Source organism: Meriones unguiculatus, chromosome 7, assembly GCF_030254825.1.
Source record: "Meriones unguiculatus strain TT.TT164.6M chromosome 7, Bangor_MerUng_6.1, whole genome shotgun sequence".
Taxonomy (NCBI): Eukaryota; Metazoa; Chordata; class Mammalia; order Rodentia; family Muridae; genus Meriones; species Meriones unguiculatus.
In genome coordinates, this window is record NC_083355.1 from 21445705 (window position 1) to 21587345 (window position 141641).

The window sequence follows — 141641 nt, forward strand, 5'->3', positions numbered from 1 at the left end:
AGTTCCATCTATTTGCCTGCAAATTTCGCAATGCCTTTTTTTTTTTTTAATAGATGAGTAGTATTCTACTGTGTAAATGTACCGCAATTTCTTCATCCATTCTTCGGTCTAGGGACATTCCAGTTTCTGGTTATTACAAATGAAGCTGCTATGAACACAGCTGAGCAAATGTCCTTGTGGTATGGTGGAGCATCTTTTGGGTATGTGCCCAAGAGTGGTCTTGAAGTAGAGCTAGTCTCAGGCCTCTGAGAAAGCGCCAGGTTGATTTCCAAAGTGGCTGGACAAGTTGGTACTCCCAGGGATGAAGGAGTGTTCTCTTTGACTCACATCCTTGTCAGCGTGAGATGTTACTTGAGTGTTTGATCTTAGCCTTTCTGGCAGGTGTAAGATGGAATCTCAGAGTCATTTTGATTTGCATGTCCCTGATGACTAAAGATGTTGGACATTTCTTTAAGTGCTTCTCGGCCATTAGAGATTCCTCTGTTAGAATTCTCTGTTTAGATCTGTATTCCATTTTTAAATTGGGTTATTTGGTTTGATGGGATTTAATTCCCTGAGTTCTTTATATGTTTTGGATATTAACCCTGTGTCGGCTGTAGAGCTGGTGAAGACCTTCTCCCATTCTGCAGGCTGATGTTTTGTCCTAATGTTTGTACATCCCTTTGCAGGTTTTTTGCTCTTTTTCACTAGATTTATTCTTAGATATTCTCTTTTAATTATTGTGCTGCATTTTAATTTAAAACTTTCACTTTTGTTTTTTTTAACAGCTAGAGCATAATTAATTTGTATTAGCATGTGTTAGTTTTACAAAGTAGTGCATTTGATCACGACATTTTCATGCATGCACATAGCAGAATTTATCACATTCACTCATCACTGCCCTTTCTTATCCCCCTTATGGACTCCTCCTGGTTCACTTTCTCTTCTCAAATAGTCCTACTTCTTCTTTTGTGTACCCACACTTCTTTACAAGAGAGAAACATGTTTGTCTTTTTGAGTCCTACTTACTTCCCTTGATAAGATGATCTACAAGTTTCACAAGCTCATTTGTTAATCCTCAACTTCTGTCTTGCTTGAGACAGCGTCTCGTGGCTGCTTCATATACCAAGCTAGTTGATGTTTCTCTGCTTCATGTCACAAGCTAGTTGACACTCCTGTCTCCATTTTCTTTCTTCCTGTGTTTCTAAGAGTACAGATGAGTGTGCCATTGTGTTTGGCTTAACATCAGCTCTCTCAGGATCTGAACTCAAATCCTCACACTGACACAGCAAGGGCTTTTCCATCTCCTCAGCTGAATGATGCTCTTTTTTTTTTTTTTTTTAAAATCATTAGTAGGTCACTGAAGAAATCAGAGAGGAAATGTGAAACTGTACACATGACATAACAGAACCGGAATTAAAACTCATCAAGGAAGCTTGTGACTATGGTTGCTTACACTAACAGAATGATTAAAAAAAATAACCTTACTATGAATGGCACAGTATTAGATAAACAATAATACTCCAAACTGAACACTGGTTAAAAAATAAATTTTTTAAAAGAGAGAGAGAAAATTGTTGAGATAAAAATAAAAGAGCACTATGGTAAAGGAGAAAAAACAAAAATCTTTTTATCTAAAATCAGGAACAAGACAAGAATGTTGACTTTCACTATTCTCATTAAAAATGGTGCTTGGCCTTACACCCATCAGAATGGCCAAGATGAAAAACTCAAGCGATAACACATGCTGGAGAGGTTGTGGAGAAAGGGGAACCCTCCTCCACTGCTGGTGGGAATGTAAACTGGTACAACCACTCTGGAAAGCTATCTGGCACTTTCTAAGACAAATAGGAATAGTGCTTCCTCCAGACCCAGCTATACCACTGCTAGGTATATACCCAAAGTTTGTTCAAGTACACAAAAAGGACACTTGCTCAACCATGTTTATAGCAGCTCTATTTGTAATAGCCAGAACCTGGAAACAACCCAGATGTCCATCAACGGTGGAATGGGTACAGAAATTGTGGTATTTTTATACAATGGAATACTACTCAGCAATCAAAAAGGAAGAAATCATGAAATTTGCAGGCAAATGGTGGGATCTAGAAAAGATCATTCTGAGTGAAATATCCCAGAAGGAGAAAGACAAACATGGGATATACTCACTTATATAGACCTATAAGATATGATAAACATAATGAAATCTATACACCTTAAAAAGATAATCAATTGAGCGGACATGGGGTAAGATGATCAATCCTCATTTAGAAAGACAGATGGGATGTGCATTGAAGGTATGACAGGAGTCTACTGAGCGCATCTGAAAGACTCTAACTAGCAGTGTTTTCAAAGCAAAGACTCATGACCAAAGCTTTGGCAGAGTACAGGGAATCATAAGAAAGAAGGGGAGTTAATCTGATGGGGAAAGGATAGGAGCTCCACAAGGACCAAATATATCTGGGCACAGGGTCTTTTCTGAGACTGACATTCAACCAAGGACCATGTATGGATATAACCTAGAACCTCCACTCAGATGTAGCCTGTGGTAGCTCAGTAACCAATTGGTTTCCCAAAGTGAGTTGAACAGGGACTATTTCTAACAGGAACTCAATGACTGGCTCTTTGGTCTCCCCACCCCCGAAGGGAGGAGCAGGCCTGCTAGGCCACAGAGGAGGGCTTTGCAGCCAGTCCTGAAGATACCTGATAAAACAGGATCAGATGAATGGGGAGGAGGTCCCCCCTATCAGTGGACTTGGAAAGGGGCACAGTGGAGATGAGGGAGGGAGGGAGGGACTGGGAGGGAATGAGGGATCGGGACACGGCTGGGATACAGAGTTAATAAAATGTAACTGATAAATAAAAAAAAAAAATAAAAAAAATTTCAAAAAAAAAAAAAGAGAAAAAAAATGGTGCTTGGAATCACAGACAAAACAATAATGCAAACATAATAAATAGAAGCATGCATTAAAAAAGAATATTCCAACTTCCACCTGATTTGATCCTATACTTAGACCCTAAAGATTTCATTAAAAACAAAACAAAACCAAAAACAGAAAAACCTCTTAAAACTGACCATGCGTGAGAACACACACACACACACACACACACACACACACACACACACACACACACGGACACATATGTTTATATAAATAACAAACAAATTAACTTTTTAAATCTATCTATCTATCTATCTATCTATCTATCTATCTATCTATCTATCTATCTAATCACTTTACAGCCTGATCTCAGCTCCCTCCCTCTTCTCCTCCCAGTCCCAAAACAAGCAGAGTTATTTTCCTTGAACTTTTTATAAAGAGAGTCAGGACCTGTCCAGGAGGTAGCACTTCCTCTTCTTTAATTCTCATGTGAACTGCTAGGTCAGACAGGAATTTTGCTAGGCTAGTGTGTTACAATGAGATGATAATGAGTCTGGGGGTGAATAACAGGTCAGCAGTGTCCTTTAGGCCTGAAACCTGTTTTCCTTGGTTACATTCTGCACTGGGGTTCCCCGGGAACAGCCAGGTCCTGAAAATCTGTGTGCCTGGCCCCTCAGAATTGAATATCCCCTCCTGGAGTGACATTTCCTATTCTGGAAATAAACAAATCTTGCTAGAACCATGTAGGTTCTCAAAGTTACAAGAGGATCAAGGTCTCTCTTGGAGTTTGTAGAAGCAATGGAGATTCTGGAAAGAGATGACCCTCGAAGCTGCCTAGGTGCCCTGTGTGTCCTTTGTGTTCAGGGATGCGGCTTTCATGAATGTCACCTCTGCTGGGATGGACTTCTTGGTGACATAGCTTCTTCTGAGTGGCCCACGATCCTGCAAGGAACACTGTGTACTAAGGTGAACACAAATGGTAGTCTGTTGTTTGTGACCTGTGTGTGTGATGAACAGATTTTTTTCTTCATGCCACACACACACACACACACACACACACACACACACACACACACAAGGCCATACAACAATGGCAGTGTAGGTCTGGTCTGAATCAAATAAAATGAGTGGAGAGTGTGTTTACCTTGTGTCAAAATTCAACTCTCATGAAAAGTAGAACCAATGGGGCTGTGTGCTCAGGTCCCCCAAATAAAGAAATTAAGGTGTTCCACCTCCCCTTGAAAGATGCCCCTCATGCTATGACTCTCTTCAGACAGAAAAGGGATCTTGGAATTACAGCCGCCATTGTTACTGCCATCTCATTGGCGGCTGTTGGAGCTACCACCGCGGCATTAGCCAGGAGTCATACTGTGCAGACTGCTCAGACCCTGAATAACCTTTTAGCCAATGTAGCTCATGCCTTAGATGTACAAAAAGGAATTAATGCTCAACTAAAAGGAGGCTTGATGGTGTTCAGAAGATTGACCTCGTGCAGAAGCAAATTGATACCCTATGGCAAATCGCTCAACTTGGCTGTCAATGAAAGTATGCTGGACTTTGAGTCACTAGCATACAACATGAGAATTTTCCTTGTGCTGCAAATCTGTCTAAACAATTGTCTAGCTATATTTTAGGCAATTGGACTGGAGAATTCGATACTACGATGGAGCAACTGAGAGTGGCCATTGTCACGGTAAATTCTACCAGAGTGGACGCAGGACTAGCCACAGGATTATCATCATGGATTGCTGCAGCCATGAATCATCTGAAGGAATGGGCGGGCATGGGTGTTGGTCTCCTTGGTTTGCCTGTGGTATATATGCAAGATTAGAGTCTCACAACAGCATAATGCAGCCATGACCATTCAGGCCCTTACAGCCATTGAAGCAGGACAGTCTCCCCAAGCATGGTTGGCTACCATAAAAAGCTAAAATGTTACGCTCAGAATGCGAGGCTAAGCACTGCACTCAGGGTCAGCTGCTTTCGACCCAGAGAAGAGCATGTCTGATTGCATGCGGGTTGATGCCCCAGGTCCCGCCTCTGAGAAAAAGGTATCGGATGGGTCTGATGCTCTTTGGGTGGATGACACCTAAATGAACATCGGTACAAAGTCCCAATTTATTTCTAATATCAGAGATCAGACCTCTACTCTTGCCTGATGCGTCTAAAACAAAAAGGGGGAACTGTAGAGAGCTGCGGAATGCCGCGCCTTAAAGATGGAGCTGGTTTCCGCCTTCCACCTTCCCGATGGTGAGTGCTCTCTGTCACAAACAACTCCACATTTGACTAAGGCCGAGGATCTGGCTTGCTTCCATGTATGTGGACCTATCTGCATTGCCCACGTGGCATGCTGAGGTTGGCTACCCAGAGGCTATTTAAGCTGTGGGCTGGCTCTCCCCAGGGTCAGATGATTGTTCAAGGTTCCTGAATAAACTGCATTGAAAAAAAAAAAAAAAAGAAAGTACAACTTAATAGTAACCCAAGTGGGAAAAGAGCTTAGTGGTTAGTGCAAAGGCAACTTCCAGAGAGGAATGGTGTCAAGACTCTTGGAGTGGACTCTAGCCTGTCTGAGGCTCTTGTTAAAATGAAAGTGGATCTGGGGCGAGGGGGGGCACTGGGAGGAGTGGAGGGAGGTGAAACAGCAGTCTTGATGTATTATATGAGAGAATAAATTAAAAAAAATGAATGTGTATTTCTCAAAAGACAGTTGGGTGTGGAAACACAGAAGCTTGCAGTTGAGTGAGCCACTTCTGTAACTGTTGCCAGTGAGGAGCTGAGCTCCATACAGGAGAGGGACATCTTTTCTTGGTTTATCATGTTATAATAGGACATACTTTGGTCTCATCGCACGGGATTCCAATAAACTTTACAACACCACTTGGGCTTTAAGTATTTGAAGTAGTGTGCCTGTTTATTATCAGAAAAAGCAAAGGACAAAGGTGTTGGGGAGATGGGGAGATGCCGGGAGTGGAATGTGAAATGGTGTAGAAGAGAAAACCGATGAACGTTCCTCAAAAAATTAAAACCGGAAAATGCTGGCACACTTCAGGACATCTGCCTGAAACAATTGAAATCAGGATTTTGAAAGGATTTGTCCTGGCCATATTCATGAAGGATAGGCAAAATGTGGGAACAACCTAAGTGTCTATCAATGGACAGATGGATGGAGGAAACATGACAGAAGGAGCAATGCTATGAGTCCACTCAAATGATATTTATAGACATCAGAGTCAGAATAGGAGAATAGAAGGTGCTTTCTAGAGGCTGGGGTAGGAAGTACCAAGGAGTTGGTGATTGCTGGCTATTAACTCTCAATTAATCCAGGTGACAAACTTTCAGAGATGTGCTGGGCAACATCTTGCCTAGAGCGTGTGATACAGCAGCACATCTTACCGTTAAAAATCTACCAACATGTAAATAACATATCAAGGGACTTAGCAGAGTACAGTAATGAGAGATAATATGGACTGAATAATTTCACAACTTACTGACGCTTTATTAAGGCTTCTGGGGAGACAGATACTAGGTGAACAGGTGTTTAAATATCTAGAGATGTCAAAGCCAGTTTTGACACGGACGAAAAGCAGAGTCAGGATGACACAGGATCAATGGAGGGCCAGTCAGACTGGTGGCTGTCATCTTTTTCTCCTGAGGGACCAGCTGAGGATGGGCGTATTTCTCTTTCCTGGGGCCACTCAATAACTGGTGTCTCTTCCTTGCATTCTATATCTAAATTCAAAACACTTTTAAATCCAGAGACTGCAAGGGAACAGGGAGGTGGGGAGGAAGGCAACAAGGTTTTGCCTCTGCAGCTCATAATAGGCTCCTCTGTTTTGAAGAAAACTTAAACTGACCACCTCTTTTCTTACAGCCAGGGCTGCAAAAACCCACTAGGGAACTCTTTGATCTTGCTTGCAAGGACAGGCCTTCTGTGGAGAGGCCCACTTATCTTTGAAGGCTTATGGTAAAACCCTGAGTTTACTAACTTATCTGTGAATCAAGGAGAGAAAAGAAAGAAGAGAGGAAATAAGCAAAGACTGCTCATGATCACGCACGCTCAAGAGGGAAAAAAATGAAGTTAAAAACTTCAACCTTGTTTATTTTCTAGTCACAATTTTTATGCTTCTGAGACAAAGCCCTCTGCATCAGAAAAAGAATCACCTCATAGTTGAAAAACGTTTATCACAGATACAGATAGAACCGTTACAGTGGGAGAGATTTTAGTGATTACATGTTTCTGTACTAAACTAAACATTTCTTATCTGCTCTTACACTTCAAGATAGAAAGTAAATGTAGAACAACAGTATTTTACGACGTAAGGGATTACAATGAAACTGTTTGTATTTATTGGCATCAAGGTTTGCACTTAATTTAGACATTTCTTGGTAGCCTCATTATTTTTTGGGTTCATACAAAGTTGAAGCCAACTTGCCTATATTTACAGTGTATGCCAGGCTTTGTGGTGCCATCTCTATGGCAAAAGCTCATCTGAAGCCACAAATCTGTCTCTCTGGGCCTTTGTATTTGTACTAATGGCAGCTGGCACAGACCATGCCCCTCTCTGTGCCCCACGAGGCAATTATCAGCTGTGGACAAACTAAGAAAATCCCATATTCCACACTTTGGATTAAAGAAAAAAAAAACCTGCATGTATAACATAACTAAAGAAACCAAAACTTTCACCACAAGCCTCTGGTTCCTGGTCATCCAAGCAGTGTGTCAGGAATGGGCCTCAAGGTGGACAAATTTGGGCACTCTCACAAGTCCTGTGCCACCAGTATCCCAGTACATCCTACAGGCAGGGCTGACTGTAGGTCAAAGCTTTTGTGGCTGCATTGGTGTCCCCGTTTCACTTCTGGAAGCCTTGCCTGGTTATGGAAGATGGCGGTTCATAGTTCATATCCCCCATTAACTAGGAGTCTTTGCGTCTATACCAGGGAGTTCCCACTGCTCTAGCTTTTCACATCACCCCACGAATGCTCCCCAGTTCCAGCTGTCTTTCCTGATACTCTCTCCCTCCATCTCCCCCCACACCTGATCCCTCCTGTTTCTATCCCACCTGTCCCAGACTACTAGAAAATCGATTCCGTTCTCCCTTCCAAGGGAGATCCTCCTGAGCCCTCCTTGTTATGTAGTCTCTCTGGGTCTTTGGGTTGTAGCCTGATTATCATTTACTAAACTGCCAATGGCCACTTATTTATGAGTACATACCATGTTTGTCTTCAACACGTGTGGCTCACACGTGCATGCATACGCGCGCACACACAGACACATTAAAAACAAAAATAAATCGTTGAAGAAATGCCCTAGTCAAATTTGTGTGACCAGAGGTCTTGCATAGTTTCCATTGTATTTATTTCTGTGTTTTATCTTTTGTACCAGTATCTGTAATTTTAATTCCTGGCTACCTGAAATGTGGGAGAACAATTCATGCATATATATTGTTTTGCATCCAAATTCCTTTACTATTTTAATGGTTTGCCAGCAAGGGTTTTGGAAGGGTTTTTAAATAATCTGTCTTGACCACACTAGATATAATGGCTATGTTTGCATACTTTTGGTGCAGCAGAGACAACTTAATATTTATAATTATATTACTTAGTGTCTGTGTTTTTTTTTTTTGTATTTGTCTCATCAGAATAGCTAGTTCCCTGCCTAATTGTTTTAGTTATTATAGCTTTAAAATGTTGAAATTTATCGCATTCTTTTTCTTCATGTTGTGTGGATGATATTTGACTTTAGGATTCATGACTTGTTCAGACAGCACAATAATTTCAGTTTTATACTTATAATTGTGATTAATACATATACATATTTGGCTTATGGAGATTTTTACATGCTTCAAAAGGAGGCCTTATCTTCTTCCATTTAAGCAAGATCAGGTTTCTGAATTTGCAAGAATCATTTTCAAACCCTGGTAGATTTGTGGAAATGATACAGTTCAACTTAGAGGCTTCTGGAAAGTACTTTCCTTTTTATTCTTGGGTAATTAGTTAACAGTTTAAGGCTACTCGATATGTGCCTTCAAAAATGACATGGTCCTTTGTATGCTTGTAGTCTTCTTGATCGAATTTCAATCAACCAATTAGTGAATTGGTTGGTCAGAGGTGCTTGGGGATTTGGTAGAGATTCAGTTCTAGTACTCTGTTAGAATTCATCCCCAGAAACTGAAAACCCACAGTAGACTCTCTTGAAATCTGTTAGGAGTTTTCTCAGCTAATGCTGAGATATTTCTAGTTACACGACTTACAGAGAGGCCCATTTCCACATGTATATATTTCTCTTTTTTTATTATTTTTTTACACTTTACTCACTTCGTATCCCCCCCATAAGCCCCTCCCTCCTCCCCTCCTGGTCCCACCCTCCCTCCTCCTTCTTCATGCATGCCCCTCCCCAAGTCACATGTATATATTTCATCTCCGTTAAGATTGCTTCAGGGAGCATCTATACTCCCGTGCACCTGACATACCATTTTCTTATTGAGATCACCTGTGATACAGACGCTGAATGGCATTGCTGAGGAGTTCTTTCTCCCATTTGATACCTCCTCTACTCACTCATACCTCCCACTGAGCAACCTTTCATCCTTGTCTTTCAGAACTGTTTCCCCATCTCTCTCTCTCTCTCTCTCTCTCTCTCTCTCTCTCTCTCTCTCTGTGTGTGTGTGTGTATAGGGGGCCAGCTGTGCATGTAGAGGTCAGAGGTCAGTATTTTGTCTCTTCCTCACAGCTTTTCTACCCTAGTTATTGAGATAGGGCTTCTCACTGGATCTGGAGCTCACCAACTACTAGACTGACTGGCCAGTGATCCCAGGGATCCTCCTTTCTCCTCGCCAGCACTGGGATTGCAGGTACAAACTCATATACCCCGCTTTGCACGTAGCTTCTGACGACCTGAGCTCAGGTCCTCATGCTTACATAGCAAGCTCCTTATAAACTGAGCACCTCCTAGCCCTATGTCTCAGACTTTAGAGTTGTATCCTGCGTGAACAGGAGTTCAAAAGAGTCCTAAAGCCTTTTGTGCTCTTCTCTGTTTATTTTTTTCTTAATAACCTACCCATATTCTCTCCTTTGAGTGTATTCCTTATATCCAGTTATGGCTTCTAATGCCACACAGCTCCTGTCTTATTTTATTTTAAATTTTTATTTAGAAGTCCTGCAGGTGTGATTGTGTGGTAATTATATTCATCTGTGCTCCGTTCCCTTCATTTTCCCTTTTGTCTTCCCTTTTACTATTAGTCCTCCTTATTCCTCTAGAAATTTTCACTTACATTTTCTTTTAAAATATTTTTGAGAATTTCATACATAAGCATGGTATTCCCACCATTTCTACTTGTCCTTCTTCTCAGATTCCTCCATGTCCTCTCATTCTCTCTCTCAAATTCATTACTTTTTCTATACTTATCACACTTGCATGTGCACACACACACACACACACAGAGCTCATCTACCGTTTCCTGGTTTTTGTATGTACATGTGTTTAGGCCCAATTACTCGGTATTGGATAACCCAGCAGGGAACTCATTCCTGGAGGGAACGGATTCTTCCTCTCTCAGCAGCCATTTGCCCATAGCTCTTCATCTAGGGGCTGGGCCTTGTGAGGCTTTCCGCATGCGTATAGGCGTGCCAACTAGAGTTGTCACTATACTATTCTTGTTTAGGGAACCGTGTTGTTGAGATTCACTGGTGCAGTGTGCCTGTCACACCCAGAAGGCATTAAAACAGCGGGCATCCTCTTCTATGACGGTCTCTGGACCCGTCAAGAAGGGTGTAGGGGTTGCATTGTAGAGACACCAACTGGGGCCGAGTAAAACTCCAGGCCTCCCTATGGCCAGTTATTCTCTGAATTTTGACCAATCATGAAGCCCTGTAAAACTATGTCTCTACGAAAAGAAGCTTCTTGGTAAGTGGTGAGAGCTGTACTTCTCTGTGGATATAAAGATAAATATTTAGAAAACACTTAGACAGTCTAGTGGTTTAAGTAAATGACAGTGATTCACCTCTGCTTTCATATAATATATACATTAACGATTCCATGTGATCATATAAAACCTAGGAGCTGCAAATAAAAAAAAAAAAAACATAAGATACTTGTCTCTCTGGCCCTGGCTTAAGCCACTTAACACAATTGTCTCCAGTTGTATCCACTTTCCCCAGAACAACATGACTTCATTTTTCTTCATGGCTGAAGTCACCCAGCGTGTCGGTAAGCCACATTGTCCTTACCCAGGCCTCACTGTTGAACATCTAACTTAGCTCCTGTGGAGAGCAACGTTCTTCACCTTTTCTGTGCTTTGAAATGTGCTCTGTGCACTCCTGCGTGAAGAGTTCCCCTGCAGGAGAGGCCAGGGACAGGCACATCTTCCCAGGGCTCAAGTTATTTCTACTTGGAGGAAGATGCAAGCGGAAGTTCTGTGAGATAAGACAAGACCCAAGCTTTGTCCCAGATGCCACAGAACAGGGAACCTTTGTTAGTTCTAAGCGTGTGTTAGGAGGCTACTGTGAATCTGTATATTTCGGATGGAAGTGAAAGGCATTCAGAAGGTAAGCTTCTGTGAAGGAAATGCTATTGGAGTACATAGAAATCCCAGGGAAAGATGAAACATCATCCAGGCATTTTTCAGAAAACAAATGCAGGTTTATTTAGAACACATAGGATGGAGAAGGTTATTTAAAGCAAGCACAAGAGCCAAGAGAATAAAAGTACACTAGGAAATGAAATTATCACCCTGAGCAGGGTTGAGGAAAGAAGAATGAAGGTTTGATTTGCTTAAGTTGCTTGAAGAGAAAGAAGAAAAATTCTTTTCTGAACCTGAGAACATAACTCAAAACCAAGTTAAGATTAAACGAAACAGGAGGTTAAGTACTGAGTAATGAGAAGAGCAGGCTCTCTCATCAAGCAGATACCCATGATCATTTGCAAGAAGACACCCCGGAGATAGTTAATGATGGCAAAGCACGCACGGTGATTTTGTTCCAGGAGTTTGGTTAGATAATGGCAAGCTAGCATGTGACAGAAGACAGAGTCAGCAGCAGCAAGGCTCAGAGCAGATGGAGCCACAGCCTTGGGACAGGCAGCCAGGCACACGGACACAGGTGGGCTGGTAGCAAGTCCTGGTGCAGGTCACAGGGCCAGAGCAGGCTGGCTGGCAGCACAGGTTGAGGCAGAAGGGCTGGCAGCAGGGCTTGCAGCAGCTGGACTCACAGCATCTGGGCTGGCAGCAGGGCTGGCAGCAGCTGGACTCACAGCATCTGGGCTGGCAGCAGCTGGACTCACAGCACCTGGGCTGGCAGCAGCTGGACTCACAGCACCTGGGCTGGCAGCAGCTGGGCTGGCAGCAGGGCTGGCAGCAGCTGGACACACAGCAGCAGGGCTGGCAGCAGGGTGTGCGGCAGCAGCTGGTCACACAGCTTGGTTGGAAGCAGGTCCTGCAGCAGGTGGTTTGACAGCAGGGCTGGCAGAAGCTGGAGCCACAGCAGCTGGGCTGGCAGCAGGGCTGGCAGCAGCTGGTCACACAGCTTGGTCTCCAGCAGGTGGTCCTGCAGCAGGTGGTCCTGCAGCAGGTAGGCTGGCAGCAAGGGGAGCAGCAGGAGCTGGTCATGGTGTTGGATGTGGAGGGGGTGGTTCTGTTGACAGGTGTTTCTGAGATTCTGACAGCTGTCTCAGTCCTGGGGCTTTTATACCCTGGACATGCCATGAAGGGACCAATAAGCAGGACTTTTCCTTGTTGTTTGTTTTCTGTTTTTCAAGAGGAAATTCTCACAGCAGGAAGTGCTCCTTGAGTTTTAAAAAATCTTTTGAAATTATGATGTAAGCAGCTAATTGTGGATAATTCAAAGAAGGAAAATTTTAGAAGTCTTCATCAGCATCTTTTTTTTGCTGATCATCATTTGCTCAGGTGATAGTCGATGTGACCACAGGAGGGGCTGGGACACATCTTTCTTCAATTTGCTCTCCTGTTTTCTTGGCTGTGTGTAGACTGGGGTGTGTTTGTAAGAAGACTCACTGAATTCACAGTGGTTAAATGAAGCTATGACTGAGTCCAAACCATTTCCCAAACGCGTTTGCTCATTATAGACCATGGCAGGCCTGCCTACCTGCAGCCAATGTTTCCCAGGCTGGACCAGCATACAGAGGAAGGCGTGGGGGTTCCGAAGGCATTGGCCAACTCAGGCACTGAGCAGGAAAGTGAGAAAATTAAATGCAGAAAGACGACACCTTCATTTTAAAATAAACTGTATCATAGTATACTTTGAAAAATGAGCTTTTGTATATGGCATATGATATGATATGGGAAAGAGTGGATCCTTCTTTCATATCAGGTGACATTTCGTGTATGTCTAGTGACTGTCCTTGATTTTATAACTGGTATCTTTAACCCGCTGGCTGAAGCAACTAGTGTGTTCAATTCTTGAGTTTTATTAAAAATGAAATCATATAACTCATGTGGCTTATTTTCCTTTGCTCAAAATTATATTTGTGGGATTTAATGACTGTTGGATTTAGAGGTCATTTTTTTTAATTTTGCTCAATCATTTCATATAAGTGTACGATAAGCCTACCGTTTGTTAATGTTAATTACATGACAAGACCTTGATATCTTAACTCATTGTGTCCTCGATGGACATTTTCTTATCATTATGACTTTGAGAACCATACTCTTATGATGAAATTTGTCAATTTCTTGGACTACAAGTTTGTAGTTGTCTGCAGATGTAGTCTTTGAGGGAAAATTCTGGATTCCAAATTGTGGATATAATAAACATTGTTGTACGGTTTATAAAAATTGTTATCTTTTTAAAAACAAAATAAAACAAAAAACAAAACAAAAAAATGGCTACATGAATTGGGCAGATAGATCAGTTGGTAAAGTACTTACCATGAAAGCAAGATTGAAAACCTGAATTTGATCCCAGAACCCATATTAAAAAAAAATGCTGAGCAAAGTGGCATATGGTTGTCATCCAAGGACCATAAAGGAGGGTATGGGCAGCTCCCCGAGGCTTTCTGGCCAGCCTACCTAATGAACAAGTTCAAGGTCATGTTGAGACCAGTTCAAAACAAGAAGAATGGCTCCCTGAGGTATACCCAAGGTTGCCCTTTGACCTCTACATACATGTGTGCACACATGCAAATACAGCTGCCTACATGTGTGCATCCGTATACATACAAATACACATGTGCAATGATATACAATATAAAATTGATAAAATTGATTGTTCACATTGCATTAAGTGTCATCTCCACTTGATATTTTCAGTCTGGTCTATTAGGCCATTTTTATTGTGTAGCTGTCATGGTTTGGTTCCTAAATATCCACTCAGAGCCCATATGTCAAAGGCTTGGCCCCCAGCTGATGGAATTGTTAGGAAGCGATGAAAAGTTTAGGGGTATGATCTATTTGGAGGAAAGAAGTCGTTGCGAGCATGTGCTTAGAATATATAGAGAGACTTGGCTCTCTTGTCTCTGGTTCTTGGGGACCGGGAAGCAATCAACTTTCATTTCTCCCATTTTTCTGCCATGATCTAGCGCTTCCATCATAAACCTAAAAGCAACAAGACAAAGTGATTGTGAACTTAAACTTCAAAAACCACGAGCCAAAACAGACTCTTCCTTTTAAGTTGTTTATCTCATTCTGTCTCCGTGATGATGTCTCCCCTGACTAACAGGGTAGCTATTTAGTATTTTCTTATTACGGGCCTAATTTGATTTTCCTTGAAGACTAATGAGTTGACTTCCCATGCATTCATTGGACATTTACAGGTCTCTTTTATGTGTTGCTAATCATGTCATAAGTTTTTTTTTTTTCCAAATTGTCTGCTTTTTTTTTTCTTATTATTCCATTGAAGCCTGTGTTGATTCCATGCCTTACCGGTGCTCTGTTCTTTAGCCTGCCTTGTCTCTCTCTTAGTGTTTTCTCAGTTTTATTGCCATGCATTTATTGTTCATAATTCTGGGCTTCATACAGACAATTTCTGGCAAGTCTGTCATGTTGTTTTACCATATTTTCTAGTTAGGAATCTCAACAGGATGAGGCTGCTCTTTTGTCCAGCATAAAAAGTGTTCCTTTAAAGACAGAGGAAGGTGGAAAACAGGAACATGACCCAAGGGATATGAGCAGTTCTACAAGCTGAAAAATGCTAGGAAATGGATTGCCTCAGTTGCTTCGGGAAGGAATACAACTGTACCAACTCCTGATTTGGACTCAAGGAGACTGCATTTGGCTTCAGATCTTACAACTACAAGATAACACTGCTGTGCTGTTTCAGCCATGAAGCTGGTGGCCATTCAGCACAAGAGTAATAGGAAGCAAATGTATATTTCTACTCCCACTGTGCCTGAACTTGACTTTAATTCTCTCCTATATGACTTTTTTAATGGCTCCCATTTAATTCTTGAAGTTAAGCTTTATTTTTTCAGATTTTTGTTTTTATTTTTTAATTATTACAATTTATTCACTTTGCATCCCAGCTGTAGCCCCCTCCCTGATTTCCTCCCAATTGTACCCTCCCTCCCTTGCCCCTTCCCCAGTCCACTGATAGGGGAGGTCCTCCTCCCCTTCCATCTGACCCTAGCCTATCAGGTCTCATCAGGACTGGTTGCATTGTCTTCCTCTGTAGCCTGGTAAGACTTCTCTGCCCTCAGGGGGAGGTGATCAAAGAGCCAGCCACTGAGTTCATGTCAGAGACAGTCCCTGCTCGCCATTAAGGCATATAATTTAGGATAAACATACTAAAATCTGTATACCTAAAGAAGCTAAGCAAGAAGGAGGACCTCCCTGGGTAAGATGATCAATCCTCATTCAGAAAGGCAAATGGGATAGACATCACAACAAGAAGAAAGCAGGGAACAGGACAGGAGCCTACCACAGAGAGACTCTGAAAGACTACCCAACAGTATATCAAAGCAAATGCTGAGACTCATGGCCAAACTTTGGGCAGAGTACAGGGAATCTTATGAAAGAAGAGATAGATAGAAAGAGCTGGAGGGGACAGGAGCTCCACAAGGAGAGCCAAAGAGTCAAAATATATGGGCCCAGGGGTCTTTTCTGAGACTGATATTTCAACTAAAGACCATGCATGGAGATAATCCTGAACAGATGTAACCCATGGAAGCTCAGTCTCCAAGTGGGTTCCCAAGTTAAGCTATCTTATTTCATTCAGAGTTGGCACTTACAATCCAAAAGACTTTCTTTTTGAAGGGATATGCTTAAAAACTAAGAATGCAATCTCTACATGTGGCAAAAGGAGAATTTCAAAGAGCGTTTGATGCTTACGTAATTTTCTATAAACTGACTGAAGATGTTGTTAAGAGAACACACACAACCAAGGGGGTTAAGTTTGTGTTAACAGAGCTCAGTCAAAACCTGCATGCAACAACCCTGTGGGCTTCGAGTTCCCCATTTCTATGATAAGTGGTATCGCCAAGCCTATATATATAAGAAACAAAACTCAGTCCAGTGAGCTCCCTTTTCTTTGTCCTTACACAAAAATGGAAATCGAATAAACTAAGATGTGTCTCTCTGAAGGTTGTTGCCTGCAGACTGTTGGGACTCTCCAGGTATGTATCTGAGGTCACACGTCCCCCATGCTGAGAACCCATTAGGTGATGTGTAGGTGTGTTGTATTGTTCTCTGGCCGTTTATTTTTTCATATCTTTTAATTATTTGCCCTTTCCAGTAGCAGCATCAGACACTACATTGCCAAGTTCTCTTTTGTTCCTGGAGGTCTGGGGTCTCCTCCATGTTCTTATATATCATGGCTTCTAATATGTCATTTCCCTCTCCCCAAGCCCTTCTTTCTTAAGAATCTTGATACCAGAACTCAGGCTTTCGTTTCCCTCTGCTAATTTGTTTTCCCTCAGAAAGTTATTTGGTTCCTTAGGTGGCCCAGATGTCATAGAGACTCAAAGCCTGGTAGCATGAGCACTTGTTACCTTGAGTCCTGGGATTTCTCACACCTTTATTCCCTTAATACTGTTTTGACCCTAGACACAAATTACCTTTCTATGTCTGAGAAGAGGGACTTTAGCCTGTTTTACAGGCATAACTTATTCACAAATGGCTATTTGCTGTTGGTGACAAGGAGTGTGAAAACAGTGACACTTCCATGGTACAAGCAAACTATTTCTAGTGCCAATGCTCACTTTAAAGACCCAGGACGGTAGCAGGCACAAATTAAAAGAAGTTAACCAATTGCTGGCCAGAAGCTGAGACGATAGAGTTCACATCATTTTAGTAGAATCCTTAAAACTATTGCTGATCTTATGTGGCTGGAGGTGACCAAGGTACAAACAATGAATTGAGAAGAACTTGGTTAGTAAAGATGACCAGAAAATGAAAGGAATTGATAGTTCTCTTGCCAGAGAAGAACCGAACCGGAAGCACACATATTTACAATGTTCGAGCTCCAGTACTAGAGCTACTTAAACTGGGTGATGCCTGTGATTACCTTAGCTCTAGAATCATAAACCTGGACCCTGGACCTGATTCTATCCATCCCCAGCCACCTGGTATACTATGGGTCACTCAAACTTTGCAGGTAGCTATGGGTGCTGTGAGTTTGTAAAAGCAATGGCTGTGACATGCACAGAAGATAAGTGTTTCACAGCACTCTTCCACACCCTTCAGCTCTTAAGATCTTTCTGTCCCTTCTGCCATGATGCTCCTTGATCCTTTGGAGTGGAGTAGGAGAGGTCTATAGATGTCCCATTTAGCGACAAACACCCCTCACTCATTCTCAGCACTTTGACCACTGTCTATGTTCTTACACACAGTTTCCATCCAAACATGAGGCCAAGGAATCCCCGTGAAGTCATGAGCCAGAAGACATCTCTTATACATTAAGTTGTTCTTTCGCTTATTTTCTTCACTGTGAGGGAATTTTGATTAATGCACTGAATTTAATGCAATGAATGACATGACTCAGATCGGAAAACACAAATCAAAAAGAGAAAAAAATCAAACATAATAAATGATGTAGAATAAAGAAATCTTTATTAGAAAGGCAATGGGTAGTGTCTCTTTAGTTGGGGAGACAATGTAAATTTGTCATGATGAGTCACAAGGTGAGTCATAAAAATGTGAAAACATTGTAATATAATGATGGGCATTTATCACTGCAAAGATGTAATACAATAGTTGTGAACTGTATATACTTTTAACTTCTTAACTTACTAAGACAATGGACTCTGTCAATACTGATCCTATGAATCCATTTCTTAACAGTTAAAGTTGACAGGTAGAGAAATGAAGACAACATCAACATGAGCAAGATGGTAGTTAGGAAGCTGTTAACAGGAGGACTGGTAATTTGATGATTGTGTGTGTATTATGGGCAGAGAAAAAGCAGAGAGTTTGGCATGAAGTAAAACTCCTGCAGTTCTGAGAATAGATTTTTCTATTCCAGTAGTGGCTTCATCAACAGCCACAGGGCTCACAGCAGCCTTGGGACAGGCAGCCAGGCACACGGACACAGGTGGGCTGGTAGCAAGTCCTGGTGCAGGTGACAGGGCCAGAGCAGGCTGGCTGGCAGCACAGGTTGAGGCAGAAGGGCTGGCAGCAGGGCTTGCAGCAGCTGGACTCACAGCATCTGGGCTGGCAGCAGGGCTGGCAGCAGCTGGAGATACAGCACCTGGGCTGGCAGCAGCTGGACTCACAGCACCTGGGCTGGCAGCAGCTGGACTCACAGCACCTGGGCTGGCAGCAGCTGGACTCACAACAGCTGGGCTGGCAGCAGGGCTGGCAGCAGCTGGACACACAGCAGCAGGGCTGGCAGCAGGGTGTGCGGCAGCAGCTGGTCACACAGCTTGGTTGGAAGCAGGTCCTGCAGCAGGTGGTTTGACAGCAGGGCTGGCAGCAGCTGGAGCCACAGCAGCTGGGCTGGCAGCAGCTGGTCACACAGCTTGGTCTCCAGCAGGTGGTCCTGCAGCAGGTGGTTCTGCAGCAGGTAGGCTGGCAGCAAGGGGAGCAGCAGGAGCTGGTCATGGTGTTGGATGTGGAGGGGGTGGTTCTGTTGACAGGTGTTTCTGAGATTCTGACAGCCGTCTCAGTCCTGGGGCTTTTATACCCTGGACATACCATGAAGGGACCAATAAGCACGACTTATCCTTGTTTGTTTTCTGTTTTTCAAGAGGAAATTCTCACAGCAGGAAGTTGCTCCTAAATATTACAAATCTTTTGAAAATTATGCAGCAAGCAATTAATTGTGGATAGTTTTGTTGGTGATATTTTTGGAATCGTTACCACCATTCCTGCTCTGGTTATTTTCTGGTCATGTGATGGTTCTGTGGGCACAGAGGGAGTTGAAAGTTCTCCTTCCTCGGTTTGTATGTCTTCCTGGTACAGTCAGGGAAGTGCTCAAGGGAAGGACTGTGATGTTGATGTGCTCACAATGACAACCCAGTCCTGTTCATCAGAACTGCCTGCTTATTCCAGGCTATGATAGACATGTTTATTTGCAACAAGCATGGTCATTATCACGTTAGCTTTATCAAAGAAAGCATGGGTCTTTTGAGCACGTGAATCTGAGCCAAAGCCTGAGAATAGTGGCAGATAAACATGTAGGTTCACAAAGCCTCAACAATTTAGATCCTGACCCCAGTTGGCGGAAGAACCCGCACCCTAAGGTAGGACATCCCAACATGGGTACAGTCTTCACAAAGTGAGAAAATTCTATGACCCCCCCCCGGGTGACTTTTAAAAGAGGAAATCAAATCACAGCATGTTTCCAGAGAAGTGTGTGCTTTTTAATGTGTAGCTCAACAAATATGACAAAATTATCATTCATGTCAGGAAATAGTGTCCATTTTCATGCGCCTTTTCCCCCTCATCATTATCTTTTCCTCCCCGATAAGACAAATAGTCTGATACCTTATAATAGCATAGTTTTGCCAATTAGGAAATTTTATCCAAATTGAAATGTCATAGCATATATTTTGCTTGTTTTCTAACCCAAAATGATGCTTGTTAGAATTAGTTACGTTGTTGAATATGGCAGTTGTTCATTTCTCTTTCATGCAATTGATTATGATGTGATACAGTATTGAAATTTTATTTATTTGTATGGTGTGTTAGTATTTTCCTTCATCTATGTATGTACAGCCAGTGTGCAGCGCCAGCAGAAACCACAAGAGGACACCAGGTCCTGGGGCTGAAGCTACAGACAGTTGTAAGCCTCCGTGAGCTTGGTGGGAATTAAACCCAGGTCCTCTGGAAGAGCAGCTAGAGCTCTTGGCTACTGAGCCATCTCTCCAGCCCCTAACATGTGATATTTTAATTTATTCATTCTTATGTTATTGATGGACAACTTTTATAATTAGGGGTTTTGTGACTCATGCTGTCATGAATAATCTTGTCTAGAGCTTGGTCTGTCTGAGTGTGCATTCCTGTAAATATGTCCTCATGTATTATAGTGAAGTTTCTGGTTTACAAATTTTGCATAGGTCAAAATATGTTAGCAGAGACTTACATAAAATTTGTTGTTCTTACTGATTTTGGCTGAAAATTATTTATTTATTTACTTATTCACTCACCTATTTATTTATTTACCTATTCACCCACCCATTTATTTATTTATTTATTTATTTATCCACTTATTTATTTATTTATCTATTTGCTTGCTTATTTATTTATTTATCTATTTATCTATCTATCTATCTATTTATTTATTTATTTATTTATTTATTTATTTATTTATTTGTGTGTGTTTCCATGCACACGAGTGTGTCATGCACATGCGTGAGAGTCACAGAACTCTTTGCCGGAGTCTGTTTTCCCCTTCCACTGTGTGGGTTTCCGTGCTTGAGCTCAGGTTGTCAGTCCTTCACTCATCTCCCTGGAGCACCCGGTGATCTACGCTTTCATAGCCGCTGTTTTCCCTGTGGGGTTTGCAGAGTTTCTGTTGTCTATATGGTTAGCAGGTCTCGTTATACTTTTCACTTGAATTTCTGGATATTTATGAGTTGAAGTTACGTATGTTGTTCATCTCTTTGCGTTTCTCGTTTGCAAGGCACTATCGTGAGTCTTAAGTTTATTTCTGCTGAAATGTCTTTTAAGATTCTCCAGTGAAGTTCTTTAAATATCCTGGATATCAGCCTTTGCTCATTTCATCAACGCTCTTTCTTATGCTGCTGCTTGTCTCTCCCTCTCTCAGTTTTGGTGCTATATGGTCAATCAACCTTTTCTGAGGCATTTATAGATCTTTCTATTTTTTTTAATTAAGGAAACTGACCATCCTAAGACTATGTAGATATTATTTTTTTTTAAATTTTATTTATTTATTATTTCTACAGCATTCTGCCTGCATGTGTGCTTGAGAACCAGAAGAGGGCACCAGCTCTCATTGTAGATGGCTGTGAGCCACCATGTGGTTGCTGGGAATTGAACTCAGAACCTTTGGAAAAACAGCCAGTGTTCTTAACCTCTGAGCCACCTCTCCAGCCCTGTAGATATTATTTTATATTCTATCCAAAGGTGCCATTCTTTTACCATTTACTCAAAATGTTTTATTTACCCAAATACTTTAAAGTAGTTAAAATTACCATATTTTCATATGTGCATGAACTACCTTGATCATGATCTCTTCCCCTTAACACTCTCCTATTTGTTCTCTCTCATCTCAGTTGTCCCCAGACCTTTAGCACAATGTAGTTCTGCACAGGAGTGAAGGCATTTGATATTTGACTTTCTTGCTTATTTCACTTAATATTAGAATCTCCACATCTATCCATTTTCCTGCAGAGGAAATAATGTGATTCTCTTTTAAGGTTGAAACACTCATTGTCTATTTATCACATTTTCTCTCTCCATTTTCTGTTGACAGGCTCCTAGGCTGATCTTCTGCTTTTGCTATTATGGCTGGTCCCACAGTAAACCTGTTATGAATGTTGAAATAATCCTATCTGGCAAACCTCATCTCTCAGAGATAACTAATTACTTCACCAAAGGTGAACTTTCCCCATTTCAAGATCTAGAAGATACATATCCCAAATTTCTTCCGTGTTTTAATAAAAATATTTGAAGGCTTTATTTTTTTTATTTTGTGTGTATGGGTGTTTTTCCTGCATGCATGTCTGTGAACCATTTGTGTGTAGTGTCTGTGGAGGCCATAAGGCAGCGTCGGGGCTAGAGTAGGTGTTTTTGGTTCTCTGGAACAGCACCCAATGCTTTTAACCCATCAGCATTCTCTGCAGTCTCGAATATAATTTTTATGTTGATTTTGTCTTTAATTGTATTTTGTCCTATTATATTGTTGTAAATGAGGCATGATAGGGACCCGCCTTCATAATTTGAGCTTCACTTATCGAACAATCTCTGAAAAGCTGTGAATTCAAAGGCCACTTTTCACTCACTCACAAGTTACCCAGCCACGTTCTTTCCCACATCAGTATTACCTGAGTCATATTTCCTTTAAACCATTTTGATGTGCACAGACTTAGGATTTTGTTGATTTCCTTTATTTTAAGTTTAGCACCTTGTTCCTGAATTTTAACTAATATTCAGCTCCATCTAATTGTTTTTGTTAATCTGGTTTCATTCTCCAACTACTAAACCAGGATACTACATTCCTTATTTTTAAAGATTTTTTTTTTGTGGAATAAATAATTAAAGACTGTAGGTTTTCCTCAAAATGCCATTTTTAAGATAACCTCTAGGTTCTGACGCCTAATGAAATCATCATTATCATTAAATTTCTCAAATGTTTTCATTTTCATTATAAAACTTTCCAATTTGGCATGCATTCCAATTCAGTAGGATTTTTTTTTGTTTTGTTTTGTTTTTCTTTATTGTGTCTGGTCTCCAACTTTATTATTCATAACAAATACTTCATTTGGTTTTGTTTAATGACCTTTTTTTCCCCAAGAAGGTAAGAATTAAACAACATTGTAATTTTACAGCATAGAAATGGGTCTGTGAATGAAATTAATAATGTAATCATGATCACTACACCCAATGACATTATGGAATTGGAAGGAACGGTGTGGTTTCTCAAATTTCAACACCCAGTTCTAGATGTGCTCAGGTTTCTGTGGTGCCTGTATGAGGTGTGAGGGGTTTTGCAGGTTCTGACTTTGAGATCCATACTGGTTCCCTGGGGGGTTAGCATGTGTGTAAGAGTTGCCAGTCAACTTTGAGAACACTCCAACAACTAGTTCTGAGTCATGAAAGGCTGCTGAAGAGGTAAACAAGGACACTGAACCTCTGTACGTAGCCTTGGAAAGCTTGACTTTCTCACTTCTGGAACTTCAAAATGTCTTCATTTGTCTGGGAATATTTTGACATATATCCTTTTTGTAGAAATAAGCACATTATACCATTTCATCCTAGTCTCTCCCCACTGTAAGTTACTTCTGTGAGAAGAATAATGGTCCCTAAGAGATGGACAGGTCCTAAATCTATGAACATGTCAACATCCACGGTGAAGGGGTTTTGCAGATGTGATTAAGAATCTCAAGAGGGAGTAGTTGTTCCGGACTTTCCACCCAATGTAAACCCAGGCTCCTGATAAAGAAAGAGGGAGACGAAAAACACGGGTAAAAGTAGTACAGGGTCATGGTGTAAGGAGTGTGGGCAGCCCTGGAAGCTGAAAAATGCCAACCTTTGCTTACAGAAGGAACATAACCATGCCAACACTTGGATTCAAGCTAGGTAATACTGAATTTTGACTTCTGACTTCTAGAGCTAGAAGATAATACATTTGTATTGTTTAAGCCTCTAAGTCGGTGGTGATCCACTGCAAAGGTCACAGGAAATGAATACAAATCTCCAATCCTAATATGCCTGAACAGTAATGACTTCCTATAATGACCTTTCTAATCCTCCCTTATAGTTTGTGAATTAAACTGTCTCTGCTATCCTAAAGTTTGCTATTTTTTTATTGATAAATGCAGGCAAAAGCTAGGAGTTCAATTTATACTTTGTGCGATAACGGGAGAGTTCCAGGAAGTTATTATAGTCAATGGTTGCATAGTTTGCTATGAATTGATTGAAGAGGAGTGGACAACAAAGTAAAGTTTGAGTCTTGGATGAAGGAGAGTATCCAAAGAATGTTGATATTCATCCAAAAAAATGTCTGGCCCAATTCATTATTCTTAGAGCCATATTTGTTGTTCCTGCTGGTAAGATCTACTGCAAAATGTCCTTATCAAAGGCCACTCAATGCTCAGCACTTGACATCCCTCTCCTTTTTACATAAACAGAAATAAAACAAAAATAATCTTCTGAGCTAAGACTTCTCTCTCTTTCCCTCCCACCCTCTCTCCTTCTGTCTTCCTCTCTCTCTCTCTGTCTCTCTCTATTTCTCTCTCTCACACACACATTTTCAGGAAGTGTCTACAGGGAATCTCTGGCACGTGCCTGAGAAGATCATGTGTCTGTGCCATCTCTTCCCTCTATGGTATTTATGTAGTTTTTCATTATTCCTATTTTCCTGTGGCAGCGTCAGCTCTTGGATTACCAAGTTCTCCACTGTCCGTTCTTTCTCTCAGGATGCCTGTTGCTTTGTCTTTCAGCTTCATGCTCATAACTACCGCTTTTCCTAAAGGCTCCTCCTCCTGTTGTCTTCTCCCCTCACAACCTCACTGACCTTAGAACCAAAGTTTTCATTTTTCTCCGTTGATTGCTCTTGCCCTGCCATAGTTCTGGTATATTTTTAAACCCTTAAGTGGTCCAAAGATCATGAAGGATCAAAGGCTAGTAGCATCACTAATTTGTTGCCTTAAATCTTGGCATTTGTCACCCTTTTATTTCCTTAATGCAGTATGACCGGGAAGTAATTATCTCTCCAAGTATGAGTGAGTGAAATTCTATTTCTCAGTGAAACACATAGTCATATAGGAATAAGGACCAGAAAAACAAGGACGTGTATGACATTAACAAACTTTTACTAGCACAACCAATCACATCAAAGTCTCAGAGCAGTGGTGGGAACACTTGGATCATCAAATGTAGTAAAAGGCGTTCACCATTTGCCTGACTGATGTTCACATCATTTAGTGGGGCTCTTAAAAACACTGCAGGTCTTAAGGTGTGGGTATGAGTAATGAACAGAGAAGAGCTTTGTTAATGAAGGTGAACCGAAAAATGAAAGGAAATAATGATGTTGCCAGAGAAGAGGGCAAAGTATACATCTTCCCGGTGGTCAGCTTACCGTACTATGACCCTTAAACTAAGATTGCACCCGTGACTACCTTACCTAGAGAATTTGACAACCTGGGTCCTCGATTTGATCCTCTCTGTCCCTCACTGCCCGCCATAACACAGGTCACTTAACTTGTGTTGGGCTTGCTCAAGTATTATTGCTTGGATATAAAACGCCCTCCATGGGTTCATGCCCTGAATGCTGGGTCTTCTCAGATGATGGCACTGTTTTATTCATTCGGTAAACGCTAGCAGGTGGAACCTGGTTGGAGGAAGCAGGTCACTGGGCCTCTGCCTGTGAAGGTTATATGAGGTCCCTCATACTTTCTTACTCTGGCTTACTTGTCTATGTGAGATAAACACATTCTCATCTCCTCTGGCCACCTTGTTGTTTTGTCCAAGCACAGGAAATCAAACAAGCCTGTGCTGAACCCATGAGCAAAAACAGGTCTATCATTCAATAAGTTGCTCTTCCATGGATTGTGGCCACAGTGATGAAATTCTATTAGCACACCAACTTTGGAAATGTTTGCAACCTTGTTGATGCAACATAATTTGAAGAAAAAAATGATAAAAAATCAAAATGCAGTATAATAGTCAAGAATTTATTAGAAAAAACAGTGGACAAGGTTGTTTTGGTTTTTTGTTTTTTTTTAAGCTAAGAAGACAAGATGAATCATAAAACCATATAAACACATTGGTATAAAATCACAGATATTTCCCATTGTGAGGTTCTAATTAGACAATTATGAGTGACTTTTCTTATTTTTAACTTCTCAAGTAAAAAAGGCAGTTATCTCTTTGTCAAGGCGGAGATCACTAACCCAGGCCAAGATCAGATGATGCTTAGAAGCAGTCAGAAGAATAAAAAGGATATCAAAGTGGATTTGATGGCAATCAGGGATCAAGTTACAAATCTGTTAACAAGAAAATGCCTGGGAATTTTCTGAGATGCATATTACTTTTAAGTGCATATTACTAGTAAGGAGTGACGGTGAATTAGATGTCTTATGGTTATCTTGCAGGTCTGTTGTCAGTGAGTCTGTGCATAGTTGATCAACAGCCACAGGGCTCACAGCAGCTGGAGCCACAGCCTTGGGACAGGCAGCCAGGCACACGGACACAGGTGGGCTGGTAGCAAGTCCTGGTGCAGGTCACAGGGCCAGAGCAGGCTGGCTGGCAGCACAGGTTGAGGCAGAAGGGCTGGCAGCAGGGCTTGCAGCAGCTGGACTCACAGCATCTGGGCTGGCAACAGGGCTGGCAGCAGCTGGAGATACAGCACCTGGGCTGGCAGCAGCTGGACTCACAGCACCTGGGCTGGCAGCAGCTGGACTCACAGCACCTGGGCTGGCAGCAGCTGGACTCACAGCACCTGGGCTGGCAGCAGCTGGACTCACAACAGCTGGGCTGGCAGCAGGGCTGGCAGCAGCTGGACACACAGCAGCAGGGCTGGCAGCAGGGTGTGCGGCAGCAGCTGGTCACACAGCTTGGTTGGAAGCAGGTCCTGCAGCAGGTGGTTTGACAGCAGGGCTGGCAGCAGCTGGAGCCACAGCAGCTGGGCTGGCAGCAGGGCTGGCAGCAGCTGGTCACACAGCTTGGTCTCCAGCAGGTGGTCCTGCAGCAGGTGGTCCTGCAGCAGGTAGGCTGGCAGCAAGGGGAGCAGCAGGAGCTGGTCATGGTGTTGGATGTGGAGGGGGTGGTTCTGTTGACAGGTGTTTCTGAGATTCTGACAGCTGTCTTGGTTGTGAGGCTTTTATACTCTGGGCAAAGCAGGACATAGCTTTTCCTTGTTGTTTGTTTCCAATGGCTTATGGGGAAATACTCTGTGGAGGAAGTTGTTCAATAGGCAATTTTCTTTAAATAACTAATTGTGGAGAGTATTTGTAGAAACTCATCAACATTCCTGCTCGGGTCATGGTGATGTGATGATTGTTGTGGTCACAGGAAGGGGCCATTTTCCCCCCTTCATGATGTAGCTTTGGATTAATGCAAATTAGGGGAAAGGCTATCATACTGACATGTTTGTGGTGTCAAAGTGAATTTGTGTCTGGGTCCAAGCCTGTTCCTCTGTAAAGCCTGCTTGTTCCAAACTACAACAAGCAACAAACATTTTCTGTGTTTATCAACAGATAAACTTTTTCAGCTTTATCAAAGGATATGTGGATAGAGGCTGGCTGTTCCAGACATTTTATATGCAAGTAAATGAAATGTGTGCCAATAGAGCCAGTAAGATGACACAAGGATCTAGAAAACATTAGTCAGTTTAGATCTTCATTCTATTTAGCAGCAGGACAAATAAGCCCAGGTCAGACACCTCAATTAACACGTCTGTAAGATGAAACCATATACCGTTATTTAAAAGAAACTGAATGATATTACAGTTTTAGAAAAATACATGTACTTCTATATGTATGATAAAGGTAGAGTGTGTCCATCATTTGTGTCAGGAAATAGCGGCGTACCTGCTAGCTGTCATCGTGGTATTATCTCTGCCCCTTTCCCTAAGGCAACTGGTATGTGAATCAGAGTTTGTTGACTTTTGATCTTTATTAGAAGTAAAATCATGTAGCATGTATTTTTTTGTTTTCTTTTGCTCAAATTTGTTTGTGAGATTTATGGACTGCTTTGCTGACAGCGATTATTTGTTCATTCTTGTTGATACCACTGCAGGATAGAATCAAGCTTTGTTAATGTGTCTCGTTGATGATGGACATATTTCCATCACCTGTGAATCATGCTCTCATGGATGTATTTGTACACATCTTCTAGTGAATATTTTTTCATATATTCTTGGAGTGAAGTTTCTGGACTATAAATTGCGTGTTCGGGGATCATTAGTAGGTCATTTCAAATGTTCTTTTAAAGGTGACAAGATTGATCTCCAGAGTTTATTTGTAAAACACCTCCCCATCACCCAGGCTTAAGGAACACAGCAGGAGGTGGGAAGGAGCAGAAGGATGGGGAGGAGGGCTGTGAAATGGAAACTTCTGAACTTGAAGTGGCTGTAAACACTCATGAACTCATGCCACCCGTGCCTACCTGCACATGGCCTGCAACACTACCTAAACACTAAAATTCCTGCACAGGTTGGGAGGGCATTTCTGGATCCCATGTGGCAGTTGACAGCTGCTGGTTGAGTGGGGCGGGATCATTCCATTTTGAATGTATGGCCACTGGTAGCTTTCCCACGACCCAACAGATGAATGGCTCTAAACCCATGCACACATGGTAAGCTCAAACTGGACTTAGTGGGTTAGCAAAATACAAACAAACAAGTAAATAAATGATTCTGAGCTTGGAAGGGGTCCAAGTTGGGAGAAGTTGGGGAAAGTTGGAGTAGGTAAATATACGAGATAAATATGATCATATGTTACATTGTATTCATGTATGAAATTTCCAAGAATAAAGAAAAATAGATTTAAAATACTTTCAAAAGATGAACTAGTGTACACAAGTCATAATTCCAATTGCCTCATCTACACCTGGTATTTTCACTCTACTCATTTCCATTTTGGTCATCTAGCTATTTAGTACTACCTCTGTTGGGAAGAAGCAACAAAAACTTTTTCTAAGAACCGCCATTTTGTTTTCAGACTCCATTTAATCATAGGAAAAAACTAAGTTCAAGGTCCCAAGCCCTAGGAGACCTGGGGACTTCTCAATAGCTGAACAGCTTCTGTTGTAAGGAAACAGTTGTCTGAGAGCAGTCATCTTGGGGACAACTTGTAAGGAGACAGTTGTCTGAGACCAGCCATCTCACGGACAACTTCTCCATCTTGCTGTCAGGATCCTACTAAGTTCATGTTCCCAGACCCAGAAACCAACTCCTATCCTGATTGGTGGAAAAATGTAACAATAACTTGGCACAGATGTTTGTGATTTTTCAAGCTTAAATATTCAGTGATATTCTGCCTCAGGGTTGCAGTTCGGCTTCTGAGTCTGTTCTGTAGCCCTGATCTACCAGTAGTGATTTGATTATAATAATTTTTGTCATCTGCATTGACCTGGTGTTTGAGTTATGTTGAATTATAGATTTAATTTAAATTAAATCTATAAATTCAAATAAATTAAACCTCATTATAGATTTAATTTGAGTTTGTCTGAGAAACAATGAGTTGATTTTTCATATGTGCACAAGACATTTGAATTTTCCTTTCACAAAGCACAGAACATATCTGAATCGTTTCTGCTGAATTTTCTCTCTTTTTATTTACTCATTGAAGTTATTTATACATTCTAGGCATTAGTCTTTGTTTTATGCTTTGGCAGTGTCATTTCCCAAACTATGACTTGCCTTGTCCCTCTCTTAATGATGTACACCTAGTCATGTTCCCCAGGATGTAGCATTTATAGTGTTTTCTGTTTCTTGTGTATACTGATGATTGTTCTAAAACCATGCTGATACTATCTTACAATACACTTAATGTAGAATGTGCAATTACATATACATTACATATAGTTCAATGCCACAGCATTGTCATTTAATTTAAAAATTAATTAACCTCTAGTAATTGTACAAAATAATGAACTTTGTTACGCCATTTTAATATGTGTATGTCCCAAAATACTCTAGGAGGCAGAGGCAGGCAGATCTCTGTGCATTTGAGGCCAGCCTGGTCTACAAAGTGAGTGCAGGATAGCCAAGGCTACACAGAGAAACCATGTCTAAAAACAAACAAACAAACCTTTTTTGATGGTCCCCTTCACTTTCCAAATAGCCCCTTTCCACTTTCATGTCTTTTTTTTTTAATCTATATCACACATCTAGATTGTATGAGAATAGATACAGTATTAGTCTTTCTGAGAATAGCTCATTTCACAAACAAAATGCATCATTCTTCCTTATAGCTAAATTACACGCAATGGTGCACACATGCTTCCTCCATTCATTTCCTGTTGGACACTGAGGGTGATTCTACGACTCTGCTATTGTGACATGGTAAGCATGGAATCAGTGTTTATCGATGGGGAATTGGTTTAAGTGCAATGATAAACATGAGAATCCTGGCACTGGTTACTGCGGTGAGTGGGAGGGATGAAGGAAGAACAGACACATACAGGGAAGATGGGATCCAGTGGCCTGTGCTGGCTCTGATGGAGGGTACCAACCACATAACAACTCAAGCCATACTGTATTTATTAGGTACAGCACAGAGGAAACCTGAACCCCGGGTGGAATGGCAGGCATCCCTGGTCTGGGCTGCTGCCAGGGGCCATGCTAATGTCTGAGGGCTGTGCGGAACTTGCTCTACCCATCACCTGGGCATCATGAGGAAGCTGCCCTAGGGTGTGAGAGCAAAAGAGCTGACCTCACATCTGGACAGTTGCAGGACTTAGGAGAGCACCCCACTTACTGCCCAATGGGCACAGCAGAACTGGCCCTGGTTGTGGATGAGCCAGCCCTGAGGGTGTGCGTGCAGGAGAGACAGATCTGCCTCTTGTCTGCTCTGTGGCATAGGCAAGAAATAGATGCTCCCTCCCTCATCCCTCACCACCTGCAGCAGGCAGGAGAGCTGTCCTTGCCCCTCACCTGGACAGCACAATAGAGCTGACCCTGGTGGTGGAGGTGTGGGTGAGCCAGCCCCGAGGGTGGGAGCATAGGAGAGCTGGCCCCACAACTTGTCTGCTGTGCACTGGTGGGGACAAGGAAAAGATGTTCTCTTGCCCTTCTTGGTCCCTCACCTGTCAGGCTGGAAAACTGGCCTGGAGGCGGGCAGAACTGGCTGTCTTTCACCTGGTATGACACTTAGGAGGACAGGCCCTACACTTTTCCTGGGAAGCAAAGCAGAACTGGCCCTGGTTGTGGAGAGTTGCAAGAGAGCCAGCCCTGAGCGCATAAGAACAGGAGAACTGTGCCAGTCTCTTGCCTGGTGGGGAGCTCAGGAGAGCAGGCCCTGCACCTCTCCTGGACAGCACTGTAGAGCTGGCCCTGATGGTGTGGGTGCAAATGAGCCAGCCCTGAGGGTGTGCAAGTGATAGAGCTAGCTCTGCCCCTTGTAGGCTGTGCCATTACATGAGTTAGCCAGGGCAGGGCTGGAGGGCTCTCCTCAGTGGCGTGGGTGCAGGAGAACTGGCAAACTAAACAACATTTATACCTCTCAGGACCAGATCAAAGGCTGAACTGCTCCATGAACCGCTGGAGCTGGGAGGGGCCTGTCCTACAGATCCCAAACTCCAGGATCTCCGTGACACAGGGCAACAACAGGGTATCCAAGAGGAGTCCTGTAGGTGCTGTTTCTTAAACTCTATTTTATTTGGGGTTCCTTAAGCTTCTACCTCCCTTCAAACTCCCCAACTCTAGGTAGAAAAGAAAGAAGTTTAGGGAAAGGGGACATAGACATCTTTAGACTTACTCCCAAATGATTAGGGTTATCAGGTTCTTTGGGAAAATGCCAGTCTTTGGATATATAGCAGTCCAGCAAGAGCAAATGGCAAACGCAGCAGGATGAACAAGCAGCCTTCTTTCTTCTCTGTCTGTTTGCTCGAAACCCCCCATCTCTCACTTTGGGCTGTCATACTTATAATCTCTCAGAGTCCTCATAATTCTACTATCTGCAGCTGCCAAGGACTGTGCCCCTCTCCAGTGTGCATGAGGCTGTTATCAACTGGCAAAGACCACACACTGCATGAGGCAGTTATCAGAAAGGCAGTCCCATATACCACACTAGGAATTAAAACAACAACATATTTACATAATATAACCAAGTTTTTAAAGAAACCAAAACTTCAACTACAGAGTCCCAGTGAGGTTCCAGTACTGATAGTATAGCAGAAGCCAGAGACCTTGAACAAGACCAATGACTCACTTCAATGAACATTTGCAAGCCAAGAAGTGTGGACAAAAGGGTGTTCTGTGGGACACAGTGCGACACACTACAGCTTCCACAACAAGATGTTTTTTTTCTTTTGTGGGGGAGGTTGCAAGGGTGGAGGATGAATACAAGGGAACAGGGAAATGAGTGGGATGAGGTGCATGATGTGAAATTCACAAATAACCAATAAAAGGTTTTTGTTATTTTTGTTATTTTATTTTTCTTTATTAATTATACTTTATTCATTTTGTATCCCCCCTGTGGTTCCTTCCCTCCTCCCATCCCAATCCCTCCCTTCCTCTACCCTCTGCATGCATGCTCCTCCCCAAGTCCACTGATAGGGAGGACTTCTTTTCCTTCCTTCTGATCCTAGTCAATTAGGTCTCACCAGGAGTGGCTGCCTTGTCCTCTTCTGTGGCCTGGTAATGCTGCTTCCCCCTCAGGGGGAGGTAATTAAAGAGCAGGCCAATCAGTTCATTGTCAGAGACAGTCCCTGTTCCTATTACAGTGGAACCCACTTGGATACTGAACTGCCATGGGCTACATCTGTGCAGGGGTCTTAGGTTTTTAAAAAGAAAAGGTAATTGGTAAATGGCAGAGGGAATCATGAGACGCACAACTTCCCCCTGCTCAATCCCAGTGTTTTATTTTATTAAGCCACTCCCATTATCACACCAGATCTGCAGTCATCAAGTCCAGCCCTCTCAAGGGTGCTTTCTAGCTTCCGCTACGTGGTCTGACACAGCTCAAATCCCGTGTTGTCTCTGCCCAAATCTGACACTATGATGTGGCTTAGATAAGACAACATAGTATGAAAAGCAAAACACAGAAACAAAACACAACACAATTCAGGAGTCAACTGAGTAAAGACTTTATTAGTAAACCCTAGAGAATGGCCTTTCAGCAAGGAAGACAATGCAAAGTTTTTATGAATGAGTTACAAGATGAGTCATAGTAATTATAAACACATGGGAATGAAATGATGACTAACACTGGAACAAACCTGAGCGCTTTCTTTTTTTCTTCTGATTTTACAAACTTTCTGTCAGTTAAAAATGAAATAAGCAAGTCTTCCAAGTCTGAGTCTGCAAATCCAGGTCATGAGGTCTCTGGTGGTTAGAAAGTGTAAGGCTTATTTTCAAAGAAATAGCCCTGAGTTGGGTTTAGTTTGGCTATCAGGCAGATTTGATACTGGTCAGTTGATCAACAGCCACAGGGCTCACAGCAGCTGGAGCCACAGCCTTGGGACAGGCAGCCAGGCACACGGACACAGGTGGGCTGGTAGCAAGTCCTGGTGCAGGTGACAGGGCCAGAGCAGGCTGGCTGGCAGCACAGGTTGAGGCAGAAGGGCTGGCAGCAGGGCTTGCAGCAGCTGGACTCACAGCATCTGGGCTGGCAACAGGGCTGGCAGCAGCTGGAGATACAGCACCTGGGCTGGCAGCAGCTGGACTCACAGCACCTGGGCTGGCAGCAGCTGGACTCACAGCACCTGGGCTGGCAGCAGCTGGACTCACAGCACCTGGGCTGGCAGCAGCTGGACTCACAGCACCTGGGCTGGCAGCAGCTGGACTCACAACAGCTGGGCTGGCAGCAGGGCTGGCAGCAGCTGGACACACAGCAGCAGGGCTGGCAGCAGGGTGTGCGGCAGCAGCTGGTCACACAGCTTGGTTGGAAGCAGGTCCTGCAGCAGGTGGTTTGACAGCAGGGCTGGCAGCAGCTGGAGCCACAGCAGCTGGGCTGGCAGCAGGGCTGGCAGCAGCTGGTCACACAGCTTGGTCTCCAGCAGGTGGTCCTGCAGCAGGTGGTCCTGCAGCAGGTAGGCTGGCAGCAAGGGGAGCAGCAGGAGCTGGTCATGGTGATGGATGTGGAGAGGGGAGTTCTAGTCACAGGTAAGTTTCAAAAAATTCTGGTTTATTTCTTTGCTCTTGTGCCTTTTATATATGATGTCCCAAAGTTTGGGCCAATGAGAAGAATTTGTGTGTGTCATTGTTTATGCTAATTTCCCAGCTCTAGGAAGTACTTCAAGGAAAAAGTTGTTCCTTAAGCGTTTTGCATTTTCCTTTAGTAATTGATATGTTTTCTTTACCAATTGGTAAATAAACAAATTAAAAATCTTTTCCTAAAATGAGAGATCAACTGCCATTTACTACATCAGCTTTAACACTAATCTTTTTGTTTAACAGTGTGGACAAAAATATCAATGTTAATTATTTACTGTGATGTTTTTAAACTTTTTCCAGCAGAAGGAAGTAGCTGCATACATTTAAGTGTTTTCTTTATAAAACACAATGAAGATGGACTGGTCTTTGTAGTTCCAAGTAATAATCTTGTCTCATTTTTGCACACCAGAAATGATATTCTTGTGCAGAATTGCATTAAGACCCAATAGTTCCTAAACAATGCCAGCAAACGATCATATAAAGCGTCAATGCAGCAAATGGGCTTCCTGGTGCATTTCTGCTTCTCTGGCAGAGATCCTCTCCCTGAACACTTTCCATGTTAAAGTAGATTGTTAGAATTTCACCAGCAATTTTATGATGTGGCTTTTTAGAAAGAAAAAAATGATTTGATTTTTTTTTATAGTTCACAGTTCTCAGGATAGACCCCTTTTAGAACTCTGTAAGAGAGCGATGTTTTGAATAACCAAATACCCTTCAGAAGGCACTACCTGTCAACACAGCTGTGATAAATAAACATCTATGTCCTTTGGTCTGTTACCAGTGTATACTGGAACTGATGTCAGATGATTTACCTCTTCCTGTAATTCACTTAATCAACGTTTGAAAGCTTTGATATTTCTGTTTCTTACAGTTTCTGACTTAGGGCAGGTGGGGTGGTGCATGCCTGCAATTCCAGCACTCAGGGAGCCAGGGCTACCTAGAAAGAAAAAAAAAAACTGTTTCGAAAAATCCAAAAACAAAACAAAACAAAACAAAACAAAAGAATAACAAAACCCCAAACCAAGTTCTGACTTAGGTGAGTGTTCTGACCACCACCATTTTTGTGACTGCTTGAAGCCGGTTTAATGCAACCATCACAAATTCTTCTGATCTGCTTTCCAAAAATGATTTTACTAGAAGTGCAAGTTTCCACAGTGGGAAGTGAGATGTTTTGGTTTTCTTCCTGTTAACCCTTGAGCGCGGGAAGGCAATCTTCTGTGATCTACCCATGCAAGGCACTGACTGATCATCCTCAATGGCTCAGGGTTTCTCTTGCTCCCGGCCTTGCTCAGCCACACTCACAGCCATGCAAAGGCTGCAGTGCAAGGCCTGCTGGGATAGCGACCCAATCTACAGTTTAAAATTCTTTCATAACTTCATACATATATAAAGTACTTTGGTGACATTAATTTTCTCTCTCTCTTTTTTGCTACCATAACAATTTTTAATTAATTAAATTAATCAATTTACTTTACATCCCAATTGCAGCAGCTTCTCCTCCTTCCTCTCCTTCCAGTTCCTCCCTCACACCTCCTCTCTCCCATTTCCCCTTCCTATTCTGCAAAGTTCTCTGAGCCTCAGTGGAGCCTCAGTGGAGCCTCAGTGGGATGACCATTGTTGAATTAATTAGCTGGACCATCGTCTATAAGCCATTTTAATAAATCCTCATATACATATGCGTACACAAACACACACACATATATGAGGGAGACTTCAATCTATAGGTATCTCATTTAAAGCTGAAATCTCAATAGTCACATATTTACACTCATGTTCCATTGTAAGTCTTTATTTACTACAACCCACTGCGGAAAAAGAGCTTCTTGGACCATGAGTGACCTAGTTAAATACATAATGCATGTGTGATTTTAAGTGGGATAGTTATATCATGTTAGGTGTAATTATGAGCTGGTTATTGTTTTCACATGGAAATTAAGCATGCTATAAAGAGATATGACTGTATGTCAAATGGACAAAGGATGGACCTCTGAGAGCGATCCTTTGTTGTCAACTTGGCTCCATCTGAAATTAACTAAAACCCAAAAAACTGGGTAAACCTGGGTGGGATATTTTTTCTTAAGTCATTTGAAGCGGATCTTTGAGACAGAAAGATAAGCCTATAACCCAACTCTTTTGAGACAGGAATATCCACCTTTAATCCAGACCACACTTTCTGCTGGCAGCCTAAAGGACAGAAGAAGGATGCTTGCTCTCTGCCTGCTTGCTCTTGCTTTTGCCAGAAAGTCTATTTCTTTCATTGGCATTAAAGCTTACTTATTCTGGATTCTGGCATATACTGAAGACCAGCTGAGATATCCAGCGTCACGGATTGAACAAATACTGGATTCTTGGACCTTGTGTTTATAGGCAGCCATTGCTGGATTAGCTGGACCACATAAGCCATTTTAATACTCCTCCCACACACACCCATATTCCCTGGCATTTGAATGCTTGGTCCCCAACTCGTGGCTCTGTTCGGATAAATTTAACAGGTGTGGCCTTGCTGGAGGAAGTGAGTTACTCAGGGCAAGCTTTGAGGTCATTTCTCTCAGCTTCCCGTTTGAGACGTGAGCTCTGAGTTCCTGCTGCCATGCTTTCCTCGTTCCTCTGGAGGCATAAAATCCACACAAGCCTTCTATAAATCACTTTGGTCATGATGTTTTTTTTTTTTTTTTTTTTCACAGTAATAGAAAAGTAGCTACTGCAGACTTCTTCTATTTCCCCTGGGCTCTAGTTGCTTTGGGAAGCACCTTTGTATAGAGGGTAGTGTCCAGTCAGAATAAAGAGTTAAAACCAAGAGTAGGAAGGCTTCAGTTACCTTCTGCAACACGGGAGCAAGCACAAGATTCCTCCTCCTGTAAAAAAAAAAAAAAAAAAAAAAAAAAAAAAAAAAAAAAAAAGGAATCATTAGGTTAAGTCTATAAAATACCTGCTTACACGTTCTGGATAATAAAGAACTTTAGATTGTCACCCTTTTAAAATTATTTTAATATTTTTAAACTTTTTATAATTTATTCACTTTATATCCCAATTGTAGCCCCCTCCCTCATTTCTTCCCAGTCCCACACTCCCTCCCGCATCCCTCCCATTCCTCTCTCCTTGGCCACAGAAAGGAGGAGTCCTCCTCTCCTATACCATCTGACCCTAGCCTATCAAATCTTGTCAAGATTGCCAAGATCCTCTTTCTTTGTGGCCTGGCAATCCTTAAAGGAAAAAAAAATATGGGGTTCATACAATGTATCCCAAATTTCCTTCCTTGTCTTACATATTTCCCCAAATAGCAATGCAAAGAATATAGCTGAGGTTGAGGTGGAGACTACTGGGATGATGCACAGGTTAATTACAATGCATTCTCTTAGTGTGAAATGTAGTGTTTTTAAATCATTTTTTTTTAAATGTAAAAAGTTTAATAGTTTGGTTGAAATGATCAATCATTACAAATACTATTTTTAATCTGGTTAGACTGCACTTATCTACCTCAAGACCAAAAAATTATTTACACATGTTAATCAGGTTTTGTTTCTGGTCTTCTGTTAGTCTGTTGAAGACAAGACTCTGATTAGAGGCTGGTCAGATTAAGTTGTTTGGAGGGAAAGAAGTGGACTTTCCTATGTGCTTGGACAAAGGCAAAGACTAGCAACAAAACACTTTAAAGAATTGCTTTGTCTTGCTCATACTAATATGTTTTAATAGAGGGGCTGAAATGCTAAGTTTTCTCTCATGTTTAACTGGAGTTACAGAAAGGGATGGTTGCCTCGGTCCTGTGTACATTGTCTTCTTTATGGAGGAAATTCTGGGAATGTGCAGGCTTCTGCATGGTGATGTCACAGATCACTAATGAAATCCAAGAGCCAGTGCCAGTTTTGAAAGATAGACTTCCAAGACTGAATTTTATATTTCTTTTGAAAGAATAAGAAAGCGGATGAAACGTTGAGTCACTAAAAATGAAATTAGAAGATTATACCCTGAAACTTGAGAAATGGCTAAGAAATGAAAAAGAAATAATAATTAAAATTTAACTATAGAGGCGACTGAAAACACATATCTATTTACTTATTTTCTTGTTAGTAAATTTTATTCTGTCACAATTTCACATATATGCACCATGTATTCTGGCCACTCTCCCCTCCCCTCTTCTATTTCCCTCCCACTCCTCCCTCACCACCTACAAATCTCTTTCCCCTTTTACTAGTTTTGGCTTTGTTCATTGGCATAGCTGTGGCAAGAAAGAACAGCCGTTGTATGTACTAGCAAGGGGAAGGGACTCATGAGCACTATCACTTACTGCTGACTACGCCAAGGGGTTCTGAGAGAGGGAGAGTCATACTACCCTTTTGTTTATCTGCTGATGAGTCCAGCAGGTTAGTTCCACTCAGGGTCATTTAGACAATCTGGTTATACTCTGTGGGGTACCAAACAAAACACATCTGTTCTCTGCCCCCTTCACCAATGTTATATATCTATTTTCAGAAAACAAGTTTTTTTAATTAAATTTTTATTTTTTTATATATTAATTACAGTTTATTCATTTTGTATCCCAGTTGTAGCCCCCTCCCTCATTCCCTACCCATCCCACCCTCCCTCTCTCATCTCCTCCCATACCCATTTCCAAGTCCACTGATAGGGGAAGTCCTCCTCCCCTTCCATCTGACTCTAGCTTATCAGGTCTGATATAAAACACTTTTTAAAAGTGCTTTGACTTGGACTAAAAGGATTGAGGCACTGGATCTGCTCTGCCAGTCACTGGATGCATATCAAATTGTTCTTCCATCACTGGAGTGAGAATGTTAGGTTCCCCTCAGTTTAACTTGTAGTGACATTCCAAGAATGCAATGAATGGATAAACTTAAAATTGTGGCCCAGCTAAACCACACCTGATAAACTTACCTGCAAGACACCAAGTCTATGTACCACAGAGACACTTGGACATGCGTGTTCATGCAGGACTGTTCCCAATAGCTGAGTTACGGAGCTAACCATAGGTGTCCATCAACACAGAGCTGGATAAAGAAAATGTGGAGTATGTATACAATGGGATGTAAATAAAGCTATGTCTTTTACCAGAAAAGTAGATTTAGTTTGTTTGTTTGTTTTTTTGAGACAGGGTTTCTCTGTGTAGCCCTGGCTGTCCTGGACTTGCTTTGTAGACCAGGCTGTGAAGTGGAAGTTTCTGGTTTCTTTGGAAACTCAGTTGTGTCACATGACTATATGCTATTTGTTTGGGTCCCAAGTGTGGGATGTGGGAATGTTCCCCCCCCCCCCGCCCTTGGAAAACAGCCCTAGTGAAAAGACTGATGATGTTGGTCGGTTGAAGTCTACCTCGTTTGAGGGACGTGTTTTTTGTGAGCTGCCAAGCATCCTTGTGTGGACTCTGAGAAGGGATACATATAGAAGCCCACAGGCAGCAAGGCAATGCTCTCTGCATCTCTGTGTTTTTGCATTACTATGCTTTGCAACAGTCTTCGAAGACAGAAGCTCTCCAGAGAACCGCTCCTGCTGCTTCGGTGGAGTTTTTCCGCTTTGGGGGACTTGTGTCATTTGGCCAGAGTCTAGCTGCTTCTGTGCTGCAGCTGTTAACCGCTACCGCTTTGCTGTTTGACTAGACTACTGCTATTCTGATGACTGAGTTTGGTAAGCCCCTGCGAACCTGTGGACTCTAATAAACAGGAAGTAGATAAGAGTTCCACAGCCCTTTTCCTTACTAATCTCCTACCTAAGGTTGGGGTTGGGGAGTGTTGGAAAGGAGGGAAAATAAAGTCGGTATTTAAAAAAAAAATCTAAGCCTGCAAGGCTGGCCTTGGATTTACAGTGATCTCTCAGACCAAGCAATTTAGGGCAGTTTCAGAAAGAAAACTATTACATCTTTTCTCTGCCTTGTGGCTCCTATAGTCATAAAACATGACCTGAAATGTGTAGGGGAACAAAGGGGCGGGGCTTAATTGGAAAGAAGAGGAAAGAGAGGAGAAAGGAGAAAAAGGTAGAGGAATGGTGGGGCTGGGGAGATAATGTGCATATACACACATGTTTATAAACTTAAAAATAATAAATTAAAAAAACTAACGTAAGTCTTTATTAATGAAGTGCTCTGAATAGATAGTAAGGCAAAAAAGTTTACTACATAGTACAAAAACAATATGAATTTTAATAGGAAACACCGGGTGAGGAAACAATTACAATGGTTTGGAAAGAGTACAGAAACTTGGCAGAGCTTAATGCCTGTAAAGCGTTCGCTAGAAAGACTTGGAAGCTGATTCCTCTAGAGAGTAAATTGCAACCCATTATTCAAGTCCCACAGACAGAAAAGCTGATGCCCACGTTCTCATGGAGCTGACCAGCGTGTGTTTGGCTGATCAAAAAGGGCAATGAAGAATAGAGCCAGGGCGAAGCTGAGCGTGTCTCTCCGTGCTCTCTTTGGGACGCTGTAGAAAGAAGGTGAACGCACATTTCAATGCCGTCACGAGGTTCTCTGCCCTGTGGGAACGGGAGTGGCTAGCAGCCGTTAAAGACATCGGTCAGCAGGAAGGCTGGCAGTGGCTGCGCGGGCAGCAGCAGCTGCAGGAGCACCATTTGAGGGAGCACAGGCCACCATGGGGTGGCCCTGAAGGAGGGGGTTGTGCTGTAATTGCGCTGGCCCTAAGGGGAGCGGCAAGGGGCGGGTCCTGGTGACTGGAGTGGAGGCGGGGCTTCTGAGGACAGACACGTTTCCCCTCACCAGCTATCTTCCCTATTAAATCTTTCATATACTGTTTTCCATCGTAGAATGAAGGAGAACTTAAGGCGTATTGGCTTTAAAAGTTGCACTAACTATGGTTTGTAACAGAACTGACGAATCAAAAATTGGTGTGGGTAAGAAGTAAAATGAATTCTTGTATTTTGGATGTTAACTTTGAAACCATGTGCCCTCCATCAGTCTTATCTCTTAATTTCTTCATAATTGGCAACTGGACTGCATCGATCATTGTATCAATCATTCTGCTATTACATAATGAAGGCCTGACCTCTGTGTCTGATGTATCCATATTTACATCTATTTTAAATATCATCCAAACTGAAGAGATTGTCTCCCTGCCTCACTCAGGAACAGAGAGTTAAATGGATGGAGAAGGAAGAACTCATCCCGTGCTCAGAACAGCAATGAGACGCACCCCAAAAAGCACAAGAGGCATTGGATGAAATGACACTGCAATTTGGAAGGGCCTCACACTCCTTGAGATGAAGAGGTAATTCAATGAACATCATGGGAACATCCCTTTAAAAGGCTAATGTAATTGTATAGACAGTGTCAAGACCAGAATGTCTGGAAAGGTCATAGTCAGAAAACAATTACTAGCACAACAATGCTAACTTAGCAGCGGGATGCAGACCTCCATATTGGACAATCTGTGTTGTTGGAGAGCCACACAGAGCCTCTACCCAGGATACCATGGTCACCTCTTAGAGCTTTACTTACATTGACCAGGACTATATGTGCCTACAGCCTCTGCTGGGATTCCACCCCTGATGTTGGCTTATACTGCTTACCGTTACCCAATTTCTTGTTTCTGCTCATCCGTCCTGGGTAACTACAATGTTGCCAGTGTACCAGCCTTCCTTCTGTTTTCTCCATCACACCTGTGCTCGTACTGAGCCATCATTGTATTTATCACTCAATATGTATCACTCAAGAAGCTGTTTTGTTTTATTCTGTTTTGGTTCTTTGAGACAAGGTCTTGTGTATCTTAGGCTCCCTTAAGCTATCTATTTAGCTGAGGCTGGCCTTGAACTCCTGATCTTCTTGCCTCTACTTCATAAGTGCTAGTATAAGAATGTGCTACCATACCTGATTTAAGAATTCATTTTTACAGGTAACTATTTAAACTATAAAACACATACGCACTAGATTCCCCGTCTATTACTATGGCATTCTGATAGATGACCAGAAGTTTCATGTGACTTTATTGACCAAGTTCATAATATTACTATCCCAGACATGCCTTAGGCTTTTTAAGGAATCAAGTGTGACAGAGTGACTGTGTCCCAATAAATACCTACTCTGTTAATGTCATAAATATTTGTGGTCATTAAGCATATCGGACCATAAATTTATTTGGAGAAAAGCTTGGGTCGCTGTCACATGGACAAAGAAAATAACCTGCATGTCCCATTCATATCATAGTAGGGTAGATTGAAATGGTAAATGCTTAATTCTTTCATGTATTTACACTCAAGTCTGTAGAAGCCAAGAAAAATGGAAAGATGATTAGATGACAGATGAATATTTATATTTTAATGGAAGAATTTACTACCCAAAAGGTGGACGAAATATTTTCCTATATTATTTTTTTTCTTCCTTTCCACAGAGATGGTTGGTCACCTCCTAAATAAATAAATAAATAAATAATGATGGCGTTTGGTTCAATTAGATAAAGTCAACATGCTATACTTTATCAATTAGATGAGGTCAACAGGCTATATTCATGTACTTGCTTTGACCTCAATAATGATTTCTTTGCAATATGTTTTTCACAAAATGTATTTCCCCCCCCCTTTTTTTTTTTTAAAGCATCTGGCTTATGTTCAGAATAACTACCATAAACACATGGGAAAATGATAAAATGGCAACCTAGACTCAGGCTCTCATAAAGTGTTTTTTTTTTTTTTTAACAAATCACTATTTCAAGATGAAGAATAAAGACATAGAAAATTTGAATAGCATAGGTATCAACTTAGATGCAATGTCTATTTTCCATCTGTCTCATACAAATTGTACTTCCATAGTTTTCATATGGTCTTAGACTATTGACAAATGATATCAGACTACAATGAAGATCTCAACAGTAGGAACAATATGAAGTTTTTCTTCTACCCCCACACAATGAAATTAGACAGCACTACCAGGAAATGCTATAAGAACTAAATGGAGAAACTAGGGACTCAAGACAGCCAAGAACTTGAGTGCAATTTGCGCAAAAAGGCTCATTTCTATTATTACAGCTGCTTTGTAGTAATACAAAGTTACAATATGATAATACAAACATTACAATATAGCAATACAATCTGACTACCACCCCAGAAGCAATACAAACTATCCAATGCAATAACACAGAGTTATGAGTTTACAGTTCAGCAGAGAAGCCTGCTTCACGGCCCAGCATGTTCAAGATTATCTAAAACCCAGCAGTGTTATTTGTCTTCAGAAGAACTGAGGTCTGTGAACATAATTCACCCTAACTATTTTCTAGAAATTGAGGAAAGTAGCAGGCGTTCCAGTGTTCCTTCCCACATTTGTTGACATTCCAAATTCCCTTCTTGAGAAATATCAAATGGGATGGTCACATGCCCATGTCACACATTCATTATCCTCACATAAGCTTGATCCAAACTTCAAACAATTCAAACTTCCTTCCAGTGCTTTCGCAGTTTACTTTTGAAAAGTCTTTAGATATAAGAGACACAGACCCACTACAGGACTGGCATGAAGCTTCATGATGATACATGGAATGTTGGATTTAGTTTGCTATGTCATCGCATGACTGTTAATCAGCGGAGTCAGAACAGGAATCTTTGAAATTTGATGATACACACAAGGAAACAGAAGAGGTGACTCAAAGAAAAGACTGGATTTGATAAACCCTGACCCTGAGACAGAAAAGAGTACATTCCATCTAACTTTTACATAGAGTCTTCTATAATTAACTAGTTTAGTAACTGTTTATTTATTAAGAGAAACAATAACAAAGAAATGGCATGGTAACCGCATCAGGGTATAAAAGAGGACAAGGACTAAGGAGACTCACATATTTGAGAAACTCACTCTCTTGGAAACCTACCCAGAACCTCCACCTCTGACACCATGGTCAATTCTTGTAGTGGCTCTGTCTGCTCTGAGCAGGGCTGTGATCAAAGTCCCTGCCAGGAGAGCTGCTGCCAGCCCAGCTGCTGCCAGCCCACCTGCTGCAGGACCACCTGCTGCCGCCCCAGCTGCTGTGTGACCACCTGCCGTCCCAGCTGTGGGGTGTCCAGCTGCTGCCGCCCCAGCTGCTGTATGACCACCTGCCGCCCCAGCTGTGGAGTGTCCAGCTGTTGCCGTCCAGTCTGCTGCCAGACCACCTGCCGTCCCAGCTGTGGGGTGTCCAGCTGCTGCCGTCCAATCTGTTGCCAGACCACCTGCCGTCCCAGCTGTGGGGTGTCCAGCTGCTGCCGCCCAATCTGTTGTCAGACCACCTGCCGTCCCAGCTGTGGGGTGTCCAGCTGCTGCCGTCCAGTCTGCTGCCAGACCACCTGTCGTCCCAGCTGTGGGGTGTCCAGCTGCTGCCGCCCAATCTGCTGCCAGACCACCTGCCGCCCCAGCTGTGGAGGGTCCAGCTGCTGCCGCCCAGTCTGCTGTCAGACCACTTGTTGCCGCACAACTTGCTGTGGCCCCTCTTGTTGAATTTTCCATCTGACTACCGCCCCAGAAGCAACCATAATCACGATGGTCTGACCTTCTCATCTATGTCAATTTTTCTATGCATTAAAGAATTTCTACCTTTGTTGTCCTGACACCAGCAAGAAACTGGCAGAAGAGCGTCCCACATTAAGTAACACTCATACTTCCCAAGGATCTCCCCTCTACATGCATGTCTCAGCGGCCTGGTGCAGCTAAACACATCCCTCAAGTCTCCAGCTGTCAGCCTGCCCTTGACCTTCCCCATTCTATGCTAACTATGCTTCAATAAACATTGTCTTCTCTCAGAAACATATATCTTTTCATTTATTTTAAGAGAGTTTGTTTTCTAGTATTGTTTCTTCCAAGATGAAAAAATGTTTGGGTCATTGTGAGCATGAAGAAAAATGGTTTTGCTATTATGTTAGAGGTATGCGTAGTCCCAGGTTTATTGCAGCATTATTCACATTGGCTGGGAAGCAGAGTAAACCTGTGTCTATCACCTGATGAGTAGTAAATAAAATGCCTTATACATAATGAAGTGCTGTTTACCCATAAAACAAGTGGAGTCTTGCAATGCGTGACAACATAGAAATGAAATAGGATTGGAAGATGGTATGAAGTGAAATCAGCCAATACAGAAAGAAAATACACATGATGTCACTTAAAGGTGGAATTTAAAAAAAAATCTCATAGACGCTGAGAGTAGAAAAGTGGCTCTGGCTGCCTTTCCAGAGGACCCAGGTTCAATTCCCCGGCACCCACATGTCAGCTCACAGCAGGAGATCCAGAACATTTTTGGGGCCTCCAAAGGCACCAGGCATACATATGGTTCACATGCAAAACACCACAAAAAACATGGTTCACATACAAGCAAAACACCACAAAAAAAAAAACCAGACAAACAAACAAATAGGACTTCAAAAATGAAATAGTTCTAGTGCTCAATTGCGGAAAGTTGTTACAAATGATTAATATTTTACATTTCAAAAACACCTAGAACAAAGCATATTCAGTGTTTTCACCAGCAAGAAATAATATATAATTGAGGATGTAAATATATTAACTCAGATTTAAACATTGTTTCATGCATGCACGTATAAAAAACATCACATAGTACCCCGTAAATATATACAATTTTATACGTCAATGCAAAACAGAAAAGAAAACTGATTTTGGCACATAGAATCTACCATTTTAAAAAGGGCTATATTTCAAACTAACAACCTACTTCATTCCATTAACAGTAACTTTCCTTTTGAATTCGTAAGATGATTGGCAGGTTCACAGGGACACTGAACTCTGAGCATAATAAGACATGTGAAGACCAGTAGCTTCCTATAAGGAGTTCACAGTGTAGTCATTGAAACAAGGGCTTGGGAATAAAAGGAAGAATCCAAGTAGATGGAAAGTACTGGGGACAACTTCTGTTCTAGAGAAGGGTGATGTTGGAGGATTTTTTAAAAAAATTATAAAGTAACTTAAAAGCTATTAAATGCTAGGGAAGTATACAAGTCACAAACTCACAGGATAAAAAGAGAAAGAAAAAGCAGGAGTGAGAGGAGGAGATGGAGAAGGAGGAGAGAAAGGAAGAGGAAGTAGAGAGAAGGAGGTAGAGGAGAAGAAGGAACAGGAGAAGGAGGAGAAGAAGGAGGCGGAGGAGAAGGAATAGGAGGAGGAAGAGAAGGAGGTAGAGAGGAGGCCAGGGATTGTTTTTATTATTGTAATAAAAGGAGTAAAATGAGCCAAAAGATCAACATCCCTGGGGAAGATATGGCAGAAAATGGACCGTGATGCCCACTCCTCAATCACTCCACATTAATGACGTTGTGCCAAAATTAATCAGGAGCAGACAAGGAGGCTCTCAGTCAGAGGTGGAGTGCACGAAGACCAGTGATAACCCCAGGAGGGGTTTGAAGGAAGAGTTTAAATACCAGGCAGGGAAAAAGTTTCGTGTAGGGGACCAGCAAGATGGCTCTAAGGGTAAAGGTGCTTGCTGTCAAAGCTGGGACCCACTTGGTGAAAGGGAGGAAGAAGGGAACTGACCTCCTTGTCCTCTGACCTCCACGCTCATGCAGTGGCACTTGTGTGCACTCTCTATACAAACTCTTACACACACAAATAAGTCAAATGTAATAAAGACAATTTAAAAGTTGCAAGAAGGAAAAACTTAGGTTGCGTGATTTTTTTTTTTTTTTTGGAACAAGGTTTCTCTGTGTAGTTCTGGCCGTTCTGGAACTCGTTCTATAGACCAGGCTGGCCTTGAACTCAGAGATCTGCCTGCTTCTGCTTCCCAAGTGCTGGGATTAAAGGCGTGCATCACCCCTACCTGGCCACAACATATTCTTACTGCTAGAATCGAATAGGCAGGGAATCAGAAGAGAAAGCCATTGCCTTTCCTAAGCATCTCCCCAGAAGAACTCGGGCATTAAAAAAAAAAAAAAAAAGAAGTACTGGTTGCTGTGTTTTACTACTGAATGTTCTAAATCAGTTGGTTGTTTCAGAAAGAAGAGTGTTGATTCATAGGGTGATCCCATCCATCCAACAAGCTTGTTAGCTTGAAAGGAAACAGGCCGACATACAAAGGTGGAATTCCATCCCCTGACTCCCTAACCCCCAGCCTGCACCTAGAGCCATGCTCTTCCCTCTTTCTTGCTCAGGAGTCATTCATAGCAGTGGCTGGTCCGTTTTGAAAACCTGTGTTCCTCCATTCTACAGCAGGAATTATTTCCCTTCCGTCAGTTTCTGCCATTGCCTTCCCATCTGCCATACGTCCTGTGGAATGGCTGTGCAGTATGTGCCTGGATGGGCGAGGGAAGACTAGAGTGACACCCGGTCATAAATTGTTGGTTCCATGCTGACTGCAAGAGAAAGCTAACGATTTAAAAGTAGATGAGGCACACAAGGAAGGGATAGGGGTCGATCTGGAAACATCAAATTTGAATGTGAATTTCAATAATTACCTAATTTCATAACTTCTTATCTGATAACATAACCCATAATAATAAAGATGCCTCTTGATGGGAGGGGTAAAGGTATAAAAGAGACCCCCAAATTAAAAAAAAAACCAAACACCTCAATCTCTCGAACACCCAGGCCAAACCTCCATCTCCTGCCATCACGGTCAGCTCCTGGTTGCGGCTCTGTTTGCTCTGAGTAGGGCTGTGGCCAAGGCTGCTGCCCATCTACCTGCTGCAAATCCAGCTGCAGCCATACCACCTGCTGCCAGAGCAGCTGCTACAGGACCACTTGCGGCCAGCTTAGCTGCTGTGTATGAGCGAGTGCTCATAAGTGGATATTAGACATAGAATATAGGATAAACATACTAAAATCTGTACACCTAAGAAGCTAATCAGGAAGGAGGATGCCTGCTAAAATGCTCAATCCCCATTCAGAAAGGCAGAGAGGATGGACATCTGAAGAAGGGGAAAACAGTTTTTTTTTCCATTCTGTCTCCTATGCTGCATTTTGTGTTTCTTTTTGTCCTCTGTTGTCTTCTTTTGGGATTTTAATAGGTATCCATTCATCTCTATTTCTATGCTGTACTCTGTATAGGTATTTGTTGTGTTGTTGTAAGCCATCTCATACTTATAACAGTGTTTCTTAGCTGATACCAATTTCCTTTGAGTATGCGAACACTCTGCTTTTAGCTCCTCCTCCTCCATTGCATGCCTTTTGTCCTAGTTTGCCTTCTATCCCTGTGATAAAACACATTGACAAAAAGCGACCTGGGGAAAAGGGGTTTCTTTCTTTGTACTGCTTGCAGTCCATCGCTGAGGGAAGTCAGGGCAGGAATTCAAAGCAGGAACCTGGAGGCAGGAGCTGATGCAGAGGCCATGGAGGGGTGCTGCATACTGACTTGTTCTTTTTCTTATGGCTTACTCAGCCTGCTTTCTTTTACCACTCAGAACCACCAGCCTGGAGGTGACACTACCCACAGTGAGCTGGGCCAGCCCACATCAATCATCAGTCAAAAAGAATGCCCCAAAGACTTGGTGATATGATGCGGGCATTTTCTGTATTGAGATTCCTCTTCCCAGATAACTCAGTTGTGTCAAGTTGACAAAAACAAACAAACAAACAAACAAAACAAAACAAAACCAGCCATGACACCTTTCATGTACCAATTCACATATTAGCTATTTGAAACACCCAGGTCTTGTCACTTTCATAATTGTCTGCATATTTATCTTGCTATTTTGTTCAGAACATATTTCCTCTCTTCTCATTTCAATCAGGTTTTTCTATTGGTTTCTGCATATAAGGTGAAGTGTCTCCACCTCTCCTACCCATGTTCCAGTCTTTCCAGACTGAACTCCTTGAGACAGATACTCTGAGTGCCTTTCAACCTTTGCTCTTGTTCAAATCACTGTCTCATTTTAGTGGTTCCTCAGGAAATTCAAGTATGACAAGTACATTACTGTCCCAAGATGATAGGTAGAGCCTTGTCACTCAAGAAGCTGGAAAGTTGGCTTACTCCCTGTGTGGTCTGCTTCCCTAATTTCCCAGAGACAAGCTGAGAGCTGACTTTTATCCTTAACTCACTCAGCACAACTCTGGGTAGAGGATCCACGGTACCTTCACTCTCTTTTAGTCCTGACCCCGCAAGGGGACACTTAGTCTTTTACACAACAGTGAATACAATCCCATCAGAAGGCAGATTAGTTGCAGGGTGGGATTTATTACTGGGAAAAACCTAGGCAAGGGGTTGTGGGAAATGTTTATCCATCTGCTGTTTAGACTCTCAAAGTTGTGGTAATTATCAGCTCCAGCTGCTCCAAGGCTAAAAGAGTAAATAAAATCCTGACATCTGGAGAACAACTGGGGAATTTGGGACTTCGTACCTAATATGAAGCCAAGACCATTCCACAGCACAATGAGAGCTGGGTATTTCTGTCTGCTAGGTGTGTGTGGAACTAGAGAAATAAACACTGCTCCTGAGCCTCCTTGAAATTGCCACTTTGATGCCTATGGTTCCCAAAGACTCTTGTATTTAGGAGCTAGTCCTTTGATGGGAGATATAAAAGTCAGACTGCTTGATGTGTGGTCTAACTCCTTTCAAGGAGAGACTGTAAACTTGGTTTTGTGGGGGTAGGGACCAGGCCCGTACTGCTAATTACATGCATTGCTGACTCTCAGATGGAAGCTAGTTAAAGGCTTCACTCAGGGCCATCAGCTCTGAGAGTATACAGTTACCCCCTCCATGGGGAAGCTGAATTGAGGGTGGGGTGTTGTGAATTGCAGCAGCAGAAAGTCCTTTCCCTGGCCCTTCCCAGAGCTAGACGACTTAGGAGCCCATCCCCCTGTGAGAGCTATGACTATTGAGGAATTCAACCAGTTAGAATAATTCCATTGGAAGAGAGAGGTTGGCTGCACGATTTTGTAGCTCATGTGAGGCAGGAAAAGGATTCTGGGGGAGAAGTGTCCTTGTAGGCATTTGAGTTTCCTGAAATTGAACCTCTGCACTCATGATCTCTCAGCAGCTGTGGCCACCTGCACCAAACCTATGTGAGGTCAAGCCAATGAATATTCCAGAATGGTGTTTGGAGGGGCTCATGGAACCCTCAGTCCCATGTGAAGAGTTAGGGTAGTTGAGGGAGAGTCTGTTTTCTTGATGTGTGTGGCTTCAAGAAGGTCAACCATATTCCAGCGGGATGGCCTCACATCCACGAGTAAACGGGAAGTACAAATGAACTCAGTGGGTTGAGGAAAAGAAGACATGAAGTGAGGAGGGGAAGGGAGAAGTGGGAGATGACTGTGATCGTATACACTAACTTGTGCTTCCATCTTTAAGTCTTACAGTTGCTACACTTCCAAACTCCACTTTGACATCTTTCACTGTGGTGTAGAAACTCAAGCTGTGGACTGGGATGTCACAGGAAAAAAAAAAGTTAAGAATACAGGCACAATTTCTAGAGTCTTTCCCAGACTTTCTGAGTAAGCCTTCCTGATCAAGACTTTATAGTGTACTCTTCCAGTTTGTAGCAAGCCCCTTCCCTCTGCTAAGGCGCTGCTTTCCACTCTGCCAGCAGGTTCAAGATGGATATGTGACTTAGTGGAATGTTCTCTCATGAAATGCACCAAAGTGGAAGTTTATGCTTTCTTTGGAAACTCAGTTGCTTCATGTGACGATGTTTTTTGTTTGTTTGTTTGTTTGTTTGGATCCCAAGTGTGGGATGTGGGAATGTTTTGCCCCTTGGAAAACAGACCCTGTTAAAAGGCATGTCAGCTGAAACTAGCTTGCTCGAGGGGAGTGGTTTTTGTGAGCTGGAAAACTTCCTGGGTGGATTCTGAGAAGGCATGAATAGAAGCTCACAGACAGTGAGAGGATGCTTCTGCATTGCTACTCTTTGCAGCGGTCTGCATCCTTCACTGGTCTTCACAGAGAAAAAAATTCTCCAGAAAACTCGTGCTGCTTTGGTGGAGTTTTGCCACCTCAGCAGATTTATGCCATTTGGGCAGATTCTAGCCACTTCTATGGAATCGTTCTGCTGCTGCTGACTCATGTTGCTGCTGTTGCTTTGCTAGACTAGACTGATGGTATCCTGATGCCTGAGCTTGGTAATCCCCAAAGAACCCATCAACCCTTCTCAGCAGGAAGTAGATAAAAGAGATCTACGACCCCTTCCCCTACTAATCTACTATCTAGGATCAGGCAGTTGGAAGGGAGGTAAAGGTGTTTAAGAACCTTAAATACAGTAGATGTCTGACAAATCTAAGCCTACAACACACCAGTGGAGATCAGAAATTTTACGGCAAGAGCAAGATTCAAAATATATACAAAACAGTAATTTAAGGTCACCAATTAATCTGAGCAGACATCAGACTTAACTATGGAACTTGCTCAGCCTTGAAGCCCCTGTGTTTTCTTAACTGTTTCTTGCTGGGTCACAGGTATGTGGTACTAAAGATGACCCCTAGAGAACTTGAGTCAACAGCTGCTTATCCAATAAACTTCTAAACTTCTTCAGCATTCCAATTGGTACTGCTGGCTGACAATCAGACTGGCCTGGGATTCCCAAATCCCCAGCCCTTACAAGTTCATGGCAAACATCATAATACAGGATTACATTTCATTTAAAGCAAAGAGTCGTCTTGTAAAAATTGAGAAGAAAAGTAATCAGATGGACCTTAAGCTTCTTTAATAGGATAAAATGAAAAAAATATAAGAAACTATTATTAATTCATAACTAGTAACATCTATATCAGTCTCTCCCTATATATGTTCAAATTAATAATGTTATATTACATATTCTATTTTATATAAGTATAATTAATACAATATGGATATAAATAGTCTTAGTAATACAAACCTTGTTACCAACTCCAGTGTCCACTCTAGAAAAATATTGACTTAAAAAATTGTTTGAAATTTTTATATGTATATACAATGGATCATTATATACCCCTACTCCCTCCACCTAACTCTTCTTCACCCCCAGCAAATCTCCTTTTATTTCTTCATAATCTCCTGAGTCCAGCTGGTGCTGCTTGTACACTCCTGGGTGTGTATACACTGGGGCATGGGTAACCTAGTAATGGTCACCTGCCCCCTCAAAAGTGATTCTAGCTCTTTAGGTATGGCAGGGGAGCATCAGGAGCCCTTTGGTGAGTGTTCAGCCATAACTGAACCATCTATGCTTCTCCTACCCTGCTCCAAGGCTCAAGGAACATCATAAGGGTGGACAGACAGACAGAATGTTTTATCTCTGGGATGGAGAGAAATGCTGTGAACAGCCAGCCAGCCTCTGGACATGACATGGCTGTTGCACACATGAACTGGAAGAAACAGCTCTGGACACTTACGTAAGACCTATATGGTCCTGTGCAAGTCCTCCACCAATTCCAGCCTGTTAAATACACCGATTTTCCAAAAGCAGAAAAACTGTGAGCCTTCTCAATTCCAGAAAATGGGGTGGAGATAGTTTGATTGCCGTGGGGTTTCCTTTATTGTTGCTCACTGACTATTTTTGGTTACAACTGACCGCACTGCATATATTGTCTTTCGATGATTGTGAGCTTTCAGGATATCTCATCAGACTGATTAGGTTTCTTTTCCTTAAACAAACAAACAAACAAACAGCTAAAAATATTGTAGGCATTGTGTGAGCTGCAGTCAGGGAAGAGTAGTACCTGGACTGAGTGTCATCCTTCACAGGACTGTCCTGTACAGAAGAAGCTGAAAGATTTTAGATGTGCATAATGAGCACAAGGAAGGGAAGATAAAATGATTCAGGAGGAAAGAACAGATGGAGTGAGCATCAGTGCACTTAATTTGGAATAGTCAGTACCTGAACTATGAGGACTGTGCTAAGTGAGTATCAGGAAGTCCATGCGATAAGCCTTAATCCATCGGGAAAACAAGACAGTGTTTGCCATCAAAAGTAGAAAACATAATTGCCCAGTTGGATGTTTACCTTCTTAGTAGGATTAACAACAAAGAGGAAGAGTGACCCCAGCAGGGTATAAAAGGGGACCCAGGTCATGGACATGCCCAGATTCAAGTCATACATTCATTTGGAAATCTATCTCCAATCTCCACCCCAGACACCATGGTCAACTCCTATTGTGGCTCTGTCTGCTCTGAGGAGGGCTGTGGCCAAGGCTGCTGCCAGCCCAGCTGCTGTGTGTCCAGCTGCTGCAGACCCCAATGCTGCCAGTCTGTGTGTTGCCAGCCCACTTGCTGCCTCCCCAGCTGCTGCAGGCCCAGCTGTTGCCGCCCCACCTGTTGCATTTCTAGCTGCTGTAGGCCTTCCTGCTGCCGCCCCAGCTGCTGTGTGTCCAGCTGCTGCAGGCCCAGCTGCTGCCAGTCTGTGTGCTGCAGGCCCACCTGCTGTGTGTCCAGCTGTTGCAGACCTACCTGCTGCAGGCCCAGCTGCTGTGTGTCCAGCTGTTGCAGGCCCAGCTGCTGCAGGCCCACCTGCTGCTACCCCAGCTGCTGTGGTGGTTCTTGTTGCTGAGTGTCCTGACCTGGATCAGTTTTCTTTTTCTCTCTGTATCTATTCAACAGGACATGCAACATATCAATGCTACGCACATATAAACTCATGGAATGATTTGGAAAAGCCCAGTGTCTGCTACTATTTATTCTCTTTAAAAAATAATTTTTCATACTAATATATCAGAATTATAGTCAAATTATTCTTCAAATTGTTTTAGAATTTCTTACTCTGTTTCAAAGTACAAGTGGTTAAATGTTTTATTTCTAGACTTTTCTTTTTAATGTTTTTTTCCCTATGGAATTTATTTTTATGTGACTTGCTTGACATTTCCCAATAAAAGTTTTAACCCTCAAGGGTAAAAAAATGTGCTCACCTCCCATTCTTCTTATTTACTTTTTATTGGTTCATATTCATTAAGCATAGTGCTAGGTTTCAAAAAGACAATCTCTTTCAAGTATAACATGTATTTTCACTATATTCATTCCCACCTCCATTTCCACCTCTCTCCCCCACACTCTCATCTTCCACTTTCATGTCAAATATACATAACACACTTATTTACCTATATATAATCTAGGACCACAGATAAAAGAAAATATGCGATATTTTTTTTCTTTCCGAACTAGACATATTTTACTTAATGTGCCTATTTCCCAGCCAATGGCATAATTCTTTTGCAAGGTATATAATCTCTGCTGTGTTTATATACCGAATTTTCTTTATTCGTGCACCTGCTGATAGATTCCTGGTCTGATTAACAACCTGATCATTGTAAACGGCACTGCTAAGAGTACAGGTGTGTGAGTCTCCACGGTGCACTGCTTCAGCAGCCTCTGCGTACACACCAAAACTGGATAGCTGGTCTGCTTTTAGTCCTTGAGGCATCTCCATGCTGATTTCCATAGGGGCTGGACCAATCTACATTGTCCACCCGCAGTGTCTAAGGCTTGCCTTTCTCCATATTTTCACCAGCACTTATTGTTAGTGTACTTTTTTTCCTTTTGTCCATCTTCCAGTCTTTCTTCCTCCCTTTCTTCCTTTCCTTCCTTCTTCTTCCCTTCCCTCCTTTCTTTCTTCTTCTTCTTTTTTGTGTGTATGTGCAAAGGATCATACCCTAGGCCTTGTGCATACTAGGCTGGCATTCTACCACTGAGATGTACCTTCCTTCAACATTTTTTTTTGTTTTCTCTCTGCCAGTCATTATGGCTAGAGTGTAGAATCTCCATGTAACTTTTTTTTTCATATGTTTATTGACTATTTATACATCAGCTTTTTGTCTGTCCACATTTCTGTCTCTTTCTTACACAGAAGGACACATCACCAGTTGGGGGATGGGCTTAGACTTGAAAACTTAAATTGGCTTTTGGAAATACAATTTTTATTCAAACTAGAATTTAGTCTCACAGAAAAGGAGAGTCTTTCATTTGAGAAAGGACTGACATCCAGATTACATAATCAGCTAAAAAAGTATACCATTGAAAGAATAAATGGTCTAATCAGAAATGGACAAATGAACTGAACAGACACATCTTAAAAGAAGTACAATGGCTGACCAACATGTACCATTTAAAATACAAAATATATTTATCCATCAGGGAAATGCAAATCAAAACTAGGATGAAATTCCTCACCCCGGTCAGAACGGCTACCATGAGGAAAAGAAGCAACAAATGCTGCTGAGGATAAGGGAAGGGAGGGCCTTTCACCACAGCTGAGTAGGTAAATGAGTGGAGCCATTATGGAAATGAGTGTAGAAGATTTACCAAAAACCAAATACAGCAAGCCATGCAATCCTGTTTTATTACTCCAGGACTTATCTGAAAACAAACAAACAAACAAACAAACAAAACCCAACTGAATCAGTATGCAAATGATTTATCTGCATATGCATAATTATTGTGGAACTATTCTCATTGGCCAATATAATAGAATCAACCTAGATGCCTTTCGACAGATGAATGAATAAGGAAGTTATGGTACATATACATTGAATATTATTCAACCAAAAATAAATTATGTCATATACAGAAAAATATCTACAAATATAAAACATTGTGGAGTTTCATTCTTTCTTTTAAAAATGTTATCCATTCACATTTATTATATGTCAGCCACATTAACCCTGCATTACCATTTCACATCTCACCCACGTCTGCAGTGACCACTTTCCTCTACACAGATAGCCCTCCTTATGCATTCATGGTGTGTGTGTGTGTGTGTGTGTGTAAACACATATGTAAATATAAGATCCATAAATCTATTCTAAATTCTGTATATGCCAAGCAAGTACTCTACCACTGAGCTATATACAATCCAAACACTAGACTTTATATATGATAGAAAACACTTGGTATCTATCTTTCTGAATCTGGCATTTGGCTGGAAAAACAGAAATGCTATACAGAGAAAAGTGATAAAACTGTACCCAGCTCCTGGAAAGAGTGGAGCCAAAGCCTCAGCGGCATGGTAAGCCAGTGTGAGGGTTAACCTTGGCTGTCAACTTGACAACTCTCTCTCTCTGTGGGAGAGAGAACCACAGCGGATGAATTGCCTCCAGTGGATTGGGCTTTGGGCATGTCTGTGTGGCATGTTCTTAATTGATGATTGATGTGGGAGGCCACTGTGGGCTGGGCCACTGCTATGGCATTGGTCTTTGGAGATATAAGAAAGGTAGCTAAATCTGAGCCTGGAAGGAAGCCGGTGAGTAATTTCTCCTGTGGTTTCTTCTTGAGCATTCCCTTTGATGATGGGCTGCAACCTGTAAGCTAAAACAAGCTCTTGTCTCTCAAAGATGCTTTTGGTTGTGGAGTTTATTAGAGCAACAGAGAATAAAGTCAATCAGCCCCTTACCTCCTAAGGAGAGTGCCTGGCCATCCTAGCCCTGGGATAAGCCCTTCATTCTAACAAGCTTAAATCCAAATGTGGGGATTTGGTCACAGTGATTCCTCCTGCATGGTGGGCCAGAGCTGGAGAGAGCATCTAGTCATCAGCCATTGTCCTGGGTGGGGCTTACTATTTGAGATGAAGCTACTTTGCAGGCCTATAAAGAAGGAGCAATCACAAGTCAGGGAGACTGAGGATGCCCCAGTAAGTGTCTAGGTGGGAAACAGACACAAGAGGTAGTCATGAAGAGGGAAAGGTCTGATCTGGACATGATGAGAAGTTTAGGGAGCAGAGGAGTAGGTGGTTGGCAACGTGAGTGAACATTTCAGGTAGAAAGCTGAGATTTGGGCAGGGGCAAACGGAAATGTTACAGATAGTTCTGATCTCCAGTGAGCCATGTGTAGCTCTGAGTCATCAGGTTCTGTAATGGGATCACCAGGGTCTTTGCCCCATTAACTGGGAATTCTTTGGCTCTCTCCTATGACAGGAAAAAGTACAAGTCGTTCCTAAGAGCCGTGTCCACTTTCTTTAGAGCAAGTACAGGCTACAGGCTGAGGACACCACACAAGCCTCCTAAAGAGGTCCAATCACCAGCCCACGTCACTGGGCTATATTACCCTGGCTACATAAATCTAGCAATAAGGACCAAGACTGGGACGTAAATAGGCTAAGCACAAAGGAGCCTTATAAAAGCATCATGATTCCATCGGGCTTAAGTGCTGGAGGGCAGAAAGGGACTCTTGAAGTCAGTGCATCTTTTACCTGGTTCTTGAATCTTCCTCAACAACATCAACTCATACTTAAAGACCCTCCACTGACTTCACAGGGCAACCCATTCCACGAGCCGACCTCACAGGGTGAGTCACGTGTTTTTCTCTGAGATGCTCACCTACCCTCCCTGTATCGACACCCCACGGTCCTTTGGGGCAAGTCCCTCATTCAGAGCGCTTCATGCTACATTGCCATTGATTTACTCTAGCTTCTCGGGGCTCCGTTTCCAAAGTTTTCCCACCAGTTTCTCGTTATCACATTAACTTCAGTCTACATATACCACACTTGTTTCCATTGTTCTGGTCTCTGGAATTAAGCTCGTGTTGCAGTTGGGTTCTGACTGCTTAGAGAAGAGGGGAATTATTTATTTCGCAGAGTCAACCCCACACTTCCATGAATGCACGAGTGTTTGCACCCAGGAGCTTTAGTGTCTCAGGGTTTAATGTCTGCAAATGGTTGGCAGTGTGAGCTAACACTGAGCTCACTATAGTGTTGAAATACCCAGGAATTTGCTATTGTAAACCACACCAATCTCTTTGAAGTGCACATTGATACCTCTACAGCAATAGGTCTCAAAAGTTTTTCTTCCTTTTTTTTTTCTATGTCGTTCATGTTAGCCACACATTGATGATGATATAGCCTAGGTTAGCCTCAAACTCATAGATATCTTTTAGCCTCCTAAGAGCTTTTCAGTAGCCTAATTGCTAAGTGAGAGTACAAGTATGCACTCCTATGCCCAGTTTCAACCCATTGCTTCTCCTACAGCCAAGAGTAACTTGCTAATTTGATCTAAATTTTATGCCTAGCTAAATGTAGATGAGGTTGGGCACAAACTCAGGGACTGTAGGTATTTTTTTTTAAGCCATCTTCTAAGAAGTTTAGATGCATTCAGTCCTCACAGTATTGTTCACCTTCATGGTAGCAACATAGTTAGTTGGTTAGTTAGTTAGTTAGTCATTTAGTTAGTTAGTTAGTTGGTTTTGTTCTAGTTAGTCTGTTTGGGGATTTGACACTGCCTCTGAAAAAATCTGCAACCCCTACTAGTGTTTTCTCTCATGCATGACCAAAGCATTTGGAGAAATGATTCTGCCATTCAGCACAGTTACCCTTTCTTAGCATTCATAATCCCCAGACATTCAGAAAAATAGAGTTTACGGGAACGAGCCCAACACGGGCATTGTCCAGGTGCTGTACAGTGAAAGGCAGCAGGAACCTGAAAGTTCATGGCATAAAACCAGGATCTCCTTCCTCAGGGCCCCTTGACTCCAGAGATGGAACAGCGTAAGAGGCGGTTGGAGTTGTTTTGTTTTGTTTTCTTCCAAAGAGTCAGCAGCTACGAGTTGAGTTAGGCATAGTTTTCAGTCTTTAAGAATGTACTGTGTTTTCACAGTGAAAACACCAAGGCAGATGTCCTCTGAGTTGGAAATCAGTACCTATCATCTCCTGTTCATGGAAGATACAACTAGAGAGTAAATGCTGACTGACAACCCAGACGACAAAGCAAAAGGGCATTGGGGCCTTTCACAGGACCAGCCCAACATGGCAGGGTCCACATTAGCGAAACAGAGAAGCACACACCGTGAGCGATGGTGGGCGGGCAGGCAAGCGCATCTTTTAAAAAAAAATGGGAAATGTGTCAGTGTGGCCCACTGAAGCCAGAAAGACAATACCTAGTAGAGAAAACCAGCTCCACAGCAGCGAGCCGAGGGGCCTGGATCTCATGGTGAAGCCAACTTCCCCTGAGATGCCCTAAGGATAAGTTTGGGGTATTTGTGCTGGGAAAAAAAAGGAAATATCAAAATATCATGTCTTAACTATTGTATCTGAAAATACTGCTGCGTTTCCCATGAGAAAGTCTAAACACTGGGCCGTGAATCACAGCTGGCAGGAGATAAATCAGTGCCGTGTTTTTCACATTCAAACTTTTTTTTTTCCTGACAATCTGCCCTGAAGCAATCAGACTGCACCATGAGCTTACTCCCCTGGGTGCTCAGAGACAAGTAAATGCAAGAAGAATTGTTGTCCCACCAGGATAGACAGACTAGGCCATGTGAATGGAGACTGATGTGTAGTATATTCTAGAGGCAAAATGTCACGTGACAGTGCCCTCTGACGATGTTAAGTTGGAAAGGTAATTCAGGAAGTCTGACGTGAATTCTAACACAGCAGGAAGAGAGATTGTGTTTCCTACACAATCTGAGAACGTAACCAGGAAAACAATCTTGCCTAATTCTATAATCATGTAATATTTATCAACACAAACAATAACAAGGAAAGAATGCTGTACATGAGGACATCAGCCCCTCGGCAGGGTATAAAAGGGGATGTGGGAAGGGAGACTCCCACTGTCAAACTTTCCAACCCACCTTCTTGAAAACCCACCCAGAACCTCCACCTCTGACACCATGGTCAGCTCCTATTGTGGCTCTGTCTGCTCTGAGGAGGGCTGTGGCCAAGGCTGCTGCCAGCCCAGCTGCTGCGTGTCCAGCTGTTGCAGGCCCACCTGCTGTGTGTCCAGCTGCTGCAGGCCCAGCTGCTGTGTATCCAGCTGTTGCAGGCCCAGCTGCTGTGTGTCCAGCTGCTGCAGGCCCAGCTGCTGTGTATCCAGCTGTTGCAGGCCCAGCTGCTGTGTGTCCAGCTGCTGCAGGCCCAGCTGCTGTGTGTCCAGCTGCTGCAGGCCCAGCTGTTGTCAGTCTGTGTGCTGCCAGCCCAGCTGCTGCCGCCCCAGCTGCTGCATTTCTAGCTGCTGCCGTCCTACCTGCTGCCAGCCCAGCTGCTGTATGTCCAGCTGCTGCAGGCCCAGTTGCTGTGTGCCCAGCTGCTGCAGGCCCCAGTGCTGCCAGTCTGTGTGCTGCCAGCCCACCTGCTGCCGCCCCAGCTGCTGTGTGTCCAGCTGCTGCCGCCCCTGTTCTGGTGGTTCCAGTTGTTGTGGGTCCAGCTGCTGCAGGCCCACCTGTTGCCAGACCACCTGCTGTCGCCCAGCATGCTCTAGTTGTTCTTGTTGCTGAGGGCTCTCACCCACATTCTCCTGTTCTTCACCAACCAACAACCCCTGTGTAGACCACCTGCGGGCTGAATCCTAAGATGCCAGATGTAAACCCTCAATTCCAGTTAGATTGCTGGTTTTGCCTACAGTATATCCTATCTGTTACTCTTGTTACTCTTTCTCTCCTATATGAACACAACTCTCAATTACCTTTAGATTCCTTGAAACTATTATGTGACCCCCATGAAAATACTTGTTATCTGCCCCATTTCCAAAACGGAGTTTTTCCTACACCTTAAATAAATATAGATCTTTGTGGCCAAATAAATACAAAGGCATTTTGTCTTCTTTTCCCTTTCTGTTGTCACCTATTAGCTTTTCTGTAGTCCATCTCTAAAAACAAAACAAACAAACAAAAAAGACCACATGCATGCCAGCTTTTTGCCTGCAGAAATCTTCATTTGGAAACATAAATATGGATGTTTAGAGCCAGAACCTGGGATCCTTCCTGCAGACAGTCTTCTACAAAGAGCAGGCTTTAGGCAGGAGAGTTCCGACCTCTGCGCTCCTGCATGCACTAAAGGAGATATCAGCACGTACTGTGCTGAAGCAGGCTGAGTTCAAGGGGCTGCAAGAAGTGTGTGCTTTGCTGTGTTTAGCAAAAGCGGAACCTTAAACGGGAACTTTGGCAGGAAGCATTAACAAGAAAAGGCTCTCCAGAGGAGCCTGGGAGAAACGTCCAGGAAGACAACATTATAGGAGTGGAAACGAAGTGTGCCTTCCGTAAGTGCCGACCCAGTTGACATCGTTTGGCAACTTGGGAGCTTCTAGAATGCAAGCAGGACTGCAGCCCTTCCTTTTTTAGAGGCAAAGTGTCTGGACCTTTCTTCGCACTGCTATTCAGTTATCACCACCTGTGACCACTCGACATAGGAGGAGAGGGGCAGGTAGGGCAGACATGTGGAGAGAAAGTAGCATATGTTTACAAACAATTACCACCGTCCCCCCAGAACACAGCACAGAGCAAAGGAGCCACCTGCATTGTGTGCTCAGACTCCCTTAAGGCTGCATCAGCTCCTGCCTCCAGGTTCCCGTCCTGCCCTGAGTCCTGCTTGAGTCCTGCCCTGACTTCTCTCAGGGACAGACTGATATGGAAGTGTAAGCTCAAACAAACCCTTTCTCTCCCAGAGTGCTTTTGGTTACGGTGTTCATCAAAGCAACAGAAATACTAAGACACATCCCAATGGAGGGCCTGCCTCCATGAGCTATAAACGTCTCCTGCTGTTCCTCCTCTTGAGGGTAGGGTTCACAACACCTCCTAATGTTGATGTTCTGTGTTACAACACCCAGTGGTTAACACATAGCATTTGGTGGATACTCTGAATAGTCAAAGCACAGCAACCACATATACCACAAAGTGAGCATAACTGGAACACTAAGCAAAAGAACTGAAATTCAAAATGCCTAGAGTGGGATTCTGCCCCGTAGAGCATTAAGAAACAGCAAAACTAAACTTCATAAGATGCAAACCTAGGTAACTGAACTTTTAATTAAAGAAATTTAAAAAAGACTACTTCAAAAAATTTGACTAGTGAATCTGTGGTGGAGGGAGAGAAGGAGATACAGTCAAGAAGGACAAATGGGAACTCGACTTTAGGATGCAAAGAGTCTCCACCGGGCTTTGGGTGGGTAGATACTGGCTTAGTAATTATTTTCTATATTGCACATGAATATTTCATATATCTTCCTGTGTTTTTTTTTTTAATAATGCTAAAAGAGTGGGGCTCTCTAACCACTGTGGACAGCAGAGTAACAATCTGTGGGAGGCAAGAAAGCAGTTTGGTTCAACATGACTAAATAGCCGGTATTGATTCAAACTTCGGGAGTCTGACTCTGAGTAGTTTATTTTAGGTGCATTTAAGTACAGCACAAATTGGTGAACGCTTACCTGGTGACAGTTAACCTGATTCCTTACGTACAACAAAGCACACACAAATCTCCTCGAGGAACAAAGCAAGCTAAGTAAAGATTGGATGTGACTGCCCCGAAACTCTCCCTAAAGTCCATGTGACGTTGTCCATAGAGATGGGTTCTATAGATTGAGTGCATGTGACAGCTTCTGTAAAGACAGGTTCTATAGATCGACTGAGGAAAACAAGCTCACGATAAGGGGAGGATCGATGCGGTCTTGGCCACACAGGTAGTGCAAAGGTCAGCAGGCTATTAATCACACCTGCTCTCATCCTTCTGGATGGATAGCAGGCCATGCACCACTTCCTTTGAAAGAATGACTCTATGTGTTTAACATTCCAGCTTCCCCTTATCTGTGAGCACAGAGACTTCCTACAACCAAATACTTACAACCATCAGGGTGTAAGTAAATGACATGTAATGACTTTCTTTTCTTTTACTTTTATTAATTACACTTTATTCATTTTGTATCCTCCCATAAACCCCTCCCTCCTCCCCTCCTAATCCCACCTCCTCTCCCCCTTCTTCACGCATGCCCCTCCCCAAGTCCACTGATAGGGGAGGTCCCCCTCTCCTTCCTTCCGATCTTAGCCTATCAGATCTCATCAGGAGTGGCTGCTTGTCATCTTCTGTGGCCTGGTAAGGCTGCTCCCCCCCTTAGGGGGAGGTGATCAAAGAGCAGGCCAATCAGATTATGTCAGAGGATGTAATGACTTTTAAAGAGCAAGGTGAAATTAAATCAGCAGTAGGCAGACACTGTTATTACCTCACAAATAGTTCTTAGCATGCATCATTTCCACCATAGGCCCAACAATATTATTTAAATATATGTTCTGAAATATGTAAGTGAAGCTTGGATATTTTTTTTTTTTACTATAAAGTAACATAGATGAATCCAAAATAAGGTTTATTTTTCTCTCTGTCAAAAATAGCTATTTGTGTCTCTATTTAGGTAAAGATACAAATGGAGAAAAAAAAAAAGCCAGAATGAATCCCACCTACGGGCAGTATATTTTAGCTACATAGAGAATACATAGGAGGTATTTACTAAAGAGATGGACTGCGAATTTACATAGCATCCGTGATGCCTAACGGGGAAGTCTGGTTTGTTTACCGTGCCTTTAAAGTAATAATGATCACCAGGCATTGGTTTATTTACATCTTCAGTGGAAATTGACCCAGTTCTTAGAATGGACAGCATATGTAAATATCAGCCACGCCCCTTCCCACTCCTGCCGTGTTTATCAGGGTCCTTCCGTTATGGTGTCGTAAAATGACAGAAAGATAAACAGCCCAAGAGGAAGAAAATTCTGTAACGGGGAAAAAAAAATTATTCACCACCTTTTACTCGGTGTGAAAAAAAAAAGAGGTATCTGTCAGTGTGCTCCAGAGGTTAAGTATCAATTCTACTTAAATAGGTTGTGGGCAGAATTTATCCAGCGTGTGGAATGGTGATGGTCCCACCTCTGAGTTTCCTCTGTAAGGTCACTCAGTGGAAGGGTCTCTCTATAGTAATCTTTCACTGTGCTTCAAGCTAGAGCAGTTTCTCTTATCCATGTGAGTCTGTCGGTGTTGGTAATAGAGTAGCTTATAACAGAAAAGAGTGTTAAAGTGCCTAAAGTGCATTGTTTGTAATTCAGAACGGTTTCTCTGTTAGTCACATGCCATTAATTAAAATTTCATTATTCTGCAACCTGTTTTCTTAGTTGAAGTGGACACAAATGGATGTGATATGGACGGTTAAAGGAGTTGGGTCTCAGACATCAATGCCCATTGAAAGAATCTGAGAAGATGGAAAATCTTTTGAGCTCCAGACTTTACTCCAGACCAATTCCCTAAGGACGGTTCTGGGCAGAAGCCAAGACTGGCCAGTTTGCAATACTCTTCATGGTGGTGCCACCATATAGCCAGCTGCGGGAACCACTGGCTCAGGGACTGGTATTATCTTTGGGGCTGGAGAGAATGGCTCAGCCATTGCTGTGCTTATAAGAGTCCAGTTGGAGGATCAGTTGTGTCAGAGGACTCGGAACTTGGCTTTAACTCCAGCTCTGTGTGATGTCATTGACTGGCTTCTACAAACACCTGCATACACATGCATATCCATACATCCCCACACCTCCTACAAATAAGAATACAAAAACTGAATATTGAGTCACTCCCCCCCCAGCAAAAGCCATAAAAAAATAGATCTTAAAAAGTAACATATTCTGCTTTTTGAGGTATAAGGGAATGTCTTTCTTTTTTAAAAAACTATAATTTATTTATTACAATTTATTCACCTTGTATCCCGGCTGTAGCACCCTCCTTCCTCCCAGTCCCACCCACTGTCCCCACCCACCCTCCCTCTTCTCCTCCTATGCCCTTTCCTTAGTTTCCTGAAGGGGAGGACCTCCTCCCCTTCTATCTGACCCTAGCCTATTAGGCTTCATCAAGGCTGGCTACATCATTTTCCTCTGTGGCCTGGCAAGGCTGTACCGCCCCCCAGGGGTAGATGAACAAAGAGTCAGCCGCTGAGTTCATGTCAGAGACAGCCCTGATCCCCTTATTAGGAAACCCACTTGGAAACTGAGAATCCTATGGGCTTCCTCTGAGGAGGGGTTCTAGGTCCTCTCCATGCATGGTCCTTGGTTGGAGTTTTGGTCTCTGTAGGCCCCGCTGGGCCCAGGTTTTTTGTTTTTTGGCTCTGTTGGTCTCCTTGTGAAGTTCCTGTCCTTTCCAGGTCTTTCTATTTCCCTCTTCTTCCATAAAGATTCTGGCACTCTTCCCAAAGTTTGGCTATGAGTCTCAGTATCTCCTTTGATACCCTGGTGGGTAGAGTCTTTCAGAGGTCCCCTGTGGAAGGCTCCTGTCCTGTCCTTGTCTTCTCCTATTTCTGATGCCTATCCTGTTGCCCTTCTGAGTGAGGTTTTAGCCTCTTCTCTAGGGCCCTCCTTGTTGGTTTGCTTCTTTAGGTCTATAGATAGAGTTTAGTATGTTTATCCTATATTATATGGCTAACATCCATTTATAAGTGAGTATATACCATGTGTGTCTTTCTGCTTTGGGGTTACCTAACTCAGGATTATCTTTTCTAGTTCTCATCATTTGCCTGCAAATTTCATGATTTCTTTGTTTTTAATTGCTGAGTAATATTCCATCATATAAATGTACCACACTTTCTGTATCCATTCCTCAGTTGAGGGACATCTAAGTTGTTTCCAGATTCTGCCTATTACAAATAAAGCTGCTATGAACATAGTTAAGCAAATGTCCTTACTGAATAGAGGGGCATCTTTTGGGTATATGCTCAGGCATGGTATGGCTGGATCTTGAGGCAGCACTATTCCTAATTGTCTGAGAAAGTGCCAGATTGATTTCCAAAGTGGCTGTACAAGGTTACATCCCCACCAGCAATGGAGGAGGGTTCCCCTTCCTCCACAACCTCTCCAGCATACATCATCCCTTGAGTTTTTTATCTTGGCCAGGAAATGTCTTTCTTAATGCCTTAAATTTATATAGAAGTCTCAATAACTAACAAAACACCTTTCGTTGGTGCTTTTATTTGTCTCTGCATATCTTTTATTAAAATATTAGGCACATATATGTGTTTAAGTCTATGTATGAGTTTGTGTACATTCAGCAGAAGTCTCAATTTCTTAGACTGTAAGAGATACATTCATGGAATGGCATCAGCACATTTCTGGCCTACAGGTGCAGCGGGCCATACAAGATGAGAACAAAGTGAAGAGAACCAAGATGCACAGGATGTCACATGTCAGGTGACGGTGCCCCTGGAAGAAACTGAAACAGGAAAGACATTTAACTGGTGGCTCAGTAACAGCAGACAATGAGCATACCAGGAAAAGGAACTTTTTTTCTTTTTTTTTAATCCACCGTGAAAATTTAACCAGGAAAAGAAACTTGCCTAATTTGATAATTACCTATATTAATATAAACAATAACAAGGAAAGAATGCTGCATGTGAGAATAACAGCCCCTCAGCAGGGTATAAAAGGGGGTGTGGGCGGGGAGACTCCCACTTCCAAACCTTCCAACAACCTTCTTAAACTCATCTCCACCTCTGACACTATGGTCAACTCCTGCTGTGACTCTGTCTGCTCTGAGGAGGGCTGTGGCCAAGGCTGCTGCCAGCCCACCTGTTGTAGGACCACCTGTTGTCGCCCCAGCTGCTGTGTGTCCAGCTGCTGCTGCCCTAGCTGCTGTATGTCCAGCTGCTGCAGACCCCAACGCTGCCAGTCTATCTGCTGCCAGCCCAGCTGCTGTCGTCCCAGCTGCTACAGGCCCTCTTGCTGCATCTCCAGCTGCTGCCGCCCCTGCTGTAGCAGTTCCAGCTGCTGCCAGCCCAGCTGTTGCATTTCTAGCTGCTGCCGCCCCAGCTGTTGTGTGTCCAGCTGCTGTAGACCCAGCTGCTGCCGCCCCAGCTGCTGTGTGTCCAGCTGCTGCAGACCCAGCTGCTGCCGCCCCAGCTGCTGTGTGTCCAGCTGCTGCAGGCCCCAGTGCTGTCAGTCTGTGTGTTGCCAGCCCACCTGCTGTCGCCCCAGCTGCTGCATTTCTAGCTGCTGCAGGCCCAGCTGCTGTGTGTCCATCTGCTGCAGGCCCCAGTGCTGCATCTCCAGCTGCTGCCGCCCCAGCTGTTGCCAGACCACCTGCTGCCGCCCAGCATGTTCTAGTGGCTCTTGTTGCTAAGCACGGTCACCCACAGTCTCCTGTTCTTCTTCACACATGAGTCCTGGTGTAGACCGCCTGTGTGCTGAGTCCCAGGAGTCTCATTATAAAACCTCTGATACAACTGAGACTGTTTGGGACAATTCCCACCTGCTTAGAATCTGTCTAACGTGAACACACATTTGAGCATTCTTTGAACTCTATGAACTCTTGCAGTAATTTGTTCTGTGCTATATTAAAAAAAAAACAAAAACAAAACAAAACAACAAGATTTTTGCATCTTAAATAAATTGAAAGTTTAAAGGTACACAAATAAAATGTCATTGTGTCTTCTTATTTTTCTTGCTGAAATCGTCCTCAATTGCCCCTTAATCCCTCAGTAAACTCAGAGTTTATTGGCTCACACAGGTGACAGGCATTCCACTGGGTTTTCAAACCTCATGACTAGGAATATTCTAGCATATCTGCTTCAATGCATTATTCCCCTTTATGGGTCATGAAAGGCCAAACAAATCTAGAGTAATAATCAACAATTATGCTACACTCCCTAAACATGTAACAGCTAAAACAACACATTTGTTAGGTGTGTCTGTGGAATCAGGTACAACAGGCTACGATGTCTGTGTCCTTGGATGTCACACAGCTTCGGAAAAGGTGTCACTTGGCACCGGGCCTCACATTAGAACCAACCTGGAAGGGTGGTACGCTCTCATATTCAATTCTGTGGTTGCCGAGAACATTTGTTTTCTTTACAGTATTGGAGTGAGAGCTTCGAAACTCCCTCACAGCACATGGAATCATCAAAGCCAGTGACAAAGGGAGAATATTAGTTGGTCACCAAGAGGAAAGTCACACTTTTGGTCACTTCCTCCTTGGTTGTTGTTACGTGCTGCTGTTCAGAAGTAAATGGCTCACAGAAAGGGAATAATACATATCCTGTGAAACAGCAGGTAGGGAGAACTGGAGTCCACATTAGGGGAACTCTGTTCCCAGGTAGACTATAACATCAAGCAAAAGCAGGGAAAGTATGAATAGTGATAGTCTATGCAATGTTTACAAAATTTCTATAAAACTAAGCTACACTGTTTACAGATACCTATTAGAGGTCTAGAGACCTACAGCCAACATTAGCTAGAGTTCAGGGAACCCTGCAGAAGAGGGGGAGGAAAGATTGTAGGAGCCAAGGGGTCAGGAACTCCAGGAGAAAATGGCCCAGAGAATCAACTAAGCAGACCTCTTAGGGGCTCACAGAGACTGTAACAGCAATCACGGAGTCTGCACAGGTCTGCACTAGGTCCTCTGCATATATGTTTTGTGTGTGTGTGTGTGTGTATGTGTGTGTGCATGTGTGTGTGTGTGTGTGTGTGTTTTATCTTGGGATTTTTTGTGAAACTCCTAACAGTGAGAGTAGAGGTGTCTCTGACTCCTTTGCCAGCTTCTGGGATCCTTTTCCTCCTACTCGGTTGCCTTGTCCAGTCTTTATATGAGAGTTTGTGCCTAGTCTTGTTGTATCTTGTTATGTCCTATTCGGTTGATATCCCTGGGAGGCCTGCTTTTTTTCTGAAGGGAAACTGAGGAAGAGCAGATCTGAGGGAGAGTGGAAGTAGGGGAGGGACTGGAAGGAGTAGAGGGAGAGGAGACTGTAATTGAGATGTATTGACTAAGAGAAGAAATTTTTTAAATTCCGATACCAAATTCCCACAAAAGAAAGAAAGGAAAAAAAAAAGAAGGAAGGATGAAGGAAAGAAGGAAGGAAGGAAGAAAGGAAGGAAGGAAAAAAGAAAGGAAGGAAGGAAAAGCAAAGTAAAACAAAGACCAGTTGGAGCGGTTGGATGCAGTGATGCAGTGATTCTTTGGGGTTGTGTGTGTATATGGTCAAGACATATATAACCATTCTTGGAGAGGAAATGTCCCCTTTGACTTGGCCTTAGGCTACACTTCCTTAAGGGCTATTGTGATGCAAGCAAACATTTATACATTTCTAGTATATGCATGCCTTTTTAACAATAAAGATTACTTTTAATCAGGTGAACTGAAATGCTTAGCTAGATTTAAACAGCAAGATTAGACTAAGCAATGAAAATATTTTAAGAGCAAGGAGGAGTAAATCAATGGAATAATGTCCATTATTTTTATTACACATATCACATATTATCGGGACTTATAATACTATTTAATATCTATTCAATTACATATTTAATATATTTATTCATTCATTCATTCATCATAAATGTATTCACTCAACATATATTCATTAGTATGGTGCTTTATTTTCAATTATAAGGAGGTTAGTTTTATTGGAAATACATGACTTTCCACTAGACATACCTATTTGCATTCTCTGTATAGATCATGAGGTTATAAACAAGACACTGTTACTCACCTCATCATTCTTTTTAGCTACAGACAAGAATTATACCAAAAATTTGTGGGGAAAAAAAAATGACTGTATGTGCTAACATGATGCTTGACAACATATACCCTCAGCCCGCACCAGGTTTCTGAAAGATACCACTCAACTCCTTCATGCCAAATATCGACGTCTCCGCCTCATTCTAACCGCACTGGTACAACTTAACTGACTTATCGCGATATTCTGAAAGGATGAGAAGAGCAATGAGCACAACACAAGTACAGCTATGCTTTGTGGAAGATTTAAGGGGAGGGGGTTTCGAGGTTTGCTGGGCCCTGGGATAAACTGAACAATTTTATAAGCTTTGGGCACACGTGTTCTACTACAGACTTATTAAGTGAACAATTATTTTGGAAGAGGGTGGGCAAAGGCAATATTCGACACTTCCCAAACGACTCAATCACGCTCCCTAGCCGTGTTGTAGCTGTGATTGTTCGTAGATTGCAAAGGGGAATGTACTCACCGTTTCAGCTGCGGGCGAGAGGGCCTGACTTTTTTCTCACATGTGTTTTCAGCATTGGGCTGGACCACAGGCCTTTGCGCATGCTAGACAGGTGTTCTACAACAGAGTAGTCCCAGCCCCAAGGAGATTCCTCGCTTTCTTTCCCTAAATCCACAGAGAGATCTCTCTAATGGTCCATTGGTTTTTGTTTTTTTTTTTTTTTTACTCCCTCGCTGTGATTTAGCACATCTAGCAAGCATTTTACTACCGTGGACACATAAATGTCTCGATCTTTCTCTTTCCTCAGCACTACAGAGAGAAGCCTAAAGTCAAAGCATGAAAATTAAGTTTGCTTCGCAAGCCAGTGAGATGAAAGTCTTGCAGTGGGATTTGTCTTTAAGTGAGCCTAATGATGATGTCATCACCAGCTACTCTGTTTCTGCAGCTGAACGGAGGGAGCGAAGGCAGCATAGCTTCTTACCAGAAACTCTAATAACCTAGCCAGTGGGATGGAGACTTTGCACCTCTGAAGTCTCTCCTCTGAGCACAGAGATGAACAGACACAAGTTAAATCCTTTCTCAATACCAGCTTTCAATCATTTTCCTGTTATTGCATTCTTAGAGAGAGACCTGACAGAGGCAGTCCAGTCAACCATTTGAATTGTGGAGCAGGAGAGTGTTTTGTGTCTAAAAGGCCCAGGGGCTCAACAGACACAGGAAGGTTGGGGACAAGCTAGACCACTGGTTTTCCCAAGTTTTGAATGCTGCGACCCTTTAATAGAGTCCCTCATGTGATTATCCTGACGTGTAAAATCGTCTTCATTACTCTTTCATAACTAATTTTGCTACTGTTAAGAACAGTAATGCAAATACCTGTGTTTTCTGAGAGTCTTAGGTGACCTTCGTGAAAGGGGCCACGACACACGGGTTGACAACCGCTGAATGAGAGGCAATTCCATGATGTCTTGAAACAGAGATGACATGGTTGGCAGGGTCAGTTGAAGACGGAAGACGGATGACAAGGAAATAAGGCCAGAGGGGACAACTTAGGAACGTGCGTTTTTATGGTATAACTCAGCTCTGCAGCCAAAACTCTCCTAAGTGACATTAAAATTAGTTTCAGAGTCCTGGTTTTGGCAGAAAAAAAAAATGAATGAGAGCCAACATTTTACCATCCAGCTTACTGCCTGCAGATTGTCCCATTTCCAGTTTTGAAAAAAAAACCTAGAAACTGGACCAACGTCTACATAGGAGGTACCGGGGTCTAACCTCGCCCCACCTGAGTCAAAGATGAGCCATCAAACTAAGGTAGCTGTATCCTCCTCAGTCACAAGAAAAGATATGTAAGAGTCATAATTACTTAAGAGTGGGAAGTTGTGCGGTGAAGCATGAGACTGAAGGACAGAGTGACGAGACACACAGTGTCTTGTGAAAACTCTTCTAGAAGGAACTAAAGCCCATAAGACACTTAGCAGATGGCTCATCAAGAGCTGACAATGAGCCCTAACACACCAGGAAAAGGAAACTTTTCCATTAACTCTGATCATTTAACCAGGAAAAGAAACTTGTCTAATTTGATAATTACCTATTTACTAACATAAACAATAACAAGGAAAGAATGCTGTACCTGAGGACAATGACCCCTCGGCACGGTATAAAAGGGGGTGTGGGCGGGGAGATTCCCACTTCCAAACCTTCCAACCCGCTTTCTTGTAAACCCACTCGGAACCTCCACCTCTGACATCATGGTCAACTCCTGCTGTGGCTCTGTCTGCTCTGAGGAGGGCTGTGGCCAAGGCTGCTGCCAGCCCAGCTGCTGCAGGCCCACCTGTTGCCAGCCCAGCTGCTGTGTGTCCAGCTGCTGCCGCCCCAGCTGCTGCATTTCTAGCTGCTGCCGCCCCAGCTGCTGCCGCCCCAGCTGCTGTGTGTCCAGTTGCTGCCGGCCCAGCTGCTGTCAGTCTGTATGTTGCCAGCCTACCTGCTGCAGGCCCACCTGCTGCCGTCCCAGCTGCTGCAGACCCAGCTGCTGCAGACCCACCTGTTGCATTTCTAGCTGCTGCAGGCCTTCCTGCTGCCGCCCCAGCTGCTGTGTGTCCAGCTGCTGCAGGCCCAGCTGCTGTCAGTCTGTGTGCTGCCAGCCCACCTGCTGCCGCCCCACCTGTTGCATCTCCAGCTGCTGCCGCCCCAGCTGCTGTGTGTCCAGCTGCTGCAGGCCCCAGTGCTGCATCTCCAGCTGCTGCCGCCCCACCTGTTGCCACACCACCTGCTGCCGCCCAGCATGTTCTAGTGGTTCTTGCTGCTGAACACTGTCACCCACCATTCCTGATGTAGACCATGCGTGAGCTGAGCCCCAAGAGCCCCACCATAAAGCTTCTCTCTTAACATTGTTGTCCAGTGTTCCTGTGTCTTTGTCAAACAAGATTGCTTTTTCTATGAAATCTGTAAAGTTACCCTTACGCTTTGTTTTCTTCTCCACTTTAAAAAATAGATTCCCCGCCCCTGCATCTTAAATAAATCATAGTTTTGCAAGCATGCAAGTGTATGTATATCTCATCTCTCCTTCTTGAATTGTCATCCTCACTTGTCAACATTTCAGCTTATCTCTAACAATGTCAAGACCACGGCAGATGATTTCAGGAGTGTCTGCTCTCTTCCCTCTGTATTCATCTTCCTAGAGAGGAGGAAGATCTCATAGGCCAAGAAACCTCACCTCCCAGACTACCTCTAGTTGAAGAGTGGCCTATAGGAAAGATAGTAAGAGCACTGAGCACAGAGCTCAAGCAGTGAAATAGAGTTGGGAGCACATGCTCTCACTTCCTTCCAAGTGGAAGAGTCTCACTGTGGCATTCCCGAGGCCCTGGGTGTCATGGGAGCTAGTTGTTTCCTATGGTGCTCTGTTCATTATGTTCTCAGTTGGCTTCTTCTTTGCCTGGTATGATCTTTCAAGTTTAAATGCTTCCTGAGATCATGCTCAAGTAACTACTTCATGTTCACTACTGCTCGCCATCATATCTGAGACAGCCTTAGATACAAATCAAGAATCTCATCTCCCTATTCATACATCACCCGGCACCAATACACAGACAACACCAATGAACGTACAGTGTCAAGGCCTAATCGCAGGATTGCTGCTTCCTGCATTGATCTATCTTACGGACTTGTAGCTCTAGCTTTAGTCCAATATTTGTAAAATTGTGTTATGCTAGCCATCTTCAGTCCTTTTGCTGATTAAAATAAAAACCTGCCAGGATATTTTCACTTAGTATTTAATAATCTAACAATACTGTGGGTCTCATTATGACACTCTCATACTTATAAAAAGTAATCCTATGTCAGGTCTGTTGGCTAGCCCTCCCTGACGCTCATCTCCTCTCTGCCCTCCTGCTGACCCTAATTCTTTTTCGTCTCAGTTCTCCTCCCTTTTCAGTCCTTTCTGGGTAGATTTCATATACACGAGACAACATTTGATGCTTCTCTTCCTGAGGCTCATTTGTTTTACTTAACATAGTGTGCTATGCTTGTGCCTGCAGATGACAGGATTTCATTCTCCCTAATGGGTGAACAATTCTCCGCTGTGTGCATCTGCCACGTGTTCATCACCCATTCGTCTGCAGATACACGCTGAGATTATTGTAGGACTTGGCTATCATAAGCAGCAACCCCATAAACATGAGTGTGCTGGCATCTTTATGGCATGTCGTCTTCAGTGCCTTTCCATGCACATCCAGGAGGAGCACAGATAGGCCATTTGGGACTTCCACTAGTTTGTGAGGGAACTGAACTCATTTCCCGTTGTGTCAGTTCCCACTGGCAGTTTAAGGGTCCCACTCTTTTGCATTCACCCTATCATTTCTTTTTGTTTTCTTGATGATAAGATATTCTGACTAGGATGAGGTGGAATTTCAATAGAGTAATTATTTACATCCCCCAATGGTTTAAAATGTTCAACCACTGCCCATGTATTTAGTTTTCACTTTGAAAGCATCTGTTTGTATCACTTACCTATTTGTTGACTGGATCTTTTAGTGTTGAGTTGTTAGGTCTTGGGTCTGGAGAGATGACTCAGTGGTTAAGAGCACTCTCTGCTCTTCCAGAGGACCTGGATTTGACTCGCACACCCACAGGGCAGCCCACAACTGTCAATAACTCTTGGGGATCAAGTACCCTAATACAGACAAACATGAAAAACTATTTTTCTGTGGTCTTTTGTCCTGCAAGACCATCCTGTTTAAACTGATGGTCTAGAGATTAGAGAAATGTATCAGAAGTAGAATAGAGAAGAAGAAGGGTCATATTCTCCCAATCGAACAATGCATTCCAACATATTCCCTTATTCATTTATCATTAAATTCTTTTAAAAGATAAAATTTCATCTAGGTTTAGTTACATATGCATACTGAAACCCAGAGCCTATATTTATGGCCAGGCCAGTTTTGGCTGCCTATTTTGAATTATGAGTAACTCCAAAATTTCTTAATGGTCCCTGCACAACCCATATGTGACAATTACTTGTTTCACCTGGACTGTCTGTGATTTTGTCCTACTAAGGTGGGCCTACTCCTGGAAGCTTCCAGCCTCCATACAATCTAACCTAGGCCTAGGATGTTTTCAGCCACTGAGACTTACTGCTTAATAAGCTCACCCTTTCTTGCTCTTACTGAGCTCTTGGCTAGCTGATTCAACTTGGCTGTTTTGGCTCCAACTGTTTTCCCAACTAACTTCTTCAATCTGGCTTTTCTCTCAGCCTCTGAATTGCTCTGTATGGACTCAAACTAACTCAAATAAGCTGCTCTAATCTTCTGGCTCCTTCTTTGGCTCATTCAGTCTTCATCTGCAACCCGTCTCTCTCCTACTGTCCTGTGGCCTCTTCTCCTCTCTGCATTACCTCTAAAGTATCTTCCCTTTCCTCTCTCTTCTCAGGACAGTTGAGCACACCCTATTCTGTCAGATCTTTCTCTGATTTGTCGCTGTGTCTGCCACTCAAATAGACATCACTTTCAAACATGAATGCTTCTTTCTACAAACTATGTTTACCTTCATTGTTTGAGATTAAAGACATGCACCACCACACCTGGATCGAAGGTTTTTTTGTCTTTTTTTTTTTTTTATACCAGCCTAGGCTTGAACTCAGAGATCTACTTGCCTGTGTCACCTGGATTAAAAGCATGTTTGTATTCCAGTCAGACCACACAGACCTAGAAGGTCTTTGGATGTGATCTCTTGTCAGAAGAGCCATGTTCTGAATTGAAATTACTCTTCAAAGGTGTCAGTTGGCACTGGGGTCACGTTGAGGAGTAAACCAGGAAGAATCGGATTCCATGGTTACCTATGCAGCTGGTGAGAATATTTGATCCCTGGAAGCAGCTGGAGTGAGAGACTCAGTGCTGGCCAGGTGTTGAACTCAGGCTGACATCAATGTGTTTTTCCATGGAAATCTTTTCCAATTACTATGAGTTCATCAAAAAGCCAACAATGGAGGAAAAACCTGGACGACAGAGATGACTACCCACAAGAAAGCCACACTCTCCTGTCACTTCATCAATGAATGTTGCCATATTCTCTTGAAGGAAGTGGCTTGAGGACAAGGAATTACATACTCCTTAAATATGAGAAAACTGATAAGAATTGGTGGCCAATTTCAAGGTTGCCTGCTCCAGCTAGTATAGGATATTTAGATTAATGAAAATATGTGTGTTTAGTAAAATTATCTTTACATAGTATCCACAAACTTACTATGTAATTAAGCTGCATTTGTTGGAGACAGGCACTGAAGAGCATCCTGGCTAAGAGAAGCAATATAAAAGTAATTGGGGATTAATAATAGTGACTTTCCCCCCTGTGGTTAAAGGATACACATGGTCAAAGAAAGAGACATGGGAGTCAGTGTTCTACACATAGTAACTTCAAACCAAGCTTGATTGTCTTGTTCCACTCTCCTTGATGTGGTTCAGGTCCTGTGAGTGACCTAAAACAGTGCAGAGTACTTACTGGCCTTTCAGTCTACAGGGTATAAAGATCAGTGGTTTTAAATCACAGACATGTTTTATTATGGAAAGAACCACTATTGAAACATATGTTTGTATTCTATTTACCATAAAAATGAGCATATATATATATATGTATATATATATATATATTACAGGGGAATTTAGTGACATGTGCCTCAGAGTTCACTGCCATTGGAATAATCTGAGAATCTCCATAAAACACCCAGTCCAAGTCCATAGCAATTAAGCAGAAGCCTTCTACAGAGGACCCAGACACTGTGACTTATGCCTCCCCCTACCCAAGGGGCTTCAGTCTTGTAGACACTAAAGACTTGTGCTGGTTGAAGGTTTGTGACTCTGTGTACACTGATCTGCAGCAAGAATTTACTGTCGTTTTAGGAATGGTGAAAAAGCTTTCCTAATCTTCTTGAACAGAAATAAAAAGCTTCTAATCAATTAGCACAGTCTTTATACAACACCTTTATTTCACCTGTGGTCCCTTTGATAACAGTGACTCAATCAAACAAACAAAAAACAACAACAAATTTCCTATGTGTATGATTGCTTAACCTATAGATGTTATCTAATTTACAACTACAAGCAAAGGGACACACAAGTAAATCAAATGTTTGCTAAGCAAGTAAGTGTGATTGAGAAAAACCTTGCAGTGTGCTTGGTCATTAAATGGTCCTATTAAGACATTTAATGATGTCATCACATCACTTCAGGAAGTCTCTGCCAGTTTCTTTACCAATAGGCCATGAATAATTGACTTGTAGCATTCTGCATTTTTAGAAACCCTAATTACCTGGTCACTTGGGTGGGATTTCTGCATCCCTTACGTCCTTAGTGTGTCCTCACTATAAATAAATATGCTGATATACTTTCATCTAGCTAACTGCTTTTTGAAAAAAAAATTACTCATTCTTTTTGCATTTGTTCAAAGGAAGACCTGAAAGATGAAGTCTAGTCCTCTTCTCTGAGTAGAGGCACAGGTGAGGCTATGACAGTGAGGACCTCCAGAGACACAGAAGGTCTGACCCCAAATAGAAAAAGAGGCAATCAGTTGTTCATCTAACTGAAGCTACATCTTAGAAAATAAAGAGCTTGGATCAGGAGCTGCTATTAAAGTGAAAGGGACAGGGTAGCAGAGACACAGGACAAGAAACCCACATGAAGAAGTAAGGAACTTGGACTTTGAGGTTGCCTGTTTCCCTTAAGAGGTACTTAAGCCAAGTGTTAGCTAGAGCTTTTGTTTTTAAAACAAACAAACAAAAAAATCAACATTTTATCATTTTCTACTCAAAAATTTTCTGTGTTTCTCATTGAACCATAACCTAGAAGTAAACCATTGTCTTCATGGGGTAGAAGATATGGCCACATCCTATTTTTATGACATTGGGTTTCTTGTGGTCAAACCATCTGTGCCAACCTGACCCATTATGGATGAGCCATCACCATAATGAAGTTTTATCCTCCTGCGTCACCAGAAACCTTATGGGTCTGTAATGCCAATGTTTCTCTACGGGTGGACGGTAGAACCATCACTATGAGGCTGACCCATACAGTGACTAGACATGTGGTGTCATGTGACAGTCGTTTGGAAGACACAAAAGCAAGAAAGACACTTAGGAGATGGTTCAGCAGGAACTGATGATGAATTTTAACAGCAGGAAAAGAAACTGTGTTTTCCACCTATCTTAATAATTTAGCCAGGAAAAGGAACTTGTTTAATTTGATAATCATCTGTTTGTTAACATAAACATAACAAGAAAAGAATGTTGCATATGAGAATAACAGCCCCTCAGCAGGGTATAAAAGGGGGTGTGGGCGGGGAGACTCCCACTTTCAAACCTTCCAACCCGCCTTCTTGTAAACTCACTAGGAACCTCCACCTCTGACATCATGGCCAACTCCTGCTGTGGCTCTGTCTGCTCTGAAGAGGGCTGTGGCCAAGGCTGCTGCCAGCCCAGCTGCTGCAGGCCCACCTGTTGTCGCCCCAGCTGCTGTGTGTCCAGCTGCTACAGACCCCAGTGCTGCCAGTCTTTGTGCTGCCAGCCCAGCTGCTGTCGTCCCAGCTGCTGCAGACCCTCTTGCTGCATCTCCAGCTGCTGCCGCCCCTGCTGTAGCAGTTCCAGCTGCTGCCAGCCCAGCTGTTGCATTTCTAGCTGCTGCCGCCCCAGCTGCTGCGTGTCCAGCTGCTGCAGGCCCCAGTGCTGCATCTCCAGCTGCTGCCGTCCCAGCTGCTGCAGGCCCCAGTGCTGCGTGTCCAGCTGCTGCCGCCCCAGCTGCTGCGTGTCCAGCTGCTGCAGGCCCCAGTGCTGCATCTCCAGCTGCTGCCGCCCCACCTGTTGCCACACCACCTGCTGCCGCCCAGCATGCTCTAGTGGTTCTTGCTGCTGAGCACGGTCACCCACAGTCGCTAGTCCTTCTTCCCCCACCATTCCTGATGGAGACCGCCTCTAAGCTGAACCTCAAGAGCCCCATTGTAAGCCTCTATCGCAACTGAGGTCGACTTCAACCTCCAAATACATTCATTGTTCCTACTCCTGCCTGTTTGTTATCTTTCTCAAAAATGACCACAAGTTTAAATTTGCTCAAAAGATCTGCAAACTTTAATCTTATTCCCAAAGGAAAAGTATTCATTTTTATCTCATTCTTTTAAAAAAACGGGGATTCTCTTATATATTAAATAAAACTAAATATTACAGGCATACAAATATGTATCAAGTCTCCTTATTTCTCCTCGGATCGTTTTCCTCATCTGTCAGTTCCAGAAGCTGATTTCTAAGTACATGAACTTGGGGTGCCAGCTCTGTCCCCACAGCACTCCCCCTCCTATACAGGAAGACGTTCTCATGGAGCAAATGTACAGGCCTCTGTGCTCAGAACTTTCTCTGGCTGAAGCAGCAGCAGTAGACAGGAGCGTCGAAGGACCTAGACCCAGGGCTCAAGCAGTGAGAGGGCCTGGGCAGGCACAACCCTTGCTCACTCAGTCAAATGCTCTTGCATCACATGGCTTCCTCTGGGTTTTCAGTGGCCTGAAGTCAGGCAGCTTCTGGGGTGTTCTGCTCACATCATCCCTGCTGTCTTATGTCATTCCCTAATTTCACCTCAGTGCTCTGAGGTCACTTTCCTCCCTGTGTAGAGGTCCCAGAGGACAAGCAGTCTAACACCCATTTTCCCAACTCCAGGGCCCCTTCTGGCCAACTGTAATATGGAGAGTTTCATGGTGTCAGGATCTAGCTTTGGATTTTTGCTTCACTGACCTGTGAATCTTCTGAGCATGTTGCCTATTTCTTGATTATATTATTTTTCATTCCTTTTTAATATTTTTGAGATTTTAAATAAATTCTGGATATTGATCTTCTGGGCAATGAATAACTGGTAAAGAATTTTCCTCTTCCAGCCATCTCTTCATATATTATTTTATGAGACCCAATTCACCTATTCTTACTATCATCTTGAGCTTTCTTTTTATATTTTTCCTGTTGTGGTTTCAGCTTTTCAAATTTGGAGTTAAAGCATCTTGTCCATTTTGAGTGAGCATTTGTCTAGGGGAAAGGGCAAGGATTAGTTTTAGGCTTCTCTGTGTGGACATCCTGTTTTCCTAACACAAGTTGTTAAAAGGACCCCCCCCAATATGTTCATAGCAACTTTATTAAAACTCAGAATGTATGGCTGTATTTCTGGATCTCCTGTTTCTTTCCATAGATCTACATACTTATCTATTCTTATGTTATGCTGTTCCATTATTGTCACCACAGGGCATCTAGAGACCATTTCTGATGCCTCCTCCAACTAATTTAATGAGAAAGAAACCAATAAATCAATTCCATTCACAGAACCCCAAATCTTCCCCTCCAAAGAAAATACCAAATCCCATCCAAAATTCTGTGGATTTCCTTAAAATTCCATGAAAAATTCCTTGGAAGTTTGTAGAAACAACTGTAAAATATGTCAAAGAGAGAGAAAGATAGAGGTAGAAAGAGAAACAGAGACCAAGAGAGATAGAGAAAGAGACAGAGACAGAGACAGAGAGATAAAGACAGAGAGGTAGAGGGAGAGAGAAAGAGAGAGAGAGAGAGAGAGAGAGAGAGAGAGAGAGAGAAGCATAAGGAACAGACCAAGCATCTTGAGTAGAAAAACAATTTGTTTTGTTTTGTCTCACTATTCTGCTATTAGCATTTTCTAATCTATGTCCAGCTGTTGGAAGAAAATGACTACAAATACAGTGTTTAAGGATTTTGCTGAGTAGTATTCCATTGTGTAAATGTACCACAATTTCTCTATCCATTCCTCAACTGAGGGGCATCTGGGTTGTTGTTTTTTTTTTTTTAATTTTTTTTTTTAATTTTTTTTTTATCAGTTACATTTTATTAACTCTGTATCCCAGCCGTGTCCTGATCCCTCATTCCCTCCCAGTCCCTCCCTCCCTCCCTCCCTCATCTCCACCGTGCCCCTTTCCAAGTCCACTGATGGGGGGGACCTCCTCCCCATTCATCTGATCCTGTTTTATCAGGTATCTTCAGGACTGGCTGCAAAGCCCTCCTCTGTGGCCTAACAGGACTGCTCCTCCCTTCGGGGGTGGGGAGACCAAAGAGCCAGTCATCGAGTTCCTGTTAGAAATAGTCCCTGTTCCCCTCACTTTGGGAAACCAATTGGTTACTGAGCTACCACAGGCTACATCTGAGTGGAGGTTCCAGGTTATATCCATACATGGTCCTTGGTTGAATGTCAGTCTCAGAAAAGACCCTGTGCCCAGATATATTTGGTCCTTGTGGAGCTCCTATCCTTTCCCCATCAGACTAACTCCCCTTCTGCATCTGGGTTGTTTACAGCTTCTGGCTATTACAAATAAAGCTGCTATGAACATGGTTGAGCAAATGTCCTTGTTGTATACTTGAGCCTCTTTTGGATATATGCCTAGTAGTGGTATAGCTGGATCTTGAGGTTGCACTATTCCTATTTGTTTGAGAAAGCACCAGGTTGATTTCCAAATTGGTTGTACAAGTTTACATTCCCACTAGCAGTGGAGGAGGGTTCCTCTTTCTCCAAATCCTCTCCAGCATGTGTTGTCACTTAAGTTATTCTTCTTAACGATTCTGAAGGGTGTAAGGTGAAATCTCAGGGTCATTTTGATTTGCATTTGCCTGATGACTAAGGATGTTGAGCATTTCTTTAAGTGTTTCTCTGCCATTCGATGTTCCTGTATTGAGAACTCTCTGTTTAGCTCTATACCCCATTTTTAAAAATTGGGTTACTTGATGTTGTTAACTTCTTGAGTTCTTTATATATTCTGCATATTAGCCCTCTGTCAGATATAGGGTTGGTGAAGATCCTTTGCCAATCTGTGGCCGTCATTTTGTTCTGAGGAAAGTGTCCTGTGCTTTACCGAAGCTTTTTAGTTTCATGAATTCCCATTTATTGACTGTTGATCTTAGAGTGGCTGCCTACTTCGAATTATGAGTAAGATCCAAATCTCTTAATGGTCCCTGCACAACCCATATGTGACAATTGCATGTTTCACCTGGGCTGTCTGTGATCTTGTCCTTTCATTCCTGGAGAGCTACAGTGTACTGCAATATTTACTATCAAAGCTCGAGCTTTAATGACTTGGCGCTACTGAATTTCTCTATGATGCTGTTCACCCGGCTTCTTGTTCACCCCATTATCACCTTAGTTAACAGAGTCTCCATGCCACCAAGGAAACAGCCTGTTGGGTCTTCCGAGCATATGAATACACTTATTCCAACATAGCCGTTTCTCTGTAGAGTTTGATCCCTTCCTTCCGTTTCTATGAGTTTTATGGGACCAGATAAATATAGGTTAACAATCTGCATCTGTGTTATATTTACTAAAAATGTAGTGACAAAACCACCACACATTCATTATCTCAGTTTCTGTGCATCAGGAACAGAAACAGCCAGGCCTCCTAGTGTGTTGCAAAGTTTCAGTGAAGGTGTGTAAAAAGAACTTTTATTAGCCTGGTTCAATTGTTGTCTAGCGGCCTTCCTGCCTCCATCTGCTAACCTAGGCCTAGTCCTGGAAGCTTTTAGCTTCAGCACATTCTAACCTAGACCTAGAATATTTTTAGCCTCTGAGAGTTACTGCTTAATAAGCTCACCCTTTTGTGTTCTTACCAAACTCTTGGCTAGCTGTTTCAGCTCAGTTGTTTGTCTCCAACTTTTTCCCCAACTAACTTCTTCAATCTGGCTTTTCTCTTGGTCCCTGAATGGCTTTGTGTGGCCTCAAACTAACTCAAGCAATCTGCTCTAATCTCCTGGCTTCTTCTTCTCTGGCTCATTCGGTCTTCACCTGAGTTCTCTCTCTGCAACCTGTTTCTCTATTACTGTCCTGGTAAAAACTGCCTCTTCTCTCTGCATTTCCTCTAAAGTATGTGCCCTTTCCTCTCTCTTCTCAGGACAGTTGAGCGCACCCTATTCTGTCATACCTTTCTCTGATTTGTCACTGTGTCTGCCACTCAATTACACATCACTTTCAAACATGAATGCTTCTTCTACAAACTATGTTTACCTTCATTGTTTGAGATTAAAGACATGCACCACCACTCCTGGATTTTTATACCAGCCTGGGCTTGAACTCAGAGATCTACTTGCCTGTGTCTCTTGGGATTAAAGGCATGTTTGTACTCCAGTCAGACCACACAGACCTAGAAGGTCTTTGGATGTGATCTCTTGTCAGAAGAGCCATGTTCTGAATTAAATTCCTCTTCAAGGGTGTCAGTTGGCACTGGGGGCACATTGAGGAGTAAACCAGGAAGAATGGATTCCATGGTTACCTATGCAGCTGGTGAGAGTATTTGATCCCTGGAAGCAGCTGGAGTGAGAGACTCAGTGCTGGCCAGGTGTTGAACTCAGGCTGACACCAAAATGTGTTTTTCCATGGAAATCTTTCCCATTACTATGAGTTCATCAAAAAGCCAACAATGGAGGAGAAACCTGGATGACAGAGATGACTACCCACAAGAAAGCCACACTCTCCTGTCACTTCATCAATGAATGTTGCCATATTCTCTTGAAGGAAGTGGCTTGAGAACAAGGAATTACATACTCCTTAAATATGAGAAAACTGATAAGAATTGGTGGCAAATTTCACAGTTGCCTGCTCCAGCTAGTATAGGATATTTAGATTAATGAAAATTTGTGTGTTTAGTAAAATTATCTTTACATAGTATTCACAAACTTACTATGTAATTAAGCTGCATTTGTTGGAGACAGGCACTGAAGAGCATCCTGGCTAAGAGAAGCAATATAAAATAATTGGGAATTAATAATAGTGACTTTCCCTCCTGTGGTCAAAGGATACACATGGTCAAAGAAAGAGACATGGGAGTCAGTGTTCTACACATAGTAATTTCAAACCAAGCTTGATTGTCTTGTTCCACTCTCCTTGATGTGGTTCAGGTCCTGTGAGTGACCTAAAACAGTGCAGAGTACTTACTGGCCTTTCAGTCTACAGGGTTTAAAGATCAGTGGTTTTAAATCACAGACATGTTTTATTATGAAAAGAACCACTATTGAAACATATGTTTGTATTCTATTTACCATCAAAATGAGCACACACACACACACATATATATATATATATATATATATATTACATGGGAATTTAGTGACATGTACCTCAGAGTTCACCGCCATTGGAATAATCTGGGAATCTCCATAAAACACCCAGTCCAAGTCCATAGCAATTAAGCAGAAGCCTTCTGCAGAGGACCCAGACTATGACTTATGCCTCCCCCTACCCTAGGGGCTTCAGTCTTGTAGACACTAAAGACTTGTGCTGGCTGAAGGTTTGTGACTCTGTGTACATTGATCTGCAGCGAGAATTTACTGTCGTTTTAGGAATGGTGAAAAAGCTTTCCTAATCTTCTCAAACAGAAATAAAAAGGTTCTAATCAATTAACACAGTCTTTATACAACACCTTTATTTTACCTGTGGTCCCTTTGATAACAGTGACTCAATCAAACAAACAAACAACAACAACAACAAATTTCCTATGTGAATCATTGTTTAAACTATACTTGCTATCTAATTTACAACTACAAGTCAAGAGAAACACAAGTAAATCAAATGTTTGCTAAGCCAGTAAGTGTGATTGAGAAAAACCTTGCAGTGTGCTTGGTCATTAAATGGTCCTATTAAGACATTTAATGATGTCATCACATCACTTCAGGAAGTCTCTGCCAGTTTCTTTACCAACAGGCCATGAATAATTGACTTGTAGCATTCTGCATTTTTAGAAACCCTAATTACCTGGCCACCTGGGTGGGATTTTTGGATCCTCGTGTCATTAGTGTGTCCCCACTATAAAGAAATACAGTGATATACTTTCATGTAGCTAACTGTTTTTTGAAAAAAAATTACTCATTCTTTTTGCATTTGTTCAAAGGAAGACCTGAAAGATGAAGTCTAGTCCTCTTCTCTGAGTAGAGGCACAGGTGAGGCTATGACAGTGAGGACCTCCAGAGACACAGAAGGTCTGACCCCAAATAGAAAAAGAGGCAATCAGTTGTTCATCTAACTGAAGCTACATCTTAGAAAATAAAGAGCTTGGATCAGGAGCTGCTATTAAAGTGAAAGGGACAGGGTAGCAGAGACACAGGACAAGAAACCCACATGCAGAAGTAAGGAACCTGGACTTTGAGGTTGCCCGTTTCCCTTAAGAGGTAATAAAACTGAGTGTTAGCTAGAGCTTTTGTTTTTGAAACAAACAAACAAAAAAAATCAACATTTCATCACTTAGTTTTCTACCCAAAATTGTTCTGTGCTTCTCATTGAACAAAAACCTAGAAGTGAACCATTGTCTTCATGGGGTAGAAGATATGGCCACGTCCTATTTTTATGCCATTGGGTTTCTTGTGGTCAAACCATCTGTGCCAACCTGACCCATTATGGATGAGCCATCACCATAATGAAGTTTTATCCTCCTGCGTCACCAGAAACCTTATGGGTCTGTAATGCCAATGTTTCTCTATGGGTGGACAGTAGAACCATCACTATGAGGCTGACCCATACAGTGACTAGACATGTGGTATCATGTGACAGTCGTTTGGAAGACACAAAAGCAAGAAAGACACTTAGGAGATGGTTCAGCAAGAGCTGATGATGAATCTTAACAGCAGGAAAAGAAACTGTGTTTTCCATCTATCTTAATAATTTAGCCAGGAAAAGGAACTTGTCTAATTTGATAATCATCTGTTTGTTAACATAAACAATAACAATAAAAGAATGTTGCATGTGAGAATAACAGCCCCTCAGCAGGGTATAAAAGAGGGTGTGGGCAGGGAGACTCCCACTTCCAAACCTCCCAACCCACCTTCTTGCAAACTCACTTGGAACCTCCACCTCTGACACTATGGTCAACTCCTGCTGTGGCTCTGTCTGCTCTGAGGAGGGCTGTGGCCAAGGCTGCTGCCAGCCCAGCTGCTGCAGGCCCACCTGTTGTCGCCCCAGCTGTTGTGTGTCCAGCTGCTGCAGACCCCAGTGCTGCCAGTCTTTGTGCTGCCAGCCCAGCTGCTGTCGTCCCAGCTGCTGCAGACCCTCTTGCTGCATCTCCAGCTGCTGCCGCCCCTGCTGTAGCAGTTCCAGCTGCTGCCAGCCCAGCTGTTGCATCTCCAGCTGCTGCCGCCCCAGCTGCTGCAGGCCCCAGTGCTGCATCTCCAGCTGCTGCCGCCCCAGCTGCTGCAGACCCTCTTGCTGCATCTCCAGCTGCTGCCGCCCCTGCTGTAGCAGTTCCAGCTGCTGCCGTCCCAGCTGCTGCCGTCCCAGCTGCTGCAGGCCCCAGTGCTGCATTTCCAGCTGCTGCCGCCCCAGCTGCTGCGTGTCCAGCTGCTGCAGGCCCCAGTGCTGCATCTCCAGCTGCTGCCGCCCCACCTGTTGCCATACCACCTGCTGCCGCCCAGCATGTTCTAGTGGTTCTTGCTGCTGAGCACGGTCACCCACAGTCGCTAGTCTTCCTTCCCCCACCATTCCTGATGGAGACCACCTCTAAGCTGAACCTCAAGAGCCCCATTGTAAGCCTCTATCGCAACTGAGGTCGACTTCAACCTCCAAATACATTCATTGTTCTTACTCCTGCCACAAGGTTAAATTTGCTCTAAAAATCTGCAAAGTTTAATTTATTCCCAAAGTAAAAATATTCCTCTTTATCATATTCTTTTTTAAAAAAATGGGGATTCTCTTATATATTAAATAAAACTAAATATTACAGGCATACAAATATGTATCAAGTCTCCTTATTTCTCCTCGGATCGTTTTCCTCATCTGTCAGTTCCGGAAGCTGATTTCTAAGTACATGAACTTGGGGTGCCACCTCTGTCCCCACAGCACTCCCCCTCCTATACAGGAAGACGTTCTCATGGAGCAAATGTACAGGCCTCTGTGCTCAGAACTTTCTCTGGCTGAAGCAGCAGCAGTAGACAGGAGCGTCGAAGGACCTAGACCCAGGGCTCAAGCAGTGAGAGGGCCTGGGCAGGCACAAGCCCTTGCTCACTCAGTCAAATGCTCCTGCATCATATGGCTTCCTCTGGTTTTTCAGTGGTCTGAAGTCAGGCTGCTTCTAGGGGTATTCTGCTCACATCACCCTTGCTGCCTTATGTCATTACCTAAGTTCACCTCAGTGCTCTCTGAGGTCACTTCCCTCCCTGTGTAGAGGTCCCAGAGGACAAGCAGTCTAGTACCCATGTTCCCAACTCCAGGGCCACTTCTGGCCAACTGTAATATGGAGTTTCATGGTGTCAGGTTCTAGCCTTGGATTTTTGCTTCACTGACCTGTGAATCTTCTGAGCACGTTGCTTATTTCTTGATTATATTATTTTTCATTCCTTTTTAATATTTTTGAGATTTTAAATAAATTCTGGATATTGATCTTCTGGGCAATGAATAACTGGTAAAGAATTTTCCTCTTCCAGCCATCTCTTCATATATTATTTTATGAGACCCAATTCATGTATTCGTACCATCATCTTGAACTTTCTTCTTATATTTTTCCTTTTGTGGTTTCAGCTTTTCAAATTTGGAGTTAAAGCATCTTGTCCATTTTGAGTGAGCATTTGTCTAGGGGAAAGGGCAAGGATTAGTTTTAGGCTTCTCTGTGTGGATATCCTGTTTTCCTAAAACAAGTTGGGAAAGGGACCCCTCCAAATATGTTCACAGCAAGTTTATTACAACTCAGAAAGTGTGGCTGTATTTCTGGATCTGCTGTTTCATTCCATAGAGGTACATACTTATCTATTCTTTTTTTTTTTTTTTTTTTTTTTTTTTTTTTTTTACTTATCTATTCTTATGTTATGCTGTTTCATTACTATCACCATAGGGCAGTTTGAGGCCATGGGTGATGTCTCCTCCAACTAAGTCAATGAAATAAGAAACCAATAAAACCAATAAATAAATTCCATTCACCCCCCCCTCAAATAAAATACCAAATCCCATCCAAAATTCTATGGATTTCCTTAAAATTCAATGAAAAATTCCTTGGATGTTTGTACAAACAACTTCATAATTTGTCAGAGAGAGAGAGATAGAAAGAGACAGAGAGTGCAAATCATAAGGAAAAGACAAGGCACCCCCCGAGGGGGGAGGGCAGCTTTACCAGGCTACAGAGGAAGACAGTGCAGCCAGTCCTAATGAGACCTGATAGGCTAGGGTCAGATGGAAGGGGAGGAGGACCTCCTCTATCAGTGGACTAGTGGAGGGGCATGGCAGAAGAAGAGGGAGGGAGGGCAGAATTGGGAGGGGATGAGAGAGGGGGCTACAGCTGGGCTACAAAGTGAATACATTGTAACAAATTTAAAAATAAATTTTATAAAGTCTCAAAATAAAATAAAATAGATATTTGGGGGAAAAAGGGAAGTTTGCATCTAAGCTATCAAGGGAGGACACTGAAAATAAGCAAACCAATGGCTCAGGCTGCAGGCTACTGTGTGCCTTTACAACTTTAATGGACAAGCTGTAAGAAAATCAGATCAAAGGGTAGCACTCAATTTTTTAAAGGGGGTTATGTTAAGAGTCACTGCAAGCAGACCCGAGGCAGGAATTTTTTTTAATGTAAAAAAGTTTTTTTTTATACGATATATTCTGCTTATGTTTCCCCTCCCCCAATTCCTTCCAGATCCTCCCCAATTCCCCACCCACCCAAATCTACACCCTATCTTTTTCCTTCTCTCTCATTAGAATGCAATCAGGAATCTAAAAAAAAATAATATAAATGAAATATGATAAAATAAAAACTGTGGAATAGGTCGATGCAAATGAACAGGGGAAAAACAGCCACAGAAAAAGCTCAAGAAATATATAGCTAGATAGAAAAACACACATTTTCACACACACACAAAATTTCATGAAAACAGAAACCATAATTTATATGCAAAATACCTATAGGGTAGAAAATAGGAAGAGAAACATAAATGGAAATACTACCCAAACAAAGCATTAACGAGATAAGGAACCTCCAAAAATGCTATTGACTCTGTTTTGTGTTAGCCCTCTACTGCTGGGAATAGGGCCTGTCCTTAGGCCTGGTTGGTACACCCAGTGAACCTCATATCAGTTATGTGACCCCTGTATGTCACAACTCAGAGTCTAGGAAACAGGGCTGTGTGTAAGAGAAGAGAGCTAGCCCGGGCAGCTGTCCCATAACTTGTGACAGCTGTAAACCTAGCCCTGGAGTAATTTATTCATTTTGTTTTATAGCAGGCAAGTTTTAGCAGAAGGCGGATAGTACTTTTATAGCAGGTAAATTTCAGCAAGAAGTATATAGCATTGTCTGTTCTGCTTTTGTTTTTCTTTTTCAAACGAACCCGGTCCAGTCCATGTTGGTCTGTTCTCGCCATCGTGGGTCTGCCATGACCGATATGAGACTGGCCTGAGATAATGAAGAGACTCAGCATTATTTCATCCTGCTCAAAGCTTAACGGAATTTACTACTACAAGAGACGCAAGTGCAGGTGATGCAGGCCGTTCAGCGAGGTACTTTCAAGCCTAAGGGTTCACTGAGGTCACCTGTGGACTTCTAAAACTTGCTGGTACTCAGACCTGCTGAAAGAAAATTGCCCTGGGCATGAGCCAGGAGGTTGACGATTTGTAATACTCTTGGGCGTATCCCATGCAGCAAACCCTGAGAACCACTAGTGCAGAGACTGTGGTTGTCTGTATACTGTTGCACAGTGAGAAAGTGCTCTGCCAATTTAATTGCAGAAAGTGGGATCTTTGTGTGTGTGTGTGTCTCTCTCTGTGTGTGTGGTGTAGCTCTGAGTCCAGTATCTTGTGTGGTGCTAGGTAAATCTTGTACCAATGAACTATATGTCCACTCCAAAAGGCCTTTCTTTTTAATAAATTGCCTTTTTTTTTTTTTTTTTTTACTTTTTGAAATTATAACACAGTTACATCATTTTCTCATTGTCTGTGTGTGTAGTGGAAAGTTTTGGTGTCTTTAAAACTTTCAGTTCTGTTATTGTAAACATGTTTTCATTTTAATCCCAGGTGCTGGATTTAAGACTAATTCAGATTGTCCACAGCAGCAAACTATTTGCCTTGTGTGGGCTCTAAACTGGGTTCTTTGCTAGCTGCAGATAGTTTAAATCTGAGGACTCTGGAGAGAGAATAAATGCCAGAGCCCAGAAACAGAGAAAGGGGAACTCTCGAATGCAGAATGCTGATGTTCCTCTCGGCTTCTTGTGGTTGCTGTTGGTGCAGTGTGACAAGAAGTTGAAGATATCCTGAAACAAAGATTGGGCTTGCGAATGACTCTACTCATCAGGAAGTAGCCAAAGAGAACTATACCCCACCCCCGTCTCCACTAACTTTCTTTCTCTCCTACCTGCTGTTGGGGTTTTGGAAGGAATTGGGGTGGAGAAAGGAGAAAGAGATATAAGAAACCAAACTAAAATAGCTTAAAAAATAGCACCAACATGTGTGTGTGAGTCTGTGTCTGTGTGTGGGGTAGTGTATATGTAAATTCCTAAATGCATGCGCACAATCTTCTCAGTCTGTGTAATGTTACTTGTATGTATGTTTTCCAGAGACGACAACTTGGTATTGGGTTGCTAGTTGACCTGTTCTTCCTGGGAGAGACTATTTCTCCCACTTGGGGCATTTCTTATTTGCCTGGCCTTCATTGTGCAGCGCTGGGGCATCATGAGCTTTCTGGAGTCCATGTTAGCTGCCTATTGCTGTTGTCCTTGTAATCAAGAAACCTTCCTACACGAGGTCACATGGAAGCAGAGGGGTCCTTGTCACTGCAGCAGTCCAGGGAAAATCAGATTACTCTCATTCAAGACACATGTTTTTTTGAGTCCTTCATCTTTTCAAGCTTTACAGACATGAGCCTATGGGGGGGGAACCCCTGTAGACTGAGTGTTTTCTGAGCAAATTAACGTCATAAGAATATTGCAAATGCCCTGGCCAATTAAGAAATTTAATGTCCAAATTTAAGTCCAAATTAAGAAATTTAATGATATTATCACACAGTTATCCTTTTGTCCTTCTGTTTCTTGGCCAACAGAGGATAGCAGAGGAACTGAAGTATTCAGTTCCAACCTGGCTAATTGGATGTTTGTGCCCTTTAAGCATTTATTGTGGCCCACCATAGAAACATGTCAACTTCCTTTTATTTATATATGTGATATATACACACATATCACATTTATATTTGTGATATATTTGTGTTGAACATATCAACATAAGTGATTTACATTTACATATGTGATATATATTACATATGTATGTGTAATATATAATTACAAAACCCATGCATGTGGATACAAAGGTATATATACATGCGTAAAATGAATATTAAGACATTCATTGAACATTCATTGAAACATGAAACAGGAGAGTCTCCGGCTAAGAAACCCAGCGGAAAGCAGGACATTTAGGTTTAAACTAGAATAAGAGGCAATGTCATTCGGTGATCAAATGTTGTTGCAAAGTAAATCTTGGAAACGTCAAGGTATGATTACATGTGCTCTATTAAGCCAGAAAGATAGTTTGACAAAAACAGAGAGAAATAATCCCACAGGCTGGAGCCGAGAAACATGAACTTTGTAAGCCAGTTGAGGTCTGTAATCCATTGCAAAGAGAGGCCCTATAAATGACTGTTAGAGATTTTCTGGCAAAAAGGAGGGTAATTACATAAGAACATTTCCTCATTTTTCCACTTTGAAATTGGTCCAGAAAATGTAGAAGTCACACTAGAAAGACCATTCTTTGTTCATGCCAATGGTCTTGATATTAAAATCCTTAGGACCCACCCGATGCATTGTGGATGAGCCATCAAAATGATAAGCCTTTGTCCTCCTGCGTTACCAGAAACAATTATGGGTCTTTAGTACTTATGAAGAGCCATCTGCCATGAGACTGAATCATACAGTGACTAGACACGTGTTATCATGTGACAGTTGTTTGGAAGAAATTAAGGAAAGAAAGACACTTAGGAGATGGTTCAGTGAGGGCTGGTGATGAGTCATAACAGCAGGAAAAGAAACTGTTTTCCATCTACTTTGATAATTTAGCCAGGAAAAGAAACTTGCCTAATTTGATAATCATCTATTTATTAACATAAACAATAACAAGGAAAGAATGCTGCGTGTGAGGACAATGACCCCTCAGCAAAGTATATAAGGGGGTGTGAGCATGAGCAGGGGGACTCCCACTTCCAAACCTTCTAACCTTCTTGTAAATCCACTCAGAACCTCCACCTCTGACACCATGGTTAACTCCTGCTGTGGCTCTGTCTGCTCTGAGGAGGGCTGTGGCCAAGGCTGCTGCAGACCTACCTGTTGCCAGCCCAGCTGCTGTGTGTCCAGCTGTTGCAGACCCAGCTGTTGTCAGTCTGTGTGCTGCCAGCCCAGCTGCTGTCGCCCCAGCTGCTGCACCTCTAGTTGCTGTCGCCCCTCCTGCTGCATTTCTAGCTGCTGCAGGCCTTGTTGCCGCCCCAGCTGTTGCAGGCCCAGCTGCTGCATCTCCAGCTGTTGCCGCCCCAGCTGTTGCAGGCCCAGCTGCTGTGTGTCCAGCTGCTGCAGGCCCCAGTGCTGCATCTCCAGCTGTTGCCGCCCCAGCTGCTGCCGCCCCAGCTGTTGCAGGCCCAGCTGTTGTGTGTCCAGCTGCTGCCGCCCCAGCTGCTGCGTCTCCAGCTGCTGCCGCCCCAGCTGTTGCAGGCCCAGCTGTTGTGTGTCCAGCTGCTGCCGCCCCAGCTGCTGCGTCTCCAGCTGCTGCCGCCCCAGCTGTTGCAGGCCCAGCTGTTATGTGTCCAGCTGCTGCCGCCCCAGCTGCTGCGTCTCCAGCTGCTGCCGCCCCAGCTGCTGCGTCTCCAGCTGCTGCCGCCCCAGCTGCTGTGTGTCCAGCTGCTGCAGACCTCAGTGCTGCACCTCCAGCTGCTGCCGCCCCAGCTGTTGCCAGACCACCTGCTGCCGCCCAGCATGCTCTAGTGGTTCTTGCTGCTGAGCACTGTCACCCACAGTCTCCTATCCTTCACCACCCACCACTCCTGTTGTAGACCATGTGTGAGCCAAACCTTAAGAGGCCAATCAAAGCCTCTGTTGATAATGAGTTTGGCCTCCAAATATACTTTTACTGCTACTGCCTGCTTAGTAACTCTTTACAACACAAAACAAGTTTGTGTCTTCTCTGTAATCTGTGAACTCACCTTATTCCAATAGGAAATTCTGTTTACTGACACATTTTTAAAAAAAATTGATACTTTCTTACCTGTTACTATATATAAACATAAATAAACATAAAGTTTGCACTTGCAAATGTAAAGACCCTAAGTGTCCTTGTTTCTCCTCCTCCAATGGTTGTCCCCACCTTTGAACTTCTACTTAGCTCATTTATTAAAAAAAAATATAGCAGGTAACTTCTACTATGACTGCTCTGCTCCCTCTGAATTCTCTCCCCAACACAGAAAACCAGTTTCATAGACCATGCACATATCAACCCGTTCTGATGACTTTCTCTGACAAAAGAGGAGGCTTATACAGCAGTCAAAACCTTTAGGCAGAGCACTTGAGCGGTGAGAGGGTGGGTGGGTACGTGTTCTTTTTCCCTTCCCTTGAATGCATGTGTGTCCTCCCAATGTCCCAGAGATCTTGAGCAGCTTGGCTGTTGATTTCTCCTGGGCTGTCAAAATGGTGTAGCTCTCTCTCTCTTCTGGCTTCCCTCTTTCCCGTCCTCTGTGACTTTTAATTCCCTATCACACATTCTGGGATTGGATCTCACATGAATGACTTTTTAACTGTCAGCATTGAGTCTACTGCTGAGAAAAATACCTTCCTAGACCCTCTTGCTAACCTCAACTTTGCTGCCACTCGACACATTTTCCACATAATCTGAAGATGTCATGTGTTTCAGTTTGGTTTCTGTTGCTGTGATCAACACCATATCCCATCTCAACTCAGGGAGGAACGAGTTTGTTTCAGCTTCCATCATAGGGGAGGCGCCGAGGCAGGAACTCAAGGCAGGAACCTAGAAACAAGCACCGAAGCAGAGAGCTCAGAATGATTCTACTCACGGACTTGCTTTGCTTTCTTATGCACTATTGAACCACCCTCCCAGGTGTCGCACTATCCAGAGAGGGCTAAGCATTTCCTCACAACTCATTAATCAAGAAAATGCCTCACAGACATGTCTGCGAGCCAATCTGATTAGTGATGGGGAAGACATATCAATGGCTATTGGTTTAGGGAATATCTGTACCTAAAACCAGTGACAGACATCTCTTTAGAGGGTGCCATATATTTTTATTTAAATTATGTGTACATGCATATGCATGTGCGTAGGATTGGGAACATGTGAAGGTAGGTCCCTGATGATTCAATGAGAAGGGTCAGATACCCTAGAACCAGAAGTACGAATACATTTGAGACACCATCATTGGTTTTGTGAACAAACCAAGGGTCCTGTGAGGATCACTGTACTCTCTAAAAAGCAAGCCAAGTCTAAAGCCCCAGTTCAGCTATGGATTCAGAAGACGGTGATATCATATTATCCGACCATCTGTTCCTGTATGCATAGTATCCTATGGCCCTGTTTTCAGTGATTCAAATCTTCTGCTATAAACCAGATTTGTTTACACCAGTTGTAAACGTTTAGGATTCCATAGTGATGGCCCAAAGACACTGAAAGCCACCACAAAAAAGATACAAACTGAGAACTATAACCTGAGAAGTCATATTTATAGCTAGACCGAATGTCAACTCATAAACAATTAGCTAGTTAATGTCCTGAAGAGATGGTACCTTACTAGGAGTTCCCTATTAGTCTCTATATTCCAGTGAATATCTTACACAAAGAATGCCATGGCTTTTCTACACTGTACAATTCAAAGTAATATCCATGGAACAACCCATAATAATCACTGTAAGGTCAACCAGCCATCTTCTGGAGTAATTCTGTCCAGAACTAAATCATCAGTATAACATCAAATAAAGTACGTTGTAGGTATTTAGAGGTTAAAATTCCATCTAAATACATTGTGAAGGAAGGGAAATGGAACACAGTACCAGTCAAGACAGTGAGTTTATACTTTTAAAGGCTCAGAACACTCTAGATACTCCTCTGCTTCTCCATCTTAAAGGATTTAAAGGTGTGGTTCCTATGACCATTGTTCTCCGTATAACCTCATAACTGAGATTTAGTTGTGAGCCCAGGCTATAGAACTATCACATAGATATCATAGAGAGTTCTTGTGGGCATCACTGTGACCTGTCACTATCCATTTGTTTTGATGGAGATGACCTCTATATTTAAATTGTCTCACATGGATTCTGTTTCTCTAAACTATCATCTTCAGAAAGCTAAGTTGTGTACCAACTACCTTAAGAGCAGCCATCCAGAACAGGGTCAAGTTCTAGTGGTAATTGTGTTCTCATGCCAATGATCTTTCCCATTAATACTCTCAGTAACCAACTAGTCCATTATGACTGTGCCATGAGGCTAATGAAACTTGATACTATTGGATCAGTGGATACTATTACAAACAAGTATGAACATGACTACCTGAAAGCCTGCAAGACGTGCCTCAAAAGTGACTCTTAAACACAGGGAGTGAGCACTTGGAACACCAGGTGGCAACTCCCTTGAAAGCAAATAACAGCAGAAAGCGCTTTGGATTGGCTTCACCAGGAAGTCACACATAACCACAACACATTTGGAAAGGGACAACATGTTTTCTATTCACGTTGAATTGTTATTACTCAGGACAAGATGTTTGCCTGATCTGGTCACTTATTTACTAGCAACCATGAAACAAGAATGTTGCCCATGAGGACAACAGAGAGTAGGGTATAAAAGCAGACCTCGAGAGGGACACTTCCAACCCTCCAACCCACCATCTTGGAAAACCAGAGAGGCCCGATAACCTCTGACACGGTGGTCAGCTGTTCCTGTGGCCCGTGATGCTGCCAGACCACCTGCTATAAGGCCACCTGCTGCTGCCCCCGCTGTTGTGGGTCCAGCTGCTGCCAGACCACCTGCTGCAGGACTGCCTGCTGCTATCCAACATGCTCTACTAGTTCAAGCTGCTGAGCATTCTCAACCAATCTTCTCCCCTAAATCAACCAATAATCTTGATGAAAATCCTTTGTTCACCAAAACCCGAATGGATCAATTCCAAATGATACCAGATTAGACCACCTAATCTGGTGTCCTCACAATTGCTTGCCAGTGGCTTCTCTGCAACCTCTGAATTCTCTCACCTTATGCCCATGTAACAATTTACACACTTTCCAATATTTTCAAAATGAAGATTTTTCCCATACCTTCAATAAAATTGAATCTTGCAGGAACACACAATAAAAGCTTTGTGTCTCATCATTTTGCCTTCATTGCACACATCTCTAAACATATTTAGTTCATCTCTGAAAAAATGGGTTAGATTGCAGCAGCTAAATCCTGAAATACAGCTCTGATGGTTTGAATGAGAAAGGCCTCCACGGAGCCACATCTGGGAAAACATAGTCTCCAGCTGGAATTTTTTTCCGGGGAGGGAGTAGGAGGTGTGGTCTTGTAGGAGAGAGTGTGGCAGTGTGGGCAGGCCTGGAGGATACACAACCCAGATGTCGCTCTCAGTTAGCAATTCCTTTGTGTTGTGTGTGTGCTCTCAGCTGCTGCTCAAGAGCAAAGCCTGACTGCCTCCCGCCACGCACTCTCGACATGACGTCCATGCGCCCCAACGCACTGAGAAGGTAAGCTTCAAACATACTTTGTCTTCTAGAAATCGCCTCTGTTGGGTGGTGTCTTATTATAGCAAGAGAAAAGCACGTAAGACATGAGATGATTCTTCTGTGCTTTTTGTTTTTTTTCCTAGTGAAAATTGACTTCAGGTTCATGCACATAAAACCATTTCTTCATAATGTTTTATGACAGTAGGGGAAATTTTTTTTTATAGGAAAGTTGACACTATTGAAACATAGAGCTCAAACAGAAAGACATCACGAACACACACACAGAGTAAGAGAGAGAGAGAGAGAGAGAGAGAGAGAGAGAGAGAGAGAGAGAGAGAGAGAAAGAGAGACAGCACAGGCTCATCTTCTGTTTCAGAAGCTGTGAGTGGTGGCTTGGACCATGGCTGCCCTCAGCTGTCCTATCCTGTGTTTCATTATCTCCCTTTGGTTAATATCTATCCCTTGATATTTTTATGTCAGACATCAGTACTGTGTTTCCTTCTTCAGGCTCAGAAACCATCGTTCTATGTTCCACATCTCAGTATTCATGTCGGTCAACACATTTTTCATAATATGTTATGGTTGCCGTGGTTCATTGCCAATTTTGAATGCACTGCTTGTTTCTTCTATTTGTGCACAGTGTCGCTTCAGCTTCTTGTCTTCAATGCTTTGTGTTTTTAGCGTTGAAGTAATGGTGACATTTAATATAAATATTACAGAATAGTCCTTTTCACCATCACATGGAATGCATTTTTCATTTATCCATTTATTTTAAATACTCCTCCCTGTTGTCATCCAAACCAAGCTATGGTGAAAAAAAAAACCCACAATCATTATCAGGTACTTTAACAATATCTACAGAGCTTCCTCACACCTATATCTAAGACCTCCAAATCCACAGAGTCTGGATTTACATAAAAGAACACATATGTTCCCTAAGAAATCATGGAGAGTGAAGCTCTAAAACTTCACTCATCTTTGAATGCTCTAGTTTTAAGTGTATTCTGCTTTTGGGGGAGGAACACATCAACACTTATGGGCTTAGTATGTGTTGAATCTACAGCCTGTGAACCCTCTGCCCTCATACTTTTCCCCCCATCTTTATGGGCACATGAGTGTGCATGAAGGCTTTAAATACATATGCCTGGTTAGTATAAAGGTCAATGAATTATCTGTATCATGGAGATTTCAGTGCATTTTAAGACACAGTTAAAGATACTGTGAGTATAACTCAGGTCCTCTGGAAGACCAGAAAATTTTTTTGAAGAGCTCAGCCATCTGTCCATGCCCCAAACCTGCCCATTGTCAAGTGCCCCTCAACAAGCTCTTCAAGAAATGGTGGCATTAAATTGCAGTTCTCACCAGGGTTTGGGTTGCAGAGTATAAGGTACTATATCAGAACCAATGACAAGAATTCCTCTGCCACATATATTGACTGTAAATGAGGTCTTTTTCATTACAGTTGTGTCTACTAAGGATGCCAGGAATGCAGGTCAAATACTCTAGAGCCCCTGACCAGTAATGCTGATTAACAGACTTCAAAGCTAAGGAAAGAGATCTTTTCCAACACCTAATATCAACTCATGAAGAAACAAGTATCTGACTAATATTTTTCAATAGCGGATATGTCATATGGGGCTCTCATTTTGGCCTCTTGCTTGAAGATACTGTCGTCCACAGAGCATGTCCTAGTTTCTCTCTGTGCTCTTCAGTACGGCAGAGGTTGCCCAGTCCCTTGATCCAACTTCAGATTTACCTGTCATGCTGTACAGCTAATGAAAGGTGCGTTAGTTTCTCATAATAATCTTCTTGATTATTAGGTCAGTCTGAAATAATGTCCTCAGAATCATGGCTCGACAGACTTTTCTTTAAGGATCTGAAATTTGACGTCTCATTGAAAGGTGTTTTGAAGCAGACAGAATCTGAGATGAGTCCATTTATAAGACTGCATGGTCTACATACTAAACGAACACACACACCCAGCCACCATTGTGGTAGAATGAGTTGAAAGATCTGGACATTGTGATTTTTCCACTTGACATTATTTGACATCCTGTCTCATAAGAACATGACAATATTACCAGGATCTGAGGAGCCCACAATAAGGGAAGATATGGAGCTCGCTGGATTCACATAAACCAAGGTTCTGTGGACATGGCTGTCTTGGTTTCCATGTGAGGAGTCCCCACTGGTGTTCTACACGTGCTCCCTCAATGAGTACTTTCTTTTCTATCTTCACATGAGGCAATGGGTGATCAGAGGGACAGTGCTCAAATATGTGGCTAAATAACACAAAGACTTCCATTGGCGTACAAGATGTGAGGGAGAAATGGCCTATTCTGTCATTCCAATTAACATTCCTGGTACCAGTATTTGCAATTAAGAAGTGCAATGTATTGAAAACAAGTTGGTGAAACAATATTGAGTTAACGTTCCTGATATCGGTATTTCCAATTAAAAAGTGCAAGGAGGTGAAAATTAGTTGCTGAAACAATGTTGAGCACACATTTGAAGACAGAAATATGGCCAGTGTATTATCACCACATGGGTGGGCAGAAAATTCAGAGGTAGAAAATTAATGTGGGGCCATCCCAATATTAAAAATAATGTGTTGGATGGCACCAGTACTGACATGAGGAGCCTGAATCACAGACTTCTGCATCCTGGAGAGTACACAGAGGGCTGAGGGTTGACTTACATCTGCAATGGGTGAAAAGGGCCTTGGAAAGTGTTCTAGAGGAATAAAGAAAGACTTGAGAGCATAATCAAACTCCACAGGAAATACCAAGCAGGATGACCCTTGGATAGCAGTGTGACATGCCTGCCATGTCAGTGGACATGCATGGCAAAATGACTGTATTCAAGTGGGAGAGAAGTCTCTCACCTTGAGCTCATATGCTAATCCTTTCAAATCTTCTCCTGAAGATTTCCTATATGGTCAGAGAATGGCACTGAAGAGTATTCCCTGCATGTTCCTCATGTGGCCCGCTTTTACAAGAAGAAAGATACAAAAGCAATATCTTGAGACTGGAGTACTTTTCTACTCCTGAGATAAGATGTCATTGCAAAAGCACCTAAAACCAGAATGTCCTTATTGCAATTTACACTATCAGAGCACGGATGGAGTATGTAATGACAGTTGCAATGGATGCAGGGTGCTGAGTGTGGCCCTGGATCCAGAGCTGAGGCTGCACATCCAGAGCCACTACAAGGATGCAGTGTGCCAACTGAGAAATCCGGGGCCTCTGAAAACAAAGGCCTCCTCCATAAGTATACCTGTCAACACAAGCACTCCTCCTTTTCTTTCTCCTTTTTCTCCTCTTACTCCTCTTTCTCCTCTTCCTCCTTCTCCTGTTCCTCCTTCTTCTATGCTTCCTTCTTCTCTTCCTCTTCCATCCCAGGAATTTCCATCATTGGAGATCAAGGCTTCCATCTCTGCCTGCTCTGGGGCACTGTTCTTTCAAATCAACAAAAATGGCACTGTGGGAAAGCCTGCTACAGTTCTTTTTCTAGTAGAGAGATGATGTAACTGTTTCCTGAATATAGGGCAACTTGACAAAAAAATAGATTAATAAAGATTCATGATACATGTAGTTGGGTGTTTGTTCCAAGGTCATATTTATTTAGGAAGGGGGGAATCCCCAGTTCTCAGAACCATGGACAATGTCATAAGGTATCATAGTTAACAGATGAGAATTTTCCCAGTAACAAAAAATATTCTGGGATGAGTAGTTGCCAAGATGGGGAGCAAAGGGTGGGGGAAAATATTTGTTAGACCAAAGCAGTATAAGTTGGAAGAGACTCTTTGGAATGGCCTACTGTATGGGAGACAATTGGTCTCCATGAGGTTTATTTGATACTCTAAGAGAGAAGAGTGGGTAAGAAAGATCAGGAGCATGAATTAGGACAGGAGGCTAGTCAGGAACAGGAGTGTCTATGACAGCTATTTTCACAGCAGGTGGTCTAGCAGCAGCCAGACTAGCAGAAGTTGGACCCACAGCAGCAGGGCTGGCAGCAGCAGGTGGTCTTCAGCAGGTGGTCTGGCAGCAGCATAGCTGGCAGCAGCAAGGCTGGCAGCAGCATGGGCCACAAGAGCAGTGCATGGTGTGAGACGTTGGAAGGTTGGTCTTGGTTTCCAAGAAGGTGGGTTGGATGGTTTGGAAGATTCCTTGCCCTGCTGTGCTTTTATACCCTGTGGAAGGGCGGCTGTCCTCACGTGCAGCATTCCTGATGCTTTGTTAGTAACTCAATTACCAAAGGAGTCAAGAGACTGCCTAAGTCAATGTTCAAGATGAACTCAAATTATGCCTTCCTATTCTTGATGTGTTAGGCATCAATGGGAATGGCTACTGAGGTATATGGGAAGTCCTTTTTGGTGTTGTTTCCAAGGGAGCAGTCAGCTGATGTTCTCTGGGCTCACACCCTATGTTTCAGATTGATTTTGTGGCATAGCGTGCCTCTTTCCAGGAGTGTCAGATCTCATTATTCCTATGCCTCACACATAATGGGTCAGGTGGATGCAGAGTGTGAATGGAAAAGCCCATTGGAATGAGAGGCCTTCAGCACCTTGCCCTGTCCTGGATGGCAGCTGGGAATGCAAATGCTGTGCAATGTAGCTCTGTTGGAATGATGGTAATAATTAGTGTATAAAGAAACAGAATCTATGTGAGACCTGTTAATTGTGAGAATTCATCCCAATCGAAGCTGAAGGAACATGACCTGTTAGGAAGGATGACGACACACGTTCCTTTTCCTACCCTTGTGAATGACATAATTTTAAGCTTAGACCAGATTTTCACTCTGTTGCTTGAGGTACAAAGAAGCAAATTGCAACTAATGCCCTGAAAATCTATCATCAGTGAGTGGGCAAGGTGTATCCACAGTGTGTCCCTCCTGCAGAAGTACAAACTGCCCATTTCCTCTCAGGGATGTGCCCCATCTCCTCTAGTTCTTCCATTTGAGAAGGGCTTCATCAGGGCTCTAAAGGGCATTAGACTTAAGAATGATCCTGAGCACAGCGTTTCCCTCAGCTCTGAAACAAGGAGCTGGAGAACCACTTGTAAGATACACTTGCTGAGGAAGACAGGAGAGGTAAGTTTGTGAGAGAATCACAGGGCTGCCCTACCTCTGTTACCTCGAAGAGTCCAACCCAGGGCAACCAGGACATTCTCATCAGACTGTAGTATCTGTCATCAATGAACAAATGCTGGGCATCTAAAGGCTATCCTTCACAATAGCATTAGGCAGATACTTGCTTTTCCACTAGATGATATTATTTCTCTAGAAGGATCTGTTGTTTTGCCTGAATCACAATACCCCAAAAGACCACCACCAAGAGCCGAGTTTGTTGCAAACTACATGAGGATCTTTTTATTATAAATCATTACAATCTGTAGCTTGGGCTTACACACGCCCACCACTGAAGAGGTGAGAACTGAGAGCCCTGTGCTCAGGTTAGTTGAGTGATTTAATGATTCTGGTCCCCCACCTTCCTCCCCCCCCCAGCAGCATGCCCAAGGCAGGGGTGATTCCTGCCTGGCAAGCATATATTGCTCAAACGCCGAATTTTGAATTGACTGGCTATAGAAAGGTCCCCAAACCATTAATGATCTGGTGTCCCTCCCTAGGGGGATGGGCCAGTTTCCTAGCAACTGTATCTCTAGTGAGTGGGGAAAGAATGCAGTAAGGCAGGTCCTTCCCCTCAGGGCATTACTAAAACTCTCCACCCACCTAGTTCAGGCCTTAAATATTAATAATAGGTGCTGATTTTTAATCTTTTGGTCTCTCACTGTCTGCTTAGCTCTGGAGTCTGCTAGTCAGCATCATTAAACAAGATCTGTCCAGTATTAGAGCTAAGTTTTGGAAAGACCGAAATACAGATACATTTTGTGGCATGGAAAATGTGGCCATGGTATCCCATGGGCCTCCTCAAATCCTGCTTTTATAACACAGGTGATTCAACAGTGTGTTTCAACCAGCCTTTGAGTCTTTAGTGATGGCTCTTGAACAGAATGTATTTGGGTGCTGGAGAATGGTCTGAACCCAGTAGAGTTTATGCTGGTCTCTCCAAGCATGCCAGTCATGCTCACAGAATCCTTGTCTAGTTCACAAGAGTGCCTCTAACTGTCCATCAAGCTCTTAAGACTCTAGGATCTGGACTCTGTGCAAATCTATACTCATCTGGGTACACATAGACACACACACAAACACACAGACACACACACATATGCACAAATCCTTAAGAAAAGAGATACAATACCATGTCTGGCAGTTTTGACTTCTGCTTTTACAAGTACAATACTCTGATACCCGAATCCAAGGTGACTGAATCTAAGGTGTCCATTGATGAAGGATAGCAGCGAGCCACTTTTTTCCCACAAGCCACCGTGTAAAGCAATGTTCTGTGGACATGGCTGTCTTGGTTTCCATGTGATAAGTCTCTGCTGGTTTTCTGCATGTTCCCCGTCAATGGATATTTTCCTTGCTTTCCTCACATGAGGTGTTAGTGTTCAGATGAACAGTGTTTAAAATATGTGAATATATAATGCAGAGACTTCCAATGATGCATGAGATGTGAGTGTGAAAAGACCTATTATTTCATTTGAATTCATATTCTTAATACCAGTGTTTTTAATTAAAAAGTGCAATGTAGTGATTAAAATTGGCTAAAAGTATTTTGTGCACACATTTGAAGATAGAAAAATGGCCAGTGCTCTTTTACCACATGAGTCGACAGAAAATTTAGCGGTGGCAACTTGATTTGGGTAGGACAGAAGGTTAAAAGTAATTGGAAGAAGATATCAGAAGATGAAAAGATCTCACATGCTCAAGCCTTGGCAGGATTAATATAGTAAAAATGGCCATCTTATTAAAAGCAATCTATAGATTCAATGCAATTCCCATCAAATTACCAGCACAATTCTTACAGACCCTGAAAGAAAAATTCTCACCTTCATATGGAACAAGAAACCCAGAATTGCTAAAACAATTCTCTACAGTAAAAGATCATCAGGAGGTATCTCCATCCCTGATCTCAAGCTGTACTATAGAGCAACAATACTAAAAACTGCAGGGTACTGGCATAGAAACAGACTGGTGGATCAATGGAATTGAGGACCCTGACATAAATCCAAACCCTTATGGGCACCTGATTTTTGACAAAGATGCTAAAACCATTCAATGGAAAAAAGACAGAATCTTCAACAAATGGTGCTTGTCTAACTGGATGTCTACCTGTAGAAAAATGCAAATAGATCCACACTTATAACCCTGCACAAAACTAAAGTCCAAGTGGATCAAAGACCTCAACATAAAATCAGACACACTAAACTGCTTAGAAGTAAAAGTGGGGCAGAGCCTTGAACTTATTGGCACAGGAGACAACTTCCTGAACAGAACACCAACAGCACAGGCTCTAAGAGCAACAATCAATAAATGGGACATCATGAAATTGAAAAACTTCTGTAAAGCAAAGGACACTGTCGCCAGAACAAAATGACTGCCTACAGATTGGGAAAGGATCTTCACCAACCCTATATCTGACAGAGGACTAATATCCAGTATATATAAATAACTCAAGAAGTTAAACACCAACAAATCGAGTATTAAAAAATGGAGTACAGAGCTAAACAGAGGATTCTCAATAGAGGAATATCAAATGGCAGAGAAACACTTAAAGAAATGTTCAACGTCCATAGTCATAAGGGAAATGCAAATCAAATCGACCCTACGATTTCACCTTACACCCATCAGAATGGAGAAGATGAAAAACTCAAGTGACAACACATGCTGGAGAGGTTGTGAAGAAAGGGAACCCTCTTTCACTGCAAACTTCTACAACCAATCTGGAAAGCAATCTGGAGCTTCCTCAGACAACTAGGAATAGTACTTCCCCAAGATCCAGCTATACCACTCCTTGGCATATACACAAATGCTGCTCAAGTACACAATAAGGACATTTGCTCAACCATATATCATGGTGGTTGCAATGGGTCAAGGCTGATGAACATGGCACTGGAGGTAGCTAGCACTGAGGCTGCACATCCAGAGCCATTACAATGAACAAGAGGGTCAATTGAGAAATCCTGGGACTCTGAAATTACTCAGCCTCCCCCATAATTATCCCTGTACTTCCAGGCCCCTCCTCTTCATCTTCCCAGATAATTCTACCATTCAAGATCAAAGCTTCCCAACACTGTCTATTCTCGGGCCCTGATCATTCAAAACAACAATACAGATACTGTGGGAAAGCCTGCCACAGTTCTATTTCTAGTAGAGAGATGACATAATGGTTTCCCAGATTTGGGATGACTTGATAAAAAAAAAGAAAAGAATAATGAAGATTCATGACACTAGTAGCTGGGTGTTTTCACGATGGTCACATTTATTTAGAAAGGGGAGAATCCCCAGTTGTCAAAACCATAGACAAAGTCATAAGGTATCATAGTTCCCAGGTTAGACTTTTCCTAGTGCAGAAAATATTCTGGCTTGTGTAGATGTCAAGCTGGGAAGCAAGCTGGAGGGCAGAATATTTGTTGGACCAAAGCAGTGTCCGTTGAAAGAGACTCTTTGCAATGTCCTACAGTCTGGGAGACAATTGATCTACATGAGGTCTATTTGATGGTGTAGGAGATCAGGTGAGAATGCTCAAGAGCATGAAGTAGGATACAGGCTGGCCGGGAACAGGTGTGTCAATGCATCTGTTCTTGAAGCAGGTGGTCTAGCAGCAGCCAGACTAGCAGCAGTTGGACCCACAGCAGCAGGGCTGGCAGCAGCAGGGACGGCAGCAGGTGGTCCTGCAGCAGGTGGTCCTGCAGCAGGTGGTCTGGCAGCAGCATGGCTGGCAGCAGCATGGGCCACAACAGCACTGCATGGTGTCTGAGGTTGGAGGGTTGGTCTGGGTTGGCAAGAAGGTGAGTTGGATGGTTTGACAGTCTCCCTGCCCAGGTGTGCTTTTATACCCTGCTGAAATGCCGCTGTCTTCATGTGCAACATTCCTGACTCCTGATGATTTTTTAGTCACTCAGAAATCAAAGGAGTCCAGATTGTGCTAGATTCACTATTCAAGGTGAACTCAAATCATGCCATCCTACTTGTGATGTGTTAGGAATCAATGGGTATGGCTACTGACACCAGTTCGAAATGCTTTGCGCTGTCATTTGTTCCCAAGGGAGCAGTCATCTGATGTTCTCTTGTCACACACCCTGTGTTTCAGAGATTGTTTTATGGCACCATGTGGTTCCCTCTAAAAGTTTCACATCTCATTATTCTGATGGCTCACACATAATGTATCAGGTGGGTACAGAGACTGTGAATGTGAAAGTCCCTTGGCATGAGTAAACAGAGGCCTTCAGGACCTTGACCTGTCCTGAATGTTTGCTGTTAATTGAACTGCTGTACAATTAACCTCTTCTGGAATGATAGTAGTAACAAGAGTGCAGAGAAATACCATGTGAGACTGTTAATTATGAGAATACAGCTGTACTGAAGCTGAGGATACATGACCTGCTGCGGATGACTATGGACCTTCATTTCCTCACCATTGTGAATGACATGCAGCCTGGGCTTAAAACCGATTTTAGTCTCTTTTGTGAAATGTGAAAAAGGAAAATGCAAAAAAAGCCCTGCAGATCCTTGATCAGTGAGTGAGCCATGAATATCTACAGGTGTCTCCCCTGCAGAAATATAAACTGGCTATTGCTTTCAGGAAGGAGCCACATCTGCTCTAGTTCTTCCGTTTGACTGGGGCTTCATCAGCACTCTAACCTTCAGAAGTGTACCGAGCATTCTAGGAAGGAATGATCCTGAGCACAAGGATATTCTCTGCTATGTGAAACATGGAGCCAGAGTTCATCTGTAAGATGTAATTACTGCAAAAGACACGAGAGGCCAATCCCTTAGAAACTCTCATGGCTGCCTCACCTATGTCACCCTGTATAGTCCAGCCTAGGGTCAGCAAGACATGCTCTGTGCACTGCAGTATCCACCATCAACCAACCAACAATGTATCACAGAGTGCTTGTTCTTCCTAAAGGGTGTTAGCCACATCCTCCCTTTTCCATCATATGACATTGTGTCTCTAGAAGGATCTGTGTCTTTAGCTCTGAAGTCTGATAGTCTCTTCCTTAAACAAGATCTCTCCAGTATTAGAGTTAAAGTTTTGAAACACCTAATTACAGACAAGGTGAAAGGTGTGGAAAATCAGGCCATGCTGTCCAATGATCCCCCTCAAATCCTCCATTCAGAACAAGGGCACTTCAATCATGTGTTGACATCCAGCTCTGAGTCTTGGCTATGGGAGGCTTGGGCATGGTATGCCTTGGTGAAACAGAATTAGTTGAACCCATTAGAGTTTATGATCATCTCCCCTGGCATGCAAGACATGCTCACAGAACCCATGACTCCTTCACTAAAAGTGCCTATAACACTTTCTCAAAACCTACCTAGACCCTTACACCTAGACCCTACAAACATATATACTGACTTAGGTACATACACACGCACACACACACGCACACACACACACACACACACACACACGTCATTTTTTTTTAATGACGATAGGACACTGTTTGTGACATGTTTGAAAACTCCTTCAGAAATACAATACTCTAATACTGGAATTCAGTTTGATAGAATCTAAGGAGTCTAATGATGAGGCAGATCACTGATGCACACTTCTCATGATCCACCACGTAAACCATGGTTCTGTAGACATGACTGTGTTGGTTTCCAGGTGATGAGGAGTCTCTGCGGGTCTTCTGCATGAGCCCCCTTTGGGTTCATTTCATTCCCCGGATGCCAGTATTTCTATTTGAGAAGGGCAAGGTAGTGAAAACAAGTGGGGGGACAATACTGTGCACACATTTGAAAATAGAAACATGGCCAGTGCTCTTTAACCACATGGGTGTACAAAAATGTCAGAGATTGCAAAGTAACCACGGGGACTTTCTAACATTAAAAACAATGTGTTGAACGTCACCAATCCCAAGAAGAGTAGCATGGAATTGTGGTGCTCCCTAGCTTCTGGAGACCACATCCATAGGTCCTCAGAAAAAAGGGATCAGGCGTGAACTGGGGCTTGAGATGGCCCTCAACTCAGACTGAATGACCTCCTGGGTCCTGACTTCAGTGAGCTATCTCAAATTTATTCGAGGTATATAAAGGCTACATTTTCCTCGGGGAGTAGATTATGGGGATCACAGGATAGGTATACATTATCTATTGAGACAGTGACTTCCAGGATTGCTTTATTTGCATTTGGAAACAGGGTCCTATCATTTCAATGGGAACCCAGTACCTAATTATCCTATAGGTACAGAGAGGGCAGAGAGCTAGCAGGGACATGTGACAAAGGTTTGATTCCAGATATTATTAGAAGAATTTATGATAAAGATACTCTCCAGATGAGATAAGGCAGAGAGTCAGAGGCGGTGTTTTGGAGAGGGAGGCCTTCATCTAGCTCCTAGGTCAGATGAGCTTTCAGTATATGGAGGACTGCAACCTCACAGAGCAGGATCCTCCACCATGGCCTCATGAATTTTTGCATCCTTGGGAGTACACACAAGAATGAGGGTTGACATTAAATCTACCTGGGTTAAAAGAACGTTGGAAAACGTTGAAGGAGGGTAAAAAAGGACTTGAGAGCTGGAAGGTCCTCCATTGGACAGGAAACTACTAATGGGCCAACCAGGGGAGCACCATGCACCAAGCCTGTGTGGGGAAGAGTGCATAGAAAAACAATGCCATTCAGGGGCTGGAGAGAAAACTGAATGCTCCTTTCACCCTCTCTCAGCTTGAGTTTCATGTCTTAATATTTTCAATTCTACTCCTGTAGGTTTCCTCTATGGCAAAGGGATCGCACTGAGGAGTGATTCTCTGCATGACTGTTGAAGTTATTAATATTTAATATGCTTTATCTTTTAGTTAAACAGTGGTTATTTCTAAGCCAGCTGTATACCCATATGATCACACAGAGACTAGGATTCATTTAATTAACCTAGAACACAATGCTGGGCAATAGTTACTCCATCCTAAACCTCCAAGCTCCCATAGCTTCCTCCCATTCAGGTCTCCCACATTACACTTCCTTTTTGGTCAAACCTTATATCTGATTCATTTCTTTTGATGTTTTCAGGTCCTCTCCTCTCAGATCTCTTCTCTTTCTTCTCCCCATTGCATAAGGATGTCCCACCCTAAATCTCTCCATTGCTCATCATTGGCTAGTTGTTTTTACTCACAATAAAGAGAACAAATGGTAGCATGTTTATTCAAACTTTAGACAGGTGATGCTTAAACTAAGCATCACAATACAATGTCCAGATTGAAACCAGATAGGGGGGAAGATAAATCAGCATTTGAATGAACAAGGGTAAATTGTATACATTCCACAAGAACATTATACAAACATGATCCTCATGTCACCCTCTCTTACAAAAAGAAAGTTGCAGAAGGAATATAGGAGCCTCAAGCATATTTCTATCCCTGACAGGGGACCTCATGACCAAAAAAACCTAAGAAGGGAAGTCAATTGTGATAAACTTGTGCAAAAAACTGGATGGCATGTCCTTTATGACAGTGTTAATGGATGGAGAACTCAAAGTATGGCTCTGGAGCAAGAAATGAGGCTTCACATCTGGAGCCAGCTAAACTAGAGGGAGCATGAAAGGAGCATGAAAGGAGTCCAGTAGGACTTCTGCAAGTAAAAACATGGCCCAGAAATACACATGCCTCTCCAGGCCCCAGTCCTAATCCTTCTCAGTCAATTCCAATTCTGAAGATCAAGGCTTCCCTTCCAGTGCATTGTTCATTCAAAGCAACAGAAGTGGTAATGTAAGGAAGGCTGTTACAGTTCTACTTCTACTGGAGAGAAGTTGTAACAATGTTCCATATTTAGAACAACTGCACAAAAAGGAGTAATAAAGAGTCATGACACTTGTAGCTGTGTGATTGTACCAAGGTCACATTTATTCAATGAGTACAAAAGTCTGACTTCTCAAAAGAACTGTAAAAGGCATTAGGTTTCACAGTTCCCAGAAGAAATTACCCAGTGCAGAGAAACATTCTGGACTGTATAGTTTTCAGAGATGGGACCCAAGATTTGGGCCAGGATATTTGTTAGACCAAAGCATTATCAGTTGGACAAGACTCTGGGCATGGGAGACAATTGCTCTATGCAAGGTGAGGTCTTTTGGATGGTGAGGGAGGGAAGAATGGGGGAGAACACTCAAGAGCATGAAGTAGGAGACATGCTGGCCAGGAACAGGTGTGTCAAGGGAGCTGTCCTTAAAGCAGGCAGTCTAGCAGCAGTCAGACTAGCAGCAGTTGGACCCACAGCAGCAGGGCTGGCAGCAGCAGCTGGTCCTGCAGCAGGTGGTCTGACAGCAGCAAGGCTGGCAGCAGCATGGGCCACAAGAGCACTGCATGGTGTCTGAGGCTAGAAGGTTGGTTTGTGTTTGCAGGGTGGGTTGGGTGGTTTGGAAGCCTCCCTGCCCAGCTGTGCTTTTATACCCAGCTGAAGAGCTGCTGCATGTGCTTCATGTGCAGCATTCCTGACTCCTGATATTTTGTTAGTAATTCAGTTATCAAAGGGGGCAGCAGTCTGTCTGAGTCAATAGTCAAGGAGAAAACACACTGTCTTGATACCTGTGTCTTGTTAGAAATTAATGGACAATGAATCCTATGAGAAGTGCTTTTTGGTGTTATTTACTTGAAAGGGGAGGAGTCCTACATTCTCTGGGTCACACCCTATGTTTCAGGATTGTGTTGGAGGCATAGCTCACTGCAGGAGTGTCCTGTCTCAGTAATTGGATGGCTCACACATAATGGATCAGGTGGGTACAGAGAGTGTGAATGTAAAAGCCCATTGGCTTGAAAACACAGAGGACATCAGGATCTTGCCCTGTCCTGGATGGACACTGGGAATACAATTCCTGTGCAATGTAGCTCTGGTGGGATGATGGTAATGACAAGACTATACAGAAACAGAATCCATGTGAGACCTGTTAATTATGAGAACTGATCCCAAGCAAACCTGAAGGAACATGACAGGCTAAGACAGATGATTACAGGCCTTCATTTCCCCGTTATGTGAATAACATACAGTCTGTGCTTAGACTAGAGTTTCAGTATGTTGAGTGAAGGCTAAAATTTTAAATTGCAAATAAACCTCTGAAGTTCCTCTCAAAATGATTGGATGAGTTATATCTTGAGGTTGTGGCTGAGGAAGAGATGGTAGGCAAAAATCTTAGATCCAGGGTTGTTGATTGAGTTCTTTAGAGATAATGATAATCTCCCTGAGCATGGAAGTCATGCTCAAAGAACCTAGGTCAAAAGTGCCTGTAACTCTCCCTCAGGAGCATTACCCCATCAGATCTGGAATCTCTAGAAAATGTACTCAATTGAGATCACACACACACACACACACACACACACACACACACACATATTTTAAGAAGGTATATATGACACCATAAATGGTGGGATAAGTGAAGGAGAGTTGCACACTCTAATTCTCTTAGACCACTTTGTTCCACTGAGTATTAACTTGGTCTCCTCTCTCATAAGTACAATAGGCTATCCCTGGAATCTAAGGTGTCCAATGATGGAGAAAAATACTGAGCCACTCTCTCCCTGTTTCTCCATGTAAAGCAACATTCTATGGAGAAGTCTCTGCATGTACTCCCTGAATGGATATTTTCCTTGCTATTTTCAAATCAGGTGATGGGTGGTCAAAGAAACAGTGTTTAAAATATGTGTAAAAACAGCACAAAACATCCATTGGTGTATGAGGTGTGAGGGTAAAAGAGCCTATTTCTGCAATGGATGAAAAAGACCTTGGGAAGTGTTCAAAGAGAATAGTGTAGGACTGTAGAGCACAAATGAACCCCACTAGACATCAAGCTTGGGTCAGCAGTGCTACAAGCCACACACTGTCTGGAGGACAGGGCATAGCCAAACCATTGTACTCAAGTGGAAGAGGAGAAAAGGATGCTCCTTCTCTCAGTCTCTTAGGACGAGTTTCATACCCTAATATTTTCACCTCTGCTCCTGCAGATTTCCTATATGAGCAGAGAATGGCACTGAGGAGTGAGTCTCTGCATGCTTTCATGTCACCCACTCCTACAAGGAGAAAGATAGAGAAGGAGTATTTGGGGACTGGAGCACTTTTCTACTCCTGAGATAAGATGTCATTACCAAAGAACCTAAGAACAGAATGCCTGTGCTGCCATTTACACTTTCCCAGCATGGATGGCAAGTAGCTCATGGCAGTTGCCATAGATGCAGACTGCTGAGCATGACTCTGTAGCCAGAGCTGAGGCTGCACCTTTAGAGGCATTACAGTGATGGAGAGTGCCCCCTGAGAGATTCTCAGAATCTGAAACTACAAAGCCCACCCCATAAATATCTCTGTCCAGGCAGATCCCTACTCCTTTTCTTCATGTGCTACAGGAAGTTTCATCATTGGGATCAAGGCTTCCATCGTTGTTTGTTTTGGGGCACTGTTCATTCAAATCAACAATAGTTGCATTTTGGGAAAGCCTGCCACAGTTCTATTTCTAGTGGGGAGTTGATGTAACTGTTTCATTAATTTAGGGTGACTTGAAAAAATAGAGAAATGAAGATCCATGACTCTTATAGTTGGGTGTTTGTATCAAGATCGCATTTATTTAGGAAGGGGAGAATCCCCAGTTCTCAAAACCATGGACAATGTCATAAGGTATCAAAATTCCCATCTAAGAATTTCCCCAGTGCAGCAAAATATTCTGGGATGTGTAGGTGTCAAGAAGGGAACCAAGATGTAGGCCAGAATATTTGTTGGACCAAAGCAGTATCTGTTAGAAGAAGCTCTTCGGAATGGCCTACTGTACGGGAGACAAATGATCTACATGAGTTAGGAGAGAAGACTGGGCAAGAATGCTCATGAGCATGAAGTAGGAGAGCGGGCTGGCCTGGACCAGATGTGTCTTTGGCAGCTGTTCTTGAAGTAGGCAGTCTAGCAGCAGCCAGACTGGCAGCAGTTGGACCCACAGCAGCAGGGCTGGCAGCAGCAGGGGCAGCAACAGGTGGTCCTGCAGCAGGTGGTTCTGCAGCAGCATGGCTGGCAGCAGCAAGGCTGGCAGCAGCATGGGCCACAACAACACTGCATGGTATCAGAGGTTGGAGGGTTGGTTTGTGTTTGCAAGGTGAGTTGGATGGTTTGGTAGTCTCCCTGCCCAGGTGTGCTTTTATACCCTGCTGAAAGGCCACTGTCCTCACATGCAACATTCCTGGCTCCTGATGCTTTGTTAATAATTCAATTATCAGTGGAGGCAAGAGTCTGCCTGAGTCAATATTCAAGAAAAGCAAATCCTGCTTTCCTACTCTTGATGGGTTAGGCATCAATGGGAATGGCTACTGAAGCATACGTGAAATGCTTGCTGGTGTTATTTACTTCCAAGGGAGCAGTCAGGTGACATTCTCACACCCTGTGTTTCAGAGCTGGTTTTGCTTCACCCCATGAGTTCTAGGTCTCATTAGTTTGCTGGCTCATACATAATGGATCAGATGGGTACAGAGAGTGTGAATGTAAAAGCCCATTGGTTTGAGAACAGAGAGGAATTCAGGACCTTGCCCTGTCTTGGATGGGTGTTGGGAATGCAATTCTTGTCCAGTGTAGCTCTGGTGGGATGATGGTAATGACAAGACTGTACAGAAACAGAGTCCATGTGAGACCTGTTAATTATGAGAACTCATCCCAAGCAAAGCTGAAGGAACATGACAGGCTAAGACAGATGACTACAGGCCTTCATTTCCCCTTTCTGTGAATAACATACATTCTGGGATCAGACTAGAATTTCAGTCTGTGGAGGGAAGACTAAAATTTTAAATTGCAAATTAAGCTCTGAAGTTCCTCTCAGTGATTGGATGAGTTATATCTTGAGGGTGTGGCTGAGGAAGAGATGGCAGGAAAAAATCTTAGAGACTCTCAGGGCTGCCATTGCTGTATTCTGCCTAAGGGTCCAGCCTGGAGTAACCAGAATACTATCTGTGGACTGCAGTATCTGCAACCAATAAACAATCTCTGGATCTGCAAGGGTTTGTCCTTTACCAGGAGCAATAATGAAACCCCTGCTTTTTCATGATGGAACATTGTTTCTCTCATAGGATCTGCCAAAAGCTCTGCAGTCTGTTGGTCTGCATCATTAAACAAAGTTTCTCCAGTATTAGATCTCAACTTGGAAGGAGCCTAGTACAGACAAGGTGCAAGGCATAGAAAATCTGTCCACAGTATCCAAAGGACCACTGCAAATCATGCTTTCTAAACACAGGTGATTCAATACTGTGTCATGAGTCTTTGTTGATGGGTGTTTGGACAGGGTATGTTTTGAGGCTGAGGAGTGGGCTGAGTCCTTTAGAGATAATGATAATCTCCCTGAGCATGGAAGTCATGCTCAAAGAAGCCATGTCAAAAGTGTCTGTGAGTCTCCCTCAAGATCTTTACACCTTCAGATCTGGAATCTCTAGGAAATGTACTGAATTGAGATCTCTCTCTCTCTCTCTCTCTCTCTCTCTCTCTCTCTCTCTCTCTCTCTCTCACATTTTAAGAAGGGATATATGACACCATACTTGTTGGGATAAGTGTAGGAGAATTGCACATTCTAATTCCCTAAGCACACTTTGTTCCACTGAGTGTTAACTTGGCCTCCTCTCTCATAAGTACAATAGGTTAACCCTGAAATCTAAGGTGTCCAAAGATGGGGAAAAATACTGAGCCACTCTCTCCCTGTTTCACCATGTAAAGCAACATTGTATGGAGAAGTCTCTGCATGTGTCCCCTGAATGGATATTTTCCTTGCTATTTTCACATCAGGTGATGGGTTGTCAAAGAGACAGTGTTTAAAATATGTGTAAAAACAGCACAAAACATCCATTGGTGTATGAGATGTGAGGGTGAAAGAGCATATTTCTGTCATTTGAGTTAATATCCCTAATATCAGAATTTCCAATTAAAAAGAGCAAGATAGTGAAAGCGAGTTGCTTAAACCGTGTTGAGTGAACCTTTAAAAATAGAAACATGGCCATTGCTTTTCACCACGTGGGTGGACAGAAAACAAAGAGGTGGCAACTTAACTTGTGGATGTCCCAACATTAAAACTAATGTGTTGGATGGCATGAATACTAAGAGGAGAAGCATGTCATCATGGGCTTCTGCATCCTGGGGAGTTCACAAAGGATTGGGCTTTGACACATAATCTGCAATGGATGAAAAAGACCTTGGGAAGTGTTCAAAGAGAATAGTGTAGGACTGTAGAGCACAAATGAACCCCACTAGACATCAAGCTTGGGTCAGCAGTGCTACAAGCCACCCACTGTCTGGAGGACAGGGCATAGCCAAACCATTGTATTCAAGTGGAAGAGGAGAAAAGGATGCTCCTTCTCTCAGTCTCTTAGGATGAGTTTCATACCCTAATATTTTCACCTCTGCTCCTGCAGATTTCCTATATGAGCAGAGAATGGCACTGAGGAGTGAGTCTCTGCACGCTTTCATGTCACCCACTCCTATAAGGAGAAGGATACAGAAGGAACATTTGGGGACTGGAGCACTTTTCTACTCCTGAGATAAGATGTCATTACCCATGAACCTAAGAACAGAATGCCTGTGCTGCTCCTTGCTTTCCCAGCATGGATGGCAAGTACCCCATGGCGTCTGCAACAGATGCAGACTATGGAGCAAGGTTCTGTAGCCAGAGCTGAGGCTGCACCTCTAGAGCTATTACAGTGATGGAGAGTGACCACTGAGAGATTCTGGGACTCTGAAACCACAAAGCCTCCCCCATAAGTATCCCTGTCCAGGAAGGCCACTACTCCTTTTCTTCATGTGCTCCAAGAAGTTTCATCATAGGGATCAAAGCTTCCACCTCTGTCTTTTCTGGAGCACCGTTCATTCAAATCAAGAGAGCGGTATTGTGGGAAATCCTGCTACAGTCCTATATCTAGTGGGGAGTTGATGTAACTGTTTCATGAATTTAGGGCAACTTGATAAAAATAAGAAATGAAGACTCATGACTCTTGTAGTTGGGTGTTTGTACCAAAGTCACATTTATTTAGGAAGGGGAGAATCCCCAGTTCTCAGAACCATGGACAAAGACATAAGGGATCCTAGTTAACAGATGAGAATTTCTCCATTGCTGAGAGATATTCTGGGAGGTGTAGGTGTCAACATGGAAGCAAGGTGTGGGGCAGAATATTTGTTGGACATGAGCAATACCAGTTTCAAGAGACTCTTTGGAATGTCCTACTCTCTGGGAGACAATAGATCTCCATGAGGTCTATTTGATATTCTAGGAGAGAAGAGTGGGTGAGAAAGATCAAGATCATGAAGTAGGACAGGAGGTTGGTCAGGAACAGGTGTGTCTGTGACAGCTGTTCTTGAAGCAAGTGGTCTAGCAGCAGCCAGACTAGCAGCAGTTGGACCCACAGCAGCAGGGCTGGCAACAGCAGTGGCCACAGCAGGTGGTCCTGCAGCAGGTTGTCTGGCAACAGCATGGCTGGCAGCAACATGGCTGGCAGCAGCATGGGCCACAAGAGCACTGCATGGTGTCAGATGTTGGAAGGTTAGTGTTGGTTTCCAAGAAGGTGGGTTGGATGGTTTGGAAGACTCCCTTCCCTGGTGTCCTTTTATACCCTGTTGAAGGGCAGCTGTCCTCATGTGCAGCATTCCTGCTTCCTGATGCTTTGTTAGTAACTCAATTATCAAATGAGGCAAGAGTCACCTAAGTCAATGTTCAAGATGAACTCAAATTATGCCTTCCTATTCTTGGTGTGTTAGGAATCAGTGGGAATTGCTACTGAGGTCTATGGGAAGTCCTTTTTGGTGTTACTTGTTTCCAAGGGAAAAGTCAGCTGATGTTCTCTGGGCTCACACCCTATGGTTCAGAGTTGGTTTTGTGGCATAGTTTGACTCTTTCCAGGGGTGTCAGGACTCATTAGCCCTCACACATAATGGGTCAGGTGGGTACAGAATGTGAATGGGAAAGCCCATTGGCATGAGAGGCCTTCAGGACCTCTCCCTGTCCCAGATGACCGCTGTGAATGCTAATTCTGTAGCTCCGTTGGAATGATGGTAGTAACAAGAGTATAAAGAAGCAGTATCTATGTGAAACCTGTTATGAGAATTCATCCCAATCGAAGCTTAAGAAACATGACAGGCTGGGGTGAAAGACAACAGATCTTCATTTCCTCCTAATGTGAATAACATATTGTCTGGTTTCAGACTAGATTTTCAGTGTTTTGTGAAGTCCAAAAATGAAATTGCTAAAAAAAAAAAAAAAAAAAAAAAAACCCTGAAGATCCTTGAACAATGAATGGGCTAGGTGTATCTAGAAGGTGTTGCTGAGGAATAGATGGCAGTCAAAGCAGTTAGGGAATCTCAGGGATGCCATGCCTATGTTATCTCAAAGGTCCCAGCCTAGGGAAACCAAGACATTCCCTGTGGACTTCAGTATCTACTATCCATGAACAAATCTGAATTGCCAAGTGCTTGTTCATCTCCAGAGCATTAACCAGACTCATGCTAATCTCCTGGAACTGGCAAGTCATGCTTACAGTTCCCATGTCTAGTTCTCAAAAGTGTTTTTAACTCTCCCTTACGCTCTTCAACCCTCAGATAGGAAATCTCTGGCAGCCTATTCTCAACTGAGTAAAGACATACACCAACACAGACACATACACATCCATTTTAAGAAGGGAATAGGTGGCAGGGTCCTTTTAAAAGAGCTGCACACTTTAATCCACTAAGCACACTTTATTCCACTGAGCACTGATTTGACCTGTGCTCTCATAAGCGCAGTAGGTGAATACCAGACACTAAGGTGTCCAATGATGGGAAAAATACTGAGCTGCTCTTTCCCTGATTCCTAGTGTAAAGCAGCATTCTGTGGAGGACTGTCTGCTAATATTCTACATATGCCCCTGAATGGATATTTTCTTTGCTATCCTCACACAAGTGTTAGGTGATCAGAGAGACAGTGTTTAAAATAAGTGGACAGATAACACAAAGACTTCCAGTAGTTGTGAGATGTGAAGGTGAAAGAGCCTATTCTGTCATTTGAGTTAATATTCCTAATAACAGTATTTCCAATTAAAAAGTGCAAGGTAGTGAAAATGAGTTGGTGAAACAAAATTGTGTACACATTTGAAGATAGAAATGTAGCCAGAGCTCTTTCACCGTGTGGGTAGACAGAGAATTCAGAGGTGGGAACTTAATGCTTGGCCTTCCTTACGTTAAAAATAATGTGTTGAATGGCACCAACACTGAGATGAGGAGCATGGCCTCATGGACTTTACCATCCTTGGGAGTACACACAGGACTGAGAGTTGACATTAAATCTACAGTGGGCGAAAAAACCTTGGGAAGTGTTCAAATGGAATAGAGAATGACCTGAGAGCATGAGTGAACTCCACAGGACGGGGAAATACCAAGCAGGATGACCCCGCAGTCTGGAGGACAGTGCAGAGCAAAACCATCATATTCAAGTGGGAGGGAATAAGCAGATGCTCCTTCTGCCCATCTCTCAGCCTGAGTTTCACATCTTAACAGTTTCAGCTCTACTGCTGAGGATTTCCTTTATGGGCAGAGGATGGTACTAAGGATTGAGTCTCTGCAGGCTCCTCATGTCACCCACTCCTACAAAAAGAACGTTACAGGAGGAATATGTGGAGATTGGAGCACTGTTCTACAACTGAGATGAGATGAGATGAGATGAGATGAGATGAGATGAGATGAGATGAGATGAGATGAGATGAGATGTCATTACCAAAGCACCTAAAGACAGAATGCTTTTATTGCAACTTACACTTCTGAGTATAGAAGGCAGTTGCAATGGATGCAGCCTGCTGAGCATGGCTCTGGAGCCAGAGCTGAGGCTGCACATCTGGAGCCACTACAGTGATGCAGTGTGCCAACTGAGAAATCCTGGGTTTCTGAAACCAAAAGTCTCCTCCATAATTATCTCTCTCCAGGCAGGCCCCTTATCCTCATCCTTCCCACACATTTCCATCATTGGAGATCAAGGCTTCCCAACTCTGTCTGTTCATTCAAATCAACAGAAGTGGCATTGTGGGAAAGCCTCCTACAATTCTGTATCTAGTGGAGAGATGATATAACTGCTTCATGAATTTAGGGTGATTTGACAAAAAAGGAAAATGAAGATTCATGAAACTTGTAATTGGGTGTACCAAGGTCACTTTTATTTAAGGAGGGGAGAATCCCCAGTTGTCAAAACCATGGACAAAGTCATAAGGTGTCATAGTTCCCAGATAAGAATTTCCCCAGTGCAAAGTAACATTCTAGGATGTGTAGGTGTCAAGATGGGAACCAGGGTGAGTGACAGCATATTTGTTGGACCAAAGCAGTATCCATTGGATGAGACTCTTTGGAATGGCCTACTGTCTGGGAGACAATTGATCTACATGAGGTCTATTTCATGCTTTAGGATACAAAAGCAGGTGAGAATGATCAAGAGCATGAAGTAGGAGAGCAGGCTGGCCAGGAACAGGTGTGTCTTTGGCAGCTGTTCTTGCAGAAGGTGGTCTAGCAGCAGCCAGACTGACAGCAGTTGGACCCACAGCAGCAGGGCTGGCAGCAGCAGGGGCGGCAGCAGGTGGTCTTGCAGCAGGTGGTTCTGCAGCAGCATGGCTGGCAGCAGCATGGGCCACTAGAGCACTGCATGGTGTCAGAGGTTGGAGGGTTGGTCTGGGTTTGCAAGAACGTGGGTTGGGTGGTGTGGAAGCCTCCCTGCTCAGATGTGCTTTTATACCCTGCTGAAAGGCCACTGTCCTCATGTGCAGCATTCCTGCCTCCTGAATCTCTGTTAGTAATTCAATTATCAAAGGAGGCAAGAGTCTGTCAGAGTCAATATTCAAGGTGAACTCAAATCATCGCTTTCTGTTTGTGATGTGTTGGGAATCAATGGGAATGGCTCCTGAGGCCTATGGGAGCTCTTTCTGGTGTTATTTGCTTGCAGGGGAGTAGTCATCTGACTCTCTCTGGGCTCACACCCTATGTTTCAGGGATGGTTTTGTGGTACAATTTGTCTCTTTCCAGAAGTGTCAGGTCTCATGAGTCTGATGGCTCACACATGTCAGGTGGGTACAGAGTTTGAATGTGACAGGCCATTAGCATGAGAACACAGAGGTCTTCAGGAACTTGCCGTATCCTGGATGGCTGGTGTTTATGGAAATGCTGTCTAATGTAGCTCTGCTAGAATGATGGTAATAACAAGACTGTAGAAAAATATTATCCATGTGAGACCTGTTAATTATGAGAATTCTTCTAAAGTGAAGCTGAATCAACATGACAGGCTAGGGCTGAGAACAGGATAAGTTAGGCCAGCCAGCATCCCTTCTCAAAGGGATTTAGATTCCTGTCTTTGCTATTAAAGTCTGGTTTTGAGAAGCTTGCTTGTGTTCAAGAGCCATTTTTCTTTTTCTTTTTCTCTTAGCAGAAGCTAAAAGAACTGCCTCTCTGGGGTTTGTATTAGTTTTTGTTTTCCTGCATCTGGCTGGGAGCCTTGCTGTTCTTTGGGAGACTAATTAGGAGGCTGTGCACCCCTGCCTTAAAAACCGCAGCTGTTCTCTTAATGAAGAGGACTAACAAACTGCACTGTAGCTTTACATTCTATGTAAGTTTGGCTTCACGTTGGGTGCCAAAATGTCAACGTTATTTTATAAAACTGTTTCTCAGTTTGTCTCCCTCCTCAGCTATCACACAAATAATTGAGACTATTTTATATTTGTTTAATAGTAGAAATCAGAGCAGAATAACTGAGCAGTTATTGCTCTATTCCTAACCCTCTAAGCTAAATTGGATTCTTGCCAGTGTCCATCCAAGCGATACTTGCACTTTCTGGTTTTCCTTGCTGAGTTCTCCCCTGCCCCATCCCTTGTGGACATCCGCTCTTGACTTAATCCCCTATTTCCTTCGCCAACTCATCTTCCCCTGGCTGGTAGGAAGTCAAGCCCTATTCTCCCCCCTGCTCAGTGATTGGACATAAGCTGCTCTATCAGCATACCAGAGGACAAACTGGGGAGCAGTGTTTACACAACATTTAGACAGGAGATTCTCAGAACAAGGATTGCAAACAGAATGATATGGGCATCAGCATTTTAATGACACAATAACCTTATGCTTCCACTCCTCTCCTCCTGGTGCCACACCCTATCCCTCTTGCGCTATACCCCCCTCCCTTGTTCTTCAGACCCTGCCTACAAGATGTACACGAATAAAGATTAAGCAGAGATGGAGGGAATATCCAATCACTGCCTGGCCCAACCTGAGGCACACCCCATGGGAAAGAGACAACTCCTGACACTGTGAATGATAGTCTGCTCTGCCTACAGACAGGAGCCTAGCACACCTGTCTTCTGAGAGGCTCCACCCAGCAGTGGATTGAAACACATGCTGATATTCAGCACTACACTGGTCGAAGTATAGGGAGTCTTATGGAAAAGAGGGGGGAAGGATAGTAGGATCTGGAGGTGCCAGGAGCTCCACAAGAAGTCTAACAGAGCCAACTAATGAGGGCCCAGAGAGGCTTAAGCAGACTGAAGCACCAACCAAGGACAATGCATAGACTGGACCCAGCCCCCCAATACAAATTTAGCTTTTGGGAAGCACAGGCATTATATGTGTTCCTTAGTAACGGGACAGGGGCCTGTATCTGACATTTATTTGATCATTTTCCCCTGGTGGGCTGCCTTGCCTACCCACAGAGGAAGAGGAGCTGTTCAGTCCTGATGCAACTTGATGAGCTGTAGTGGGTTGGAAATTTATTTTTGTACACTTCATGTAGCAGACTGAAAATCTGATCTGAGCACAAACAGCATGTCATTCACATATAAGAGGGAAAATGGAGGTCTGTAGTCATTGGCCCTAGCCTGTCATGTTGCTTTAAACTCAGTTGAGATGAAGGTCTCACATAGATTTTATTTCTCTAGTCCTGTCATTACCACCATCCCAGTAGAGCTACTTTGTTTAGCATTTCCATTAACAGCAGCCATCCAGGACAGGGCAAGGTCCTGAAGACCTCTGTGGACTCATGCCAATGACCTTTCACATTCACACTATGTACCCACCTAACCCACCTATGTGTGAGGCATAGGACTAATGAGACCTGACACTCCTGAAGTGACACCAGATATGCCACAAAACCAACTCTGAAACACAGGGCATGAGCCCAGATAACATCAGCTGACTGCTTCCTTGGAAGCAAATTACACTGGAAAGCACTTCCCAGAGGCCTCAGGGGTCATTGCCATTGATTCCTTATACATCACAAGTAGAAATACAAAGTTCCTGTTACATTGAATATTGACCCAGGCAGACTCTTTGATTCATTCTATAATTGAGTTACTACCAAAGCATCAGAAGGAAGGAATGCTTCACAGGAAGACAGCGGCCTTTCAGCAGGGTATAAAAGCACACCTGTGCAGGAAGGCTTCCAAACCATCCAATCCACCATCTTGCAAGCACAGAGCCTGAACCTTGGACACCATGCAGTGCTGTTGTGGCCCATGCTGCTGCCAGCCTTGCTGCTGCCAGCCTTGCTGCTGTAGAACCACCTGCTGCAGGACCACCTGCTGCCACCCCTGCTGCTGCCAGCCCTGCTGCTGTGGGTCCAACTGCTGCTAGTCTGGCTGCTGCTAGACTGCCTGCTTTAAGGACAGCTGCCATAAACACAACTGTTCCTGGCAAGCCTGCTCTCCTAGTTCATGCTTTTGAGCGCTGTCACCCACTCTTCTCTCCTAGGGCATCAAATAGACCTCATGTAGAGCAGCTGTCTCCCATACCCAGTAGGCCATTCCAAAGAGTCTCTTCCAACTGATACTGCTTTGTTCCAACAAAGATCTTGCCCCACACCTTGTTTCCCATCTATGGAACCACACATCAGAGAATTTTTCTCAGCACTGGGGAAATCTCATCTGGGAACTATAGAACCTAATGACTTTTGCCATCCTTAAATAAATGTGACCTTGGTACAAATGCACAGCTGCAAGAGTCATGACTTTTCATTTCTCCCTTTTGTCCAGTTGCTCTAAATATGGGAAACTGTTCAAATATCTTTCCACTAAAAGTAGAACTGTGGCAGCTTTTTCCCACAGTGACACTTCTGTTGGTTTGAATGAACAATGTTTCAGAACAGACATAGATGGGAAGCCTTAATTTCCAATGCAGGAATTGTCTGAGGAGGATCAGGAGTTGGGGCCCGATGAGACAGGTGTCCTTCTGAGGCAGGCTTTCAGGTTTCAGAAGCCCAAGACATTCACGGTTAGTGCCCTGCTTCATTGAGGTGGCTCCAGATATGCAGCCTCAGCTCTTGCTTTAGAGCAATGCCCAGCTGCCTGCATACTTTACCATCGCCTGAGGGACATGCCATCCATGCTCTGACAGTGTAAGTCGTAACAAATGCCTTCTTCCCTTAGGTGCTTTAGTGATAAAGTCTCATCTCAGGGATAGAAATGTGCTTGAGTCCCAGATATTCCTCCTTGTTGGAGAGGGTCACGTGAGGAGCATGCACAAAATCACTCCTCCGTGCCATCCTCTGACCATGGCGGAAACCTTTGGGAGGAGAGCTGAAACGATGAGGGAATGAAACTCAAGCAGAGAGAGGGCAAAAAGGAACATTCACTTTTGTTCCCTTCCCCTTGAATGCTGTTGTGTCAACATACACTGTCCCCAAGTTGTGAGAAGCTTGGAGCACTGTTACTCCTGCAGTTGGCCTGCTTGGTGTTTCTCTGTCCAGTGTAGTACCTCCCTGCTCTCATGTCCTTCTTTATCCTCCTCCAAAGATTTTCAAGGTCCTTTTGCCCCAAGTAGATTAAAAGTCAACCCCCCCCTCTGTCTTGTGTGTCCTCCCAAGGATATAAAATTCCATGAGGCTATGTTTTAGGACCCTCCTCTTTGAGCTGCAATCCTCCATGTACAGAGAGCTTTTTAGAGCTGGATATTAGATGAAGGACTCCTCCCAAACACAGTTTCACTCTCTCTGCCTGATCTCATCTGTACAGTGTCTTTAGGCATAGATGTGTCTAACAATCTGGAATAAGACCATTGTCATGGTTCCCTGTTAGCACTCCTTCCTCCTTGTGTCTATAGGATAGTTAAGTAATATGCTCCCATTCAAATGATAGGGCCCATGAGGCCAAAGGCAAATAAAGCATCCCTGGAATTCCTAGCCTCAACAATGAAATATATATATATATATATATATATATATATATATATATATATATACACCCATCCTGTGAAGACCCTCACCAAAACCCCAAGGACAATAAAACCTTTGTTTATTTCAAATCATTTTGAGCTGTGTTGCTGCAGTAGCTCCAGAGGTCATTCCCTCTTAGGTGTAGACCATCTAAATACACAGTCCATTGCCTCTGATCCTTTCTTCCTGAGGCCCGACGGCCAAAGAATCCACACACAGGGGAAGACCACAATGCCAAACTCCTCATCTCAGGTTTGGTGGCATTCAGCACGTTAGTTTTCATGTTTGGAAGACCCCGCGATACTTTGCCACCACTGAAGTTTTTGTTCACCCCCTCCCATGGTGAAAGAGCACTGGCCGTCTTTCCCTCTACAAATGGGTGCTATATTGTTTTAGCCACTTGTTTCCACTACCTTGCACCTTTTAATTAGAAATCGTGGTATCAGAATATGAACGCAAATGACAGACTAGGCCCTTTCACTCTCACATCTTATATGCCACTAGAAGTTTTTGTGATATTTATTCATATATTTTAAACACTGTTTCTCTGACCACCCAACAACTTGTATGAGGTCGCAGATGGATAGATGGATGGATAGATAGATAGATAGATAGATAGATAGATAGATAGATAGATACATAGATAGATACATAGATACATAGATACATAGATACATAGATACATAGATGAGAGATAGATAGATAACATCCATTCAAGAGTCTCATGCAGAATACCAGCAGAGACTCCTCACATGGAAATCAAGACAGGATGTCCACAGAACCTTGGTTAACATAGTAGGTCACGGGAACAGTGAATCAGTATTTTTCCATCATCATTGGACACCTTAGATTTCCTTATTTTGGATTCTGGTATTATAGTATTGTACCACTGAAAGAGTTTTCAAACATGCCACCAACATTTTACCATCTCCTTTCTTAAAAAGGACATGTATGTGTTTGTGTGTGTATATATCCAAGTGAGTATAGATGTGCTTAGAGTCTAGCTGTGAGGATCTAAAGAGGTTGAGAAAGGGTTACAGGCACTTCTGTGAACCAGACATGTGTTCTGTGAGAATGATTGCATGGTTGGGTTGATGATCATAAACTCTAATGGATTCAACCCTTTCTCCAGCACCCAAACATACCTCATCCAAGTCTTCCATCACCCAAGATTGAAACCTGAATGTCAACCCATTGTCGAATCACCTGTGTTTGAAATGCAGGATTAGAGGGGGCACATTGGATACCATGGCCAGATTTTCCATGCATTGAACCTTGTTTATACTGAGGTCTTAAAATTGAGCTCTAATAGTGGAGAGCTCTTTTTCAATTATGTTGACAAGCAAACTTCAGAGATACACAGACATATCCTTTTGGAGATATAATGTCATGTAGTGAAAAAGAAAATGTCTTGCTAATGCTCTGGAAATAAAAGGAAATAAAAAGCCCTTGGGGAGCCATTGTTTATTTATTGATGGTGTAGACCGCAGTCCAAAGAGAATGTCCTAGACTAGACTCTTCTGTGTAACAGAGGGAGGCTGTAACTAAGATTCTCTAACGGATTTGCCTGCCAGGTCTTCCTGAGCAAGTGATCATAGCATTGGCTCTCTAGCTATTGTTGCACAGACCTGAGGAAAACCATTTGCTCAGCATCATTCCTTAGTACAATGCTCTCTAGTTTTCCTAAGGTTAGAGTCCTGTTGAAGTTCCATTCAAATGGAGGAATTGCAGGAGAGGTGGCACCTCCATGAGAATGAAATGGCCACTTTATAATTCTGCAAGAGTGAAATCCACTAGATACAGGGTGTTCACTCATTGATCACAGATCACCAGGGCTTTCTTTGTGGGTATATATTTTACACTTTGCCCAACAGACTGAAAATCTAGTCTAAGCCTAGGCTGTATGTCATTCAAATAGGTGGGAAAATGAAGATCTGTAGTCAACCACCCTGCCTGTCAGGTTCCTTCAGCTTCTGATGGGGTATATTCTCATAAATAATCTGTCTCACATAGATTCAGTTTCTCAACATTCTTGTTGTCACAATTATTCCAGCAGAGCTACATTGTACAGCATTTCCATAAATAGCAGCCATCCAGGAAAGGTCAAGGTCCTGAAGGCCCTTGTGTTCTCATACCAAGGGCCTTTCACATTCACACTCTCTGTACTAATAAGACCCATTAGGTTTGAGCCATCAGACTAATGAGACATGACTCTCCTGCAGCAAGGCAAGATATGTCACAAAACCAACACTGAAAAATAGGGTGTGAGCCCACAAAACATCAGCAAATAACTATAGAAAGCACTTACCATAGTCGTCAGTGGCCATTGGTTTCTAACACATCATGAGTAGGAAGGCATGATTTGTGTTCATCTCAAATGTTGTCTCAGAAAGACTCTGGCCTCATTGGATAATTGAATTACTAACAAGCATCAGGAGGCAGGAATGCTGCACATGAGAACAGCAGGGTATAAAAGCACACCTGAACAAGGAGGCTTCCAAACCACCCAACCTACTTTCTTGCAAACACAGACCAACCCTCCAGCCTCTGACACCATGCAGTGCTCTTGTGGCCCATGCTGCTGCCAGCCATGCTGCTGCCAGCCATGCTGCTGCCAGACCACCTGCTGCAGGACCACCTGCTGCCGTCCCTGCTGCTGCCAGCCCTGCTGCTGTGGGTCCAACTGCTGCCAGTCTGGCTGCTGCTAGACCACATGCTGCCGTCCCTGCTGCTGCCAGCCCTGCTGCTGTGGGTCCAACTGCTGCCAGACCACCTGCTGCCAGACCACCTGCTGCCGTCCCTGCTGCTGCCAGCCCTGCTGCTGCCAGCCATGCTGCTGTGGGTCCAACTGCTGCCAGTCTGGCTGCTGCTAGACCACATGCTGCAATAAACACACCTGTTCCTGGTCAACATGCTCTCCTAGATTCATGAACTTGTGCAACTCATCCAGTCTTCTCTTTTAAAGCATCAAATCCAACTCATATAGGTAAATTGACTCTGATACCCAGTCGGCCATTGCAGAGTCTCTTCCAACTGATGGTGCTTTGGTCCAACAAATAGCCTGCTCCACACCTTGGTTCCCAGCTCTGAACCTTACATATTACAGGTTTCTGTGCACTGTGGAAGTATCACCTGGGAACTATGAAACCTAATGGCTTTTGCCATACTTAAATAAATGTGACCTTGGTACAAACACACAGCTACAAGTGTCATGAATCTTCATTTCTGTTTTTGTCCAGTTGCTGTAAATATGGGACACTGTTATAACTTCTCTACACCAGAAAAGAAAGGTCATAGCCTTTCCCACAATGCCACTTCTGTTGGCTTGAATGAACAATGCCCCAAACAGACATAGATGGGAAGCCTTGATGTCCAATGGTAGAAATGTCTGAGAAGGATTAGTAGGTAGGGCATGGCGAGGCAGGTGTATTTCTGGGGCAGGCTGTGGAGTTTCAGAAGCCAGGATATTCCCCGTTCATGCTCTGTCTAGTTGAGGGGGCTCCAGATGTGCAGCCTCAGCTCTTGCTCCAGAGCCTGGCTTTCCCATCTGCATCCATAACCCTGTCCTAAAGGACATGCCATCCAATTTTCTGTGCATCTAAGTCACAAAAATGCCTACTTTTCTCAGGTACTTTAGGGATGAGGTCTCTACTGAGGGATAGAAATATGCTTGAGTCCCTGATATTCCTTCTGTTTCTTTCTCCTTGTAAGAGAGGGTGACAGTTAGAGCATGCACAGAAAAACTCCTCAGTGGTGTCCCATTACCATAGAAAACCTTCTGGAGGAGAGTTGAAACTGTTAGGACATGAAACTCGAGCTGAGAGCCTTTGAAAAGGAGCATTCAGTTTTCTTCCCAGCCCCTTGAATGTCATTGTGTTTCTGTTGTCCAAGATGTGAGAGGTTTAGAGCTCTGGTTGGCCCTATTATTGGTTCCCTGTCCAGTCAAGAGCCTTTCAGTTCTCAAGTGCTTTTTCATCCTCCTCCAAACTTTTCAAAGGTCCTTTACCTCAGGTAGATTTAAGGACAACACTCATTCCTGTGTGTACTCCGAGGGATTCAAAAAACGCATGAGGCCATGGTGGAGGACCCTGCTGTGTGAGGTTGCAGTCCTCCATGTACTGAAAGGCTGTCTGAGCTGTGAGCTAGATGGAGGACTTCCTCTTCCAAAGACAGCCTCTGACTGTCTGCCAGACCTCATCTGAACAGTTCTTTAGCCATAGATACCTCTGACAATGTCTGGAAGAAGAACTTTGCCACAGATCCTTGCTAGCACTTCTTGCTCCATGTGTCTATAGGATCATTGGGGACTGTGTTCCCATTCCAATGATAGGACCCTGCTGTCAGTTGTGAACAAAGCATCCCAGGAATACTTAGACTCAACCAATAATGTAACACACCCACTCCCCAAGGCCTATATATCCTTTGTGTACCTCAAATAAATTTGAGCTATCTCTCTGAAGTGGCTCAGGAGGTCATCGAGTCATTGCTGCAGGACATCTGAATCCCTGTCCATTCATTCAGAACCAGTGTTCCTGAGGACCAGTGTCCAAGGGCTCCAGAAAGCAGGGAGAGCAAAAAAGCTATGCTCCACATCTCACGATTGGTGATATTCTACATGTTAAATATAATGTTTGGGGGGCCCCATGGTACATTGGCACCTCTCAAGTTTTGTCCACCCACGTGCTGAAACAGCACTTGCCATCTTTCTATCTTCAAATGTGTGCTCTGTATTGTTTCAGCCACTTGTTTCCACTGCCTTAAAAATGTTCAATAGAAATGCTGGTACCATAATATGAAATAAAATGAAAGAATAGGCCTTTTTCACCCTTATACCTCAGACACCAGTGGAAGTCTTTTTGGTATTTATCCACATATTTAAAACACTGTCCTCTGATCACCCAATACCTTGTATAAGAAGAGCAAAGGAAATATCCATTCAGGAGTCTCAGACAGAATATTAGCAGAGATTCCTCACATGGAATCAAAGACACCATGTCCATAGAACCTTGGTTTACATGGTGGATCATGGGAAGTGTTCATCAGTGTTCTGCCTCATCATTAGACTGACTCCTTAGATTCCATCAAATTGGAATCAAGTATTAGAGTACTGTACTTATGAAAGAGTTTTCAAGCATGCCACAGTGTCCTTTTCCCCTTTTATGAAAAGGATGTGCGTGTTTGTGTGTGTGTGTGTGTGTGTGTGTGTGTTTGTGTACCCAAGTCAATATATATGTGTGTAGGGTCTAGGTGTGAGGGTCAAAATAGATTAAGAAAGTATTACAGGCACTTTTGTGAACCAGACAAGGGTTCTGTGAGTATGACCTGCATGCCTGGAGAGATGATCATAAACTCTAATGGTTCATTCAGGCTCAATATCAAAACATATCATGTCCAAGATTCCCCTAGCCAAGACTCAAAACTGGATGTCAACACATGGTTGAAACACCTGTGTTTGGAATGGAGGATTTGAGGGAGTCCATTGAATACCATGGCCAGATTTTCCGTACCTTGGACCTTGTCTGTAATTAGGTGTTTCCAAACTTTAGCTCTAATACCGGAGAGTTCTGTATTAAGGAAGAGACTACCAGACTTCAGAGCTAAGGACACAGATTCTTCTAGAGACACAATGTCATATGGTGTAAAAGGGAGGCTGATGTTAACACCATTTAGAAAGAAATGAGCACTCTGTGATACATTGTTTGTTCTTTGATTGTGGATCCTCAGGGCATGTCCTGTGTACCCTAGGCTGGACTATATGGGGTAACATAGGTGAGGCAGCCCTGGATTCTCTAATGGATTTGCCCCTCATGTCTTTCTCAGCAAGTCCATCTTACAGATGCCTCTCTAGCTCCTTGTTTCACAGAGCTGGGAATGACCTTTTCTCAGGATCATTCCTTCATAGAATATTCTGTAGGTTTCTTAACAGTCCTGATGAAGCCCTGCTCAAAAGTAGGAAATAAGGAAATATGGCTCCTCCTTGAAAGGAAATAGACAGTTTATTTTTTAATTATTTTTTGTGTACCCTTGTCATGCTTTAACATTTATGTAAATGGAATAATCTTTTTTTTTGTTAAGACAGTGACACTTTATTATTTTACAATTAAAGTGATTACAAAAGCAAAAGACAAGAGTTTTTTCAAGTCATAGTATTGATGTCCACTAATTATATCAAAACAAAAGATTTCAAGGTTTAGTATTAATGTCAATTAATTCATTAAAACTGATTTTTTGTGTTGTTTGTTATAAAAATTATTTGGTTTTTCCTTGTTTTTTCTTTATTATTTTTTATTAATTATAGTTTATTTACTTTGTATCACTGCTGTAGCCCCTTTCCACCTTCCCTCCACACCCACCCTCCCTCCCTCATCTTTCCTGCCCCTCTCTAAGTCCACTGATACGGGAGGTCCTCTCCCCTTCCATCTGATCCTAGCTTATCAGGTCTCTTCAGGCCTGGCTACAAGGTCCTCTTCTGTGGCCTAGCAAGACTGCTCCTCCCTTGGGAGGGGGAAGGGGAGATCAAAGAGCCAGACATTGAGTTCATGTCTGAGACAGTCCCTGTTCCCTTAACTAGGGAAATCACTTGGATACTGAGCTGCGATGGGCTATATCTGGGTAGGGGCTCTAGGTTATATCCATTCATGGCTCTTGGTTGAAGAAATGTCTCAGAAAAGACCCCTGTACCCAGATATATTTGCTCTTTGTGGAGCTCCTGTCCTCTCCAGTTCATACTAACTCCCCCTTCTTTCATATGATTCCCTGCACTCTGCAAAAGGTTTGGTTATTAGTCACAGCCTCTGCTTTAATACACTGCTAGGTAGTCTTTCAGGGGCACTCTGTGGTAGGCTCCTGTCCCATTACTTGTTTTCTCTTATTTCCAATGTCCATCCCGTTTTCCTTTCTAAGTGAGCACTGATCATCTTACCCTGGGAATAGACAGTTTATATTTCTGCAGGGAAGACGCCCTTTAGATACCTGTTGCTCACTCACTCTACAAGGCTTTCTTTGCATTTTCCTTTTTGACATTTCACAAAACAGAGTGAGAATCACTTTTTGGAAATGAAGGTCTCTAGTCAACTGAGGCAGCAGGTCATGTCCCCTCCGTGTCATTACCGGTCCCCCATGGTTTCTGCACTCTCATCATTACCATCATCCCAGCAGAGCTACATTTCCATTAACAAAAACCATTCAGGACAAGTCAAGGTCCTGAAGGCCTCCATGTGCTCATGCCATTGGCCTTTCATATTCACAGTCTCTGTAGGTTTCTTAAGGTTAGAGATGTGATGAAGCCCTGCTCAAAAGTAGGAACTGGAGGAGATGCGGCTCCTCCCTGAAAGGAAATATTTTCTATTTCTTCAGGGAAGACACACTCTACATACCTGTTGCTCACTCACTGTTCAAAGATCTGCAAGGCTGACCCATTATGTGTGAGCCAGCAGACTAATGAGATCTGAAACTTCTAGAGGGAACTAAAATATGCCATAAAACCATCTCTGAAACATAGGGTGTGTGACCAGAGAACATCAGATGACTGCTCCCTTGGGAACAAATAACAGCACAAAGCACTTCCCACTGGCTTCAGTAGCCATACCCATTGATTCCTAACACATCACGCGTAGGATGGCATGATTTCAGTTCATCTTGAATAATGAATCTGGCAGAATCTGGCCACCTTTGATATCTGAATTACTAACAAATCATCAAGAGTCAGGAATGCTGCACATGAGGACAGCAGCCTTTCAGCAGGGTATAAAAGCACATCTGTGCAGGAAATCTTCCAAACGATACAAACCACCTTCCTGCAAACCCAGACCAACCTTCCAACCTCTGATACCATGCAGTGCTGTTGTGGCCCATGCTGCTGCCAGCCATGCTGCTGCCAGCCTTGCTGCTGCAGAACTACCTGCTGCAGGACCACCTGCTGCCCCCCCTGCTGCTGCCAGCCCTGCTGCTGTGGGTCCAACTGCTGCTAGTCTGGATGCTGCTAGACTGTCTACTTCAAGAACAGCTGCACTGACACACCTGCTCCTGGCCAGCCTGTTCTCCCATTTCATGCTCTTGAGTGTTCTCCCTGCTCTTGTCTCCTTAAGTACCAAATAGACCTCAGGTAGGACAATTGTCTCCCATAGAGTAGGCAATTCCTAAGAGTCTTTTCCAACTGATACTGCTTTGCTCTAAAAATTATCCTACCCCCAATCTTGGTTCCCATCTCTGAAACCTATACAGCCCAGAATGTTTCTCTGCACTGGGTAATTTCTTCTGGGGACAGTGAAACCTAATGCCTTATGCAATTATTTTGAGAAGTCAGAATTTTGCCCTAACTCAATAAATGTGACCTTGGTACAATCACACAGCTACAAATGTCATGACTCTTTATTACTCCTTTTTATGCAGTTGTTCTATACTTGGGACATTGTTACAACTACTCTCCACTAGAAGTAGAACTGTAGCAGCCTTTCCCAGGGACATTGCCACTTCTGTTGCTTTGAATGAACAAGGCACTGGAAGGGAAGCCTTGATCTCCAAAGGTACAATTGAGTGAGAAGGATTAGGAGTGGGGCCTGGAGAGGCACTGATGTTTCTGGGTCATGCTTTTACTTTCAGAAGTCAGTCACATTCTCATCTTGTACCCTGCCTAGCTGAGGTAGCCTCAGATATGCAGTCTCAACTCTTGCACCACAGCCATGCTCTAGGGTTTGCATCCATGGCCACCATCATGAAGGACATGCCATCCAATTTTCTGTGCATGTAACTTGCAAAAAAAAAAAATGAAACAAACAAACAAACAAAAAAACAACCCACCTTCTTCTTTTAGGGGTTTTGATGATGTGATCTCCCCTCAAGGATAGAAATGCGCTTGAGTCCCAGATATTTCTTCTGTATCTTTCTCTGTGTAGGCGTCTGTGATGTGAGAATCATGCACACCATCGCTCCTCAGTGTCATTCTCTTAACCTAGAGGAGAGTTTGTTAGGAGCATTGAAATTATTAGGACATGACATTCAAGTAGAAATTGGGTGAAAGGAGGATTCCCACTTAGTCCCTTTCTGTTGGACGTCACTATGTCCCCTTACACTCTCCTCCAGGTCTAGGAGACCTGGGGCACTGTTGATGCCTGGAATGGACTTTGGGGAGTTTCCCTGCCTGGTGAAGTACTTTAATGCTCTCAAGTCATTTTTTATCCTCATCAAAATCTTTCAAGGTCCTTTTGCCCAGGTTACTTTTAATGTCAGCCCTTAGTCCTGTGTGCACTCCCAAGAATGTACAAAAAAAAAAAAAAATACCCAAACAAAACGAAAAACAACCACAAGTCTAGGTTGAAGGAGTTTGTGGTCCTCCAGGTCCAAAAAGCCTCCCTGAGCTGTGTGTTAGATGGAAGACTCCCTCTCACAAACATGAGCTCTGACTCTTTGTCTGACCTCATCTGGAGAGTGTCTTTAGCCATTGATCCCTATAACAGTGACTGGGATAAGACCTTTGGCACAACTGCTGCCAGCTCTCTCCCATCCCTGTGCCTACAGGATAATTAGGAATGTAGATACTGTGTTCTCCCCCCCCCCCCCAAACCCCTAATGATCACCTAATTCTTTGTGTGAGGAGAGTAAGGAAAATCTCCACTCAGGAGGCTCATGCATAATGCCAGCAGAGAGTACTCACATGGAAACCAACACAGTCATGTCCACAGAACTTTGGTTTACATGGTGGATCATGAGAAGAGTGCATCAGGATTTTCACTCATTTTGGACAACTTAGATTCTATCATCTTAGATTCTGGTATCAGTTTTGGAATTCTGAAAGAGTTTTTAAACATGCCACATAGTAGGATGTCCTATCTTCCTTCTCAAAAAGTGTGTGTGTGTGTGTGTGTGTGTGGTTGTTGTTGTTGGGTGTAATGTATCTCCAAAGGAGTGTAGATTTCCAGTGGGTCAGGATGTAAGGGTATGTCGAGATTGAGAGAGGGTTACAGGAACTCTTGTTAACCAGACATGGGTTCTGTGAAGATGATTGCATGGTTGGGGAAATGATCATAAATTCTAGTATTCAGCCCTCATCCCACACCCAAACATAAATCATACAAGACTCTCTTCATAAACACCTCAAGGCTGGTTGTCAGCACACTGTTGTATTCCACTGTGTTTGGAATACAAGATTTGAGGGGTTCCATTGGTTATTGGGGCCAGATTTTCCATTCCTTGAGCTTGGCTGTAAATAGGTTTTTAAAAATTTATCTCTGATGCTGGAGAGATCTTGTTTAAGGAAGAGATTACCAGACTTCAGAGCTAAGGACACAGATCCTTCTAGAGATCTAGAATGGCACCTAGTGGAAAAGTGAGGGTCTGGTTAGTGTCCCTTAGAAAGGACAAGCACTGTGAGATCCATTGTTTGTTCCCTGATGGTGGACTCTGCAGTACACAGGTAATGTCCTGGTTTCTCTAGGCTGGGCTCTACAGCGATTCAGAGGTAGGGCAGCCCTGAGATTGTCTCACTGATTTACCTCTGCTCAGCAATTACATGTTTCACATAGCTCTCTTGCTCCCTGTTTCAAAAAGCTGAGGGAATCCCTGTACTCAGGATTATTTTTCTCATAGAATGCTCTGTAGGTTTCTTAAGGTTCAAGTCCTGATAAAGCCCTGTTCAAAAGGAGGAACTAGAAAAGATGTGGCTCCTCCCTGAAAGGAAATGAACAGTTTATACTTCTACAGGAGGGACACCCTGTGGATACACTTTGACCACTCATGGATCAAAGATCTTCAGGTCTTTCTTTGCAATTACCTTTTTTAAACTTCACACATCAGACTGAAATTCTGGTCTAAACCCAGGTTCAATGTCATTCATATAGGTGAGAACATGAAGCTCTGTAGGTTTGCACCCTAGCCTGCTGATGTTCCTTCAGCTATGCTTGGGATGATTTCTCATAATTAACAGGTCCCACATGGATTCTGTTTCTTGACAGTCTTCTCATTACCATCACTTCAGCAGAGCTACATTGCACAGGATTTGCATTCTTAGCATCCATCCAAGAATGGGAAAGTTTCTGAAGGCATGGGTGTTCTCATGTCCATGACCTCTCAAATTTACACTGTCTGTACCCACCTGACCCATTATGTGTGAGCAATCCAAATACTGAGACAGGACACTCCTGCAGTGAGGTATGCCTCCAAACTAAACCTGAAACATAGGGTGTGACCCAGAGAATGTAGGGTTCCTGCCCTTTCAAATAATTAACACCAAAAAGCACTTCTCATAGGATTCATTGTCCATTAATTTCTAACAAGACACAGGTATCAAGACAGTGTGTTTTCTCCTTGACTATTGACTCAGGCAGACTGTTGCCCCCTTTGATAACTGAATTAGTAACAAAATATCAGGAGTCAGGAATGCTGCACATGAAGCACATGCAGCAGCTCTTCAGCTGGGTATAAAAGCACAGCTGGGCAGGGAGGCTTCCAAACCATCCAACTCACCTTGCAAACACAAACCAACCTTCCAGCCTCAGACACCATGCAGTGCTCTTGTGGCCCATGCTGCTGCCAGCCATGCTGCTGCCAGACCACCTGCTGCAGGACCACCTGCTGCCGTCCCTGCTGCTGCCACCACTGCTGCTGTGGGTCCAACTGCTGCTAGTCTGGCTGTTGCTAGACTGTCTGCTTTAAGAGAAGCTCCCTTAACACACCTGTTCCTGGCCAGAATGTCTCCTACTTCATGCTCTTGAGTGTTCTCACCTGCTCTTTTCTCCCACATTATGAAATAGACCTCTCCTTGGGTAGAGCAATTGTCTCCCATACCCAGAGCCTTCTCCAACTGATACTGCTTTTGTCTAACAAATACCCTGCCCCAAACCTTGGTTCCCATTTCTGAAATCTATTCAGACTAGAATGTTTCTCTGCACTGGGTAATTTCTTCTGGGGACTGTGAAACCTAACGCCTTTTGCCATAGTTTTGAGAAGTCAGACTTTTGGCCTAACTGAATAAATGTGACCTTGGTACAATCACACAGCTACAAATGTCATGACTCTTTATTACTCCTTTTTGTGCAGTTCTTCTAAATATGGGACATTGTTACAACTTCTCTCCACTAGAAGTAGAGCTGTAGCAGCCTTTCCCACATTGTCACTTCTGTTGCTTAGAATGAACAATGCACTAGAAGGGATGCCTTGATCTCCAAAATTGGAATTGACTGGGAAGAATTAGGAATGGGGCCTGGAAAGGCAGGTGTATTCCTGGGGTATGATTTTTGCTTTCAGAAGTCGAATACATTCTTATTTCATGCTCCCTCTAGTTTAGGTAGCTCCAGATGTGGAGCCTCAATTCTTGCTCCAGAGCCATGCTCCAAGGTCTGCATCCATTGAAACTGTCATAAAGGACATGCCATTCAGATTTTTGCACATGTTTGTCCTAACAATTGACTTCTTCTCTTAGGTGCTTTGGTGATGAGGTCTCCTGTTAGGGATAGAAATATGTTTGATTCCCCTTCTCCGCCTTTCTCCTTGAAAGAGAGGGTGACATGAGGATACTGTGTTTGTATAATGTTATTGCGGAATGTATACAATTTACACTTGTTCATGCAAATGCTGATTTATCTTCCCCACTAGCTGGTTTCAGTCTGGACATTGTATTGGGATGCTCAGTCTAAGCATCACCTGTCTCAAGTTTGTGTAAACATGCTACCATTTGTTCTGTTTATTGTCAATAAAAACAACTAGCCAATGCTGAGCAATGGAGAGATTTAGGGTGGGACATCCTTATCCAATGGGGAGGAGAAAGAGAAGAGATTTGGGAGGAGAGGACCTGACAACATCAAGAGAAATGAATCAGATCTAAGGTTTGACTAAAAAGCAAGTGTAATGTGGGAGATCTGAATGGGAGGAAGCTATGGGAGCTTGGAGGTTTAGGATGGAGTAACTATTGCCCAGCATTGTACTCTAGGTTAATTAAATGAATCCTAGTCTCTGTGTGGTGATTTGGGTATACAGCTGGCTTAGAAATAACCACTGTTTAACAAAAAGATAAAGCATATTAAATATTAATATCTTCAACAAACATGCACAGAATCACTCCTCAGTGCCATCCCATTGCCATAGAGGAAACCTTTGGAAGTAGAGCTGAAAATATTAGGACATGAAACTCAAGCTGAGAGAGGGTGAAAAAGAACTTTCAGTTTTCTTCCCTGCCTCTTGAATGCCATTATATTTCTATGCACTCTTCCACACTCAGGCTTGGAATACTGGTGCTCCCCTGGTTGGCCTATTAGTAGATCCCTGTCCAATGGAGGACCTTCCAGCTCTCAAGTCCTTTTTATGTTCCTCCAAACGTTTCCAAGGTCTTTTTGACCCAGGTAGATTTAATGTCAACCCTCATTCTTCTGTGTACTCCCAAGGATGCAAAAATTCATGAGGCCATGGTGGAGGACCCTGCTCTGTGAGGATGCAGTCCTCCGTGTACTGAAAGCTCATTTGACCTATGAGCTACATGAAGACCTCCCTCTCCAAAACACAGCCTCTGACTCCCTGCCTAATCTCATCTGGAGAGTTTCTTTAACCATAGATTCTTCTAACAATATCTGGAATCAAACCTTTGTCACAGTTGACTGCTAGCTCTCTCCCCTCCCTGTGCCTATAGGATAATTAGGTACTGGGTTCCCATTGAAATGATAGGGCTCTGTTTCCAAATGCAAATAAGGCAACCTTGGAATTCCTAGCCTCAACCAACAATATATACCTATTCTGTACTCCCCAAGGAGAATGTAGCTTTCCTATACCTCGAATAAATTTGAGCTAGCTCACTGAAGTGGCCCAGGAGGTCATTCAGTCCTAGTTGAGGGCCATCTGAATTCCCAATTCATGCCTGATCCCTTGCTTCTGAGTACCTATGGATATGGTCTCCAGAAACTCCGGAGCACCACAAAGCCATGCTGCTCATCTTGAGATTGGTGACCTTCAACACATTATTTTTGGTGTTAGGAAGGCCCCATGGTTACTTTGCAGTCTCTGAAGTTTCTGTCCACCCATGTGATTAAAGAGCACTGGCCATCTTTCTATTTTCAAATGTGTGAAAAGCATCATTCCAGCCACTTGTTTTCACTACCTTGCCCTCTTTAATTAGAAATACTGGTATGGGGAGTATGAAATGAACTCAAAGGGGGCTCATGCAGAATTTCTTCAGAGACTCCTCCTCCTGTGGACACAGTGATGTCCACAGAACCATGGTTTACGTGGTGGATCATGAGAAGAGTGCATCAGTGTTCTGCCAGTTCATTAGAGTCCTTAGATTTCATCAAATTGGATTCAGGTATTAGAGTACTGTATTTCTGAAAGAGTTTTCAAACATGTCACAGTGTCCCATCCCCATTTAAAAAAAATGATCTGTGTGGGTGTTTATGTGTGTGTTTGTGTGTACCTAAGTCAGTATATATGTTTGTAAGGTCTAGGTGTGAGGGTCTAAATAGGTTTGGAGAAAGGGTACAGGCACTTTAGTGAAAGAGACTTGGGTTCTGTGAGCATGACCTGCATGCCTGGGGAGATGATCACAACCTCTAATGGGTTCATCCCACTCTCTGTTGCCAGTACACACCATGCCCAACACTCCCATAGCCAAGACTCAAAGCTGGATGTCAATACACGGTTGAAGTGCCCTTCTTCTCAATGGAGGATTTGAGGGGGCCCATTGGACAGCATGGCCTAATTTTCCATGCTTTCACCTTGTCTGTAATTGGGTCTTTCCAAACTTTAGCTCTAACACTGGAGAGATTTTGTTTAAGGAAGAGAATACCAAACTCAGACCTAAGAACACAGATCCTTCTAGAGACACAATGTCATATGATGGAAAAGGGAGTCTGTGGTTAACACCCTTTAGAAAGAACAAGCTCTCTGTGATACATTGTTTGTTGATTGTGGATAATCAGTCCAGAGATCATGTCCTGTGTACAGTAGGCTAGACTCTACGGGGTAACATAGGTGACGCAGCCCTGGATTCTTTTATGGATTCACCCCTCATGTCTTTTATAGCAAATACATCTTACAGATGCCTCTCTAGCTCCTTGTTTCACAGATCTGAGGATGACATTTTGCTCAGGTTCATTCCTTTGTAGAATGCTCTGTAGGTTTCTTAAGGTTAGAGTCCTGAGGAAGCCCTGCTCAAAAGGAGGAACTAGAGATGTGGCTCTTCCCTGAAAGGAAATATCCAGTTTATATTTCTGTAGGGAAGACACCCTTTAGAAACCTGTTGTTCACTCACTCTGTAAGGCTTTTTTTTTTTTTTTTTGGATATTCCTTTTTTATATTTCACAAAACAGAGTGAAAATCACTTTTTAGACTGACTAGGCTGCATGTCATGCACTTAGGTGAGGAAATGAAGATCTCTAGTCAACTGAGGCAGCAAGTCATGTCCCCTCCATATCATTAACAGTCTCCCATGGTTTCTGTTTCTCTACACTCTCATCATTACCATCATCCCAGCAGAGCTACATTTCTATTAATAACAATCATTCAGGACAAGTCAAGGTCCTGAAGGCCTCCATGTGCTCATGCCATTGGCCTTTCATATTCACAGTCTCTGTAGGTTTCTTAAGGTTGGAGATGTGATGAAGCCCTGCTCAAAAGTAGGAACTGGAGGAGATGCGGCTCCTCCATGAAAGGAAATAAACAGTTTCTATTTCTTCAGGGAAGACACACTCTACATACCTGTTGCTCACTCACTGTTCAAAGATCTGCAAGGCTGACCCATTATGTGTGAGCCAGCAGACTAATGAGATCTGAATCTTCTAGAGGGAACTAAAATATGCCATAAAACCATCTCTGAAACATAGGGTGTGTGACCAGAGAACATCAGATGACTGCTCCCTTGGGAACAAATAACAGCACAAAGCACTTCCCATTGGCGTCAGTAGCCATACCCATTGATTCCTAACACATCACGCGTAGGATGGCATGATTTCAGTTCATCTTGAATAATGAATCTGGCCGAATCTGGCCACCTTTGATATCTGAATTACTAACAAATCATCAAGAGTCAGGAATGCTGCACATGAGGACAGCAGCCTTTCAGCAGGGTATAAAAGCACATCTGTGCAGGAAATCTTCTAAACGATACAAACCACCTTCCTGCAATCCCAGACCAACCTTCCAACCTCTGATACCATGCAGTGCTGTTGTGGCCCATGCTGCTGCCAGCCTTGCTGCTGCCAGCCTTGCTGCTGCAGAACTACCTGCTGCAGGACCACCTGCTGCCGCCCCTGCTGCTGCCAGCCCTGCTGCTGTGGGTCCAACTGCTGCTAGTCTGGATGCTGCTAGACTGCCTGCTTTAAGAACAGCTGCTTTGACACACCTGTTCCTGGCCAGCCTGTCTCCTACTTCATGCTCTTGAGTGTTCTCACCTGCTCTTGTCTCCTAAAGCATCAAATAGACCTCATGTAGGACAATGGTCTCCCATAAGTAGGCAATTCCTAAGAGTTTTTTCCAACTGATACTGATTTGCTCAAACGAATATTCTGCCCCAAATATTGATTCCCATCTCTGAATACTATACAGCCCAGAATGTTTCTCTGCACTGGGTAATTTCTTCTGAGCACTGTGAAACCTGATGCCTTTTGCAATTGTTTTGAGAAGTCAGACTTTTGCCCTCCCTGAATAAATGTGACCTTGGTACAATCACACAACTACAAATGTCATGACTCTTTATTACTCCTTTTTATGCAGTTGTTCTATACTTGGGACATTGTTACAACTACTCTCCACTAGAAGTAGAACTGTAGCAGCCTTTCCCAGGGACATTGCCACTTCTGTTGCTTTGAATGAACAAGGCACTGGAAGGGAAGCCTTGATCTCCAAAGGTGCAATTGACTGAGAAGGATTAGGAGTGGAGCCTGGAGAGGCACTGATGTTTCTGGGTCATGCTTTTACTTTCAGAGGCCAGTCACATTCTCATCTTGTACCCTGCCTAGCTGAGGCCGCCTCAGACATGCAACCTCAACTCGTGCTCCACAGCCATGCCCTAAGGTTTGCATCCATTGCCACCATCATGAAGGGCATGCTATCCAATTTTCTGTGTATAAAAGTAAAAAACAAAACAACAACAACAAAAAACCCTTCTGCTTTTAGGGGCTTTTTCGATGTTGTCTCCTCTCAGGGATAGAAATGCGCTTGAGTCCCAGATATTTCTTCTGTATCTTTCTCTGTGTAGGAGTCTGTGAGGTGAGGATCATGCACACCATCGCTCCTCAGTGCCATCCTCTTAACCAAGATGAAAACTCTCTTAGGAGAATTGAAATTATTAGGACATGAAACTCAAGGGGAATAGGGTGAAAAGAGCATTCCCATTTCATCTCTTTCTACTGAATGTCATTGTGTCCCCTTGCACTCTCCTTCACTTCTAGGAGGCTTGGGGCACTGCTGTTTCCTGGGTTGGCCTTCAGGGTGTTTTCCTGCCTGGTGAAGTACTTGAATGCTCTCAAGTCCTTTTTTATCCTCATCAAAACCTTTCCAGGTCCTTTTGCCCAAGTTACATTTAATGTCAGCCCTCAGTCCTGTGTGCACTAACTAGGATGGGAAAAAAAGTTCACAAGGCCGGGTTGAAGGAGTTTGCAGTCCACCAGGTCCAGAAAGCCTTTCTGAGCTGTGTGTTAGATGGATGGCTCCCTCCCACAAACATGAGCTCCGACTCTCTGCCTGACCTCATCTGGAGAGTGTCTTTAACCATTGATCCCTGTGACAGTGATGGGAATAAGACCTTTGGCACAACTGCTGCCAGACAGGGATGTCTCCAATCCCTGTGCCTATAGGATAGTTAGGAATGTAGGCACTGTGTTACCACACAAACCCCCAATGATCACCTAATTCTTTGTGTGAGGAGAGCAAGGAAAATCTACACTCAGGAGGCTCATGCAGAATGCCAGCACAGAGTATTCACATGGAAACCAACACAGTCATGTCCACAGAAATATGGTTTCTGTGGTGGATCATGGGAAGAGTGCATCAGTATTTTCACTCATTTTGGACAACTTAGATTCTATAATCTTAGATTCTGGTATCAGAGTGTTGGAATTCAGAAAGAATTTTCAAACACACCACATAGTAGGATGTCCTATTTTCCATCTTAAAAAGTGTGCGTGTGTGTGTGTGTGTGTGTGTGTGTGTTTAATGTGTCTCCAAGAGAGTGTAGATTTCCAGTGGGCCTAGATATAATGGTCTGTAGAGGTTGAGAGAGGGTTACAGGAACTTTTGTTAACCAGACATTGGTTCTGTGAAGATGACTGAATGGTTGGGGAGATGATCATACATTCTAAAGTGTTCAGCCCTCAGTCCCACACCCAAACATAGACCATCCAAGAATCCCATCACCTCAAGGCTGGTTGTCAGCACACTGTTGAATTCCACTGTGTTTGGAATACAAGATTTGAGGGGTTCCATTGGATACCAGGGCCAGACTTTCCATGCCTTGAGCTTGGCTGTAAGTAGGTTTTTAAAAATTTAGCTCTGATGCTGGAGAGATCTTGTTTAAGGAAGAGACTACCAGAGTTCAGAGCTAAGGACACAGATCCTTCTAGAGATCTAGAATGGCACCTAGTGGAAAAGTGAGGGTCTGGTTAATGGCCTCTAGAAAGGACAAGCACTGTGAGATCCATTGTTTGCTCCCTGATGGTGGACACTGCAGTGCACAGGGAATGTCCTTGTGCTCTAGGCTGGGCTCTACAGGAAATCAGAGGTAGCCCTAAGAGTCTCTACCAGATTTACCTCTCCTCAGCAATTACATTTTTTAGAGAGCTCTCTAGCTCCCTGTTTCACACAGCTCAGGGGAACCCTGCACTCAGGATCATTTTTCTCATAGAATGCTCTGTAGGTTTCTTAAGTTTAGAGTCCTGATGACGCCCCTCTCAAAAGGAGGAATTAGAGAATTAGAGTGGCTCTTCCAGGAAAGGAAATGAAGAGTCTATACTTCTGCAGGAGGAACACCCTGTGGATAACACTTTGAACACTCATGGATCAAAGATCTTCAGCTCTTTC

The 141641-nt window shown here is 43.2% G+C and overlaps 10 protein-coding genes across 34 annotated transcripts; 6 read left to right on the forward strand and 4 right to left on the reverse strand.

Moving 5' to 3' along the window:
- Positions 1-11479: 11479 nt before the first annotated feature.
- LOC110539725 (keratin-associated protein 9-2-like) lies at positions 11480-12511 on the reverse strand. The gene has a single exon (XM_021626545.2). It carries the CDS (start codon positions 12458-12460, stop codon positions 11885-11887), a length of 576 nt encoding a protein of 191 aa, XP_021482220.2. The 5' UTR covers positions 12461-12511; the 3' UTR covers positions 11480-11884.
- Positions 12512-18277: 5766 nt separating this feature from the next.
- Positions 18278-18844, reverse strand: LOC132655391 (keratin-associated protein 9-1-like). 2 transcript variants are annotated; one of them, XM_060388392.1, is made up of 2 exons: positions 18552-18844; positions 18278-18521 (listed from the first exon to the last, which is right to left on the reverse strand). In XM_060388392.1, the coding sequence occupies exons 1-2, from the start codon at positions 18842-18844 to the stop codon at positions 18278-18280; spliced, it is 537 nt and encodes a 178-aa protein (XP_060244375.1). The 2 variants fall into 2 exon arrangements, with proteins under 2 accessions (XP_060244375.1, XP_060244374.1); XM_060388391.1 differs by having other exon boundaries at positions 18278-18844.
- A 6817-nt stretch (positions 18845-25661) lies between these two features.
- LOC110539720 (keratin-associated protein 9-1-like) lies at positions 25662-26725 on the reverse strand. Of its 3 annotated transcripts, none has more exons than XM_060386744.1 (2): positions 26370-26725; positions 25662-26324 (listed from the first exon to the last, which is right to left on the reverse strand). In XM_060386744.1, exons 1-2 carry the CDS (start codon positions 26672-26674, stop codon positions 26054-26056), a joined length of 576 nt encoding a protein of 191 aa, XP_060242727.1. In that variant the 5' UTR covers positions 26675-26725; the 3' UTR covers positions 25662-26053. The 3 variants fall into 3 exon arrangements, with proteins under 3 accessions (XP_060242727.1, XP_060242728.1, XP_060242726.1); XM_060386745.1 differs by having other exon boundaries at positions 26054-26309; XM_060386743.1 differs by having other exon boundaries at positions 26054-26339; positions 26370-26674.
- A 6287-nt stretch (positions 26726-33012) lies between these two features.
- On the reverse strand, positions 33013-33663 carry LOC132655138 (keratin-associated protein 9-1-like). 3 transcript variants are annotated; one of them, XM_060386742.1, is made up of 2 exons: positions 33359-33663; positions 33013-33268 (listed from the first exon to the last, which is right to left on the reverse strand). In XM_060386742.1, the coding sequence occupies exons 1-2, from the start codon at positions 33661-33663 to the stop codon at positions 33013-33015; spliced, it is 561 nt and encodes a 186-aa protein (XP_060242725.1). The 3 variants fall into 3 exon arrangements, with proteins under 3 accessions (XP_060242725.1, XP_060242724.1, XP_060242723.1); XM_060386741.1 differs by having other exon boundaries at positions 33013-33283; XM_060386740.1 differs by having other exon boundaries at positions 33013-33298.
- Positions 33664-43581: 9918 nt separating this feature from the next.
- Positions 43582-53114, forward strand: LOC110539721 (keratin-associated protein 4-1). Of its 3 annotated transcripts, none has more exons than XM_021626529.1 (2): positions 43582-43939; positions 52759-53114. In XM_021626529.1, exons 1-2 carry the CDS (start codon positions 43582-43584, stop codon positions 53112-53114), a joined length of 714 nt encoding a protein of 237 aa, XP_021482204.1. The 3 variants fall into 3 exon arrangements, with proteins under 3 accessions (XP_021482204.1, XP_021482212.1, XP_021482210.1); XM_021626537.1 differs by lacking the exon at positions 52759-53114 and adding an exon at positions 44108-44160 and having other exon boundaries at positions 43582-44011; XM_021626535.1 differs by lacking the exon at positions 52759-53114 and having other exon boundaries at positions 43582-44160.
- Positions 53115-59155: 6041 nt separating this feature from the next.
- On the forward strand, positions 59156-66393 carry LOC110539722 (keratin-associated protein 4-6-like). 8 transcript variants are annotated; one of them, XM_060386746.1, is made up of 3 exons: positions 59156-59262; positions 59398-59532; positions 66033-66393. In XM_060386746.1, exons 1-3 carry the CDS (start codon positions 59156-59158, stop codon positions 66391-66393), a joined length of 603 nt encoding a protein of 200 aa, XP_060242729.1. The 8 variants fall into 8 exon arrangements, with proteins under 8 accessions (XP_060242729.1, XP_060242732.1, XP_021482215.1 ...); XM_060386749.1 differs by lacking the exon at positions 66033-66393 and having other exon boundaries at positions 59156-59232; positions 59338-59758; XM_021626540.1 differs by lacking the exons at positions 59156-59262; positions 59398-59532 and adding an exon at positions 65776-65987.
- Positions 66394-70972: 4579 nt separating this feature from the next.
- On the forward strand, positions 70973-71530 carry LOC110539723 (keratin-associated protein 4-7-like). 2 transcript variants are annotated; one of them, XM_060386754.1, is made up of 2 exons: positions 70973-71214; positions 71260-71530. In XM_060386754.1, exons 1-2 carry the CDS (start codon positions 70973-70975, stop codon positions 71528-71530), a joined length of 513 nt encoding a protein of 170 aa, XP_060242737.1. The 2 variants fall into 2 exon arrangements, with proteins under 2 accessions (XP_060242737.1, XP_060242736.1); XM_060386753.1 differs by having other exon boundaries at positions 70973-71530.
- A 5589-nt stretch (positions 71531-77119) lies between these two features.
- Positions 77120-77617, forward strand: LOC132655140 (keratin-associated protein 4-3-like). Of its 2 annotated transcripts, XM_060386757.1 has the most exons (2): positions 77120-77226; positions 77302-77617. In XM_060386757.1, exons 1-2 carry the CDS (start codon positions 77120-77122, stop codon positions 77615-77617), a joined length of 423 nt encoding a protein of 140 aa, XP_060242740.1. The 2 variants fall into 2 exon arrangements, with proteins under 2 accessions (XP_060242740.1, XP_060242739.1); XM_060386756.1 differs by having other exon boundaries at positions 77120-77617.
- Positions 77618-84596: 6979 nt separating this feature from the next.
- Positions 84597-85169, forward strand: LOC132655139 (keratin-associated protein 4-3-like). Of its 2 annotated transcripts, XM_060386752.1 has the most exons (2): positions 84597-84724; positions 84770-85169. In XM_060386752.1, the coding sequence occupies exons 1-2, from the start codon at positions 84597-84599 to the stop codon at positions 85167-85169; spliced, it is 528 nt and encodes a 175-aa protein (XP_060242735.1). The 2 variants fall into 2 exon arrangements, with proteins under 2 accessions (XP_060242735.1, XP_060242734.1); XM_060386751.1 differs by having other exon boundaries at positions 84597-85169.
- A 5777-nt stretch (positions 85170-90946) lies between these two features.
- LOC110539724 (keratin-associated protein 4-3-like) lies at positions 90947-91681 on the forward strand. Of its 8 annotated transcripts, none has more exons than XM_060386731.1 (2): positions 90947-91395; positions 91477-91681. In XM_060386731.1, exons 1-2 carry the CDS (start codon positions 90947-90949, stop codon positions 91679-91681), a joined length of 654 nt encoding a protein of 217 aa, XP_060242714.1. The 8 variants fall into 8 exon arrangements, with proteins under 8 accessions (XP_060242714.1, XP_060242721.1, XP_060242718.1 ...); XM_060386738.1 differs by having other exon boundaries at positions 90947-91385; positions 91656-91681; XM_060386735.1 differs by having other exon boundaries at positions 90947-91266; positions 91417-91681.
- The last annotated feature ends 49960 nt before the right edge of the window (positions 91682-141641 follow it).

Bases quoted from the DNA above. Each gene is read 5' to 3' on its own strand.
- LOC110539724 (XM_060386731.1), top strand. From the start codon at position 90,947: ATGGTTAACTCCTGCTGTGGCTCTGTCTGCTCTGAGGAGGGCTGTGGC. The intron at 91,396-91,476 runs GCCCAGCTGTTG...TTGCAGGCCCAG, and splicing joins TGCCGCCCCAGCTGTTGCAG to CTGTTATGTGTCCAGCTGCT.
- LOC132655391 (XM_060388391.1), bottom strand. From the start codon at position 18,844: ATGACCAGCTCCTGCTGCTCCCCTTGCTGCCAGCCTACCTGCTGCAGA.
- LOC132655140 (XM_060386756.1), top strand. From the start codon at position 77,120: ATGGCCAACTCCTGCTGTGGCTCTGTCTGCTCTGAAGAGGGCTGTGGC.
- LOC110539721 (XM_021626529.1), top strand. From the start codon at position 43,582: ATGGTCAATTCTTGTAGTGGCTCTGTCTGCTCTGAGCAGGGCTGTGAT. The intron at 43,940-52,758 runs GTTGTCAGACCA...GCTGTGGCCAAG, and splicing joins CAGCTGCTGCCGCCCAATCT to GCTGCTGCCAGCCCAGCTGC.
- LOC110539723 (XM_060386753.1), top strand. From the start codon at position 70,973: ATGGTCAACTCCTGCTGTGGCTCTGTCTGCTCTGAGGAGGGCTGTGGC.
- LOC132655139 (XM_060386751.1), top strand. From the start codon at position 84,597: ATGGTCAACTCCTGCTGTGGCTCTGTCTGCTCTGAGGAGGGCTGTGGC.
- LOC132655138 (XM_060386740.1), bottom strand. From the start codon at position 33,663: ATGACCAGCTCCTGCTGCTCCCCTTGCTGCCAGCCTACCTGCTGCAGG. The intron at 33,299-33,358 runs GTGCTGTGAGTC...CTGCCAGCCCAG, and splicing joins TCCAGCTGCTGCCAGCCCAG to GTGCTGTGAGTCCAGCTGCT.
- LOC110539725 (XM_021626545.2), bottom strand. From the start codon at position 12,460: ATGACCAGCTCCTGCTGCTCCCCTTGCTGCCAGCCTACCTGCTGCAGG.
- LOC110539722 (XM_021626539.1), top strand. From the start codon at position 65,776: ATGGTCAACTCCTGCTGTGACTCTGTCTGCTCTGAGGAGGGCTGTGGC.
- LOC110539720 (XM_060386743.1), bottom strand. From the start codon at position 26,674: ATGACCAGCTCCTGCTGCTCCCCTTGCTGCCAGCCTACCTGCTGCAGG. The intron at 26,340-26,369 runs GTGCTGTGAGTC...CTGCCAGCCCAG, and splicing joins TCCAGCTGCTGCCAGCCCAG to GTGCTGTGAGTCCAGCTGCT.